The 128,582-nt window shown below is 37.1% G+C and overlaps 2 protein-coding genes across 2 annotated transcripts; both read right to left on the bottom strand.

The window, feature by feature from the left end:
* Positions 1-19,510: 19,510 nt before the first annotated feature.
* On the bottom strand, positions 19,511-33,113 carry LOC306842797 (alpha-2,8-sialyltransferase 8B-like). The gene is made up of 6 exons (XM_079373869.1): positions 32,678-33,113; positions 29,946-30,002; positions 29,464-29,619; positions 29,089-29,346; positions 24,109-24,402; positions 19,511-21,270 (listed from the first exon to the last, which is right to left on the bottom strand). The coding sequence occupies exons 1-6, from the start codon at positions 32,773-32,775 to the stop codon at positions 20,985-20,987; spliced, it is 1,149 nt and encodes a 382-aa protein (XP_079229995.1). The 5' UTR covers positions 32,776-33,113; the 3' UTR covers positions 19,511-20,984.
* A 12,473-nt stretch (positions 33,114-45,586) lies between these two features.
* Positions 45,587-119,459, bottom strand: LOC306843231 (solute carrier organic anion transporter family member 3A1-like). The gene is made up of 10 exons (XM_079374572.1): positions 118,945-119,459; positions 104,829-105,267; positions 58,671-58,769; positions 57,855-58,130; positions 56,161-56,325; positions 51,887-52,085; positions 50,277-50,445; positions 48,794-48,966; positions 48,161-48,225; positions 45,587-47,361 (listed from the first exon to the last, which is right to left on the bottom strand). Exons 1-10 carry the CDS (start codon positions 119,086-119,088, stop codon positions 46,985-46,987), a joined length of 2,106 nt encoding a protein of 701 aa, XP_079230698.1. The 5' UTR covers positions 119,089-119,459; the 3' UTR covers positions 45,587-46,984.
* Positions 119,460-128,582: the final 9,123 nt, after the last annotated feature.

Here is a 128,582-nt window from a genome sequence, read left to right as displayed (position 1 = left end):
TATAAAGCTTTGACATTTATATAACAACGCAAAACAAAAGAGCTCCTCAGTCTGTAGTTCTAAAACCAAGAAGAGAATTTGCATTTTTGGTTCCATGTGTTCTTTTGTTTTTTAATTTACACAAATCCAAATTTGATGCATCTGTGGTTAGCATTAGGCTAGCTACTTGAAGGGAACATAAGATAAATTACACAGTAGTACAAGACATTTTAAAAGATTTATTTTATTATTTTTATTTTTTATTTTTTGCTAACACCAGAATTACTTAATTTACGTTAAAAAAGTAGTTTCAAAGTTCATGTTTGAGATATGACAGTATGTTGTAGAAATTTTAAAGTCTTATAATAATAGTTCAAGTTTATTTGTATAGCGCTTTTTACGATACAAATCGTTGCAAAGCAGCTCTACAGGAAATTAAGTTTCCACAATATATTTATATATTTCAGAACCTTAATATATTTAACTTGTGGCAAAATTTGGTAATTCTGTATGTTGTCTGAGCATTGGCATTCTCTGAGGTCCTCTGAGGAGTTGGCATTATCTTTTCTCAGGTGTTCGGTCATCTCAGATCTTTTAAGGGTTGGATCCAGACTGAAGCTTCTGTCATTCCTAGTTACCATCTCTTTAGCCAAGTTAGCTTGGCTAAAGAGATGTGTCTTTAATCTAGATTTAAACAGAGAGAGTGTGTCTGAACCCCGAAAGTTATCAGGAAGGCTATTCCAGCGTTTGGGAGCCAAATGTGAAAAAGCTCTACCTCCTTTAGTGGACTTTGCTATCCTAGGTACTACCAAAAGTCCAGAGTTGTGCGACCTTAGGGAGCGGGTTGGATTGTAGCGTGGTAGAAGACGAGTTCGGTACGCAGGGGCTAAACCATTTAGGGCCTTATAGGCAAGTAATAATATTTTGTAAATGATACGGAACTTAATAGGTAGCCAGTGTAGAGACTGTAAAATTGGGGTAATATGATCATATTTTCTTGACCTGGTAAGAACTCTAGCCGCTGCATTTTGGACTATCTGTAGCTTGTTTATTGAAGATGCAGGACAACCACCTAGCAGTGCATTACAATAGTCCAGTCTAGAGGTCATGAATGCATGAACTAGCTTTTCTGCATCAGAAACAGGTAGCATGTTTCGAAGCTTGGCAATGTTTCTAAGATGAAGAATGCTGTTTTTGTAACATGGGAAATATGATTTTCAAAGGACAAGTTGCTGTCTAATATAACACCCAGATTTTTGACTTTAGAGGATGTAACAGTACATCCAAGAATAGTCCGTGTGCTGTTTTTTGGTCCAATAAGTAATATCTCTGTCTTATCTGAATTTAATAGGAGGAAATTATTGGTCATTCAAATCTTTTACATTTTTTATACAATCCATTAGCTTAGATAGTTGAGAAGTTTCATCTGGTCTTGTTGAGATATATAGTTGAGTATCATCAGCATAACAATGAAAACGAATCCCATATTTTCTAATAATATTACCAAGGGGCAACATGTATATTTAAAATAGCAGAGGACCTAGGACAGATCCTTGTGGTACTCCATACTTTACTGGTGATAATTGAGATGACTCCCCATTTAAATGAACAAAGTGGTAGCGATCGGACAGGTAGGATCTAAACCATCTTAAAGCCTGCCCTTGAATACCAGTATAGTTTTGTAATCGATCTATGAGTATATCATGGTCTATAGTGTCAAACGCAGCACTAAGATCAAGTAATACTAGCAATGAGATGCAGACTTGGTCTGAAGCAAGCAGCAAGTCATTTGTAATTTTAACAAGTGCAGTTTCTGTACTATGGTGAGGCCTGAAACCTGACTGAAATTCTTCATAGAGATCATTTTTTGCAAGTAGGAACACAATTGAGCAGACACCACCGGACTCCGCCCCTTCCCTGGACCCTTCCTTCCCGAACACTGCCCTCCTTCACGTACCCTGCAGCACGACGAGGACACCAGATGCCCTGTTTATTTTGGACACTTTTTCCCCTTGGACACTATTTCGATTATTATTGTTTAATAAAAACCTCTCCGAGGCCTGACGCCACCCCCACTGTGTCTGTCGTTTGCTCCTCCCGCCACAGTAGATAGAACAAAAGTCATCATAGCAGTTATTTGAGAATTGGCTTACTAGTCAGAAGGAGCGTAGCGTCCTGGAGATGTTGTCCGAATGGAATTCCGCTCCGACTCTGCTGGGGTGCAGGCCATCATCACAGAAAAGCCTAGGATGCTCCCAGAAAATATTCCAATTATTAACAAAGAGCAGTTTCTTTTCTTTACACCATGACAATAACCATTCTTTTAAAGCAAACAGTCTACGGAACCTTTTGTGTCCTCGTCGATACATGGGAAGCGGTCCTGACACGATGATCATCGTCGCGGGCGATGTGCTGCGTACCATCTCGATCAGGCTCCTGAAGTCCATCTTCAGTATCTCCGTCTGCCGCAGCTTGGTGTCGTTAACCCCCGCGTGCAGCACGACAGCACCGATGCTCTCGTCGCCCTTCAGGATCGCGGGTATCTGCGCAGAAACATCGAGAACACAAGCACCGGGGAAACAGTGAGTGTGCACTTTACCTTCAGCTAACGTAGCACGGACGTGCCGGACGATGGAGTCTCCGACGATCACAGCGTCACGTTCCGTTTCGCGGAGGGGAGCGAAGCGGTTCCGGGTGGAGATCTCAAAGACCGGAGGGGGAGAAGTCGTTGCCCGGGGCTTGGCTCGCGTCTTCCGCTGCTGGTGCACCTAGGATCCTCATCACAATGTGATTTGTATAAAACAATGCGCAATCTGTGCTCTTCTTAATTTTGTAGTTTCATCTGAATGTCAACATTTGTATGATTAAGACAGCCAAAACAAGTTTTGAGGTTAATTGATCTAATTTTGTGTCTTCAGAATTGTTATGAGTTCTTTGAGTTATGAGTTATGAGGACTCTGCAGTTCTTCCTTTCTCCACCAGAGGTCACCATCTTCAGGGCAGCGGAGCTCGCTTCAGGCTTTCCCGATGCAGCGGACCTTGCTTCAGGCCTCCCCGGAGTGGCGGAGCCTGCTGATGTTGTCTCCGAGGCAGCGGAGCTCGCTTAACGCCTTTTCAAAGCGGCGGAGTCCGCTAATGTTGTCTCCGAGGCAGCGGAGCTCGCTTCAGGGCTTCCCGAAGTGGCGGACGCCGCTGATGTTGCCTCCGAGGCCGCGGAGCTCGCTACAGGCCTTCCCGAAGCGGCGGTGCCCGCTGATGTTCCCTCCGAGGTGGCGGTGTCCGCTGATGTGCCCCCCGAAGCGGTGGAGCCCGCCATTACCCGCTCCAAGGTGGCAGCTCCACACACACCACTGTGGTGGCCAGTGGTTCTGCCCTGGGTCCCCATCCCGCCGACGCTGCCTCAGGCCCCAGGTCCCCCTCCAGCACACGGACCTGGTCCCCCCCCCCCCCCGCCCCGCCCCCCTGGATATGCGCTTTGGAACGTCTGGAAGCCGTTCATTAGAGGAGGGGTCCTGTCACGAGTCCGGGCTCTGTAGTTCTTCCTTTCTCCACCAGAGGTCACCATCTCCCGTCCTCCCGGACTCCATTCCCCTAACTCCACACACCTGCCGCATATCACACACACCTGTCACAAATTACACTCCCAGCTGTTCCCCATTGTCATGGACTATTTATACACTACACTCCCGCTGCTATGTCTGGGTTAATTTATTGTAATTGTTGTAGTGTTCGTTCATCTCTGGGGATACATGCACTGTGTTGCCGACTTGTATCCCATTCCTTATACTGCTTTGTTTTTTTGCCTTGTTGGCTTTTTGGTTTATTAAATATATCCTTACCTGCACTTGGACCCAGACTTTGTCTTTTCCATGGCGCTCTCTCAGTGTTCCTTGACAAGAATAGTCTGTGACCTTGTATTATTATGTTGAACTTCAAAATCTTGTCTGTTTGCTTATAATCTGTTTGTTAATAATTTATGCAGACAGAAATTGGCCCAGAAGGCCCAGAGTGCCATGTCACTATTGTTATTATTTTCTTTTATTTAATATGCAGTTTTTATTTAGTAATTCCATGAGTTGTGCATTTCAGACATCTTCACTATTCATTAAAACCTATAGGCTAATTGAGCAAAAATTATTCAACTTGAATTTGTGTTGCTATTATGACGTCTTTAATAATAATAATAATAAAATTAATTATTTAACTAAATAGTCAAAACAGTAGATTTGATTATTTTGGAATTTTACATTATTTTATTTAATATTCATTTTATATATTATAGTTACATATGATATAAATAACATTATCAATACTTAAAACCTTTAATTTATGAACAAGTAGCTGATGTGTACAGTAGCAGAAGCTCAGCTCTGTCAAGGGGGCTCATTTCTATCTTCTCCAACAGTCTGCATACTGCAGTTGGTTACTAAGCAACAGTAATTCGATCATTCCTGGACTCCCTCCCCCATCTTCTCTAAAGTCCTGCCACGTAGGCACTGGAAATTGCACCAGGTGGACTGTTCATAGAAGACAGAGGCCTCGAGCTGAATTTTATTGATTATTTGTGTACAACCAGGACTAGAATTATATATAAATTAGCCAAATATAACTAGAATGTGGCGTCAAAGCCAAGATGCCATTATGCCTGTACTTTTCTGAAATAAATAATAAATAAATGATAATGCATGATATTATGGCCCCTAATATCAGCATACAAATTTGGATGCGTATGTTAGAGTAGTATTGAATAAAACAAAGATGTTAAAATGGGGCTTGTGTGAAAAATACACAGATATCTAGGAGCCCTCTTGTGGCCTTATATGATTATTTTTTAGTCTGTGGATCTAAAGAAAGTTGCAGTCCTTCCAACATTATGTATGCTGGAGAGTTGACTTAAATTTGAGTTGAACATTAAATCTGAACTTATGTTAGTACATACACACACACACACACACACACACACACATATTTGTACTTTTGGTATGCTAAACTGGTATACTTCTACTGGTATACTTAAAGTTTGCTAAATTGGAAGAACTAATTTTGTGTGGAAGTAGTGCTGAAGTCCAACTAAAGACATAGTGAAGTATATGTGATTGTGTTAGAGTGGAACTATTGCAACTATTGGTACAATTTAAATATCTTGCATTTAAAAACTTATATTATTCAAAGATCAAACAATCCTCATTACATTAAAATACATTTTAGGCTTAATGCACATGTGGTGAGAATTGTTGGTACCCTTGATAAATATGAAAGAAGGCTGTGAAAATAAACCTTCGTTATTAATCCTTTTGATGTTTTGTTATTATTATTATTATTATTTTTTAAATCACAAAAATCTAACCTTTCATTGAACTAAAACAATTGAAAATGGGGGAAAACCTCATTATGAAATAAATGTTTTTCTCAAATACATGTTGGACACAATTATTGGTACCCCTAGAAATTCTTATGAGTAAAATATCTGTAAAGTATATTCCCATTCATATTTACAATTGTGAGCACGCCAGGGTCATTATGAACATGCAAATATCCAGCCATGGCTTCCTGTTTCACAGAAATATTAATAGAAGGGGAAACAAAGCCCAAATTCCCTTAATCATCCATCACAATGAGAAAAACCAAAGAATATATTTCTGACGTGCAGCAAAAGATAACTGAGCTTCACAAAATAGAAAGTGGCTTTAAGAAAAGAGCTAGATCAGTGAAAATTCCCATTTCCACCATCAGGGCAATAATTAAGAATTTCGAATCAACAGAAAATGTTACAAATCGTCTATATCGTCCTAATGCACAGTGAGAAGGAGAGTTTGAGTGGCTAAAGACTCTCCAAAGATCAGAGCTGGAGAATTGCAGAAAATAGTTGAGTCTCGGGGTCAGAAAACCTACACCACATGTTGTTTGGGAGGGTTTCAACAAAAAAAAAATCAAGAAAAGAAAATGCTCTCATTCAAATCCTTAGCATATACCCACTTTCGGGGAAGTCGTGGCCTAATGGTTAGAGAATTGGACTCGTAATCGAAAGGTTGTGGGTTCGAGTCCCCGGCCGGCAGGGATTGTAGGTGGGGGGAGTGAATGTCCAGCGCTCTCTCCACCCTCAATACCACGACTGAGGTGCCCTTGAGCAAGGCACCGAACCCCCAACTGCTCCCCGGGCGCCGCAGCATAAATGGCTGCCCACTGCTCCGGGTGTGTGTTCACGGTGTGTGTGTGTGTGTGTGCATTTGTTCACTACTCACTGCTGTGTGTGTGCACTTGGATGGGTTAAACGCAGAGCACCAATTTCGAGTATGGGTCACCATACTTGACAATACGTCACGACTTGACTTGACTTGTTAAGATATTCAGTTGTCAATTCATGAAAATTCACGAAAAAGTGCACTATGCAAACTTAAATTATTATAATTCATGAACGCTTTTGAATACAGACCTAAGGTTGGTCTCTTTTTAAAGAAGACAATTAGCAGATTATTACAGAAGTGAAATCATTTAAAAAAAAAAAAGAAAGTATTAGAAAGTTATAGAAGTTTAAATTTACTGAAAAACAAATTTATTATATTATTTTTATTTTATTTAAAAAAATAGTTAAAAATCTAAAATTGCTATAAAATTAAAGCCATATGTGTACATACGTTATGTTCCAAATTTGAAGTTGATATAAAAAAAATTGAGGTTCATATGCAATTTTGTTTAGGCGTTATACCAAAAACAGCCACCTGGTGCCATTCAGACTCCATTTCATTTTTTGTTGATGCATTTCTGTCACAAATCTATCAATTTCTCTCTCAATATTACATTATAACAAAATAAACACCAAATATGGAATCTTGAGTCTCAGACCTTTCCAATGATATGTATTTTGTCAAGATTATAAAAAGTTTGGATTCTAAAAGACCGTAATACCTTTTGAAATATGACACCCCAGCTAAGGGGGAGGAGACCGCTAAAACATTTTGAAGTACCATTTCTATGGTAACGCAATGTCCAATTTCAAAATGGTTTCCACAGGATGAATTTTGAAATGTTAAGCTTTCAAATGGTATATAACATATGATGATTGCTAAAACATGTGATAGGGAAAAAGGCAAGGAAATAAAGTCAGAACTCTTGTTATGATATAGATTTATCATAGACTCTTGGTGCACTCTTATCATAAATTAATCTATGACTGTTCCTACATAATGTGTAACAACAAAAAATGGTAAAATATCCATTTAGGAGACTTAGACTTTTCCAATGATATATAGTGTGTCATGATTAGATTAGAATTTAATGGTAATATATTGAAGTAAAGTTAGGTGTCCCGTATACGGGACGGTGACAGTTAAGGTGTTGTGGGCCTATATTTCTTCTGGAGGTCCTTGACATCTTGTTTAGACACATGGCATCTTTGATTCAAGTCAAGTCACTATTATTTGTATAGCGCTTTTAACAATGCAAATTGTGTCAAAACTATGGAAGCAGAATAATGACAATATTTTTTGAAACATAAAGCATGCTGAATTCCACAAATCGAAAAAAAAAAAAAGATGCATTGCAATTAACAGTGCTTGCATTTTAATGCCTTATATTTCCAGGGTTTGCATTTTTAGGTCCTGAAATTTAACATAGTTGTTTATTTAAGCTGTGAATATTTCAATTCAAAATATTTCACAAACATATTTTTATAATTAGAAATTCAGTAATTCATATTCCCCTTCCAGAATTCACTTCCAAAATATTCAATCTGTTTAAAAACACATTGTAAAATATTCGACAGGCAAATTTCGGGCATTTTATTTCACAAATTCACTGTCACACTGTCACAAATTCAGTGGTTAAAAATAAAATTCAGCGTTGTACATCCGGGACTAGCAGGAATAGCAGTAGAGCACCGATGCATGATCTCCAGCTGATGTCAGCTGCTCACCAGCAGGTGGCGCAAGCGGCTGTTGATGAAGGCCATACGTGGATCAAGTCATTCATTCACAAAAACTGATTTGCAGAAATGGAGCAAGCGCTAGGTAGAAGTTTTGATTATCGGGGCCAGTATAAACATGTGGAAACGCTGATTGCGTGTAGCCTATGTTTAATTCAACATCTTCACTGTTTCCCGTAGCCTACATGTAAGCAGCTTTCTCTACCACAAAGTAGATTATAATGCTCTTTTACCCAACGCTGAAGTACAGAACTAACATTACATCTGAGGAAGACATATATTGCTTTCGGTTGCTTAGTTTCTGTAACTTTGTATCATGGCTTGTGTGACGCTGTGCTGTAATACTGGGGTTCCCCTCATATGTCACACTCGCCTCAGTGAAATAATACAGTGATATATAAGACCTCAGATCTCACAATACACTTTACTGATGATTATGCTAAATATATAGACAGTTAAGCAGATGTAGAATATGAACGAACGTTCAAGGTTTCACGCTGTTTCCCTCAGAAATCGGTTAAAGAAAACACATTGCGCGGCTCAGTAGTGCTATGACAGCAAGTAGGCTTGTTTGAGATGCGCCTCGCCTCGTCTGAAGTGTAGGCGAGAGTAGGCGGCTACAGTGAGGGGAGGAGTGAAATAAGCACAGTCAAGATGGACAGTTCTGACCTCTCAAAGTAGATAACTACAGATAGTTACGAGATTAAAGGCGGATATCGCGATATTCTCACTCGTGCTGTGCTGCTGATAAGCGTGATACCCTACCACATGTCGGATTGTGCAGTCCAGCGCAGTTGCTCTCCACCGGTGACGTCGCGAGAAAAACAAATAAATAATAACATATTTTAAAATAAATAAATAAAAAGTGTCCGAGTTACTTCCGCCTTGTTCTGATGTCATGCTGACCTGTTCCAAAAAACTCTCACGATGGCTAAAATGTTTTATTTAAAAAAAAATCTGATTTCATGTGATGTGTACTTTAAATTATGCTTGAATATTCCCAAACTATGACTGTGTGAGATATGTGATTGTTGGCATATATTATATTTTTATAAAAATCTAAAATACATGTTCTGATGTACTGTCGATATAGCTCACATAATCATCAGTAAAGTGTATTGTGAGATCTGAGGTCTTATATCACTGTATTATTTCACTGAGGCGAGTGTGACATATGAGGGGAACCCCAGTATTACAGCACAGCGTCACACAAGCCATGATACAAAGTTACAGAAACTAAGCAACTGAAAGCAATACATGTTTTCCTCAGATGTAATGTTAGTTCTGTACTTCAGCGTTGGGTAAAAGAGCATTATAATCTACTTTGTGGTAGAGAAAGCTGCTTACATGTAGGCTACGGGAAACAACAAAGATGTTGAATTAAACATAGGCTACACGCAATCAGTTTTTCCACGTGTTTATACTGGCCCCGATAATCAAAACTTCTACCTAGCGCTTGCTCCATTTCTGCAAATCAGTTTTTGTGAATGAATGACTTGATCCACATATGGCCTTCATCAACAGCCGCTTGCGCCACCTGCTGGTGAGCAGCTGACATCAGCTGGAGATCATGCATCGGTGCTCTACTGCTATTCCTGCTGGTCCCGGATGTGCAGTGCTGAATTTTCTGCTGAATTTTAACCACTAAATTTGTGACAGCGAATTTGGAAAGTGAAATAAAATTACTGACATTTTGAATACTAGACATAGTATTTTTAAACAGATTGAATATTTTGTTAGTGAATTCTGGAAGGGGAATATGAATTACTGAATTTTTAATTATGAAAATGTGTGTGAAATATTTTGAATTGAAATATTCACAGCTTAAATAAACAACTATGTTAAATTTCAGGACCTAAAAATGCAAGCCCTGTAAATACAAGGCATTAAAATGCAAGCACTTTTAATTGCAATGTATCTTCTTCTTTTTTTCCGATTTGTGGAATTCAGCATGCTTCATGTTTCAAAAACTATTGTCATTATTCTGCTTCCATACAAAATAGCTTAACATCAGCTTTACAGTATTTAGATGGAGAAATAGTGTGTCAAAATAGTGTCATTCTCCACTGACCAGACAAAATCAGCAGTTTAAATAGGTTAGGAGCAGAGTCGGATTGTGCAAAGGACTCATCTGGTTCCTGTATTCTATCAAATACCAACAGATAAAAAATCAAAATGAGACTGACTCTGTTAGACATCTTATAATGGGCCAAGTTTGGTTCTTTCAACCGGACAATAATCCAAAAACAAACCTTAAAAACAACTCAAAAATGGGTCACTGGGCACAAAACCAAGCTTCTTCTATGGCCATTCCAGTCCTCTGACCTGAACCCTGTAGAAAATTAGTGGGGTGAACTGAAGAGAAGAAGCACCAACATGGAGCTCTAAAGGATCTGGAGTGATTCTGGATGAAGGAATGGTCGCTGATCTCTTGTCAGGTGTTCTCTAACCTCATCAGGCATTATAGGAGAAGACTCAGAGCTGTTATTTTGGCAAATGGAGGTTTCAAAAAGTATTTAATAAAAGGGTACTGTTAATTGTGTCCAATGTGTATTAGAGAAAAACATTTAAAACTGTAAACTGAAATTTCCTAACGACACACTACAGCAAAAGATAGAAATAACTGTCTTAGAACAATTGTATTTGTTGGTGAAAATACCAATGGCCTACTGTAGTTTCTATATATATATATATATATATATATATATATATATATGTGTGTGTGTAAACATATTCTCAACCATTGTCCAGTACATTTTTGGTTTGGGGACCATTTGTGCACTGAAAAAAAAGTCTGTATTTGTGTACAGTGCGCCATCATGTGGCTAATATAAACTATGCACTTCCCTTTTTCTTTGCTTTGGAAGTATTCAATTTTGAGAATAATTCAACAGCTCCCCCAAAAAAACCACAACCTCGTTTACATAACTAAATTTGACAGTTTAGGATTGCGATACTCCAAGGTGTGTCTTATGGTTAAACTTCTTTTTTAGGTTATCCAAATATTATTATTATTATATTTATTAATAATTCTATTGTGGTTGTTTTTTTTTTGTTTGTTTTATTGTGTTATTGTATTGTGGTTGGTCTTGTGGAGTATGCAGTAACAACAACTTATATGAGTTTGATTTAAATGCATATTATGTATTTAATATAGTATCATATTATGTGCATTTTGATTCAGTAGACTATATGAACTGAGACTCCTCTGTTAAATATTGTTAAATAACAGGATGGAACACAGGAAAGCCAAAACCTAATCCAAGCATAACCCATTTCCTTTACTTATAACCTTAAGGGGTCAAATCCTGCATTTATTCTTTTAAGGTCCACTTAGAAGTTTTTTTTTTTTTGCAATATAAACAGCCTCATTATTTTTTTTTTTTCATGACCATTTTCCACTCTCTCTTAAATTTAGCAGGCTGTTTTTGTGCAGCAGGGTACATTTAATGCTCTCTTATTTTAGAAGCAGAGATTTCCTCTGATAAGGGTTGCAGGTTTTCTGTTGAGGTTAAACACTTCATGAATAATTCTTCAACAAAAGCCTCAAAAGTCTACATCCATTGATTTATAAAATAATCTGTTCCTTGTACAAACTGTTCAAATTTCACTTGAATAATTAAAAAAAAATATTTTACCCACCTGTATCTAACATTGGCTCCTTTTTAAAGATGAGTTATTCCTTTGGACAGACAGACAGACAGACAGACAGACAGACAGATAGACAGACAGATAGACATACAGATAGATAGATAGACATATAGATAGATAGATAGATGGATAGATAGATATTTGCAATATGTATATAATTTATAATAAAATGACGACATGAAGGCCTATACAGATTCAAATTCATTATTAAAATGTATGCTGTAAAACTGTCTGATAGGCTACTCTCGTGGAACAAAGCAAAAATCAAACATCACAACTATCAACACGCGCGATAACACCACGTTTGTGCCAAACGCTAATGCGCATTGGTTCCTCGTCTGTCTGGACCCTCCCGGAGCTCTTCCGGGTGTGGATAACTCACATTTCCTCCTGCCGAGTCCGACACGCATTCCCAAGAAAACATCCTGGATAACGGGCCGAGCAGCGTGTGAGTGCAAACCATCGAATGAAACCGAGCACTCGAGGTGGAAGACAGATAGCTCGCGAGATACAGGACATGTTTGACGACCGACTGTGGGAAGCGTGGAATATTTGACATGTCAGAGCAGCGTTTCCCAACACCATTCATCAACCAGCTGTTGTTCACGTTTCGAGTTATAGAACGCAGACCTTCTCTGTACTGACTCTTTCTTTTTTTTAATATACAAGACATTAAGCAAGCAGTTTAAACAGGGAAACAATATGTGGCTACATACTTTGGCTATTGCTCTTGTTGTCATTGCGCGTGAGGTGAACGGAAAGCCACATACGCGTCCATCCTCTGCGACGCCGCTCAATTCAACATTACTCCCTCAAGAAGAACATTCATCTCACAATGAAACCGATTCAGCGGTTGGATCTCGTATTTCTACTATTTTAAGGGATCTTCCTACCATCAAAAGCATTTCGATTTTCATCTGCGTATTAACAGTCTTGCTAATCACGTGCCTTGTCATAAAAATATTCAGGTAATTTGTCCTATATTTAAATGGTTTGTTATTTTGAAGGTCTGAGTGCTTGTGCAAAATATCCTGTTATTGTTGTTCACAATGCCACCTTGCTCATAATTAAAAATGGCGTAATTTTCGACTCAGTGGTAATTAAATGTCTCTGTAGTTTAGTGTCACTATTCTTCTAATATATATCATATGCATAATTCGTTTATTTCGGAACCTTTCTGTCTAGATTCTCTGTTGATTCCTGATTTAATCCTCTAACGGCTTTGGAAGCAGATGGTTCGTGTTTAGGAACCCGAGAACCGACTCAGAGCCTTTAGTCCAAGTATTTTGGGACGTTCGGTTCCGTTATCATTATCAGATGCGAACGAAACTATAAAGTATTCTGACAGTGTTTCCAGCACTGTGCAAAAATATACAGAGCGCGAACAGCGTCCGGTTTCTGAACAAACCAATAGTGACTCTTATGAGCCGGTTCTTTTTAGTGATTCAAAACGAAGAAGTGTGTGTTTTGTGGTACTTAAAACGAGCCTCAGACAATTCAGTTACTTATGTGTCAATAGGACATGTAATTAAATACAATAAGAGTTTTGTTGAGGTGGTGTTTTATATAAATGAATGAATGGCATGATAATATATAAGCAGGATCATTTATTGGATTGCATTTGTCTTATCTACTTTCAATATTAACACAACCTTTTAAAGAATAGTTTTATTTATGATTTGTTAGATTAGTTCTAAAATGATCTAATTTGGCAACAGACTGTGAAGTGAGTGACCATTTCTTTTTTCAAAATGACTAAAATGATCATTAATAGCTAAGGAATTGAAATCTCTCATTGCCTGGAAAGCTCTCATACACTATTGAACATGCAGGGCATACCTTACTCACCTGTTCTCTCTATTCCTGATTTGATTAGATCGGCAAAAAAGATCAGAAAAACACGAAAGTATGACATCATCACAACTCCTGCCGAGCGTGTAGAGATGGCACCTTTAAATGAAGAAAATGAGGAAGACGACGATTCTACACTGTTCGATGTCAAGTACAGGTGAGTACTTTACCACAACACTTGCTTACAACATTGCATAAGATCTTGCGTATTATCTTTTGTCTTTTTTTAGTCATTTTTGTATATAGGTGTGTTTCAATGCTTTTTAAAAACAAGTTGAAGGGAGGGGGACTAATGCCTGAACTAGTGGCATGTGGGCCTGGATCATATTTGATTTGTTTCCAAGTCTGCCTGTTAAATACCTTCAATCTTCACAGGAAAACAAGATTCAGTTTCTTCCCAGATGGTTGGCAATAAATGTAGTCTGTGCAGTGCAGCTACATATTTTTCTCTAGTTAACACAACATTTTAAATGTGTTTCAGTAAACAGTGTAGCAACATAGTGGGACAAGGAAGTGGTGCTAAAAAATTCACTTTCGTCTCATTAGAATAAAGTATTAAAGGAAAATGCCTCCCCAAGCACTTAATGCAGGGACGAGTGTTTATGTGCAACTTTTCTGCTGGAAATGTTCGATCTTTATACCAACTTAAGTTGTTAATGTTTTAAAATGTTAATGCTTCCCATTTTTGTGTTGCTGGACAATATCTGACAAGGTATATTATGATAATCTAAAAAAGACCTGTGTTTTAATGCCCAGTATGTGTTTATTGACTATATGAATGTTCTTGGTGTGTGACCTCACAGGTCACAATGGAAATAGTTGTGTTATTTGGAGGGCTAGTGAGCGTTAAGACTTGACTTCTCCCTTCCGTCCAATTGTTCTTTGACTGAGAAACTGCTTCCTTTTTGCTGGGCATGGCTCCCTGTTTATCAGCTTTTATTGGCAACGTAGCTGTTTGATAGTGAGGCAAACCAGTTTAGACCAGTTTGACGACTGGAAACTTGATATTTTTGTTAGTTTACTTAACCCTCATTTAAATTCTGTGCTTTTTCATAGGTGAATTACATTCTGCGCTCAGAGCCGTTGTTGAAGATCTCTTCTAACCCTCCCCCTGGATACCTCTCTGTGAACACATCTATACAGGAATTGTGCTCGGCTTGAATTTTCAGTGGAAGCAGTGTTTTGTTTGTTTTACATGTTTTTTGATGTATCTGTGTTCTGACATTCCAAACCAGCACGAAATCTGATGTTTCATGAAAGCTTTTCTGTTGAAAGCACAAAGTTAATCAAAGATGAATTATAAAAAAAAATAAAAATAAAAATTTTCTTTGCTCCAAAGAAAGGAGACGCTAAAGTTATTCCTCCATGAATTAATTATTGCACAACTTTTCATTTTTTTCCCTTTTGCCCAAAAACATTCCAGTTGTTTGGTAGAAAGTTGGTAATTCTATATAATATATTCAACATTGCCCTTGAATGTATCAGGCAGCTTGAACATTTCTGTTACAGTATATTACACTGAAGCTATTTTAAGTAATATTCTTGAAATTGAATCATAATATAATAAAAAAAAAAAAAAATTTTAGACTTATGAAAATTGATTTAAAAACTCTACACATGGAACTTACTTTAAGTGATTTAGCTGTGCTTGAATCAACTCAAAGTTTCAAATGAAAAGAATATAGATATATTTGTGATGGACAGACTTTTTTTCTTTCTTTTTTCCTGAATATGACTATTATGTTAAATGGATGTATATATTCCAATACTGAAACTGTCGTTATTATATACAATTGTCTGTATATACTGTATGCAAATTATTCCTCTGTTTAAATAGTTTATTTTTTAGACAGAAAAAAACACGTTTTGATTTAATAAGAGTAATATGTTTCAAACCTCCCTATATTTTGAGAATTATTAGCCTAATCTACTAACCACTAATTGTGCATATGTACTGTATAAGGGTTGAATGTACTTGTGAGAGAAGATGTGTGTGGAGTTGGGAGAATATTTTTTGCCGTATTGCTGCTCTCGGAGGTTGGAGGTTGTTTTTTAAATTTTTATTGCATATGCACACCTCCTTTTTTAATTAACTGGGTTTTACAGTGGGAAAACTGCAGTGCCACATCATGAAGGGTTTAAACATATATAGCTATCGTATCAGATTGATTAAATTATATTTCCCAGGTTTAGAGCAGCATTGAAAGAACATCTTAAAGCTACAGCGCTATATTGTATTATGTGACTTTTCCTTGATTCTCCTATAGATATTAATGTGAAGGACTTATGTCCAGCATCTAAGGGCCAATAAGAATGTTTATTGAATAAAAAATTGTTTATGATGTAGCTGTTCTTGTCTGACTAGAAACTGAAGTATGTGATTCTCTCTCCTTCTATTCTGCTCTAAATGTTTCTAACTTTCTAATGTATTTCATACACATCTGAATGGAGAGGAATGGGAAGTAAAAAGTATCAAATGCGAGCGATTGCTGATGGCTGTAAACCTGCACTGATAAGATGAAGTGTTACTTCTGCATTGTCTTGTCTGTGGTGTTTTTCTTCCTTCAGCATTCTGCAATAATTGAACATGTCTTAAAATACATGCTTTAACTTTTTCCTGGTTTTGTCTGACATGCTTGCTAGTGTAAACACTGGACGAAAAAAAATTTGGAACAACCATCTTTCTTTCCAAAGAAAACTTGTCTTTGTCTGTGCTAATTGTAGAATATTGTTTCTGAAGAGTACCAAATCACAAATGTACTTTATTGGGTTCTTGATTAATAAAAATACTTTCTAAGTACTTGTTTAAAACTTGGTTTGAGTTTGAATGTGAGTTGGCATATCTTAAAATCTGCCTCAAACGTGTTAATCAATAACTTGCAACAGCTCAGGAATGGAATAACATGCAAGTCAAATTTATCATCTTGCTTCGCTTTAGCTGCACAGAATATTTTGGCTAACTCAACAAAAAATGACAAATAGATGCAAGGTTCAAAATTGGTCCTTTACTGGTGTACACTCAGAAAAATGTACAAAACTGTCACTGAGGTGGTACTCTGTCAAAAGGTAAAAATATGTCATTTTTTAAAGTACTAATATGTACAATTTGGAGGTAAAGTAGTTTCTTAGTTTTTTAATTAATTATTACTCTGAGTTATAACTTCGAATCATGTTTAGTGTTGAGAGTAAGTTTCACTTAATCACATGGATGCATGTCACTTCATTATTCGCAGAAGGCAGACACATTTTGTTCTACACGACAACTCTGGCTTTAAAAATGCATTTGTAGCTTTATGTGGAATTTTGGTGTTAAATGAGCCTTCCATCCTTTGTGGCTGTTCCCCTCTAAAATAAATACCACATAGAATATTGTAAATTCTCTTTTTGCCTGACAAGTTTTTTTTTTTTTTTTTTTTTTTTTTTTAAGTATTTTCCTGTGATAAAGTCTTTTAAAACTAACTTTGGCTGAGCTGAGTCATTCTATGGCTACAGCTGCTCCTCGCGCATTGGTCACATTTACACATTTACATTTATTCATTTAGCTGACGCTTTTATCCAAAGCGACTTACAATTGCTATATATGTCAGAGGTCGCACGCCTCTGGAGCAACTAGGGGTTAAGTGTCTTGCTCAGGGACACATTGGTGTCTCACAGTGGATTCGAACCCGGGTCTCTCACACCAAAGGCATGTGTCTTATCCACTGCGCCATCACCACCCCACAAGCCTTTAAAACATGCCACATTTCCAGAAATTTGCCTGACAAGACATCCCACCACATATATACTTCTCAGAAAATATAGGCTAAAATGCTGTTATGTGGCTCACAGATCATAAACTATTTTGCTTTTCCCAGACTGGATCCATTTTGTGGCATCTCCTGTTTTCTCAGTTCCTATTTCTCTTTTTATTTAAACTCACTTTATTAAAAGAATAGTTCACCAACAAACGAAAATTTGCTGCAAATAAGGCCATATAAGATGTAGATAAGTTTGTTTCTTAATCAGAACAGATTTCAAGAAATTTACATCAGTTTTTCACAAGTGGATCCTCTGCAGTGAATGGGTGCCGTCAGAATAAGAGTTCAAACAGCTGATAAAAACATTAGAATAATCCACACAACTTCAGTTCATCAATTAACATCTTGTGAAATGAAAAGCTGTGTTTGTAAAAAAACAAATCCATCATTAAGGTGTTATAACTTTAAGCCGTCGCTTGTGGCTAAAATATGGATTGCTTGTGGATTATGGTGATGCTGTTATCAGCTGTTTAGACTCTCATTCTGACGGCACCCATTCACTGCAGAGGAAACATTGGTGAGCAAGTGATGTGATGCTAAATTTCTCCAAATCTGTTCTGATGAAGAAACAAACTCATTTACATCTTGGATGGCCTGAGGGTAAGTACATTTGCTACAAATTGTTTTTTTTGGGGGGGGTGATCTATTCTTTTATTAACTGCATGACTTATCTAAGTTGCCTTAGCGCAGAGATCCTTAAAATACGCATTCAGACCTAAAGGGCAAGGATTTTGCACATCCTGTTACAGTTTTACCATACAATGAAGCTCTCATCTCCACAAAGATCTGGGCTATTTTGAGAGTAAAGTTAATAAGGTCCCTAACCACACAAGTCATTCGGTAAAAACAGAAACAAAGAGATCCCCATTTCTCCTCAAAAACCAGACACTGTGGTAATCATTAACACATCCTGAAAGCAGGAAACGTGGACATCCCTTCCGAGTGTCCTCCAAGCTGTGACCTGCAGTCAGTTATGGCGTAATTAAGTTTAGTCATATTGGTTACAGACCGTTTCTATTTTTTTCAAAACACAGGGGTGCTTTTACGGATAAATACGTTCATTATGTCAGATTGCTTGCTGACGTCTGTGGTGAGACAATTATCTGTTTTTAACTTAACTGGAGACATAAGAGCAACATGTAGTGCAGTAAATGCTCCATGTCAAAAACACGACAGATCACATGGTTCAAAACACAGGAGAAGCTCTTCGCTGGGCTGGTGTTTATACAGAAAAATATTCCAAACATTTCAGTAATTTTGATTAACTGCCTCATGAAAAACCTCTAGCAAACAACTTCTAGGAAAATGTCCTTTTATTAGACCTCAAAGCAAATGTAATGAAATTTGCCACTCAGCATTTTTTTTTGGTCCAAAATAAAATAACCTTTTAAAAATGTTTTTTAAAAGATCTATTTTCAAGAAGTTAAATGCTAAATTTATTAATGTCTAGAGTCATGACATAAGTAAAAAAATTAATATTTTTCTTGATTACATGTTCCCATCGAAATTAAAGTACCTTTTCTTACAAATATCATGGGATTTGAGACGACATTTGACCTTTTTGAGGAGTAGTAACACATTTTACAACCTGAAATAACCTTGCATTGTTCATAAATATCAAATGATCTGATATTTTAATCTTGATACAGCCATAAGGGTCTGCAGGGATTCTTTCTGTGATATAATTTCCTGTTTTTTGTTTCTCTCTTCTGTTTGTTTCTGGATGTGTCACACCACATTACTTTTTATCAATTTGAAGTTTAAAAAATATGTAATAAGTAATTAAAATAAGTAATTGTTCGAAGAAATGTTGTTGCTTTTTTATTATTATATTATTTCTGCATCGCCTTTACTTTATGGCCACCCAAAATATCAATTTCAAAGTCAATGAACCCTATATTTCCATTTTTTGTGAAAAAAAAAAAAATTCACGAATTTGACCAAAAGTGAGAGTAAAAACTTTGACGTTGCAATATTGTTCTTTTCAGCTTTATATATATATATATATATATATATATATATATATATATATATATATAGATCCTGAAAAAGTTGCATAATTTTAGCATATATTAAACTAGAACAGTTAATTGAAATTGTAATATTTTACAGTATTACTTTTACTGTATCTATTTAAATGCAGCACTGGTAAGCATAAGAGACTTTCAGAAACATTTATGAAAATCTTACAGACTCCAAACTTTTAAACAGTATTTTTAGTCTGTATGAAAAATGTTATAAATGGAGATTGTTATTAAATAAAGGCTATTATGTGTTGTAATGTGTGCTTTTAGAGATGAGATTAATAAACACAAGTTAATCGTTTTTAATAATTTTGTTAAACTATAAAAATATATGAAATGTAACAACTAGCTCCCAAGCCATTTCTTATGATGCCCAAATAATAAATCTTAGTTAAGGTAAAATATAAAACACATTGAGTAAATGGTTACATTTTAATTGACATAACTTGCTGTAGTTTTCTAAATGTTTGACCCATTAAAACATTTTAGCTGAATGGACTATAAAACTGGTTCAGAAAAGGCTGAGGCAACTAAAAACTAACAATTCAGATAACACTTTGAAGTCAGAAATTGACAATGTAAAATTTCCGTGCAACTAGTACTAAATTAGGTGAAACAGCTTGAAATTTGTTACAGTATATGCATGAATAAACTGCAAGAAAAAACATTGACCCTTTTATCACACAGGGCAGAGAAGTACAGCAGTATGTTCTTTACTTATAAGTTATCACAAATACATTCACTTAAACGTAATATTTGTCACATACAAAAGAAATCCAACCCCCCACCACCACCTCAAAACGCTTAGATACAGAAACACAGCTACTATGTGGCTTTAACAAATTCCAAAGTTTACACACTGAACATCCCTTCACGGTCAGCCATCCTTGAGTACACAAGAGTATGTGAACAGCTGGGTGTGTACTGCATTTGGCTACAGTATCTCAGCGTGGGGCTACACACGCTCTGATAGCTGCCTCACTGTGCAAACATGTTCAACTACACCAGAGTGTTCAGACGGTTGCAGTTCACATGTTCCACAAGTATTACTGCACATTAATTCAAAAGTTTTAACGCCTTCTAATAATCACAAAACTACTCACTATGTCTTTCTAAGGCAACTTTATCAAGTGTCACATGATGCAGCATAACATCATCTCCTACTTGAGGCACTAAATTGTCCAAAATATAGTCTAGAAGAACGCATGTAGCAATGTAGTGGTAAAACCCCTTTAAACCATTTAAAATGTTAATTCGAAGTCTAAATTGTGTCATGTTAAATGTAAAAACTGACAACAGTCCTACATTCAGTCATGCTGTCTGTGGGCTCGACAGACATATAGACCGTAAAGGCAACAAATAAATGACATTCATAATTTAGACTTTTGTTATACACAAATTGTCCCAAAGAGCTAAGACCAAAGACAAAAAGAGCCTCTCATTGTGTCCTCTCAGATATGCTTCCACCTTGTGGCCAAATATGGCATAAAATGTGAACAAATAAGACACTTAATGAAGCATGTTAAAAAAAACCTGGGATATGAACAAATAAGCAATGGCAAGGGACTTTTTTAAATATAAAATAGCCTTAATTAGAAATTAAAACCCTCTAAAGGTTGAACCAAAAAAAAAACTCCCCGTTCATATATTGCATTCTCACATTTGGTCAGAAATTTACCTGAAGTATTCAGGTAATCTATATTTTCCACAGCATCTCTTAGGTCCAGTGTATGAAAGCATTTGGAAAGAGGCTGCAAACACTCATGTTGGAAGTTTACACGGTCCTGTGTGCAGCCGCAGCGCCCCCTGTCTGTGAAGAGCACTTAAAGTTCTAAATTCCAAAGGCATTGTGTGTGGACTGGCACTGGATGTGTAGTGGTAAGTTAGTGTGTCGTAGTAGTGGTACTTGACTGGTTTGCCATCAGGATCGTGAGCGAAAGGCCAGAAGCCATACAAGTGGATCTCATCACAAAAGCGTGTGGCCATGGTGTACATCAGGAGTCCAGTGGTGGGTCTTTTGATCTGGACATGATTGGTCAACCAGTATCTGAAAGAAAATCAATGATTACAAACATAAGACCGAGTGCAGGCTTTCTTGCAATTATTATGATCTATACTGTTTTATATTTGTAGATCAATTACATTGACGGGATAGTTATGAAATCTGAGAGCTATCTAACCCTGCATAGACAGCAACACAACTGAAATGTTCAAGGCCCAGAAAGGTAGTAAGGTCATCGTTAAAATAGTCCATGTGAAATCACTTGTTCAACTTAATTTTATGAAGCTACGAGAATTTAATTAATTTAATTTTATGAAGCTTTTTTTGCCCCCCCCCCCCCTAAAAAAAGAAAAAATGTATTCAACAATTCTTCTCTTCCGTACCAGTCTTTAACGTGCATTCAGAAGAGTACCGTGATTTTAGTTTTCTTTGCGCACTTAGCTTCATAAAATTACAGTTGAACCACTGATGTCACATGCACTATTTTAATGATGTCCTTAACATCTTTCTGGGCCTTGAACAGGGCAGTTGCTTTGCTGTCTATGCAGGGTCAGAAAGCTCTTGGATTTCATCAAAATATCTTAATTTGTGGTCCAAAGACGAACGAAGAATTGTAATTTTTGGGTGAACTATCCCTTTAGTAAAATCTTCAGAAAGATGGCAAACTTGAATTTTTAGCAGCCATTACTCAAGTCTTCAGTGTCACATGGTACCTCAGAAATCATACTAATATGCTAATTTGCGGCTCTAAAAATCTTTATTCCTACTATTTATATTGAAAATTTTTGCGACTTAAGAGTTTTGTGGAAACTGATACTTATTTATTTTTTTAATTGTTCTATAAATTATTTTGATGAAAGTTCAAAAGAACAACATTAACTTTAAATTAAAAACTTTTGTAATATTATAAATGCATTTCCTGTCACTTTATCAACTGAATGTGTCTTTACTGAATAAAAATAGCGATTCCTCTCAAAAAGAAAAAAAAAGAAAGCTCACCCAAAACTTGAACAGTAGGTGTATAAGGTTTTAAAAAAGTGCCAATCCAAATGTAACCGGGGATTATAAAATCCTAAGTGTGTTAGCAGCTAAGGTTACTAAAAAGGGAGCCTGAGCTTAGCTGCTGAATTTAGGCTAAATCCCCTTTTTTAAATATTCTCATGCTAAACTCGCCCACATCCAAACCTGACGGCTGTGCCGCTCTTCCACGTTTAAAAGGAGAAGATGAGACAATTGAACAATGTCCATTAAGATGCACTGAACCCTCTCCGTCCACTCACCCCTGAATAACCCTCACAATGGGGCCCTCTCTGTGTATCCGTGAGGTGTCATTCATTCCGAACGGTTGAGGAAAAAGGGGGGCCAGGAGGAAAGGAGTTTCAGATAACAAAGAGGATCCCATTTCTTAAAGCTACCTCTGGTCTTTGCACTGCTTTCTGATTCATTTGGGATTTAAAAAGACATTCTAAAAATTCTATTTTATAAAATTTTAACCTGTAATTTATTCCTGTTATGACAAAGCTGAATTACCAGCATTGCAACCTTTACTCCAGCTGGCAGTGTCACATGATTAGAAATCTTTCTAATACGCTGATTTGCTCAAGACAGATTTCTCATTATCATCAGTTGAAAACAGGTGTGCAGCTCAATATTTTTGTGGAAACTGTTAACTCTCTCTCTCTCTCTTTGTGTCATATATATATATATATATATATATATATATATAAATAACAGTATTGTATCAGTTACATATTGTCTGCTAATGCTGTAAATTATAGCAGGCACTGATTCAGACCTATTCAAACTGGTAACTTTATAAATTTATGCTATCTTTGTGAATTATTAAAAGAACCAGCTCATAAGAATCGTTGTTTTGGCAACTTAGTTGTTAAAGGACAACTAAATATAAAGTATTGTACCACATTCAATACAGACAGCAAACCTACACTGAAAACACATAAAATGTCATTTCTTTTGCTGTAACACTGATGATTCATCCACAAGAACAAATACATTTTCATATAGTTACTGAAAATAAGCATAATTAATTTTTATTTGCTTTAGATTTTTAAAATAGAATGCACCATCTAAAGCTATTTAATGACTTAAACTTGCTCAACATTCAAAGTTGTAAAGGAAAAAATCCTGAAGTACGCTTGACAAGAAAATATATTTGTTTTTCTACTTCTAAATGTTTAATTCGGTTTCTTTGTAACTGTTTGTGAAATTTACAAGCAATTTCTGAGGTTCTGAAACATTCATTGTAGATTCATTTTAAATCTTCCCATTTTTTTATTTCCAAATGAGTGTATGCAGACGATATCATTTTTAAATGAGCTATTACTTTACAAATGTACTACTTTTTATCATTTAATCAACTACAACATATTGTAATGGCATATTTTCCTCAATACACCATTAACTGAACAGCTGTCTCTAGACTGACCTTTATTCTGGCCCCGGCAACCAATGTTACACAGATAGATCTAAGAAATACCATCCTCGGCTAGGTGCATTGTAAGGATGGTGGGCTCCAGCCACTCTGCTCTGAGGGAGGGCTGAATAGCAGACTTAAAATATGCAGAGGTCAATGAAAGAGGCAAAGGTTTGCGCGCCATTTAAAGACAGCCGACTACAATTGAGCCCAGAGGGGCTTGAATTCATTGAGCAAATTTACAAAAGACCTTCTGTAAAAAATACAGATATATAAATGCCGGTATGCACTTAGCGTGTGCCTCTATCCACTTAGAGGAACAGCCCCATGCTGTGGTCACAGAGTAGGATGTGAATGTATTGATGCCTGAACTATAAATAGCGAGAGGCTTGATACACCTGCTTCAGCAAGCATGAGTGTTGAGTAGGCTTAAATGCACGGACACGTACCCTCTGACAGCATGGAGCAGACGCAGGGAGGGGAAGGCGGTGCGGACGTTCACGGTATGCAGAAGAATTAGGCGGATGGCCCACTCCACTCGCTCCTCTCCTCCTTTAGCCATGAAGGCAGGGATCCACAGCACACTCCCGCTGAGGCTCTGCAGCCTGTGGACGAAGCGCTGTACCCACTCCTCACTATTCAGGTCCTGAAAAGCACGCTGCACCACAGAAGGGTTCATAGTCACCAGGCTGGTGCGCAGGCCCACATCAGTCGCATACTCCTCCACTGGAGCCAGGTTACATCTTGGAAACACATATATATTCAAACGGTTAAGTCTTAATTTTATCTCAAGTTAGTTCCTTTATATATTTTATTTATATATACCTGTGTGCATTCACATGGTAACATATGATCAAGCCTTAGTTTTCTAGTATCAAGACATCAACAATAAATATATTTGAAGTTTATTTCACTCTGCATGTCTGCTTCAAAGAGACTACGTTACATCCAAAACATACTCTACACCAATGTGTCAATGCAGATCTTTCAAATAAGTGTTGCGTTTTCACTGTTGCCAAAAGGGGTGCGATAATCAGTCTTTCACAGTTATTTTTCTATTGAGAGAAACAGCTGGGTTCAGGAAGTAAAAATACCTTTCATTTTACTACTCCATAGGGGGCTTTTTTAAATATGTACAAAAAAAAAAAGAACACCTTTCAAGACAAACCTACTGTCTGCAAGTTTGATAATCTGTTGCAGGCGCTTTTTATTCTATTTAAAGGTCCCATGGCATGAAAATGTTTTAACATTAATATGAGTTTCCCTAGCCTGCATATGGTCCCCCAGTGGCTAGAAATTGCGATAGGTGTAAACCGAGCCCTGGGTATCCTGCTTCGCCTTTGAGAAAATGAAAGCTCAGATGGCCCAATCTGGAATCTTCCCTTTATGTCATCATCCGGGGAAAGGTTACCTCCCCTTTCTCTGCTTTGCCCGCCCATGAGAAAATGAGCTACGACCGTGCGAGGAGAGCACAATATTTTTTTTTCCTCGAGAGACATCATGGCTTGCAAACAAGCGAAGCATTGTTTTTTGGCACTTCAGATCTGTTCTACTCTATGAACTGTCACATACTGTAATACAACTGAATGCCCAATAAAGCTGTTCATATTTACATATTTTCTGTTGTCATACATAAAACAAGTATAAATAGTAAACACGATCCATTAAACATGTTAATCCTGAATCACTCTCACTATACTCCTTAAATCCTGATTTATAATCGCAACATCTTCTGATAAAATCAATATACATCTAACTTACATTAAAAAGCGACTATATGCAGTGGTTTTGGCTATATTACTGTTTTGCGTCTGAGTAATAAACTGTGCATATTAACAGACAAATTATGTTCATATTTAAAAGTCCAAACAGTCAGTAAGCGACAAGCGCCGGGATAGTCAGACCTTGCGCTCGCGGGGCAGTACTGGAGACATCTTCCAACTGAATGATAGGTAAAAAAAAATGTAATTAAAAAAAAAAATTAAAAAGTCGCTAGGTTTGTTAGTATGTACCCGTTATGGGAAAAAAGCCGCCAAAAGGGTCTGAAAGTTACTAAATATTGTGCTAAAGTCGCACTCGTGTGTGTGAGACACGGGAGCTGATGGCAGCGGGCGGTGGATATTGTTGCGGTCCGCCCAGGTAAAGTCTATGTGTGGGAAACACTGACCGTATCCAGACACAATATTTTAAACTAACCATTCGGAGACGTCATGCTGTAGCCGCTGAGTTGCAACTTCTTCATCTGGTGCTTCTCCATCCGGATCAGATTCTGGGTCAAACTGAAAAGCTTGAACGACTGTGTGTCTACGAGCCCTTGCGATACATCCACTGTCAACATTAGCGCATGGTACCGTGGCCGCAAACTGCAGGACACACACCCACCCTCCACCTTGCGCCGCCTCTCTCCTCCTCATTAGCATTTAAAGCTACAGACACAGAAATAGCGCGTCCTAAGGAAAGCTCATTTTGGGACTGGCTCGTAGAGGCTGAAATTCTGCACAAAGGCTGAATTTCGGGAACGAGACTTCCGATACAGTACTAGGGACCACTTATATAAAAGCATCTAAAAACAGCATGTCATGGGACCTTTAACTAATCATATTCCTTGCATTTTGCATCTTTAATCCAATTATTTTATATTATACTTTACATTTCTAATTTGACTCATTCATAATGATTCATGGGATTGTAGTTATTTCCCTCATTAAAACTGTTAAGCACACAGTCTTGAATACCTTGTGTTTTTGAGCAATTTTAAGTGCTTTTTTGGCTTCAAATACAATTTTGTGATATTTTGATTCACCTCAGACCTGGTCGATTTGGTTCATAATGCTTTTGGCTTATAAGGCTTTAATGAAGACTTTTTAAAAAATCTCTATGAAAAAACAAAACAAAAAAACAACTATTTAAAGTCAACTACAGCCACAGTGAAGCAACAATTTGAAGCGTTTTAGCAAGTAATTTAAAGGTACTGTTCACAGCACATTGCTTGAGTAATAGCATCCGATTTAATGAACAGACCTTTAAAAGTAACTCTGTCACTCCCTTCATGAGTACATTTTTGTACAGGAGCTACTGGAACAGTGATAATGAAAAACACATCATGCCCGATTATGTAAACATGAAGTTAACAGAGGCCAGAGACGTTGAAGATGGACAAAAAAGGAGAAAAAAAATGCTTCACAATGCTTGAAATATAGGAAGAAAATATGAATACTGAATTGGAGGTAAGGGGTTATATTAATATATCACTGAAGGGAACGGTCTTCAGAAAAATTTCAATGGCAATTGCATTTTCTTCTCCTCTTACCTCCTTATAAAGCAGTGTTTATAAGCGCAGCACTGCTTTGTTTGCAGCAGTAACCAAAGAAAAGCTACACTGTTGCTGTTCCATAAGCGCCACCTGCTGTTAGAGAGTGAATCTGCGTTGTCATTTAGCCCCTCTGTTGTTTTTGTTTCATGCAGATGTTTTATGTAGCATCATTTTACAAAGATAAGGTCAGGCCGTTCTATTTTAGCTTTAAACATTAAAATTATACAATCTAATTAAAATAAAAAACAACTCATGCAACATGTGTAGCATATTTTTTTGGATCGTGATTAAAATGCAGTGGTTACATTACAGATATTTCTCTTTAAGGCCAATAAAAAAATAAAAAATAAAAATAATCTGCAACCAGTATTGGAATTGGCCAATTTTCTTGTTTAAATAAAAATAAATTAAAACTAAAAGGCCTCAAATTGGAGGTACATTCTGCCCAGGTGAAAAAAAAAACTAAATTACACTTCCATAATGTACTTAAAGTGCTTTATTTTCATGCACTAATTTTGTATTTAATATACTAAAAAATATTTTTTTTAGTACTTCAGATAAACTTCAAATGTGCTACTTTGGGACACCATGAATATGAACTAAAACACGCTTTTAACATACTATCTCTGTATTTAAAAAATTTATTTAGTCACCAGTTGAAAGATGGGTTCAAGTGAAAAACTGAAAAGCCCTGCTGGAGCATCAGTGACATATAAACAGCTGAAAAGTAAGAATGAGTAAATGACCTTCACTCCAGACTTGCTTCATCTTAAAGCAAGTAATTCATCTTTGTATAAACTACAACATTAATACTACAGTAGGCATGATCTTCTCACATTCAGAATACTCCTACAGACTGAGCAAGTGCCTTTTAAAGCTCATCCCATCATTTAACTTAAAAAAATCCATAAAGACAAACAGCGGTGACTTTAAAGCAAAAACTGAGTGCAGTGTTGGCATTATCATCTTGCCACAATACCTGGAAAACCTTTCAACACTGGCACCATGCCGACCGCCGAGGCTTAGCTGTCACGGTCACACTCCCACACAGTCTTGTCCTTGCCCAGCAGAAAAGCCATGCCAAACACACAGGAGGGATTTAAGTTCCTCCATTACTTAATCTTCGAGGCTCTGTATTTCCCTGGACTGAAGCTGAATGACATTAATGTCCTAAGAGCACAGCTGGGCTGATGAAGACTCATTTAGGATTGGGAATCTCACAGTAATACACTAGTATATCACATGAAGCACACTGCTGTAAATGTTTTTTCAAGCAAAGAGCTTTCGGCTGTAGGCAGAGCACTTTACAGGCAAGTGAACTTTAGTCACTTTAAGACGACAGCCTAATTACATTTCCAGGGCTGTGGCTTAGTATGACTTATACAAATGTCATATTGGCTCAGCTGGTCACTAATTGCAGTATGTATCACCCTTCAGTTCTGAAAGCCTTCCGACAGTATGAGTCAAGCCAGAACATAGTACTGACAGCTATTCTCAAAAGTGCATTGTGTCACATACAGATCGTAATGTGTCTGAAATCCAACCATTTCTTTAAAGCAAGTTTTCAAGTTGAATGTAGAGAATGTGAATCAACGGCTGCAAAGATACAAACAGCACAGACAATTAATTTAAAAATGTTTCAATTAACTTCATAATAAATTCACATTGGCCTTTCTACTCTAAGGTATTAATATGATAAAACCTCTGTCTGAGATTTGTTCTGCCTGTTATTCATAAAAACAAATTTTCGCCTTCCCCTCCGATTAAAAAAGAAAAAAAGAAAAAAGGTCATTGTGACAATGAGATAGTCACTGTGCGATAAATTCACAGTTACAAGACATAAAGACCAATTTATGAAAAATAATTTTTTTTTTTACACTGAAGCACAAACGCAGTTATCACAGGACCAAAAAAAGGAAGGTTCAAATGATTTCTTTTAGAGATTATTTCATAAATATAAAAAAGTTCTAGTTTTAGGACATTTTATAATTATTCTTTAATTCTATAATTATTCAGCTAGTTTCGGTGGATTTATCGTTTGATTCAGGATGAAAGGTTACATCAACAGCACAAAATGTTGAATGCTACTACACAAAATAGAAGAAAAGTTGTTTACCTAATGACAAAGTCATGTGAATCAATCTCTCTGCCGCAGCTGCTATTCAGTAGTATCCCAGAGTTCCCTACGATGGCACATTGTTTGTAATGCTGGTTCTTCATGGGAGACACCGTTGGCAAAAGGTGGTACAGGTTCTCAGAGATGTTTGTGGTACTCTGGCGGTCAAATATATAATGAATTACATCCCCGGGTTTAAAGGTGCTCTTAAGAATTGAGATGTCCCTCTCAGCATCCAGGAACCTCAAAATGTTTTTCCTGGTAGGAAAATTAAAAATAACACACTTTATGAATGCTAAGAAAAACAGAGTATTAACAGGCAACCACATTCTTTAGAAATGCCATACTGTGCATCTGAATAAATTCAAGCCGTACCTGATGAGGTTAGACAAAGTTCTGTTGAAAGTCCATTCTGGTGAGGATGAATTGCTGGTTTTGCTCTTTATGCCTGGCAGTGGAATTGGAGAAGAAGAGACTTTGCTCTTTCTATAGGTGACTAGTGAAGTAGGAACAGCATTCAGGACTAAATTTCTGATGGAGGAAAAAAAGACCATGTTTATGTGCATGCTGTTAGACAGCTACAAATAACAACATCTGTCACCTCAAAAAATACTGGCAGCTATGTTTAATGAATTCTTGAAACCCTGATAAATCAGTAATATGAAAAAAAGAAGATTTTAAGTATGTTTAAATAATTAACATGCAAATAAACTGAAAATAGAATATATTTACATTTAAAATGTCTTGCTTTAGGTCTATAACACTGAGAAACTGAAATATGTGGTTGTAAGCATCAATGACATTTTCTCATGAAAACACCATAAATCATAAATGATATAACAAATCAGATTACAAACCTGTTGGACTGAAGGACAAAGCTTTTTAAGTGAAACTTCTGTGAATCCTTGATGTTCCTAAGAGCAGAAGGCATAAAATATTCATCATCATTATCCAGTAATGACCATTAATAATGCTCTCCGAGTAGATAATTGAGGTAAAGGCCATTAGACCATGGACTGGAAAAATATATGAAATTGAATTATGATTATGTTTATTTAGGACTTAATATAAGCCGTTCCAAACTCTTTAGAATATTTTGATGGTACAAACACTATAACAAGGTTATAGTTATTCATACAAATAAAGTGTTAGAATATATACTAAATCCCAGATGAATCACCATCAGGCCATTCAAGATGTAGATGAGTTTGTTTCTTCATCAGAGCAGATTTAGATAAATTTAGCATTGCATCGCTTGCTCACCATGTTGAATTTGTTCATTATAAACATGCAGCTTTTCAAATCACAATATAACTGATGGAGTGGTGTCTTGTGATGTTTTTATCAGCTGTTTTGACTCTTATTCTGACGGCACCCATTCACTGCAGAGGATCCACTGTTGAGAAAGTGATGTATTGCCAGATTTCCCCAAATCTGTTTTGATTAAGAAACAAACACATCTACACCTTGGATGGCCTGAGGGTGAGCAAATTTTCATTTTTGGGTGAACTAATTCATTTTAAAAATAACGGCAAGGATAATATGTAACCAACATCATGCTTTTAAAACCACCTCTAAATGCAGGGTGCCCCCATTCAAAGCAGTTAGGACCGGATAGCATTTTCTCCTTGAGCAAATCAGTCCTATTTGTCTACCACTCACTGTAATGTTCTCCATGTCTCCCCCAAAGTCATGGCTACGTGCATTATTAAGCAGACAGAGCACAGATCTCTTAAAATTCTGGGGAGCAGCTTCAAATGCAGATTTAATGGTGGTGTTGCTTCAAAGCGCTTATAACTGCTCTGAGATATACCCTTTAGATCCTTTGTTTGATATGGAATTATATTCTAAATTGCAATAAATTATAAATCTCGACCATAACTTAAGCAAAAATTAGATCATAAGCATCATCTAATGCCTTCTGACAGCTAGTAAATGAGGTGTGAAATTTCCAAATTGGGATTTTACAATTATATTTTGTCTCTGGGATATTTTGGGTTAGCAAATATGAGGGAGGAAATATTCCCCTTCCACGCTTAATGGATAAATAGTAATCAGTGCAGCAGAAATGTGAAATACAATCTCATGGTATACAGCAAACAAGCCAAATACTTTGCATAAAATGTCAAATGTGGCAACTCTATGCATGATCCATTTAAAAATTAAGCACTATATGCAAATCTTGGCAGCACACACATGTGTTTAAGTGTTGTTTTCTCATGCAATTATTCTTGCAATTAATCCATCTACACACAAACATTCTTCTCACTGAAGAGCTTTAAAGTGTATGTCCCGAGACAGCAAGATTTTTGCAATTATGTAAGCCTGAGGATTTCTGCTACAGGGTTCAATTATAGCGGAGGAAAGGCAAACTGTTCATTTTTGTCTCCAGGCTGTAGCTTTAAAGTCACAAATCAAACAGTAATCCCCTAGCTGCCACAAACCACAGATCAGACGGTCTTTTCACTTGCCGTGAATGGGCGCAAACAGAACACACTCAAGAGTAAAACAAAACCACAAACCAACAGCCATCCGTTATGGAGCACCAGGGTCAGCTGCATTTATCTGATGACTCTCATACAAGGTTTCACACTCAGCAAAGTCTGAAGGACTCGTTTTTGAGACCTGCCAAGCACTAATAGTTCGAGACTATATACAGATTAACAATATTCAGCAAAATCAGTTCCAAAATGTTATCACTCTGCAGGTAAGTAACTCTGAATGGACAAAAGAGTAAATTTAAAAGCTTTAAAATCTCACATATCCCTTCCAGATTCCACAGAAATATCAACGACATCAAACTAACGTAATACCAAACATGTGAGCTGTTCCCTCAAACTGAAGTACCCACAAACACAGGCTGTGGCTTTGCAAACAATAGTCTTCGGGACAACACATTGTCTCCCTCTTTAGACTTAGACACAGTATTACCCTGTTTGATGAAAGACCAAACCAACCCTGCAGGAAGACACAGTTTAAGATGTAGTCTGTGTTTTAGACCATTGTATCTGGTCTAAGATGGTTATTTGCTGTTCCAAAATGGTTATTATCTGGTCCAAGCCAATCATTTGCTGGTCCAAGGTGGTCGTTAAATTGGTAAGGTGGTAAATCATCTTGGAACAGCAACAAATCAGCTCAGTAGGGTGGTCAGGCCGGCTTTTTGGAATATTGTAGCTTGTCAGACAGCTACTGAACAGCTTAGACCACCTAATGACCAACTAGACCAGTTATTTTCCAAAACACCGCTCCAATTTAAGATTGATTTTTCCCCATAGAAAAAAAAAAAAAAAAAATACACAAAATCATCAAGTAAATATAATGTACAGCACTTTGTCGTTTTCTTGGATATATATAGTAATAGTATAAATACAAGCCAATGCAATATGCAGCTCAGGCTAGTCCTAAATGGGCTGTCCATTGTTTGGGCTCCTACAAAGTCTCTCTTGAGACAATAAAAGCACGGAGGACAATGTCCTAAACATAAACATCACAAACATAAATAGAGTGCAACTGTGCGTTGAAACAAAGACCAAACAAGAATGGGATATATTCATCTACTGTTTATTGTACGTAAATCGAATTTACTTACGCGATTTCTTCCTCCACTTCCGATATATCAGCTATAATCACAAATATAACCAGGGCTGTCCCGATTCCAAACATCAGTATTCGGAATTCAAAAGACATGACTTGACCGATATGTGCGATTCTACAGATGCGTTGAACTATAAGCGCAATATAAATCTCTTCTTCTTTACGCAGGGCAACACATGCAATGTTCCTCCGTCTCCTCGACAAAGCCGGATCATTCTAACTGGCCGTGCAGGTTAGCGAACAGTTGTCTGCAATAAACATCACGTCCATCAGCTTCTTCCACCTTACTAAAGTAGAGTTGAGATGAGGCAAACGTCCTTTCTTCTCTTCTACTCCTACCGCTACTCCTCGGAGATCTGGTGGGTGGCAGTTCCCTTGAAACTTTGCCTGCAAGGTGCATAAACTCGCATATAATGTTATAGCCTACGTTCAGTTGAGCCGCGTAATTGGTATATAGAGACAGAAGGCGTGGATTTGAAATTGAATATGAAATATGATTGCCCCTCTCGGTCTTGCTCTCTTTGACAAAGACACAGACTTTGCTTCTCTACGGTGAGGACTTTCCGTTGACTTCTATTGTTTTTATATTGAGGTCTAATGGTCTTTTAATTGCCAGTGAAATTTTGCTGCAATTTTGAAAATTTGACTGCACATTACAAGACAGTTTTTGTACAGCTAAAATGACAGGAAGTGGCTGACAAACCTTACACATTAAAGTTAAAACTGTCTGCCTCAGCTCTTACAAATATTGTGGATGTTGCCATATATTTATATGGAAGAAGCAGTAGGCCAAGTGCAGTATGTTAGCTATACCCTTGCTCATCACCTTTCACAGTCACAGCTGGTTAGAAAACAAATTTAATTGCTGGAGGTCACAATGTCAATGTGCTAATGGGGTTTTGCCTACATTGTAGGGACATTTGGTCATTTAAACCCCACTACAAACACACACACACACACACACACACACAGAGACAGAGACAAAAGTACTTGCTGCTTCAGCCAACAGTCCATTCGTCTTTGATTCTGATCGTCTCTGATTTATTTGAAAGGCAGTAAAACTTTAATTTGCTGGTTGTTTCAGTGATCTACAACCCTATACAATTAGGCAGCGTAATTGTTTTTAAGCTAAGATTGACTGGTTATCATGATCACTCACCAAGTGTTTCACAACACCATATGTTATGAGAGGTATTACAATTTACTGTCTTTTTAAGAGTGCACCCAGCAGACATAACTGGAAAAAAGCTGACAAAATGTTACTTACGAAGAATGTGCATGACAGTTTTTACCGTCTTCCAGGCTCAGAAATATACTGAAACAGTCCAGGCATATCATTTCTAAACCTACAAATGAAGAAGATTCTCACACTGTGAAAGATGTAGGCCTACTGTTTATATCACAGTCTCCTGTCAGGTCTAACACCCTCACTGCTTATCAAAATATGCTTGTGTCGGTAAATGTAAGTTTGTATTAGAAAATACTGATATAAAGTGTGACACTTGTTTTTTTTTAGTCCATTTATTATATTTTTATGATTCAAATATTGTATATTGCTGTCATCCCATCATCGCATGCATATTTAGGATGATACTGGTTTTTAGAAATGAATGAATATACACATAATGATAGTAAACTGAAAGTGTCTGTACATCCAGCCTATTAACAGATTGTTCATGATCATTTATAAATTTCTGCATCAAGTTGATCTTGCCATTAAACTAAAGGTCCTTGCGCAAATTCTTGTCCGAAATGTTTGCATGTAAAAAAATAAATACTACCTCACGTTGTGTCAATCACATTTACACACTGCCTCCTTTCATCCGTCTTAAAAAAAAATTGGACCAGGTTTGATTTTCTGCACTTTCGCATCCGTAGCAAGCATTTTGATAGGAAAGGATGATAAATTCGGAAAAAAAGAAAAACATACAAAAATTTCGGACTCAGTGTGCAAGGACCTTAACTTCCTAATTTCTTAGCATAAGATCTTTTCTTTCTTTGTCAAAGTTTTTAATATATTGGCAAATGAGCCCACAAAACATTCTTTTGTGCCCACAAACCAATAGTGAATTTCTAAAAGAAGCAGAAGGATTCTTATTTGAATCATTCTGATACATTTGTGTGCTTCGTGCTGCCAGAGATGGCCTAGAAATTGTGGTGTCCGTGGAGAAAAGAGTAAGGAAAGGAAAAAGGGGGTCATCTTTCTGCCATATTTTTAATTTGTCCTCACAATTGCATTATAGGGAGTCTGTATGCATGATGGCTTGTGAAAACCTTCTATCTGTCATTGAAAATGACATCTTAAAGGTTCTTTATTATTGGCATCCCTGCTGAAAAAAACAATAGGAGGCCATCACAGAATTTGTAATGGTTTAACAGGTTATAATAGGAATTGTTCTGGTTTTAATGGAAACTGTAAGGTGCCTGTTAGTCTCTACTTGTAATTGGTTGCCTTCTGGTGGCTTGTTAAAACACTAAATGGACAAATCAAACGGAACATGTCCCAAAACTCAGGAATCCATTTTTAGTGGTTTTAATAGTTAAAAGTTGATGGTTTGTAATGTTTATAATGATTTTTTATATGGAAACCATTAGAATTCCTGTGATGGTTTCTATTGTTTTTTTTGTTTTGTTTTTACAGGCATTTGGTTCTATGAATAACCTTTAACATCTATATAACTGTTCTATTCCACAAAAGGTTCTTTATAGTGAAACAAGATTTTTAAAAGATCGCAACAGCTTAAAGGGATAGTTCACCCAAAAATGAAAATTCTGTCATTAATTACTCACCCTCATGTCGACCAAAACCTGTAAGACCTTCGTTCATCTTTGGAACACAAATTAAGATATTTTTGATAAAATCGGAGAGCTCGCTGACTCTCTGTAGACAGCAATGCAACTGCAATGTTCCCAGGTCCAGAAATATAGTAAGGACATCGGTAAAATAGTCCATGTGACCAGGGGCAGATCTCAATGTCTATTATGGTATAGAACATGAATTAAATTACAGATAATAATAATAATTCAGCAATGAACTTTTGGGAACAGATCATTTTCATTTTATTACTGTAAAGTAATCTTACAGTAGATGAAAAACACTAGAAAAGTTCAAACACCAAAGAATTGTATATGAACTTGGTATTCACCACAATACAATACAGTAAAAAAATAAAATAAAGTAAATTCAGCATCCTCTGCACATTTGGTCAGATTTCATTACAGTATACAGTGCTAGCAGTTTCCTGGTCTCCTGACACAAGACTAGCTATCTATCTAGGCAGTCATTTCTCAGTTCTGCAAACATGCAGTACACATAAAAATGGTTACAAATAAAATTTGGCAGTCACATGTTTGAAGTGTACAACATGGGTTACAGTTTACTGTACATGGCCTATAGAATAGTGAAATTTCCATCATCTAATGTACTGGTACTGTTCTGAATGTGTAAGTATAAACCCCATGTAGGCTATATTATTCGTTCAGCTCTCTCCTCTCTCCGTTGTTAGGATGCAGATTCTGATTGGTGTCATAAGTTTTGCTACCTAATGTTTAACTTACTCATTGTTAAACTTTTTGAGAAATGTGTCTTTGTTTTGAGAACTGAATTAATGGTTTGGGAAAATGGGCCAACTAAAATCAGTTAGGCTATATTATGTTAACAATCGAGAAATCTGCAATACAAGATTCTTACCTAACTCTTTATTGATATTTATTGATTTCATGTTATTGTTTCGTCCGATATCGCAGAGTGGCCTATATATCCATGATGAAAGTGGAGCGAGCGGTCGGAGAATCGGACATATCCGGAGAGGATTAGATTTGTCAGAGGACTTCTGAATAAACCGAGAAGCAGAATCTGATTCACAAACAAATGTAAAAACAATTCGTTAGTGAATGGGCTGCGCTTTGTGATTTTGACTCAAAAAGAACCGGTTCATAAGAGTCGTTTGTTAATGAAGCCGACTACACTGGGCGCGCACAGTTTAGTTAAAGACTTTTGTTGTTGTTGTTGTTTTTTGCCATCGTTCTCTGTTACGCTGTCATCGCCATGGCTGAAAAGTCACTGCTTACATTTATATTTTATTCTGTGATAATTCTGGGGTGGCAGGTGGGGTGGCACAGCTTTTTTGCCACCCTGGTAGATCGCCTCTGTATGGGACATCAGTGGTTCAACAATTTTATGAAGCTATGAGAATACTTTTTGTGTGAAAAAAGACATTAATAACATAATTTATTCAACAATTCTTCTCCCCGAGTTACCATCTTCTGCCATTTTGGAGAGTACCCTAGAACATAATCAATGTAATCAGCGTTGTTTACGTTAAGCATGTATATGCTGTCTACTGAACGTAAACAACAATGATTACATTTATTACGTTCTGGGGTACTCTCCAAAATGGCGGAAGACGGTAACTCGGGGACAAGAACTGAATAAATTACCTAAGTTATTAATGTTTTCTTTACACACCGATGTCCTTACTATATTTCTGGACCTGGGAACATTGCAGTTGCATTGTTGTCTACGGAGGGTCAGAGAGCTCTCAGATTTGATCAAAAATATCTTAATTTGTGTTCCAAAGATGAACGAAGGTCTTACAGGTTTGGAACGACATGAGGGTGAGTAATTAATGACAGAATTTTCAAATTTGGGTTCACTAATCCTTTAAAACTGTCTATGATGGATGCGACAGAATGACTGTTGCAAATTCACTTGTCCTTCGTGTCAGAAGTAACGCAGCCATTTGAAGTAGGGTCAGAAATAGAACAGGACATCGGTTTACTGTCGGGAATTTGTCCTGTCACTTTGTGCTGCATCCAGTATAAACTGACTGTTCACTTGAGGAATCAAAAATGGTTCTATGGCATCTCTGAGAAAACCCTCTTTGGAACATCAATACTAGTGTACTAAAGTAAAATAAGCGAAAAAGTAAATCAAATTCAGAATAACCATCTTGAAAGGTATTTCAAATAGTTTGTAGGTCTTTTTTCATCTTACCAAACTTGGACCAGTATACTGAAGCTGTTGGAGAGTCAGCGGAGCTGCCTGCAAATAAATGAGCAACATTTCATGTCAGTGAGTCACAGCAGTTCTTGAATGCCTTGAGCCAATATAATTCATCTGCTGCAACATTAAGGTAGAAAATAGTGCCCATATTTCCATCAGCTCAGTGTGCCATTGCACCAGACCCAGTTTAGCCCTGCATGTGCAATGTGTATATCAAGTTATCCAGTGGAAAATGACCATGCTCCATATCCAATCTGATTCTAAGGATTTCAAGTAATGGTTTTTTGTAATGCTTTTAAATAATCTCCTGCCTCCACACACACACACACACTGCTCAACCCTCAGCCACAGGGAAGGGAAATACTTTTGCAATTTAATTTTTATGTAAGATGGTATTTTGAAACAGTCCAAGCAATAAGTGAAAAATGCTTTGGAGGTAATCAGACACTTTTTTTCTATTTTCTTCATCTGAAAATCTCTTTCTGTAATCTTTTTCTATTTCGTGAAAAATTGTAAAGAAACACTGCAATTGCACAATATGCAATTATACATTGTAATGTTTACAAAATAATTGCTAGTACATTAATGGAAAACAAAGAAAGTTAAAATGAGAGAATATTCAAGAGCATTCAACATTTATTTAATATCCAGATTGTAGTGTACTTTTGCTTGCAAAAAAAATAAAAATCCTTTGGTTTTGATCATAGAGTGTCAAGCTCCTTGTTTTTTCCCTAAACTCAGTCTGTATTTGAGCTGCTCTCAACATCTACTTTGAACTGAACATCAAAAATGTTCAACACAAAGAGCCAACTGACAATCCACCCTTCCCACTTCTCTCTCAAATATTATGAGTGCCATTTGAAGAGTGTTATGCATATTTTGGAATAATATTTGTGACACAGAAGGGTTTATCTTCAGCTGAAGACGATTAAGTTGTTTGATTATTATGGACATCTTGAGCAGTGGCTCCGAAGGATCATTTTCAAAACCATAAATTCAGCATCTTTTTCAGTTAAAGCACTGCAGCAGAACATCGACTCTCCTTTGAATGACTTATTTACATAAAATATTCTGTGCATTTTCACACAAACACATCAGTCTCCTGAGAAATTAGACCTTGTAATGAATCCTCAAATTAATTATGCACAGTTTGATGGGATAGCCATAGCAATGATGGATTATTATGTGAAACAAAGCGAAACAGATGCAATGTGCATATAACGTACATACGACAAATGCCAAACCAAACCCTACTAATGCACTCCATGGTTAGGGAGTAAGTCTTTAAGGAAACATTGTAGATATTGTAAAAGCTTTGAATTCCCAAACAAAAACACTTTTAATTTTTAAGAGTTTTCCCCCCAGTTTCACAGTTAATATACTAACAAAGGCTTCTGTACTAGCAATTAAAGGAATAGTTCATCCAAAAATGAAAATTTGCTGAGAATGTACTTACCTTTAGGCCATCCATCAGAACAGATTTGGAGAAATTTTGCATTGCTTCACTTGGTCACCAATGGATCCTCTGCAGTGAATGGGTGCCATCAAATGAGTGTTCAAACTCATAACGAGAGATGTGAAGTGACATACTGCCAAGTATGGTGACCCATACTCGGAATTCGTGCTCTGCATTTAACCCATCCAACGTGCACACACACAGCAGTGAACACACACACACGCGCCCTTTTTCGCCTTTTTATTCCGTGATCTCGCTCGACTTTCAACGCAATAACATTATGCCATACGGAACCGTTTGCCACTGAACCTGCTTTAACGACGACAGTGGGGCTTTGACAGCCTTAGTCAAACGGGTTGGCGCGTATGGTCGGGTTGTTAGATAGTATGCCATACGGAACCATTTGCCACTGAACCTGCTTTAACGATGACAGTGGGGCTTTGACAGCCTTAGTCAAACGGGTTGGCGCGTATGGTCGGGTTGTTAGATAGTATGCCATACGGAACCGTTTGCCACTGAACCTGCTTTAACGACGACAGTGGGGCTTCGACTGCCTTATTCAAACGGTTTTTCTATAATGTGTGAATATATCCACTATAGCGTTCTAGAACAAAACCAATCAGAGCGCCTTGTTGTCACTAGTTTTATTCTGATTTCTCGAGTCTGCTATTAGCTTATAGCCCGTTAGCATCGGCAGCGTGGCTGCCGCTAATCTCGCTTACATTGCAAATCCTCTATTCACACACATTACTATCGTTTCACTGTTACTTGCTTAAATGGCGGATTTGTGTCTACCTTTGAGTGCAGGTTTCGAGCTGCATTCGGTGCAGCTGGAGCTGGAAGCCGTGGAGAAGCAGATCCGCGACCTGGTGGAGAAGCAGGCCCAGCTGAGAGAGCGGAGAGCCGTGCTGGAAACATCCCGGGCTGACGCTCACAAGTCCGGGGTAGGTATACACCATGCTGCTAACACTCCCACCACCTCTACTCTGTGTGTTTCTCTGCACAGACCCTGTGCACCCAGGACACGATCTTCCCAGATGTCCTTCACTCCGGCGCCGGGACACCACGGACCCTGGGTGCTGCAGCAGCGGAGGACGCGAGCCAGGCCTCGGGTGACGACTTCTCCCCCCCCTCCCGTCTTCGAGATCTCCACAAGGAACGGATTCGCCCCCCTCCGCGAAACAGAACGCGACGCTGTGATCGTCGAAGGCTCCATCGTCCGGCACGTCCGTGCTACGTCAGCTGAAGGTAAAGTGCACACTCACTGTTTCCCCGGTGCTCGTGTTCTCAATGTTTCTGCGCAGATACCCGCGATCCTGAAGGGCAACGAGAACATCGGTGCTGTCGTGCTGCACGCGGGGGCCAACGACATCAAGCTGCGGCAGACGGAGACACTGAAGAGGGAATACAGGAGCCTGATCGAGACGGTACGCAGCACATCGCCCGCGGCAACGAATCATCGTGTCAGGACCGCTTCCCACGTATCGACAAGGATACGAAAGGTTCAGTAGACTGTTTGCTTTAAACGAATGGTTATTGTCATGGTGTAAAGAACAGAAACTGCTCGTTGTTAATAATTGGAATCTTTTCTGGGAGCGTCCTAGGCTCTTCCGTGCTGATGGCCTGCACCCCAGCAGAGTCGGAGCAGAACTCCTGTCGGACAACATCTCCAGGACGCTACGCTCCATCTGACTAGTAAGCCAATTCTCAAATAACTGCTATGATGACTTTTGTTCTACCCACTTAAAAGATAGAAGTACTTGCGTTGTCCAATCTATACAGACTTAGTCTGTTCCCCGAATAGCGAGGTCAAAATATAAATTTAATGCAGGATCTAGAAAAAATCTGACCGTGATTAAACCAGAAAAACGCAAAATAAATGAACAAAAACAATTTTTAAAACTTGGGCTCCTAAATATTAGATCACTCGCACCCAAAGCAGTTATTGTAAATGAAATGATCACAGATAATCATTTTGATGTACTCTGCCTGACTGAAACCTGTCTTAAACCAAATGAATATTTTGGTCTAAATGAGTCTACTCCACCAAGCTACTGTTATAAACATGAGCCCCGTCAGACTGGTCGTGGCGTCGGTGTGGCAACAATATATAGTAATACTCTCAATGTTACTCAGAAAACAGGATACAGGAGGTTTAACTCATTCGAAATACTTCTGCTTAATGTTACACTGTTAGATATGCAAAATAAATCTCTCTTATCTCTTGCTCTGGATACTGTGTATAGACCGCCAGGGCCATATACAGATTTCCGAAAAGAATTAGCAGATTTCCTCTCAGATCTACTAGTTAATGTTGATAATTGCTAATTGTCGGAGATTTTAACATTCACGTTGATAATACAAATGATGCGTTAGGACTTGCGTTTACTGACCTAATAAACTCTTATGGAGTCAAGCAAAACGTCACCGGGCCCACTCATCGTTTTAATCATACGCTAGTTATTTTGCCATTTAAAAAAAAAATTGATAGGAAAAGCACACTGCTTAAACAGTTATACCCATTCTCTTAAGAAAGAAACTCGTATTCTTGAGCGCAAATGGAGAAAAACTAACTTAGAAGTTTTTAGAATTGCGTGGAAAAACAGTATGTCCAGCTATAGACAGGCTCTAAAAGCTGCCAGGGCAGAGCATATCCGCAAACTCATAGATAATAGCCAAAACAATCCAAGGTTCTTATTTAGCACAGTGGCTAGATTAACAAATAAACACACGCCACCCGATCTAAATATTCCCTCACAGTTTAATAGTAATGATTTTATGAATTTCTTTACGGATAAAATAGATAACATCAGAAATACAATATCAAATGTATATTCTACTGCGTCTAGTATTTCAGCTTCATTCATCGCACCCAAAGAAAAACTGCAGTGCTTTACAACTATAAGACAGGAAGAGCTAAATAAACTTATCAGTGCATCTAAACCAACAACGTGTTTATTAGATCCTGTACCTACTAAATTACTGAAAGAGTTGTTACCCGTAGCAGAAAAACCGCTTCTCAATATTATTAACTCATCGTTATCTTTAGGTCACGTCCCAAAACCATTCAAGGTGGCGGTTATTAAGCCTCTTATTAAGAAACCACAACTAGATTCAAATGAACTGGCAAATTACAGACCCATTTCAAATCTTCCGTTTATGTCTAAAATTTTAGAAAAAGTTGTGTCTACTCAATTATGCTCCTTTTGGCAAAAAAATTATCTCTGTGAAGAATTTCAGTCAGGTTTCAGGCCTCACCATAGTACAGAAACTGCACTTGTTAAAATTACGAATGACTTACTACTTGCTTCAGACCAAGGCTGCATCTCATTGCTAGTATTACTTGATCTTAGTGCTGCGTTTGACACTATCGACCATAATATACTCATAGATCGATTACAAAACTATATTGGTATTCAAGGACAGGCTTTAAGATGGTTTAGATCCTACCTGTCCGATCGCTACCACTTTGTTCATTTAAATGGGGAGTCATCTCAATTATCACCACTAAAGTATGAAGTACCACAAGGATCTGTCCTAGGTCCTCTGCTATTTTCAATATACATGTTGCCCCTTGGAAATATTATTAGAAAACACGGGATAAGTTTTCACTGCTATGCTGATGATACTCAATTATATATCTCAACAAGACTAGATGAAACTTCTCAACTATCTAAGCTAATAGATTGTGTAAAAGATTGGATGACCAATAATTTCCTCCTACTAAATTCAGATAAGACAGAGATATTACTTATTGGACCAAAAAACAGTACACAGAATCTCTTGGATTACAATTTACAACTAGACGGATGCACTGTTACGTCCTCTAAAGTAAAAAATCTGGGTGTTATATTAGACAGCAACTTGTCCTTTGAAAATCATATCTCCCATGTTACAAAAACAGCATTCTTCCATCTCAGGAACATTGCGAAGACACAAACTCATCTACATGGATGACCTAAGGGTGAGTACATTTTCAGCACATTATCGTGTTTTGGGTGAACTATTCCTTTAAGTATGTGAAATGGTTGGTAATTGAATTAGCTCTCTCTTAACTGTGTTATTGCTACACATCAGTTTAAATAGCTCTCTATTTGCTGACAATAATAACCCTGCACTGCAGAACATAAACGCTTCATATCCCCATCCCTTCTGAGTTTGGATCCTCTGAGATGTATGAAAGTGGGAACTGAACAGTATTGCACCAAAGACATATTTGAGATGTCAGTCTTGACAACAGTGTGTTCCATGAAGCATATTTTTTAACAAGAATAAACCTTTTGTAGTGTTGGCAGATGTTTTGTGTCTTCTGCAGGTGCTGATGAATAGGACATCATGCTATAAATACCCTCCTGAATATTTCAGGGATATTTAGTACATTATTCAGTGAATATTGCTCTGTTGTTGTTGGTTTCGCATCTGAAATGTGTCTTATTGCTACTTATTCATTATTTTTAATAAGTGAATTTGTTTTATATATAGAGAGAGAGTAAAAGTATGTATATATGTGACGTATCAGACATAAAAAAAAACTTAACCAAAAGCAAAACAAAAAATCAAGTTCAAAATCTGAATAAAAACTATAGTAGTATTTAAATTATACTAAAACAACACTGCTGCAAACTACGAAATCAAAAAATAGCATTGCATTTCCTTCCCTATTAGTTAATGGGTATCATTCCTTTAAGTCTCTCATCGTACTCTCCTTCCAGTTCTATCGGTTCTTCGTTTGTCTGTCAAGGCTGCAAAAGGGAATCTAAGCTACATCAAATAAAGACTTTAATCTTCTTACACACCAGGGCAGATTAACACACAGTATATGTCACCTCACTTAAAGAGACACTGTTGAAAATTGATGGAAGATAAATACTCATAAATCCAACAGATAGATTTCAGTTCAGATACTCCTGCAAAAATCTTCACGGTGATTCCATACAGCCTGGCATTTGGTGTCCATTCAGTTAAATAATAAAAAAAAAAACTTTAAGTTTGTCAGGTTTATATATGACCTTTTGTTGTGAAGAGCATGCATGTCTGTGAAGGATATCAAAAGAAAGCCTTTTCACCCAATAGCGGTATAGCCTCTGATGTTGGAGATGGTCCAGAGATTAATTTCAAAGACCCATGTTGAAGTATTGTGATTTTCACCTTCATATCCACAATAGATCAAGCAATTTCTTTATTTCAGGACCAGCTTAAGGTTCTATGAAAAAAGCTTCGTGTCCATACTTTTAATAACTCCTTGGTTGAACTGCAGGTTGTAGCTCAAGAGGAGAAAGTAAAGCAAGGAATATATTATCAGAAGCAGACAAACACAAATGCAATAAGGCCTTTCTGAATTAAATCTCTTTTTCCATAAAGTGGAAATCTCACTCCAGCAGTCAAATGGCTTATAGTCACATTCTCTCCATTTTGCCCTAGATTTTATAAATAACCAAATTGGGTCCATTTACATCTACACTATAATGCATCCTCTTATTCTTATTTTGATGTGAACCCAAAACTGTATGAAAGAAAATTAAATAAGAATATCCTAGTGAATAAAAAAAAAAAAAAAAAAAAAAACCAATTCAGGGTAGACTCTGCATAATACTCTACTGATAAAATATCTGAAATTCTATTCAATTAAAGAATAATTCACCCCAAAATTAAGTTTTGCTTTAAATGTTCTCACCATCAGGCAATCCAAGATGTAGATGAGCTTGTTTCCTTATACGAAAACATTTGGAGAAATGTAGCATTATATCATTTGCTCACCAATGGATCCTCTGCAGTGAATGGGTGCCATCAGAATGAGAGTCCAAATAGCTGCTAAAAATTTAGTAATCCACACGTCTCCAGTCCATCAGCTAACATCTTGTAAAGTGAAAAGCTGTTTGCAATTGTTTGTTACAAAACAAACAAACCCATCGTTTTGCTGTTGCTTTTGGCCAAAATATGAGTCCATAATCCATAATGATGCTTCCTCCAGTAAAAAGTCCACCCCTTTCACATCAAAGTTCACTAACATGTTTGTTTAGAACTGTTTTCAGTTGTAAATGGTGTTTTATCTGTGCATAACTCTCTCCTGAATCACTTTTTCATGAAAACAAAATCAACATTATGGATACAGGACTTATATTTTAGCCTGAAGTAACAGTTTGAATTTAAAACGTAATGAGGAATTTGTTTATTACAAAACACATCACAAGACATTAATTAATAAACTGTAATTATTTTTATCAGCTGTTTAGTCTTTCATTCTGACGGCACCCATTCACTATAGAGGATCAACTGGTGTGCTAGTGATGTCATGCTAATTATTATAAAAAAATAAATAAATAATTGTTCTGATGAACAAACAAACTCATATATATCTTGGTTGGCCTGAGGGTGAGTAAATTTTTATACCTTTTTTGAACTATTTAAAATTTTAGTGAAAAAAAGAACCATAGAGTCAAATCTGAGATTTTATGAAAAATAATTTATTTGCAGAATAAAATAAAAGTTATTTTGCCATTTAAAAAAAAATTGATAGGAAAAGCACACTGCTTCAATTTTTTACCTGCAGTGACGCCTGTAAAACAAGAATGATGTGCTATGAAGCTTTAGAGGAAATTCAAATAATGCAAAATCAGAAATTCATCATGAACAAGTTTTTATCCCAAAGTGTCTTTTGTATACAGCTCTATTTCTAATCTGCTAAGAACCCACAGTGCCATGTCTTATTGCAGTGAAGTGAAATAAAACTCAATAATTAATCTCAATCCAAAACTGAAACACATTTTACATGTTACATTATAATTGTGTGTTAGTGATCAAACTCCATCGCACACCTGCAAGTAATAGGTGCGTAGGACAAAGGACCAACCAGGTGGATCGCCTCAACAGACAAGCAATTAAACATTATAATTGTGTAAAATTTCATTCTTCATCCAACTCATAAATACCAAGGCCCAGCCTGACCATCAGAACGTTATTTGCTCTACAGCGATATGAGACCCCCACTCATGAATGACAATAGTTTTCTGCCATTTAATAAAATCGCCTATTCCCCATACTTCTCCTCTGATGTCAGTCATACTGTAGGTCACAATATTCCCAAAGTCTAGTCCCAAACATGTCATTATTGTCCTCTGAATAAAGAGCCATTTCTAAATTCATTAATAAAACTACAAATAAACTGTCTCATTCTCTATCTGTCTTCATCATCCAAAACAAAATCTGGCTTGTCAAATACTCTCCCTAAGCTAATAATGTACAGTATCAATATCCTTTACAACTTAAGACATTATAGGCCTTAATAAACAATATAAATTAACAACAGCAGAAAGCAATTGCTGCAAAAGCACTTAGAAAAAAACATCTCTCAAACACCCCTTTGAATGTTTTGAGAAATAACTGATATTGTTTTCATATATATATATATATATATTGTATTGCAGTATGTAGTATACAATAGAATTATATTTTCGTATTAATAAACTGGTTGTGATGTACTAAATGATCCCATAATAATAACGGACTGGGACGGGTATCGAGACCATAACCAGCATCAACCAGTATAATTTTTTACTTGAAAAATTGTGGAAACAGTCATTTTGTGTAGGACTTCAGCTAATGCACACCTGTGTGAAGTTAATAAACCAGCTACACAGTCAGGCATTGAAGTAAACCCCTTCAGCTAACTACTACAACATTTTACTGGCACTGAAGAAACACCTTTGAAAGTACTTGTAAAAACAAGATGGACCCAGTAGAAGAGTTTGAAGGAGTTTACAATAAAGCGCAACAACAGTCTCGCACATCCTGGAATAAAAGATGATCCTTCAGTAGAACAATGCTTGAATTAGCATGAACCACTATAAAACGGACTCCATGTTTTCACACCACTCGTGATCCTCCAGGCTATATATAAATTTAGTCCTGTTGACTTGGCTCTGACTGCTGTCCTTTCCGAGACTCTCCAGATTCATGCTGGACGAGAACATTTCTGTTGGCGTAACATATCCCTCATTGTTTTTAATGTATTTCTTGTAGTTTCTGCGCAAGCATTGCCAGGTGGTTGTGTAGAGAAGGAACGCCACGACCTTGAGGACGATGGCCATGCTGACGTACAGGTGCCGGTAGCTCACGTTGTCGTACAGCATACAGGCGCCTTTGTCCCCGCATTCGGTGCTCCAGAAAAGGCATGTGGAATCGATCCCCGTGCCAAATATCAGAGGAGGAGGAATGAACCCTGAAAGATGGTTTATGCATCATTTGAGATTTGCATTTGACATTTTGATCTGTTTAAACATACATTAAGTGAGAACTTCTTATGACAAACAGCTTTAAAGGGTTGATTCACCCAAAAATTTAAATTCTGTCATTAATTACTTACCCTCATGTCGTTCCAAACCCGTAAGACCTTCGTTCATCTTCGAAACACAAAGTAAGAAATTTTTGATGAAATCCGAGAGCTTTCTGACCTTGCATAGACAGCAATGCAACCAACACGTTCAAGGCCCAGAAAGGTAGTAAGGACATTGTTAAAATAGTCCATGTGACATCAGTGGTTCAACCGTAATGTTATGAAGCTACAATAATAATTTGTGTGCAAAGAAAAAACTTTATTCAACAATTTTTTATTTCTTATTCAACAATGTACTTGTTACCTTTCTGGGCCTTGAACATGTCAGTTGCATTGCTGTCTATGCAGGGTCAGAAAGTTTGTGGATTTCATCAAAAATATCTTATTTTGTGTTCAGAAGATGAATGAAGGTCTTACAGGTTTGGAATGAGGTGAGGGTGAGTAATTAATGACAGAATTAGAATTTTTGGGAAAGTAATTTGTAATTTGACTGCTAGAAAACTGTATATTTTTTAACAGAAGTGGCAAATGAACTTGTCCTTGTTTTATGGCACTTTGGATTGCGAGGAAATTGACTCTGTAGTATGCTTATTTCAGTTGAGGCAACCAAATTACTCTCCACAATAAACTGTGCAAGGATGTAGTTTGAGTTGTAATGTGGTTGTTCTGTGCTGCGATATCTCACCTAACAGTCGCAGTAGTAGAAAAAGAACTCCAAGAGCGTATGACTTCAGCTCTGGGCTCACAGTTCTAAAAGAGCAAGAGAGCAAGTCAACATAATGAGCACAAAAACATATCCATATTCATACACACATTCATGACACACACACAAAGATAGAGATGTTCAAAGTCTCCCCTCAGATTTAAAAGATAGATAGATAGATAGATAGATAGATAGATAGATAGATAGATAGATAGATAGATAGATAGATAGATAGATAGATAGATAGATAGATAGATAGATAGATAGATAGATAGATAGATAGATAGATAGATAGATAGATAAAAATTATTAGGTAAGACTAAAGGCTCTATAAAAATATTAATATCATTCTAATCCTATGCGAACAAGGACCTTTACACCACAACTACATAAAGGAACGCTATTGATGGAATCACTTTCAGAACCATTTTTTCCAGCTGATGGACAAAAGTATTGACAGTCAAATAGAATTATTTTTGCATTAAATAGCTTAAGCATTGATAGCTGCAGATGACAGAACTGCAGTGCAGGCGTATAATGTTTGCACAGGACATAACACCAGAGCTCTGTTTTATTTCTCTTATTTCAGTGTGTAATGAGTGAAGGTAGAGTCACCTGATGAGGATGATGACGGAGGGCGTCTGGGCCATGGCTCCAATCATACTGCAGGCACAGATCACACACAGGAAGGTGAGGAAAGCCTCCTGGCAGCCAGGACGCGGGCATTTGCCTGGCACAGCCGTGGCAAAGTCATTGTATGCGGAGATACACGCACATCCCGTCATATTCTGAAAGTAAAAAACATGATCACAATCAAATAAGGTTATACTTTATTTTAAGGTGTCCTTAAAACAATACAGTGTAATTTTACCTTTAAGTGCTGAGTAATATTAATTAACTACATGTACTTACTATAGGATTAGGATTAGGGTTTGGTTTAGGATTAGTATTATGCATAATTTATTGTTATTATAATAGTAAGTATATGTAACGTGTAACAAGGACACCTTAAAATAAAGTGTTACCTCAAATAACATTCATATTCTCCTCATAAAATAAATCTACTTATAACTTTTCCTTCTGATATGTGACCCTGGACCAGAAAACCAGTCATAAGGGTTCATTTTTCGAAATAAATAAGCTTTCCATTGATGTATGGTTTGTTAGGATAGGACAATATTTGGCCGAGATACAACTATTTGAAAATCTGGAATCTGAGGGTGCAAAAAAAAAATGAGAGAAAATGGCCTTTAAAGTTGTACAAATTAAGTTCTTAGCAATGCATATTACTAATCAAAAATTAAGTTTTGATATATTTACAGTAGGAAATTGACAAAATATCTTCATGGAACATGATCTTTACTTAATATCCTAATGATTTTTGGCATAAAAGAAAAATCAATAATTTTGACCCATACAGTGTATTTTTGGCTGTTGCTACAAGTATACCACAGCGACTTAAGACTGGTTTTGTGGTGCAGGGTCAAACATGTGCAAATATGACAGTAAGCATAATTAAGTGATTTTAAATCACTCAATATATGCTACCATTGACCAGTAAATTAAAACGAAGGATTATTTAAAAATAAAATAAAAATATGAATATTAAATGAGGGTTTAGTGGACTAGTGTAAAGTAAACGAGTCATTATTAGCAGTCTGAATGTGCTATAGTCAATTTTACCTACAGAGAATCAATGCACTCTCGAACCCTGGAAGAAACAGTCTCATTAAACCCACCAGTTGGTATATTCATGTCGTGAGCCAGTGCTCAATTACGATAATGGTTGTGACTGTTGTCTTGGATTCATCTATTCCAGTTTGGACCATTCACTTTGTATGGTAATGAGTGCAGAGGCCCATATTGCAGTGGCCATTAAGATGCCTGGCAGGCAGAGCGCTGTGTCCTTTCCGACATACTGTATATCTGATGAGCATTGTGGGCTTAGCTTCTAATGACCCACGCTGGGCATGAGCTGTCCAGAAAATGCGGAAAAAGCGGAGAGCCAGAGAAACAGACATACAGAGAGTATGTGACAGCGAAGAGAAAAGAAAGAGCGAGAGACAAACGTTGTTGTGTAAATGAGATGGGTAATGACCTGAGAGAGAGGAGGTGGTAGTCCGGTGCTGATGGCTCTGGTGCAGCCAGCGAAACAGGAGGACAAGTAGGTCACACCGTTGGAGCCACAAACGGGGCTAACGGATGAAGTGTAGCAGTTACAATGACTCATGCAAGGGGCTTCCGGCCTCTGGCCTACTTGCAGTGTCCTATATACACACAAACACACATTCACCTGTTTGAAGCCAGTTCTTTTGTCTCGCATTTGATATATTGAGTGTCAATGAGTTCATTTTATTTATCACACACAGCCTTGTTTGTTTAGCAGCTTAGATATGAGCAGGCCCAGATGGAATTGTTTGACTTTTGGGGATGGAATTGGTCCCATTTTGGGAAAAAACCAATAGCTTGGGATGGTGTCTACAGAAATATTTAATAAATACGGAATGAGTCTGTGTGTTGACTCTGAACAAATTGGAGCAGCAGTGACATCTTGTTCTTGAGCGAACTGAATGATTTGGGACGGCTTGTTCGTGAACAAACTGAATGAATGAGACATCTGCTAACTGACTGAACAAGAGGGGCATGTGAGTTCGTTTAGTGTGTCAATCTCATTCAGAGAAGAATTATGAATGTGCAAAAATCACGAAAACTCACTGAAATGGTTTTTACAAAAAGTGTTCTGCTAATAATTTGCAGTGAAACATTCTTAAAAAGAAGAAAATATAAAAAATTACTGAAAAAAATTATAAATATAAAAAAAATAAAAATAATATAAAATAATAAAACATTAATACTCAACAATAATACTAAAATATGTGAAAATATACATTTTTCCTATCGATAATTAGAAGAACATTATATTTAAAAATATTTGTATTAAAATTAAATTATAAAAATAAAATAAAATCGGATAATAGGACATTTTCTGCTAATATTTGGCAATGAAAAACTGTTTTACAAAAAATAAAGTAAAATTCATTTTAAATAATTTGTGTAAAAATCATGACAATCTGAGATTCAGAGTTTCACTAAAACGAATATAATATAATAAAAATAAATAAAGGAAATAGACATTTTCTGCTAATAATATGCAATGAAAAAACAGAGACCTGCTTTAATGTCATTTGAGTAGAACATTCTTATGAAAATCTCTAATTTAGTAAATTTTTAAATTTTGTAAAAATTTTAATGTAACGTATTTAAGTATACGTCTTGTTTTGATTATGAACAATGTTTTAAAGAATCTGAGTGATTCAATGACTTGCTCATATTACAAAAATACACTCATTTTTGCCACCTTGTGGTGTAATGACGAAAACAAGCAGAAAGCATCAACAAATGAACAGATCTAAAACATTCAAGTCAATTAAAATCCACAGCAGTATGTGTGCAGCTCTATAAGCAAAGATTCCATGTGGGCCTGGAAAATAAATTGGGATGTATTACTAATCCGTTCTCTCCTATTCCCTTGAAATACTCAATAAGAAAACCGGTGAAAATCTATAAAATACTGAAGCTGGCTTATACACTAAATGAGAGGTTTCGGCATGTAGACTTGTCATCCTCTAGCTTCTCTGCAAAGACATTATAAATGGCACAAAAAATAACAAGGCTGTGAGGAGAAAAAAGCAGCTGAGCCGTCCGTACTCGTTGCCATAGGCGACTGTCACCCCAGCGACAGGTCCTGTGTCACAGCCCAGGAAGAGGAAGGACACGTAACAGGCACTGGAGATCAGGTTGACCAGCATGGCCATTTGAATCGCTCCCAGAGCAGACAGGTTCAACTTCTTCACCAGCAAACCTCCCAGGAATATTCCCAGACAGGCACATGGGATGGCCGTCATCCCTGTTTATGAAGAGAATATCCACAGAATTATATGTTACATTAAGTCAAGCTTTGCTGTGTACCTGTATACCCTTTTATCTTTGTTCTTTTCTTTGTATTGCAGCACTTCAGATGTCGATAAATTGCTTTTGTTGTATTCCTCATTTGTAAATCGCTTTGGATGAAAGCTTTTGCTAAATAAATAAATGCTTATAATTATAATTTCTAGATTCTTGAAAATCTGGGAATCCAAATTTATTTCACTAAAATTGTTTTACATTTAGGCATTTAGCAGACGCTTTTATCCAAAGCGACTTACATTGCATTCAAGTTACAGTTTTACATTTTATCAGCTCTTGCTTTCCCTGGGAATCAAACCCATGACCTTGGTGTTGCTAGCGCCATGCTCTACTATTTTGAGCTACAGGAAAGCTTTAATTTACAAAGGATAATAGAATAAAAGAATAGAAATAGAATAAACTCTATTAAATTAAAAAATGGACAAAAAATATACATTCACATTAGACACATTTTCTGTGGATGATATGGAAAAAAATATTTGAACTAAATTAGTAAAAATAATAACATTAAAAAATACAGTACAAATTGTATATGTATTTTTGGAAAAAAAATCAATTTGTAAAACATTAGTAATTAACACAAAAAATAGGGGGAAATCTGCAATAATTTGTAAAGAAACTGTATTAGGAAAAAACAATAAAATGAATTTTAATTGCATTAAATGTTTCATTTGAAAAAAAAAGAGTAATTTTCCTGTAATAATTTGCAATGAAATAGATGCTACTGAATTTTAAAAATACACATTTCAAAAATAGATTTTCTGTTAATAATTTAGAAAAATGATATTAAATTAGTATTATATTATACAAAAAATATGGGAATTTCTTCTGTTAATAATTTGCAATAAAAATTGTTATCAGAAAAAGTTGTAAAATTAATTACAATTAACATTAAATTAGAAACAAATTATAAAATTAAGAAATACATTTTTGCTAATAATTTGCAATGAAAAATTAAATGATTTGTATTAAATCAGTAAAAATAATAATAAAAAATACAGCAGAATAGACAAACTGCTAATATTTTTGCAAAAAAGTATAATTTGTAAAACTTTAGTAAATAACACTAAAAATAGGGGATGCGTTAGGACTTGCGTTTACTGACCTAATAAACTCTTTTGGAGTCAAGCAAAACTTCACCGGGCCCACTCATCGTTTTAATCATACGCTAGATTTAATTATATCGCATGGAATTGATCTTACCGATATAGATATCGTACCTCAAAGTGATGATGTTACTGATCATTTCCTTGTATCGTGCATGCTGCCTATTACTGATATTAGTTATATGGCTCCGCGTTATCGTCCGGGCAGAACTATTGTTCCAGCCACCAAAGACAGATTCACAAATAACCTTCCTGATTTATCTCAACTGCTCTGTGTACCCATAAATATGCATGAACTAGACGAAATGACTAGCAACATGGGCACTATCTTCTCTAATACATTAGAAGCTGTTGCCCCCCTCAAATTGAAAAAGGTTAGAGAAAAACGTACTGCGCCATGGTACAACAGTTATACCCATTCTCTCAAGAAAGAAACTCGTAATCTTGAGCGCAAATGGAGAAAAACTAACTTAGAAGTTTTTTTAATTGCGTGGAAAAACAGTATGTCCAGCTATAGACAGGCTCTAAAAGCTGCCAGCGCAGAGCATATCCGCAAACTCATAGATAATAACCAAAACAATCCAAGGTTCTTATTTAGCACAGTGGCTAGATTAACAAATAAACACACGCCACCCGATCTAAATATTCCCTCACAGTTTAATAGTAATGACTTTATGAATTTCTTTACTGATAAAATAGATAACATCAGAAATACAATATCAAATGTAGATTCTACTGCGTCTAGTATTTCAGCTTCATTCATCGCACCCAAAGAAAAACTGCAGTGCTTTACAACTATAGGACAGGAAGAGCTAAATAAACTTATCAGTGCATCTAAACCAACAACGTGTTTATTAGATCCTGTACCCACTAAACTACTGAAAGAGTTGTTACCTGTAGCAGAAGAACCGCTTCTCAATATTATTAACTCATCGTTATCTTTAGGTCACGTCCCAAAAACATTCAAGCTAGCGGTTATTAAGCCTCTTATTAAGAAACCACAACTAGGTTCTAATGAACTGCCAAATTACAGACCCATTTCAAATCTTCCGTTTATGTCTAAAATTTTAGAAAAAGTTGTGTCTGCTCAATTGTGTTCCTACTTGCAAAAAAAATGATCTCTATGAAGAATTTCAGTCAGGTTTCAGGTCTCACCATAGCACAGAAACTGCACTTGATAAAATTACAAATGACTTGCTTCTTGCTTCAGACCAAGGCTGCATCTCATTGCTAGTATTACTTGATCTTAGTGCTGCGTTCGACACTATAGACTATGATATACTCATAGATCGATTACAAAACTATACTGGTATTCAAGGGCAGGCTTTAAGATGGTTTAGATCCTACCTGTCCGATCGCTACCACTTTGTTCATTTAAATGGGGAGTCATCTCAATTATCACCAGTAAAGTATGGAGTACCACAAGGATCTGTCCTAGGTCCTCTGCTATTTTAAATATACATGTTGCCCCTTGGAAATATTATTAGAAAATATGGGATTTGTTTTCATTGTTATGCTGATGATACTCAACTATATATCTCAACAAGACCAGATGAAACCTCTGAACTAAGCTAATAGATTGTGTAAAAAATGTAAAAGATTGCATGACCAATAATTTCCTCCTATTAAATTCAGATAAGACAGAGATATTACGTATTGGACCAAAAAATAGTACACAGAATCTCTTGGATTACAATTTGCAACTAGACGGATGTACTGTTACGTCCTCTAAACTCAAAAATCTGGGTGTTATATTAGACAGGAACTTGTCCTTTGAAAATCATATTTCCGATGTTACAAAAACAACATTCTTCCATCTTAGAAACATTGCCAAGCTTCGAAACATGCTACCTGTTTCTGATGCAGAAAAGCTAGTTCATGCATTCATGACCTCTAGACTGAACTATTGTAATGCACTGCTAGGTCGTTGTCCTGCATCTTCAATAAACAAGCTACAGATAGTCCAAAATGCAGCGGCTAGAGTTCTTACCAGATCAAGAAAATATGATCATATTACCCCAATTTTACAGTCTCTACACTGGCTACCTATTAAGTTCCGTATCATTTACAAAATATTATTACTTGCCTATAAGGCTCTAAATGGTTTAGCTCCTGCGTACCTAACTCGTCTTCTACCACGCTACAATCCAACCCGCTCCCTAAGGTCGCAAAACTCTGGACTTTTCGTAGTACCTAGGATAGCAGAGTCCACTAAAGGAGGTAGAGCTTTTTCACATTTGGCTCCCAAACTCTGGATTAAATCTAGATTAAAGACACATCTATTTAGCCAAGCATTCACATAATGCATCTTATAATTTTGTACTGCAGTTATATCTGATCAAATGTACATTATTATTATTGTTTAGCTTAGATGGAACAGCAGCTATGCTAATTATGTCTCTATTTGTTTCTCTGTTTCTGTCACGGGATTAACATCCCATGGTAACTAGGAATTACAGAAGTTTCAGTCTGGATCCAACCCTTAAATGATCTGAGATGACTGAACACCTGAGAAAAGATAATGCCAACTCCTCAGAGGACCTCAGAGAATGCCAATGCTCAGAAAACATACAAAATTACCAAATTTTGCCATAAATTAAATATATTAAGCTTCTGCAATATATTAATATATTGTGGAAACTTCATTTCCTGTAGAGCTGCTTTGCAACAATTTGTATTGTAAAAAGTGCTATACAAATAAACTTGAACTTGAACTTGAATTGAAATGAAATCAGTGTAAAAAATAATAATTACTGTATTAAAAATTAAATGACAAAAATAAGACAAATACATTTTCTGCAAAAAATCGGCAATGAAAAAAGAACAAGACAAAAGGATACATTCTGACAGACATTTGGAGCTCGTTCTGTGCGTGTAAGTGTGAGTCTACAGCATGTGTTTTATACACACCCAGCAGCTGGTTAGCAGAGGAGGTGGTGAGGTTGAACTGCTGCTCCAGATATTTGCCCAGGAAGGCAGCAAAGCCAGCAACAACAGCAATCTCCATACAGGCAGCTAAGACAATACACGTGAACACTGGGTTTGACAGCAGGTGCTTGGTCACCTTGGGAATAACTGGAGTGAAAAAGGAAGCGACAGAGTGGAGAGACGGGGAGAGTGGAAGAGAGACAGAGAGTTCAGTGACTGAGCCCAAAATACAGAGTAATGACAGACTAGCATTCAGTTAAAGTTAAGATTGACGCTTGTTAGACTTGAATGAAGAAACAGATGATTTATGATGCAATCAACAGACATTCACCCCCTAATTTCCTGTTTCTTTTCTAAAGTGCTGCAGAGCTGCGGATACATTCTGAGGAGCCATAATTTTGATTGATATATTTGACAGATGTGTCTGAAACATCACGACGGAGACTGTTTTTATACCAGATGGCAAAACCTTAAAAAATGCATCAACCAAGTTGGACAAAAAAAAGCTGCCTGCATTATTGCTGCACAGAGTCTTGTGTGTTTGCCTTTAGCTTGTGCTGCCATGGCTTCTTTGCTGGTAATGCATCACGTTAGCTAGCATGTAATCAGATCTTACATGATTGATGGATGCTGTTGTACAAAATGAGAGCCTTACAAGTATAGTACAATGCCTGCATAACAATTACACTATTTACAGACAAACAGATGAGAAACAAGAACAGCAGTATGAACCCAGAGAGTGGCAGTTAGCATGCAAAAAGTCTTTCAGGCTGAAAGCTTTAGAGCTTCTTCATATTTGATTGGAAATGTATTTAAAACTTGACTATAATAAGCCAATCCAGACTGTTTTTTTTTTTTTTGCACATTACTCCAAATTAAATATGTTTTTCTTTATAATCTTTTAAATCAAATCAATAAAATTTTGACCCCCCTCTCCTCACTGCTACAAAAGGGCTTTTTTTAACAAAAACATAAAAAAATGAAAACAGATAATTTACTTAACCAGAAACAATGTATAAAATCGTGAAACATGGAAAAATGAGAGCACTGCATACATATATATATATATATATATATATATATATATTTATTATTATTATTTTTTTTTTTCAGTTTAAGTTCAAATACTAAAATAACTAAGTACTAAAATAACAAAAAAAACAGAACTAAAAAAGACGGAAACAAAAATCATAAACTGAATATTTTATATGTCTAAGTAATTTTTTTAAATGCTGAAACATAAGTGGATGTGTAGACGTTCAGTGGAAATCTGCTGAGCTTTCTACAAACTCCTGTGGGTGCAGATTGCATGTGGGCCTTCTAATAAGTACGACTTCACTCTAATTGTTTAATTGCCTCCTAAGTGTATCATTAAGTATAATTAGACTTGCGATTAGAAGATGTCCGGTACAGTTTAAACAGATTTAAACAGATCAACCCTTCAATTTAACATACACGCAATCAAGAAGAATACCCACATCAGGTGTTTGTGTCTAGCATTTCTCCATATTCTTTAAAAACAAGTGTAACCGTATTCAGCTAAAGCAGACTAATCTCAATAAGAATACACTGAACATCACACGGTGGATTTGGAAGTCAGAGATTCAGTGAAAGGGAAGCGTTTAGCGGTTGAGTAACTGTGTATAGTGATTGGAGCCAGTTACTGGCACAGAGACCTCGGAGCTGCTGGCAGCAGGACAGACTGTTGCTGTTGGGCTGGTAGTTCTGCACGACTCCATTGCTGGTCTTGGATTTCTCATAATCCTGGGGTAGAGACGAGGGCAGCATGGCCTGTTCGCTCTCAAGACCTCCCTCCACCTCCTTGCCGGGCAGAGACTGGGGGAAACCGAACATGAAGAGGGCAGAGAAGAAGAGTAAGACACCGCAGAGGAGAAAGCCGCCCCACCATGCACCGATCCAGCGGGGGTCATCAGGAGTGATGTTCAGCTTAGCTGAGAAAAGCAAATAGAAGATGGCAAATACATGAATAATGTGTAGCAGAATGATAAATCTCTCACATGTGAGACATTTAAAAAAACACAAATTACATGATGTAACTCACAGACATCTGACATCAAAACCATTGCGCCGTTCAAAGTCACTGGAGTCATTGAGCTATTCGGTAAGCCTTATTCTACTAAAAATGTTTTTATTGCTTTATTTGGTGGAATAGATGTAGCTGAAATGACCAAACCGCTTAAAGAGAAAGGGATGTACATTTACTTTTGACAACACAATGCATCAGCAAGTAGGAATGAGCATCTTAAGTGTGAAAGTGTGAAAAATTCTTTGTCCTTTTCTTTTTCAGTTGATTCTCTCGCTGATTATTGATCGTGACAGTGAAACAGAACATGAGGCCTTGTGATTTCAATTATTCAATAGATGCAAGAGCCGTGTTGGTGGGAAACAAAATGCCTTGCAGCAGTTTTCTGTTGTTCTAAACTGAGTGTTTGTGTTGTATTTGGAGATACAGAGGAAGAACTGAAACTCACTTGTGTCAATGAACAAAGCATCCACATAAACGTTGGTACAGACAGATCCCAGGATGAAACCACAAGCCGGTCCAAACACCAGTGTGGAAAAGAGTATACCTGAAATGCAACAATAAAAAGATCAGATATCATATTTTGGAAACATTAAAATTATAAAGTGGTCATTATATGAGCCAACACTTTCCAACATTTGTTGTTATATGTGTTTTTTTAAATATATATTTTAATATTCTCTAAAATAAATATAAAAGGTTACACTTTATTTAAAGTTGTCCTTGTTACAGTGTACATTTAAGTACTGGATAATATTAATTAACTACGTGTACTTACTATATGGTTAAGGTTAGGATTATGGTTTGGCTTAGGGTTACTTGCATGTAATTATACATCATTTATTGTTATTATAATAGTAAGTTAAGTACATGTAACGTGTAACAATAAAATAAAAAGTTACCAAATAAAATTGTATTTGTTTGGTATTACTATTAAAACAACATTTTATATTACAAGGATATTATATAAAATAAATGTAAATATTTTCTAATCAAGTTTATGATATAAAGCAACAGTAATCAGTTTTTCATAATTAATATCAAATAAATATAAATACAATTCTATTTTTATGGTATTATTATTAAAATCCACATTTTATATTATAAGGATATATAAAATAAATGATTTTATTTTATTTTAATTAATATTATTAATTTTTCTCAATTAATATTATCCAAAATAAATATAAATAAAATTGTTGCTATATGGTATTATTATTAAAACAAAATTTTATAATATAACAATATTATATAAAACAAGTGTAATGATTTTCTAATCAAGTTTATAACGTAAAAAAACAGTCATCGATTTTTCACAATATTACAAAAGCAGGGAAAGATTAAATTTTTCCAGCCACAAGGTGGCACAGTCAACTCAAGGAAAAGTCTCTTCTATAGAAGACAGATTTACCATCAGAAATGCATGAATGAACATTTTTATATGAGAAATATTGCAGTGTGCATGCAGTGTTATGTTTTCATCCTTTTCCCATATTTTCCAAAATAACACACATATTAATTCAAACAAGCAATGGGTATCAGATGTCTACAGAAACAGTATTATTCCTTGATGCCATTGCTATATGAAACAGTTACACACTGGATATGCAGTTCTTTGACACTACATGTTCCAAGATCAATAGTAATGCATTAAAAATAAAGTAATGAATACTATGTATAGTAATACTAAAAATACAGTATAATAAGGAGAAGCATTCAAACGCACAACCTTCCCAAACTATGAGCACAAGCTGCCTGAACAAATATTCCAAGTGAAGAATGGAAACTAAATTCCACATAGAGTAATCCACCAGTTCTTGACAGGTTTGCACACAAAGCAAGAAAAAAGGGATTCGCTTTTGAGCGGAATGGAGTGGCAGAGCTCCGAACAGATGATGCTGTGCTGGCACCTCTCAGAAGCGGCAGACATCTGGGGCACAAATCCCTATTAATATGCTGTCAAAAAGTGTGACAGCGGCCCAGCAATAGCCCTGTGGGTCACATGCAGCTTCTGAGATTATGAAGCCTTTATCCAGGCACTCTCATCAGCTTTCCTCATCCTCTGCCATTCTCTTATTAAAACACACACAATATTGTTTCATTAAGCAATGTGTGCTTGTGCTATCACAAAAAGTGGTCTTCCCTTCTGAAAATGTTCTCACAATGATTATTCAGTAAAGATATAAGGCTCCAGTGATTGTGACAAATGTGTCTCGCTGAGTGTTACGGACGAAACAGAACTGCGACTGTAGCAAGTCTGACACTCAGATTTAGTTGTAATTTATGACAGCTCTGAGTCAGTGGGGTACAGCAGGCTGAAAGGACAATGACAGAGGGCTAAAAAACACAAATGACCAGTCTGTTACTGACAGGTGTTGAGTTGGACGTTGCTTATGTCAGCATTTTACTGTATTTCCTCAATACAAACCTAAAAGGGAATTTGGGAGTAAAAGATGTATAAAAAGGAGTAAAAGGGAATTTGGGAGTAAAAGATGTATAAAAAAATGTGTTCACCCAAATAATTATTATTAATATATACTTTTTTTTATTATTTAATAACTTAATACAGTTAATATAATTATTTAATATTTTATAAAAAAAAAAAAAAAAACAGATTGTGCATGGAGGTAATGACAATAATTGACAGTGCAAAAATAATAGAAAACCAACATTATGAAATATGCAATCAAACTGTAAATTACTCTAAATTATTGACCAATAGTGAATGTGAATTTCATTAATGTATTTAAGCTAATTACGCAGTTTAAACTGATAACAGATTATAGACTGATTATTATTATTATTTTTTGTTTTTTTTAATTTTCAACTTGATGACTTTCAAATATAAACACTGAATGGCTGTAGTTAATGATTTTATTAAGAAATTCAAAAAATAATATATTAAATAGAGTTATATATCTTTATTTATATAATGATAGATAATATTTGCCATTAAAAATAATGACATTAAAAATATTATTTAAAATACTCCTTTATGTTTATTCTACATTCATTTGGGGATTAAAAATATGTATCTGTATTAGAGACTGTATGAATGCGTTGGTTACTGTTACGGTACTAAATCCCCTTAGAGTGTCAATTACTACAAGTCATTTCCAGTGACCAAGAGAGTAATGAAACAGGCAGTTGTATCTCAGCTTTATGAATTTACTCTTTTAGAAGTTGAGTATCAAGAGATTGACTCAATATACGCACACTCTCATGGTTTAAAGAGTAAAAAAAGTGCAAAAAGTGCAAATACAATGTACATATAAGGAGCGTAGGCCTATGCAAATAACAACTGAAAACAAATAGTTACAACAGGTTTAGACCTCAAGGATACACAATCTTGCAATTATGATAATCTAGAAACAATGATCACAATAGTCCTGGTTGGTTTTCACAGTCTCAGGAACGTTCAGATGTCTGGTTAACTGTGAACATGGGCATTGAGCTATAGTCTAAGGTCCACTGATGCACAACATCCGAGGAGAATAAATGCAGAGGTCCATAAATGAATGTTTGTTACTGCAAACGGATCTTGTTCGTGTGGAGTTATTAACAGGAACGCACCATCGGCCGTCGATCAAGATCACAAACATTCTCCCTACAGTTCACAACGTGAAATTGCCGCAGGATGACCTCATATTTCGGACCAATTCACAACTTCCACATGCCAGACAGCGGGACTGATTCTCTCTGTCATTACTGATCCGATGCTCTCGCGTGATCTCTGAATAAACCGCACCTACTCAACTAGAGTAAATGACCAATCTGAATACGGTACAGAACTGAACATGGGCTTTTTTACAGTATCTGAGAACAAATTTTAATATTAGACATTTTTATTGATTCATAGATAAACTAGACAATAATTTAAGATAAAATACCAATTATCCAAGTCATATATTAAAATAAATGATAAAACATAAATACAAATAAATTATTATAATTAAAATAAATGATAAAAATGCATACAAATAAATTATTATAATTATAACAATTTTAAATATTACAACTAGGAACCATACAAACTGTATCATGAATTTATATGGCTAAAACCCTAATTCATTTTTATTGATTCACAGCCTTAATTAAAACACAAGCTAATAATTTTACTTAAAAATCTAACTTTTTTAAAACAAAACACTAAAATTAATTATAAAATTAATTCCAAATAAATTTTAATACTTTAACAATTATAAATATTATAACTGGTAACCATGTAAACTGTAACAAGAATATATATTGAACTAAAAACCCAACCCAACCCACTGAAGACCACACTCATCAACTTCGGAGAAACATCACTTTGATGTCGATGCTGAAACAAAAGCTGCTAAGATACTTGCTAGACTGTGACCTTTGATCAGTGAGCTGGAATTCCTCAAGTACTGCTTTATGTGTCTGATCCCAAGACGATCTTCACAGATCTCACATTAAGGTCCAAAAGGGCGTGAATGCTTTAATAGACACACACCCAACCCACAATCAAACCCACATAGAGCGACACGTCATATCTGAGTACTGCCACTGCATTTCAGCATCAGACTGATGGAGCTGAAGCCACACTAAGGTCAGTCGCCCCAGAGGAAGTGACCTCACACCACACCAAGTCAGACCGATGCTTCAACCACTTATAAGGCAGAAGCACAACAGATGTGGCTCACAATCCTCCAGCAACCAGTTAATGAGTCTGTCTGGAAAAAATGAGTCACTTTCACCAGTCCCTACATTACAATGCCTCAGATCAAAGCAGCAATTTAAATGTGTGCATGAAGGCTTGTTTGTGAGCTCTGTTTCCTGAGCTCCTGGCCATCTAAGGGAGTGTACTCACACGTACACAGTGCAAACAGCGTGTCCTGTTAGAAACCGCAACCACAAGGTCTGTTCTCGATTTACAGAACATCTTCATGTTTCCCATGAATCAAATAGGAACAGGTTGTCGTGAAACGTTTTTCTTCAGTTTTGATAGAAATGACCACTTATTGACAGAAGGGTTGGGCTGCATACGCTATTTATGGAGAAACGTATTTAGTTTTTTTTTAGATCATGTTTTTTGAAATGCCAAAAATTCAAAACTTTTTTATAAAATGTATAATATGGAAGGCAAGTTTGGAATCAGTCATATTTAAAGAAATTATTTGACATTCTTCGTTGTATATAATTGTAATTATTATAATTTAATTATAATTTGTTAATATTAGAAATACATCTGCTGTTTATTTTATTTTCTCTCATTTACTACTCATTTATCGTCTCCTTTATTACTTTGCATATAATTATATTCTGTATTTTACACATACTTAAAATGCTTTGGCAATACACACAAATAAAGCAACTTGAACTTGAAATTAATACTTTTTGGCAAGGACACAAAAATGATCTAAAGTGACAGTAAAGATATTTTTTGAAGAGATGCTGAGTCAATAAAAAAAAAGAATACTTCTTTTCAGCACGGATGCATTAAATTGATCAAAAGTGACAGTAAAGATACGTTACAAAAGATTCATATTTTTAAATAAACGCTGTTCTTTTGAACTTTCTATTCACCAGAGTGTCCTAAAAAAAGTAATCTATCAAAGTTTCTGCAAAAATCTTTATTTTGATAATAAAAAATGTTGATAGAAATCAGAAATGTAAAAAAAAATAATAATAATAATAATAATAATTATATATATATATATATATATATATATATTTTTTATAATATACTATACATGTTATATAATATAGAAATGTTTTATACATCTTATCTAAAAAGTATATATTTTTAAATTTTTAAATTTTATACATTATTCAGTCTGCAGGTTTCACAGCGATGTGCTGTTTAAAAAAAACACCAGTAAAACCACGGTGTTGGATTCACAAGAAACAGCTGCAGAGTTTCCATCCCAACTGTTGTGCTGCCCAGTGGAAGGCACTGCAGTGTTTTTACTGTGTGTTTCCTTAGAGACCGCAAGTGTTATGTTTGCATCTATGTATGCCGATTGCTCATAGCAACACTTCAGAACTGAATACCCAAACAGGAAACCTCAAAAAGGCAGCAGAAATCTTGCAATCACCTTTAAAGTATTGTGACAGCTGGTTTGGGCTGAGGACCCTACCACGGTGAGAACAGAAAAAACATTTCCACCAACTTCTTCAGAATTCAGCTTCTTTCTAAAGCAAAATAGCAAGTTTCTTGTGATTGATAAGCATCACTTTTTGTTAAGCAAACGTCATGTTTAACCATACTGAAGTGAGATGGTTTTCATAAGAAAATCAAAACTGAAGTCCTAAAGTGATTTTGCCTCATAATCTAATATAATTGGAGATAATCTGATGATTCAAATGTCAAAACGTGTTCACTCTTTCTTTCCTTATCTGTCTTTCTGCTGCTTCTTCAAAACTGTGTCAGTGCTGAGTGTCCTTTCATTTTTATTTCTCATGGGGACGTGTAACATATATAGGGTTAATAAAAACCTCCTGACTTTCATGAACACAAAACTGGGCCTTTAGTCACTGGAGGAATGGGCTACTTCCTCATCAACGTGCAGGTAATTATGTCCAATTTACTGCACAGTACAAATTCGGTGGTAAGCATTTTTTACTTTACGACTTAAATTATCATTAAAGAAAAGAGCAGGTATTAAAATGGCAAGCTGGGTAAGGTCCGTGATTCCCTTAAATATCTTTGAAATGACTCTTTCTTTCAGGAAGTCTTGTTTGGGTCCTAAGGAAAAACATTTGTGTGTGGCCTATTCCACTGCCACATTTTAACATCCACTTTCAGCCCAGCCTAGACATAATGGTATAATGCTACAGCCTTTTATTGCCTAAAATGTCTCTTTAGAGGACAGAAAAGAATGATATTTACTGAGAATTGCACATGAATCAGCTAAGTGTCTATGATCATGAACAACCGTTCAAAAACAATCTTCATAAAAGGATTAAATCTTAAGTAAATTGTGTCTACTTTCCATATTTTATAATAAATTCAATGTGTTCTAATTTGATTCAGGAAAAAAAAGTTCTGTGAAAAATTAATTTAGCAAGTGTATAAGAACTAAAATAGCATTTCAATATTTCTAACCATAATTTTGACAACAAAAATATTTAAAATGTGACGCATTAAAAGCATGTGGTAGTGGCCTTAAACTTTTAAGTTTGCCCAACTCTTTTTTTTTTTTTTTTACAGTGTACGTACCTCGTACCCGTATTTAACGTCACGATTCGGTATGATTTCGGTATAGCAGAGGGAAAACTAAACTTTTTTTTTTTACTTTTTTTTTTTTTTAACTAAACAGTGGTTTACTGGACAAGTTGCTCTTTAAATACATTCAGTTATAGTTTAAATTTTCTTAGTGATAAAAATCTACCTGAGCTTATGCTTAAAACTACAGGGAGCCCTTTTACATTATATTAACTTTTTTACATTATAAGGTTACATTATTAGGCCTAACAACTTAACCCAAACTTAAATTGAACTGCTTTTTATTTTTAAATAGATGATCAACACTCAACTTAAAAAAAATAAATGTATGCAAACATGTAAATTGCACATAATGCAGTTTTTAAATTAAATAATACAATTTCTAGGCTATTTGTTAAATTATATTCAATTACACAATGGCTGTCATAGCATGTTTCATAACAGATTAATTTAAACATACATTAAATAATTAAGACTAACAGTAGACTCATTAGTAAAATAATGTGTAATATTTGTATAAATAATGGTGTAATATTTCATGAAATGCTTCTCTCTAGACTTAATTTCTCTAGTGAACTAATGAGCTGATGACATTTTATTTTCATGCTGTTTTGTTGATGTCTTTCCACGGTTGAAACACTGGTTGAGCAATTACATGAGGCATGAGATGTTCAGTCATGTTTATTCACGTTACAACTAGTAGTAGCCTACAGAGGAAGGAATGATAGCGTTCACTCGCGCTCCGCTCTGCCATTTACACTGCACAAGTCTGCGGTGCGTCACGGCTCAGACACGGGAACCGGAGCTGATCGCGGCTGCTGAAGTCAATGCTTGTGTTGGGTTTATACCAGCACGTTTCTGTACCATCCCTGAAGCGGCTCTCCAAGGCCTTTATACAGTGAGCTGTCATGCCACATCAAAAACTGTCAAAACGCCATTTATTATTTGAATTTCCTGAAAAAAAAAAAAAAAATACTGTATTCGTTTGGTACACATGCGTACCAATCCGAAAGACCTGTATTACACCCCTAATATATATATATATTTATACTACGGGGCCGTTGAATGCTTGAATCTGATTGGCTGACGAACGTTCTGAGGTGTGCAATTATTTTCAGGGAAACGCACGGCGAACGTAGTTCCAGGCAGCTTTCTTGACCGCATTACAGTTCCATATCACTTCGCATCGTTGTCAGCGCTGCCCTGACGATTTTATCAGTTAGCCTAGTGTAGCAACTTAAAGGCTACACATGACATTTCTCACTAGCGAGGTAATAACAGCGCTGCATCTTAAAGCAGACTTACAGTTTAGAGACGGTGCTTCAGAACACTGTTGAGGGACACACAGAGGTAGCCTAATTCATACAAGCTCTCTCTCTCTCTCTCTCTCTCTCTCTCTCACTCTCTGTTTCTCTTTCTTATTTGCATTATTTTTCTAATAATTCAACGGCCCGTCGTCAATTATTCCTTACATATATATATATATACATCATTTGTATTTTATTCTCACAAAGACTGCATTTATTTGATAGAAAAAAATAAAATAAACAGATAATATTGTAAAATGCAATATTACAGTTTACAACTTGTTTTCACGCTGAATGTATTGTTAAAAAAAAATAATAGTTCCTGTGATGCAAAAGCTGAATTTTCAATAGCAATTACTCCAGGCTACAGTGTCACATTATCCTGCAGAAATCAGGTAACACTTCATTTTAAGGTGTACTTGTTACATATATTAAATGTACTCATTATTATAATAATAAATTATGCAGAGTTACATGCAAGTAACCCTAAACCAAACCCTAATCCTATAGTAAGTACATGTAACCTTGAAATAAAGTGTAACCTCATTCAAATATGCTGATTTGGTGCTCAATTAATAGTGCATGTGGTATATTTTTGAATTAAAATAAATTTGATTTGATTTCAGCACAAAAACTAAGGATGCACAGTATATATCAACCTGATCTCATGAAAGTGCGTATAAATACGCCAAATAAAAATGAAAACTCATGGTATTGATACGTAAAAATGGACTTTGGCGTGTATATGCTTTGCGATGGGTAGGATTAGGGTTGTGGGGTAGATGCGTATCATATGTACATGTAAACTGCGTATCATATGCATGCCAACAAATATAACCTTTTAGCCAATATTATAGCCTATTTTTGTTTATTATATTGGTTGATATTAGATATATAAGGCCTAATACTGGATAATAATTTCCTCTATTTCTATATTTATATTATCGTTGTCATCATCTAATGATCACTTAAGGTTAATTGTTAAAAACACAAAAAACTTTATAACACTTTTAAATGTAACCTTTAGTAAATCTCAAAATGCAAGTCAAAATAATTTGTGCTGTGATGCCTAAAAAATATGTTGTGAGGCCTAAATTTACTTTTTAACTATTTAAAATGATTGATTTTAGCTCTTACCTTTATTCAGACAATAAAATTACTGGCCATAACATGAAAATAATTATACGTTGCCCACAATTTTAATGTCATTGCAACCTTAGCATAAACATATTGTTCATTGATATACTGTAATTTGGATTTAACCAAAAACTGATTTGTTTTTCAAGCAGGCATGAGTAATATATGTTTTCTTACAGGTACAAAGAAACTGTAGTCAACTGTAGTGGTGTTCATTATAACTTGCTGCAAGAGACTTTTTACCTGTCATAATCCAGAGTGAGCTTACAAAGCAACTCCACCTGTGTACATAATTCCACCAGACCTTATGCGACATAAACACACACGCACACACTCTCACAAAATTGCATGGGTAAGCATGCACATTTACTGTACTGTAGAGTTACATCTAATGTACGTCAGTGCTAAAAAAACATTCAGTTAACAGATAAATCTGCACTGTATTCCATCACAAATCAGGGCTCGCAAAATCGCTAGCCCGACGTCCCGGGGCTATTGTGTTTTCCAGTCGGGCTGCCAAAATGTATCACTGCCCTGCCCGACGGGCTACCTTAAATACAGGGCTCCCACACAGTGCTCCCTCTAAGCTGAGCGCACGCGACCGCGCTCTTCTTCCACCGCGGCCGCGCAGAAGAAATAATGTGCCTTGTGCACACAAAAATGAGTTGGGAAGCCATTTGATTGAATGCCGCCAGTAAAAGGGAAAGAATAGCAATGCTCGGGCAAACCGCTATAGAGCTGATGACAGAGTTAGAACCGGTGAATGCGGTTTACAGGTTTCATAGAAAGAGAACGATATGCACAAAATGAGTCGCTGTAGAAACTGAATACTTCAATGGTTGCTGTGCGGTGTTATTTTCTAACAATAGAAGTCTTTGCTATCAATTTTATCCATTTAACACATCCTTGCTGAATAAAGTTTAAGTATCTTTAAAAAAGAACGAAAAACTTTTGAATAGTTTATATTGTAACAAAATCTCTATTTTGACTAAACACTGTTCTTTTTAACTTTTTATTTTTTTAAAAATATCACAGGTCCCATAAAATACAGTATAAAAAATAACATAAAATAAAAAAGCAGTACAACTGTTTCCAACATTGATTAAAAATCAGTATATTAAAATGACTTCTAAAGGATCATGTGACTCTGAAAATACTGCTTTGCTTCACAGGAATTAATTACATTTTAAAGTATATTAAAATAGAAAACATTTATTTTAAATTGCAATAATATTTCACAATATTATTTTGTGAAATAATATTCAGTATTTTTTTATCAAATAGATACAGCCTTGATGAGCACAAGAAACTTCTTTAAAAAAAATTATTTGAACTGCAGTGTATTTTACAGTAAAAATGTTTTCTCAGGTAACCTAAAATGTACATCATTTAGTTACATCAAGGGTCAAATCAAATATAAATAGCACATTAAAGTTAAAAGTTACACACTTTATTTGTGTGCATGCTGTACAGGTCTGGTATAAAGAATGCTTTTGCTCAGGTGCCAGAAATGTCCGCCCAATAGAAAAAAGTTTTGCTCAGCAAGAAAAACAATTCGAGGGAACATTGCTCCCACGGGACTTAAATTTGATACAACTAAATTGAAGAGTTCTTAAGGCCTTATACCATTTAACGTATTTAAAACTGTCTAAGAAATAATTTTTCAAATTGCCTTAAATAGATTTTTAAGAATTCTGCAGATACCTTGTAAATAGTAAAATAAAACTCTTTACTTGATATTCGTTGATATTTGTGTATTGAAAAGGTTTTTGATTTACATTTATGGTCTTTATTTTATTTGGGCTAGTTAAATTAATTTTCGGGCTACCAAAATCTGAAGAGTACCTGCCCGAAGGGCTACCAGGGATTTAGAAATTTTGCGAGCCCTGCAACTCAAAGACACAAAAAATAGTCTGAACTGTGTGGCATGACACAGTTTCTAAATCTCAGGTGTCACAGTGTCTGACCTAACAAATCAGGCTGTTTTAGACATAGTCAAAAATGAAAAGAAAGCAAACGAGAGCAAGAGAATTATGGAGCTTATAATATGACAAAACTATTTGAATTTGAATTGTGTAAATTTGAATTATTGACAGGTGTCATTTAACAAAACCAAATATTATGTGGCATTTAACATAGTTCTGAATTTAAATTTTTTTAAAACTTGAATAATGAACATTTGAAATTAAACAACTGAATTTTTTATGGCAGTTTTTTTAATAGACATGTATTTTCAAACAGCAGATTTTTTTGTTCTGAATTATTTGAATGCAAATATCCAGTTTTAAAAAATACAGCTTCAAGTTTTCAAGATGAAGAAGAAATTCAGAACATTAAATTCAATATTTAAAATTCAAAGCGCAGAAATTCAGATCGTACAGAAAGTAGGTCAGAGGTCATCCACAGGGAAGAGTAGATGATCTCCGAAAAGTCGAACGAAGCCTTTAATGGGCCCGGGAGGGGATATGTTCGGTTCACTTAGGCCAGTTTTGTCCTGGCCACAACATATTAACTTGTGGGAGTGTGATAATATGTTGGGGCCACAAGATTATTTTGTCGATGTAATCCTGGAATCGTCGTGCGGCTGCCGTTTTCTCTCGTAGTGGAAGTGTTTTGTGCGGTCTCAGGGCAGACATGGCCATAGTTACATAACGTAACATAATGGAAATTTATTATAGGAGTTATTTGCTATTTCTTATTTCATGGGACTAGCTTATAGCGTAGTTTTCATGTCAGACATAGTTAACGATGACATTTTACATGTAATTGTATTTTTACCTGGCAATCCAACTCATACATGCATGCTCTGGATTTTTTTACAATTATTATTTATTTATTTATTTATATCTCTGTAGAACATTTTTGATGGATCATCCAATGTGAATTCTATTACATTTGAAATTATCTTCATGTTTTCAACACTACCTACATGAGCTCAGTGAAATGTTCTATTAGTCATTAATAATCTGCCTGGTTAAAGCCGACAAAAATAATTTTATTTTAAATAATTTGTTTAAATCTCTGGTGGCGCACGAGCACCGCTTGCGCACAGCCAGCGAAACCGCCTACTTTCTTGCTATTCACAATTTGAATAAAAGTTTTAAGAAATGAGTTTTGTCTACCTCATGTAAGAGATTTAATGTGGGTGTGGTTCGGTCGGATAACGGGTTGGGTGTTCTGTCAATTACTGAGGGTGCGGGTCTCAAACAGGTCCCGTGCAGGACTCTGCCTCCAGATGCTATGTTGAGGGAACCACATATTTTTCTCATGGCCACGAGTTTAATGCATAAACAAGCCTGCGTGACCATAGCAACCTGGGATTATCAGAGATGGATTTATTAACATTTAATTTTGAATGAAAAGATTATATTAATTATTACAAATTGTAACATTATTAAATTATTTTAACCATAGGCCTAGGCTGCTGGACTGCATTGCGTGCGATGTAGATGCAGCATTCGAAAGTTTATCATGAATAAATTACATAAAGTACATCAAATAAAATAGGCCTACAAGAAAACATTTTTATCCATCCAAAGTCCATTAACTGATCATCTTTTTCCATAACATTTGTTTATTATTATTATTATTGGTTATATAGCCTACTGTAAATGCCGACATGCCAATAAAGCTTTGATTATGCTATATGATTTACGGGGATTTTTTGCTGGAAGTGCAGTTTAAAGGTTGAATTTAACATGTATTTAATTTAATTTCGGCTAATTAATAGACTACTATAAACATAGTGTTTCGTTGAGGAATTGATCATTTACGTTGTTTCATTTGTAAATGAAAACACAACACGCTCATTGCCACATATGGGTGTAAATATAATCATAAAGTCAAAACCTCATTGGCATAATTGTCAGGCGCTTACAGTATTTGCAAAATATGGCAGCATATTAATAATACTAGCATAATTATACAGAATGTTAATTAGGTAAAGCTCTACATGAATTGAAAGGGAAATAAGCATATATAACAATAAATATAAAACTATAACCCTAACCAGTTAATAAAATAATATAATATTATTATTAGTCTACAGTTTTATATTAATAATATACAAATATCAAATAAAAAGACAAGATCAATTTACAAGACTGTGGGATGGAGAAATATATTTTATCCATCTCTGATAATCTCAGGTTGCTATGGTCACGCAGGTTTGTTTACACATTAAACTCTTTTTATTTATTTATTTATTTTATTTATTTTCTATTTTTTGCAAATCAAACCATTACAGTATTTGAGAATTAACATGGGGCATGCGGACAACGACGAGGAATTCAATTAACTTCTGTTTGCTGATGACCAAGTAATTATATACAATAACAAAATAAAGCTACAAGAGCACATAGACCAGCTCAATGCAAGCTGTGAGAAATATGATATGAAAATCAGCGTCAGCAAAACCGAGGTCATGATTGTCAGCAGAAATCCTGACAAACTGGACATCAACATCTGCAGAACCCCGTTGAAACAGGTCAGGGAATTCAAATATCTCTGCAGCATCTTCACTGAAGATGGCGAGCTAGACCGGGAAATTGAAACCCAATGCCAGAAAGCTAACGCAATCACCTATCAGCTTGCCCCGCTCCTTAAACACCCCAACATCTGCCTTAGTACAAGGGCAAAACTCATCAACACCATCTTCATACCCACTCTCACCTACCAGTGCCAGATATGGCCCCTAACAAAAGTCCACGAGAGAAAACTGACCACCTGTGAGATGAAATGCTTGAGGAGAGCAGTCAACAAGACCAGAAGAGACAGGATCAGAAATGAAGAGATCAGAGACATGGTAGGAACAACATCAGTCCTAAGCTACATCGAGAATCAGAGAATAAAATGGTTTGGCCACCTCATGTGGATGTCACCCAATCAACCAGCACTCCGAGCTTACAACATCAGATACTCAGGAAGGCGAGCTAGAGGAAGACCAAGACTACGCTGGATAGACGCAGTGAAAGACACACTAACAGCTCACCAGTTGAGCCTTGCTCAAGCCACACGCCTAGCAGTTGACAGATGTCTATATCTCCCTGCGACACTCCCAGTAAAAGTGGAAGGAAAAAGAAGAAAATACGGACAACATCACATGTAGATATAAGGGCTACACAAATCAGCATAATATAACGTCACAAGAATGTTTAATGTTTTAGAAGCCTTTCAATTCAAAGGTTTGGACACATTCTTAAATGAAGTAAAAATAGATTTTACATCAGATGAAAACATTCTAAAGTTAGGTTTACAATAAATAGTTCTGGCTTTATGAAGGTGCAATTTACCCAGAAGACAAAGGAATAATACAGTATGTTCAAGATTGCTGTCTTTAGAATGAAAATCTGTCAGGAAAATGATAGATTCTGTTATTTCGATCATTTTGTTACAGCAGAAAGAAATTAACACGGTAACTTCTGACCACATTTATACACATTAAACTCGTGGCCACGAGAAATGGATGTTGTTCCCATAGACATAGATAGATGCCCTATAAGACCGCTCCAGGCACGTAGATGCTGCTGCCATCTTGGAACGGTATTTTTGACGTCATTCACTACTGTAGGTTCGCACAGAACCGTTGAACCGTTCTGTGTATGATTGTGGCATCTTTCAAATATTCAGTGATTACTATGGTGAATGACGTTAAGTATACCACTACAATATGGCGGACGGCTTACGTATAGCGGCCCATAGAAACAGTTGCTAATGAGGCATCTAGTATATCTATGGTTTTTCCCTCCATAGACATACATACACATGCATATATATATATACACTCACCTAAAGGATTATTAGGAACACCATACTAATACTGTGTTTGACCCCCTTTCGCCTTCAGAACTGCCTTAATTCTACGTGGCATTGATTCAACAAGGTGCTGAAAGCATTCTTTAGAAATGTTGGCCCATATTGATAGGATAGCATCTTGCAGTTGATGGAGATTTGTGGGATGCACATCCAGGGCACGAAGCTCCCGTTCCACCACATCCCAAAGATGCTCTATTGGGTTGAGATCTGGTGACTGTGGGGGCCATTTTAGTACAGTGAACTCATTGTCATGTTCAAGAAACCAATTTGAAATGATTCGAGCTTTGTGACATGGTCCATTATCCTGCTGGAAGTAGCCATCAGAGGATGGGTACATGGTGGTCATAAAGGGATGGACATGGTCAGAAGCAATGCTCAGGTAGGCCGTGGCATTTAAACGATGCCCAATTGGCACTAAGGGGCCTAAAGTGTGCCAAGAAAACATCCCCCACACCATTACACCACCACAGTGGTAACAAGGCATGATGGATCCATGTTCTCATTCTGTTTACGCCAAATTCTGACTCTACCATCTGAATGTCTCAACAGAAATCGAGACTCATCAGACCAGGCAACATTTTTCCAGTCTTCAACCGTCCAATTTTGGTGAGCTCGTGCAAATTGTAGCCTCTTTTTCCTATTTGTAGTGGAGATGAGTGGTACCCGGTGGGGTCTTCTGCTGTTGTAGCCCATCCGCCTCAAGGTTGTGCGTGTTGTGGCTTCATAAATGCTTTGCTGCATACCTTGGTTGTAACGAGTGGTTATTTCAGTCAAAGTTGCTCTTCTATCAGCTTGAATCAGTCGGCCCATTCTCCTCTGACCTCTAGCATCAACAAGGCATTTTCGCCCACAGGACTGCCGCATACTGGATGTTTTTCCCTTTTCACACCACTCTTTGTAAACCCTAGAAATGGTTGTGCGTGAAAATCCCAGTAACTGAGCAGATTGTGAAATACTCAGACCGGCCCGCCTGGCACCAACAACCATGCCACGCTCAAAATTGCTTAAATCACCTTTCTTTCCCATTCTGACATTCAGTTCAGGAGATTGTCTTGACCAGGACCACACCCCTAAATGCATTGAAGCAACTGCCATGTGATTGGTTGATTAGATAATTGCATTAATGAGAAATTGAACAGGTGTTCCTAATAATCCTTTAGGTGAGTGTATACTGTATATATATATATATATATATATATATATATATATATATATATATGGTGGTCCCAACATATTATCACACTCCCACGAGTGTGGCCTAAGTGAACCGTGAACTGTGAACTGAAGTGAACTGGCCTAAGTGAACCGAACATATCCCCTCCCGGTCGCAATAAAGGCTTCGTTTGACTTTTCGGAGATCATCTACTCTTCCCTGTGGATGACCTCTGACCTACTTTCTGTACGATCTGAATTTCTGCGCTTTGAATTTGAAATATTGAATTTAATGTTCTTCTTCATCTTGAAATCTTGAAGCTGTATTTTTTAAAACTGGATATTTGCATTCAAAGAATTCAGAACAAAAAATCAGCTGTTTGAAAATACGTCTATTAAAAAAACTGCCATAAAATATTCAGTTGTTTAATTTCAAATGTTCATTATTCAAGTTTAAAATAAAATAAAATTCAGAACTATGTTAAATGCCACATTATATTCAGTTTTGTTAAATGACACCTGTCAATAATTCAAATTGACACAATTCAAATTCAAATAGTTTTGTCATATTATAAGCTCCATAGAGAATGAGTGTTTTCCTGTATGTAACGTGTGCCCTTTAGACCCTGCTGACAGACTGACAAACATCCACAGTGACACTGAAGCAATTGGACTAGACATTTACGCAGCGAAGGAACGCAAGAGTTACGCAAACAAAGTCAGGTCAGGGACTTGTTCATGCTGTCAGACTGACATTTTCACTTTCTGTTCTCCATTTCTGTTTCAGAATGGGAATGTGCATTACTCTCATTTTCCGTAGGGGAGATCAAGAGTTTTGTAACATGGCCCACTGGGTGAACTGCAACACCATCAGTTCAATTAGACACATGTTATACAAGGATGAAGTTATTAGCAAACATGAGCACCATTATAATAGAGAACTTGACTGATGAAATGACAGTGTTAAATGCTGAAGGAGAGTCAGTCAGTCTCATAACAGCAGGGCGGAAGAAAAGTGACAGTACGAAATTGTGTCTTGCAGTTTCAATGGCAAACAGCAGGACAACGGCAGATGGCCAGTGTGTCTGATCAGCTTAATATGATATTTTTTACCAAAGACAGACACTATTTTCTTTAAGTGAGACTGACGAGGGCATGTGCATCATAAATCTACATAGAAATCTAAATTTGGTGTATCCATGTCTAATATATAGACAACAACTGGATGACTCTATATTCTTAAAGGAACAGTTCACTCAAAAATGAGAAAATATATTGTTCCAAACCTGTGTGACAATCTTTCTTTTGCAGAGCATAAAGGCATAAACATAAATGGGGGTGGATGCTGCATGCCAAATGAATGAATAAATGAATAAAAAAGAAGAAAATATTGTCACATGCTATATACGTATATCAGAAGAGTACAGAAAAATATCCACTTGTTTCGATAAGAAGAAGGTGAATGGGTACAGATGCTGTTGAGCGTTAACAAAATTAATTAACGAATTAAGAAGAAAATGAAAAAGTATCATACATTTTGCCATATGTGACCCTGGACCACAAAACCAGTCTTAAATCCCTGGGGTATATTTGTAGCAATAGCCAAAAATAAATAAATAAAAAAAATAAAACATTGTATGGGTCAAAATGATCAATTTTTCTTTTATGCCAAAAATCATTAGGAAATTAAGTAAAGATCATGTTCCATGAAGATATTTTTTGTAAATTTCCAACCGTAAATATATTAACTTAATTTTTGATTAGTAATATGCATTGCTAAGAACTTCATTTGGACAACTTTAAATTTAAATATTTAGATTTTTTTGCACCCCCAGATTCCAGATTTTTAAATAGTTGTATCTCGCCCAAATATTGTCCTATCCTAACAAATGCATCAATGGAAAGCTTATTTATCCAGCTTTCAGGTGATGTATTTTGAAAAATCTACCCTTATGACTGGTTTTGTGGTCCAGGGTCACATATGACTTGCACACAAATTTAAAATTATTTGTAAAAAAACTCTAATTATTCAAATTCCCATTCACTTTCAGCTTTTTACATTTTATTTTATATATATATATATATATATATATATATATATATATATATATATATATATATATATATATTGTATTTTTATTTTTTTATTTATTTAAATTTTGATATGATATCATGTTATAAAATCCTGATCAAATAAATATATGTGTCCCTTCTCTTCAATTCTCCCCTGCTGTTCAAATACATCAAACTGTCTGTCACTCAGACTAATGCTACACGCCACTGACCAGAGACCTGTCAGTCTGAATCTAAGCTCGGATGTTGATGCCGTGTTTTTGACAAAACAAAGATTGTACTAGAAATACGTTTTAAATTATTGTAGCCTTAATCTCAAACATTATTTTAAATGCCAAAAACCTAATCCCATATGTCTAAATAAAGAAAAACTTTTACGTAATGGAGCCACAGTCGTGTCATAGCAAAACTGGTCAAATCAACCCAGTGCAAACAAATCATTTTAAGGTGAACCCAATGCAAATATGTGCTTTCCATATGGTGCATTATGTACACACAAATGCACACATCTTTTCTGATGCAGGGACTTTTTGAGGCCAGGAGGCTTTTGATTTCTGTCCAAGTAGTTTAGGAATGTTTGGTTTTCCCAGGGCGTGGGAGGAATTTTCTCAGATTCCCCGTCTAGGAATTTTACTCTGTCTGGCATCTGGAACATGAGGTGAAAAAAGGGCATAAGCAATCTCTCAGATTATATAATTCACAACCTGCTCGACACACACATTTTGGATTTATAAGAACACGGATTTCTATTTTAGACTATCCAGGCTGTTTGATGCTTAAAGATTTATGAGTCAGCCCCCTATAAATAAAAAACACAAATGAACACAGATTATAATAATGATTATGATTATATGATTATGCAATTATAACTTGTGACATGAGGTAACTGCCTCATAACATGATCTGGAACACAATAGGTCTTTTATTTTGCTCTATTCAGATGAAGGGAACCTGTCCACTGCTTTTCAGCATTTGATCGACATGCCTCATATTATCAAAGTGACAGTGAGGAATGAATGTTGGCATTCAAAATAGAAAGGAAATGTATTCTCTGGTATTTGGACCATCACAGAGCTTGTGAAGGGTCACTGAATGTCCTCCTTCAGGTCACTTTCCACATTTCATTTTAACAAGCAGTCACTGTGACAGCATTTGTGGACTCCTGTGGATTTGTTCCAAGAGATACACATCTCTAGCAACACATCGCAGGAAACCATACACAAGAACCGGCGCTTAATGACATGATTACAGATTGCTCACAAACAATATCTCACTAGGGCATTGTAATATAATCTTTATTTAGGACAACAAAATATTATGGCTTCAGTGTTTTAATGGACATAAACGTGTCAGAAAAGGCAAACACACTGTAATTGCTATTAATGGCGTTAGATGGGTGTTTCTTCAACTTCGGTGACCTTTATGACCCAAAGGTTGTTTTTTATATTAACATTTAACAATCTTTATAAATTGTCAACAAATTTAAGTTTTTGCTTTTTTTATGAAGCTCAACCAACAACTGTAAAACTTCATCATATGATATGTGTGAATGTGTGATGTGTGAAAAAACACAGGAAAAACAAGGTTTTAAAACAGAATACTTGATTGTTCCATCATTTCATTTCCAGTTAACCTGTAATTTTGTCAAATTATCTGAAAAAATCAAATGCAATTTTCCTGAATTTTCATCTCAATCACAGAATGACATTAACCACAATACGTTATTCGAAAATGACACTGTGGTGAAAATGTTCAAGATGAATAAAATAAAATAAATTCTTCAAAAGTTTTTTTAATTGAAAGAAATTCTGAGCAATAATAAGCAATAATGCATTAAAAGTGACTGTACATACATTTATACTTATTACAAAAGATTTCTATTTCAAATAAATCAACTTTTAAACTTTCTGTTTATCAAAGAAAAAAAACATTACTTAATATTAACATTAATAATAATAAGTAATGTCTCTTGATCAGCATATTAGAATGATTTCTGACTGGAATGAAGCCAGGACTGAATGAAGACTTAGGAAATACCGCTGAAAATTCAGATATACACAGCTTGACATGGTTAGTGGACAAATTAAATAAACTAGTCCACAGGGCCAAAATTGCCCATAGCTGAAGAAACACCCATATATGGTTATATACAGAACCCATGAAGAGTTGAGGACAAAAAAAGCTTTGATAAAACAGATAATCCTTTAATCTATTTGAGCCACAGAATTTAGGGTCCCATCAGCCAAAATGGCAGTGGATGCTTATAGATTATGCTGCTTTTCATTATTGCTATTGATTATGGGTGCATCATAATGAAATATAGAAAATGATGACACAGGTAATTACTCTTTTAAAAATATGTCTTTAAATGTGAAAGAAATATCTGATTCTGTTGTACTTGCAACATGACCAGATTAGTTTGCAAAAGACAACACCAAATCACAGGGATATTCTACTATGACACAAAACCAATCTCAAGTGAGTTATCAGGGATCATATGTTAATTAACTTCTTCTAATTAAACCGATAGTGTTTCAGTTCTCCACCATATTGACCTAAATAATTATGACAAAGCCAAAGAGAGTGAAAGCAAAATGCACACATTACAACATATAACACTTACATGCACTTAGGTATCCTGTTCTTTATCTAAAATTCATGCAGTATAACACTTCTTGACTAACGCTTTGGTGGAGTTTAAACCTCTTGTAAGGTTGAGACCTCCCATTAGACTTCAGTATGAAAGCTGATAGCTCTTTAATGCATTGCCGCTTCAGTGCTGAGAACCGTAGCCTGAAACCGCAACAAATAGCACACACGGTCTATATCGCCGCAGGCAAGAATATAATAGTAACAGCAATTATACTTGAAAAATGAGGTCTATCAAGGACAGAAGACATGGTTTAGACCAGAAGTGCTCTGTGTATCCAAAGAAAATGCTTAAAATGAACAAAACATATGCTTTTATTAAATTACAGCCTTAGTGTTTCATTGGTGGAGTCCTGAATGCAAATATAAGCAGGAAACATTTGAACAACAGATAAACATATAATGTGATTATACAGTGGAGATGGATCACTTAAAAAAGAAAGCATTATTAAAAACACTATGTAGCTTTTTTTGGCTTTTATTCTATAAAATTCTAAATGGTCCAAAGAAGAAAAACAATAAATTGCAAACACCCTGCTTCCAAATGATTTGCCTTCTACTACTGCTCTTATTAGCTATATTTACTCAGTCGATCTAACAAAAAATGTGTGTTGATCCTGGCTTTTCAGTATTCTAAATCTCCAATGTCTTCATCAAAACAGCTTAGCACATACTTGGAAAATAATTCAGCGTGCCAGCAGCATCACAGGCCAGTGTTAACCTTAAGTCGGGTTCGCAGGAATAAGATAAGCCAACCTGCCTTTTGAAGAAAGATAGAAATCGGCACCTGTACACTTTCTTTGACTCACTTCAAAGGAACCCAAAAGACCCCAGGGTTGCAAAACCCACAAAAATACAGGCTTATATGTTCACACACAAACAGATGCTAAAGTGTGAATAAATCAAGCATGCTCTTGTGGAGAAAAAATATTTTAGTCAATAATGATGTGGTCAGAAGTCATATAATGTTGTTTAGTCTTATTCAGGAAGGTCTAAAATAGCTGGAGAAAGCTGTCAGTTGAAAAGACCCCTCAAACAAAACGAAGCAAAGCAAAGCAAAACGAACAAAACAAAACAAAAAATAAAATAAAATAAACAAACAATAAACTAAACTAAACTAAATAATATAGCTTGGGATAACTGAACCATGCAAACCAGTCAAGCCCTGACCCCTTAGTCTTATCAGATGATGGTCAAGCATTGCATTGGCTAAATCTTCCTTTCGTCTAAATGCAGAATAAGGGAACTGATAACAAATTTTTCTGTATCTTCTGCATCACTGCACTTTCTTTGTAGCAGTTGGTTGTATAATAATAGCTTGTGGCAGTTTCACATTACCACAAATTAGGGCTGGGCGATATGGCCTAAAAAAACAAATTTTTTTTACAAAAAATCCGATTAAATCGACCCCCCCCCCACTTAAAATCAATCTGCAGATGACAAAGAAATTGTTCAAAACTAGTTCTAACTTTATGGAGTGTCTATTTACACTAAGTGCAAATAGCCTGCCTTGTTGGCAAAGGCTATTTACACTAACTCCGCCCACCAACGTGCGACTGAGTTAGTCAACAAAAAGACGCCCATATAGCATCAATTTCAGTGGTGTAGATGGTAAGGCGCATGCTTTTTGATGCGATCGACCCGAGTTCGACCCCACCTTATACCAAACTTTTTTTCTCCCTTTTCAAATCTCATATCGCACCGGAAAGGCATTTATTTTCAATAAACAAAAAATAATCAAAAAGTTGAAAATAAAAGTAGGGTAAGGTAGGGTAGGGTTATGGTAGGTGTAGGGAGGGGTATATTGTCCCAACAAGGTGGCATCCATTTAATAATTAGAATTAAGTAAGTAAAATTTATTTATATAGCATCTTTCACAGACAAGGAGTCACAAAGTGCTTTACAACACTATCAGTAAAACAAATCAAACATACATTCAATCAAAAATCAAATAAAAAACATAAAAACAAAACAAATCAGAGACCGAATATCTCAGAAATTTAATAACAGCCGAACTGTACTGTTAATTAAAAGCTTGTCCAAAGAGGTGTGTCTTTAGGTGTCTTTTAAAAGAGTCCACAGAGCCCATTGTTCTAAGTGTTAGAGGGAGAGAGTTCCAGAGCCTTGGAGACACAGCACAAAAAGCACGATCACCTTTTGTCTTAAGACATGTTCAAGGAATAGTTAGAAGGTCCAGGTCAGAAGACCTTAAAGACCGACCAGTAGAATGTGCATATAATAGTATAATGTCTTATAATAATTAAAACTATAATTTACACTCAATACGTTATTATTGAGTACGGTTTTATAATGTACTACAATACTGAGGTGCAGATAATTGCCACTATTTGCAATAAAAATTTGCAGAAAATCTTGCTATTTTAACAGTGTAAATACAATCCATCGCTATTTGCACTTAGTGTAAATAGTATCTATTGCTAAGAAAATATGCTATTTGCACATAGTATAAATAGTATAAAATAGCTATAAAAATAGCTATAAATAGCTATTTGCACTTATTAGTGTAAATAGAATCGAATTGCTATTTACACTCAGTGCTCACTGATAGCCGCTGCCCTAACTTTATTTTGTTTTGATTTTCCCTTCTGGGATTTGATCTGGATTTCCAGTGCAATCAGAAACAACAAGCCAAAAAGACAGTGAAAATGTAACATAAAATAACGTAACATAACATAAAATGTAACGTAGGCCTAACATAAGACATAAAATTATGTGACGCCCTTTGGCCTGAATCGTGAATCAGTATTCAGAAAGGCACAAAAAACAAATAACGATTGCTAACGGTTGCCTGTTACATTACCAGTGTTTCCCACAGACTTGGACTTTATTTGTGGCTGCATATATGCAAATTAATTCTCTGCCAGCAGGAGGCGCTTTTAGAGCACGGAGAAATAGCGGTAACGCTGTACACAAATTAGCGCTCTGCTCACAAACGCTGCTTTATCAGACATTATGCAAGATGAAATGAAAATGACATCCAAAATTTTCTGAAGACCCCACATTTTCTGAAGGCACCATGATTCAATTCTGAAACGTGCAGCGCTTGCTTATTCAATGAAGTCAAAGCTTTTTGAAAAAAAAATCTATTTGTGGCGATCAGTTTTGATATTGTGGCAGGCCGTCACAAATAAATCAGTGTATGGGAAACACTGCATTATAGAACATAACATTTCACTTAGCCTGCCACTTAGCCTGGAGAGATGACTGAGAACGATGACGAATGATTTGCAGATCCTGAGCACCATGACTAACATCTAATCTTGTAAAATGTGTGGTAAGTATAGGCTACTGCCGCTCCATAGTAAAAATAGAGTACGTGCGATCGCCTATCTCGAAAGTAAAACTAAAAAGCCATCATGCATTCAAAAGCAGTTTCAATGCCATGCATAAGAGCGACTCCCTGATGCCCGCAATTATCATTACCTAATCATATAACTAATAGAGAAAGTATTGATATGTATCTCCTATCTCGTAGTTATTGGAGCTCTGTAGTACACGTCTTTTTCTTTTTTTTAGAAAAAACGATTTTCATTCAAACAAGTCAACATAAACTACAAATTCGAGTTAATCGATAAAATCGATTTATCGCCCAGCCCTACCACAAATACGATAAAATTATAAAACCAGGGCTGGCATGTTTGCAAACAGACTGTCCTGACTGTTTATATTGCACCACAAGGCCAAAGAGTGAGACAAAGACTGAGATACAGATATACAGTAGAGACAGAAGTGCAGCGGCTATTTCCTGGCCACTGGCACAACTAGCATACTTTGGCTGCTGTGTCAGATGTTTCCCTTAGGCTAAGAGCCAGAAACACAAAAAGCCCTCAGAGAAGATAAGCAGGCAGCGGCCTTGAAGAAGCAGTAGGCCTGAAGTCTCCAAGGGCCTATTGGTGAAGAGCTCCAGCTGCAGTGGAGGAGGGGGCCGCAGTATTGACTACAGCTGGTCCACCCTTCTCCAGCAGATGCCTTGGCCTAATTATCAGTATAACGGTGCCAACAGCGGGTCTCCAGATATTTCCAAGCTGTATCCAGAGAGGAACCAGGCCAATGAATAAAGAAGCCCCTAAGAGCAAAGCATGCATGCTATTCGTAATTAGGCGCTAATTGTACTGCATCCGGAAGGAAAGAGGTAAATAGACTAGATCTGCCATGTATGAACTTTAATATTGGTAGAAATTTGCAACACTGATCTTTCAAACAAACATGACTGTGATGAACTGAGCTAAAGATAAACTGTAGATATATTATGCCATATCCTGACTAATGCGGTCTGATATGGGTTTTGTATATGTCAATGCTGAAAACTAAAGATGAGTGTTCACGTCGCTGATAAAATTATATAAACAGAATACTTTAATGAAAACACATAAGATATGAAATTTTCCGCAATCACAGACTAGTATGCTGAAAACTATTTAAAATTATTCTAAAACCAAACAGACAATAACCAATATGACCCATATTAAAATTCTATACTATTTTGTCTGAATAAACTAAAACTACAAAGACTAAAAGTAGTTGTTTTAAATCCTACACCTGAATTAGGCATCACGACATTATAATGGATGAAAAACAGATCATTCAGCTATAGATCACATTTGACAGTGGTTTTATATATATATATATATATATATATATATAGCTGTCGGGCGGAAACCTCCTATGTCCAAATTTTGTCAATTTCATATTTTTTCACAAATCGATGCTATTGGTCAGTCCCCACGTGGGTCTGTTATTTTTTTTTATTTTACAAATTATTAACCAATCTAAAGTGTTGAAAATAGCTTGAGAGCAAATCTCTTAACTCCAACATTTCAACTGTCTGAGAAGTCAAGTAACTCCACCTCTTCTTCACTCCGTGGGAGCCTCGCGGCATTATGTCTCCTCAAGATAGAAAGTTGCAATGAATCCTCGTCGAGCAACACGTCCTCTGAGGTAAATGTCCTCAAAACACTGGTTATTTATGATTAAGTTATATGAATTATATAATAACAGTTTATATATTATATACAACAGTTTTATCTTGATCTGTTTTTATTTATGGGAGAAAAAAGGGCTTTCTACTGGCGCCAAGTAAGCCTATCTTTGGATAACTATCTTTGGAGTGAAAATAGTTAGGTTAGACACATTTGAGTAGACCTATTTTGTTAAAAATCGATAGCTGTAATGCTTCGGTGCAGAAGGAATTTAGATTAGGCTAATTTCCACCTATTAGACAGCCTAGTCAGCTCATCGTTTTTGTATTGCATCACTTATAGCTCTTAAACCTTTAAAATAGAGTTTAGGAAGATGTATGCAACCACAATCGTTAGCTTTGATTAGCTCTTAAAGCCTTGTCTCTTGTCAAAAGGTTCAACGCGACCACTGACTTTGTTTGGGTGCAGATTAATTTCCGCCTATTAGACAGCCTAGTCATTTTATCGTTTTATTTTGGTATTGCATCACTCATAGCTCTAACGTTTAAAATAGAGTTTGGGAAGATGTATGTAACCACAATCATTAGCTTTGATTAGCTCTTAAAGCCTTGTCTCTTGTCAATGACTTTGATGAACACTGCTGGCAGCAGGGATGTCTGTGTCTGTACCATTCTTATCAATGACAGCGCAATCTCGTATCTCCCTGCTCCCAAGTCATAAATCTTGTATCTCAGATTAAACATGATTTTGGGGAAATGTTGTGTTAATGTTGGTACACAACACAACAGTATATGATAGCAATATAAGGTATAATACCAACTTTAACGATACAAAGTTTAATAACTCCAAAAATATGCCGTTTTTTTATTTCCTGAAAAATAATGGTTTTGGAGATGCGAGGATTCCGCCCGACAGCGACGATATATACGTATATATAAATATACATCTCACTGTTCAAATGGACCTATCATTAAAATTATAGACTGATAATTTCTTTGTCAGTGGGCAAACATACAAAATCTGCAGGGGATCAAATAATTTTTTCCCCCACTATATATAATTTTATTGATATGTCCATTTGAACAGTGAGAGACAGAATAACAACAAAAAAATCCAGAAAAACTCATTTAAAAAAGTTATAAATTGATTTGCATTTTAATGAGTTAAATAAGTATTTGATCCCCTATCAATCAGCAAGATTTCTGGCTCCCAGGTGTCTTTTATACAGGTAAGGAGCTGAGATTAGGAGCACTCCCTTTAAGAGAGTGCTCCTAATCTTAGTTTGTTACATGTATAAAAGGCAACCTGTCCACAGAAGCAATCGATCAATCAGATTCCAAACTCTCCACCATGGCCAAGACCATAGAGCTGTCCAAGGATGTCAGAGACAAGGTTGTAGACCTACACAAGGCTCGAATGGGCTACAAGACCATCGCCAAGCAGCTTGGTGAGAAGGTGACAACAATTGGTGCGATTAGTCGCAAATGGAAGAAACACAAAATAACTGTCAATCTCCCTCGGACTGGGGCTCCATGCAAGATCTCACCTCGTGGAGTTTCAATGATCATGAGAACGGTGAGGAATCAGCCCAGAACTACACGGGAGGATCTTGTCAATGATCTCAAGGCAGCTGGGACCATAGTCACCAAGAAATAATTGGAAACACACTACGCCGTAAAGCGCCCGCAAGGTCCCCCTGCTCAAGAAAGCACATGTACAGGCCCGTCTGAAGTTGAATGTTATATGAAGTTGAATGTTATATTATTTGCTGTTTTTTTGCTAAGGGGACAGGACAACTGCACTGTCGTCAAAGGGACGATGGACGGGGCCATGTACCGTCAGGGCCAGGGCATTGAAAATGGGTCGTGGATGGGTATTCCAGCATGACAATGACTCAAAGCACACGGCCAAGGCAACAAAGGAGTGGCTCAAGAAGAAGCACATTAAGGTCCTGGAGTGGCCTAGCCAGGCTCCAGACCTTAATCCCATAGAAAATCTATGGAAGGAGCTGAAGGTTCAAGTTGCCAAACGTCAGCCTCGAAACCTTAATGACTTGGAGAGGATCTGTAAAGAGAAGTGGGACAAAATCCCTCCTGAGATGTGTGCAAACCTGGTGGCCAACTACAAGAAACATCTGACCTCTGTGATTGCCAACAAGGGTTTTGCCACAAAATACTAAGTCATGTTTTGCGAAGGGGTCAAATATTTATTTGACTCATTAAAATGCAAATCAATTTATAACTGTTTTGAAATGTGATTTTCTGGATTTTTTTTGTTGTAATTCTGTCTCTCACTGTTCAAATAAACCTACCATTAAAATTATAGACTGATCATTTCTTTGTCAGTGGGCAAACGTACAAAATCAGCAGGGGATCAAATTATATATATATATATATACACATACATAAAATACATACAATTGTATATACATATACATGCATATACATACACACACACAAACACACGCATATACACACAGACACACACACAGACACGTTTATTTTTGTGAAAAGTGGGGACATCCCATAGGCGTAATGGTTTTTATACTGTACAAACTGGATGTGCTATTGCCCTACACCTAAACTTAGCCCTCACAGGAAGCGTTTTGAAAAGTGGGGACATGTGTCACGAATCTGGTCCATGCTCTTCCGGACAATCACCACCAGATGTCACTCACTCACCACATTGACTCTCACACCACACTTCTCTGGACTGCAATACCCATCATTCATTGCACAGATCACAGCTGTCACCATTCACTCATTACACTGAGCACACATATCTGATTCTCATTATTACACACACTATATAAGCCTGGGACTTGCTCTTGCTCACTGCCGAGTATTGTTAGCCTGCTACTTTACCAAGCGTTCTTAGTTTTCATAGTCTTGCCTTGTTTATCTTGCCGTGTCTGACCCTACCCATGTTTCCTGGATTTACCCTTCGCCCTGCCGTTTGGATTATTGCTCTCGTTTCTGGATTTTCTCTCTGCCTTGCCCCTTTGGATATTGTTCGCCGATCGTCGACCCACGCTTGCTCCACGGATTGCTCTGTCTTACCCTTGCCATACCTGTTTGCCACTGTCTGACCCTGCCTGTTTTCTGACCATGACTTATAATAAAGCTTTGCATATGGATCCGCACGTCTCACGTCTCGTCAGCCCCGTGACAGAATACTCGGCCCCAAGAGGATCTAGCGGCTTTTCAAAGGATCAGGAGAATGGTATGGACATAGCATTTCTTTTGTTGCGGTTCAAGCAGGGTACCCGATCGCTGGAGGAGTGTATCGAGGAATTCTTGAGGTTAGCAAATGACTCTGATTTGCCGGACTGTTTTCTGATTGATCTGTTTGGTGATGGCCTTAACCAACCACTCCGATCAAAGCTCTTTCGAGAGGGTCCGCGTTCGTCACTCGCTCAGTTCATGGATTATGCTTTGCTGCGTGTTGGATCTTCATTCACTGTGGCGGTAACAACCACACCCCTTCAGGTCATCGCTGTCAAGCCAGAGTCTGCTCACGTCACGCCTGTCAAGCCAGAGTCTGCTCGCGTCACGCCAGAGTCTGCTCGCGTCAAGCCAGAGTCTGCTCGCGTCAAGCCAGAGTCTGCTCGCGTCACGCCAGAGTCTGCTCCAGAGTCTGCTCGCGTCACGCCAGAGTCTGCTCCAGAGTCTGCTCGCGTCACGCCAGAGTCTGCTCCAGAGTCTGCTCGCATCACGCCAGAGTCTGCTCCAGAGTCTGCTCGCGTCACGCCAGAGTCTGCTCCAGAGTCTGCTCGCGTCACGCCAGAGTCTGCTCGCGTCATGCCAGAGTCTGCTCCAGAGTCTGCTCGCGTCAAGCCAGAGTCTGCTCGCGTCACGCCAGAGTCTGCTCCAGAGTCTGCTCGCGTCAAGCCAGAGTCTGCTCGCGTCACGCCAGAGTCTGCTCGCGTCACGCCAGAGTCTGCTCGTGTCAAGCCAGAGTCTGCTCGCGTCAAGCCAGAGTCTGCTCGCGTCACGCCAGAGTCTGCTCGCGTCACGCCAGAGTCTGCTCCAGAGCCTGCTCGCGTCACGCCAGAGTCTGCTCCAGAGTCTGCTCGCGTCACGCCAGAGTCTGCTCGCGTCAAGCCAGAGTCTGCTCGCGTCATGCCAGAGTCTGCTCGCGTCACGCCAGAGTCTGCTCGCGTCACGCCAGAGTCTGCTCGCGTCACGCCAGAGTCTGCTCGCGTCACGCCAGAGTCTGCTCGCGTCACGCCAGATTCTGCTCGCGTCACGCCAGAGTCTGCTCCAGAGCCTGCTCGTGTCACGCCAGAGTCTGCTCCAGAGTCTGCTCGCGTCACGCCAGAGTCTGCTCCAGAGTCTGCTCGCGTCACGCCAGAGTCTGCTCCAGAGTCTGCTCGCGTCACGCCAGTCTGCTCCAGAGTCTGCTCGCGTCACGCCAGAGTCTGCTGCAGAGTCTGCTCGCGTCACGCCAGAGTCTGCTCCAGAGTCTGTTCGCGTCACGCCAGAGTCTGCTCACGTCACGCCTCAGCTCCTCAGCCAGAGTCTGCTCACGTCACGCCTCAGCTCCTCAGCCAGAGTCTGCTCACGTCACGCCTCAGCTCCTTAGCCAGAGTCCCTTCACGCCTCAGCTCCTCAGCCAGAGTCCCTTCACGCCTCAGCTCCTCAGCCAGAGTCCCTTCACGCCTCAGCCCCTCAGCCAGAGTCCCTTCACGCCTCCGCTGAGCTGCCAGAGGCTGTCACCAGAGATCTAAGGTCAGTCCTTCGAGTTCCCTGTCTGATATCCAGTGTGATGGACCCACCACTGAGGTCAGTGCGAGTAGCTGGCATTCCCAGGGCCTCAACCCTAGCTGTTACTGAGACTGTTCCCCTGACCTCAGTGCTTCCCGTTATGGCGGTCGCCATTTTGAGTGTGTGGGCTGCACACTGTGCTCCTGAGGCCTCTTCAGTCCACGAGTCTGCCCCAGAACCTCCAGAGGTGGCAGCTTCCGCTGCAGAACCTCCCGAGGTGGTGGCGCCTACTCCTGAACTCACGGTCTGCCCTGTCACGGCCACGGAGGCCGTTCCTGAACTCACTGTCTGCCCCGTCACGGCCATGGAGACCGTTCCTGAACTCACTGTCTGCCCTGTCACGGTCATGGAGGCCGTTCCCGAACTCACTGTCTGTCCTGTCACGGCCAAAGAGGCCGTCTGTGAGCTCTCGCCCTGTCCTGTCACGGCTCAAGAGGCCGTCTGTGAGCTCACGCCCTGTCCTGTCACGGCCAAAGAGGCCGTCTGTGAGCTCTCGCCCTGTCCTGTCACGGCTAAAAACGCTGTCTATGAATCCTCGTCCTGCCCTGCCACGCCCCCTGAGATCATGAAGGCTCTCCCTGTATTGTCTGTCTCTGCTCTCCCTGTGTTGTCTGTCTCTGTTTCCCCCAGATCTCAGACTCTGCCGTGGTTTCCTGCCCAGTCTGCTTCCTGGCTGTGGTCTTCTGCTCGGGTCTGGTGGTCGTCTGCTCCACCCTGGTGGGTTCCTGCTCCGTCTGCTCCGCCCTGGTGGGCTCTTGCTCTGTCCTGGTCTCCGGTTCCGGCTGGATGTCCTGCTCTGCCCCAATCCCCGGTCTTCCCACTTCCTCAAGGACCTGGCCCTCCGTCCCTCCCCCTGTTCCGCCTCCGCTCCACCGCCCTCCTGGATTATTTAGGAGCGGCTTCCAGACGCTCCTAAATAATCCAGGAGGGCGGTGGAGCGGAGGCGGAACAGGGGGAGGGACGGAGGGCCAGGTCCTTGAGGAAGTGGGATGGGGGGGGGGGGGGGCTATGTCACGGATCTGGTCCATGCTCTTCCGGACAATCACCACCAGATGTCACTCACTCACCACATTGACTCTCACACCACACTTCTCTGGACTGCAATACCCATCATCCATTGCACAGATCACAGCTGTCACCATTCACTCATCACACTGAGCACACACATCTGATTCTCATTATTACACACACTATATAAGCCTGGGACTTGCTCTTGCTCGCTGCCGAGTATTGTTAGCCTGCTACTTTACCAAGCGTTCTTAGTTTTCATAGTCTTGTCTTGCCTTGTTTATCTTGCCGTGTCTGACCCTGCCCATGTTTCCTGGATTTACCCTTCGCCCTGCCATTTGGATTATTGCTCTCGTTTCTGTATTTTCTCTCTGCCTTGCCCCTTTGGATACTGTTCACCAATCGTCGACCCACGCTTGCTCCACGGATTGCTCTATCTTACCCTTGCCATACCTGTTTGCCACTGTCTGACCCTGCCTGTTTTCTGACCATGATTTATAATAAAGCTTTGCATATGGATCCGCACGTCTCACGTCTCGTCAGCCCCGTGACAACATGGGTCAATGTCCTGAAAAGTCACCTTCACCTTGTAATACCTGTCATTATACAAATTTATGTCCTCATTTGTCACAAAAGCGCGCACACACACACACGTTCTGCCCTACAAAGGCAAAAGACCTTAACTCGCTAGAGTGTGAAACTGAGAAAAATTACTTTAAAGTTTTTTGCTTGTCCAGCCAAATTAATTATAGGTAGGACAGAGGAAATTTGGCAATTAGATGTTTTAGTAATGAAAATGATCTACATTAAAAAATTGTTCAAACAAGCTCAAACTTGATTTTTACCACTATTTTGAAGTTAATGTACTCTGTATTTGCATTGTCTGAAAAAAGTGAGAAGTCACTTCAAGGCAAAAGGCAGTAACTTCCACAGTGATAACCTGATGAATAATTACAAACAGAAAAAAAAAAAAACTTTTTAAAGGTTTTTTACAATTACGTATTGCTGCCAAAGTGTCTAGTCTTTACAGTGCTTTGCTATATGGAGCTGTTTAGTAGATCGCAATCTAATTCGTTTGTCTACACCGTAATTAAAATGCGGCAGACTTTAATGGACAGTAAAAAAAAAAAAGGCAGAACACTGTATAACTCCAAGCTGGCACCATAACTTCATATTGACGCACGGGTAAACAAAGGCAGAACGCCGTAACTCATTTTGAGCGTTCCAAATAAAGCGAAAGAGCCCTTACTGGTGTTATACGGTTTTCTGCCTTGGTTTCTCTGGAGCTTTTTGAAGTTACGGTTGAGATGACCAATTATTTTCTCGGAAAAACAACGAAATTGACTCAAGATACTTATGTACATGATAAAGGATGTCTTGAATGTCCCAAAAATATCAATAACTCATTTTCAACAAAAATCGAAGTTACGGTCTTTTGCCTTTGCACGGCAGTATATATATATATATATATATATATATATATATATATATTGTGGCGGGAGGAGCCAACGACAGACACAGTGGGCGTGGCGTCAAGCCTCGGAGAGGTTTTTATTAAACAATATTTAAAGTAAAGTGTCCAAAGGGGGAAAAGTGTCCAAAATAAACAGGGATCTGGTGTCCTCGTTGTGCTGCGGGGCTCGTGAAGGAGGGCAGTGTTCAGGAGGGAAGGGTCCAGGTAAGGGGCGGAGTCCGGCGGCCGCACGCGCTCCCGTCTGGAGGTCCCGGGGCGCGGGTGACGGCGGCTTCTATGGCGGCTTCGTCCAACTCCTTCATCCCCGGGTGCTCGACGGGATTCCACGGCCCGGCGTCCTTGCCCGACGGCCGTATCGCGGGTGCAGTGTCGGCCGGACTGCAGGTCCGGCCGCTCGCGTCTCTGACGGCGGCAGGTAGTTCCCTCTACGCTCCCTTCCTGGACCCACGAGGACACCAGCGTGCATGCACGGGAAGAGACCGGTCTCTCGAGGAGAGGCGCGCTCGGCGTTTAAACGGCGGCGGTGATGAGGCTCCATTCACGTCAGGTGCGCCTCATCACACGCCGCCAGCCCTGCGTGTTCAGCGCCCCTCCTCTCTCACACACCCACTCCCGTCGGGAGCCTGGTGAAGGGCGGCGAATACGGGACGGGGTGGTGATGATGGACCGGGGGGAGGCAGCCGACTCGTCACATCCCCCCCCCCAAGCGACATCCCCGTCCGAGGGTCGCCGCCCACGCAGGAGTGCTACCTTCCTCAACCAGGCTCCAGCGGTCGGAGTGGGCGGGGCAGGGATTCCTCTCCGGGCAACGCTCCCTCTCGCACCGCGCCGGAGCCGGGACAGAGAAAGCGGGTTTTAGTTGACAGCCTCAACCAACCACGGGGTAATGATGACAAATAGACAGAATGTCACTTACCCCATTGGTGGCTGGGAGGCTGTCCCCGTCCTTCCTCCGTCCCCGTACGGGCTCTACGGCTTCTGGCGTGCGAGAGGTAGCGGGATCGATGCCCGCATTCTCCACCACTGTGGCGGGAGGAGCCAACGACAGACACAGTGGGCGTGGCGTCAAGCCTCGGAGAGGTTTTTATTAAACAATATTTAAAGTAAAGTGTCCAAAGGGGGAAAAGTGTCCAAAATAAACAGGGATCTGGTGTCCTCGTTGTGCTGCGGGGCTCGTGAAGGAGGGCAGTGTTCAGGAGGGAAGGGTCCAGGTAAGGGGCGGAGTCCGGCGGCCGCACGCGCTCCCGTCTGGAGGTCCCGGGGCGCGGGTGACGGCGGCTTCTATGGCGGCTTCGTCCAACTCCTTCATCCCCGGGTGCTCGACGGGATTCCACGGCCCGGCGTCCTTGCCCGACGGCCGTATCGCGGGTGCAGTGTCGGCCGGACTGCGGGTCCGGCCGCTCGCGTCTCTGACGGCGGCAGGTAGTTCCCTCTACGCTCCCTTCCTGGACCCACGAGGACACCAGCGTGCATGCACGGGAAGAGACCGGTCTCTCGAGGAGAGGCGCGCTCGGCGTTTAAACGGCGGCGGTGATGAGGCTCCATTCACGTCAGGTGCGCCTCATCACACGCCGCCAGCCCTGCGTGTTCAGCGCCCCTCCTCTCTCACACACCCACTCCCGTCGGGAGCCTGGTGAAGGGCGGCGAATACGGGACGGGGTGGTGATGATGGACCGGGGGGAGGCAGCCGACTCGTCACATCATATATATAAAACACATTAAAGTCCGAAATTGAGCGCTCAAATAAGCACTGTTTGTTTTTATTCATTAAATAATGCTTCTACTATAATTGAAAACAGCAATTTTTTTCTTGCTATAATATTTCACGGTATTTTTGTCTATTAATTTAGCCTGAGAGACTTGCTTAAATCTTACCAACCCAAAACTTATGAGCAAAATTTATCCACAAGTCTAAGATTTAATAATATCAAAATGGCCAAAGAATTCTCAATTTATTAACCTGACCAACATATCAATCTATCACTGGTCCTGACAAAGGGAATAATTTATCCACATCCAGTATTGATTTTATTCAATCACTGTAAATACTTTTCCATCAACTTACGCTGTGGATAAACAGCAGATTGTGGTTGGAAACCTGAGCTGTGCATTATCTTAGAGGTGTATTTAATGTGCAATCCCATTCTGCATATTTACTACATATACTTCTTGTGTTCCTCAGCTAGGCATGTTCAGAGAAAAATGGAGGATGTCTCCTAACAATCAATAATATGAGTGAACACTGAATATAATCATTTTAGCCAACACTTATTGATTCACCCCCATTTAATTAGACAACCTTATCCTGCACCTCAAATTGTCATTGATGCAAAGTGCTGAACACACAGGAAGGAGTTTAGAGAGCTACTAATTACAAACCACTCAATCAATGAGTCCAGGTATTTACACTATTGCCACGGGCAGCATGAATCTGTAAGAACAGGCTATTCTAATCAAATCATGCCTGATTTGAAGTGCCAACATTCCCGGATCAATAAAAGACAGTGAGAAATTATGTGCCTAAAGAGGGACTGAGCATCTCAATCTGACAGTTTCATGTTCAGATTGATCAGACAAGCCACTGATGTGATGTGTTGTATTCTATAATGCCACCATCCCCCCATGTTTTCAACCAGCACCAAAAAATCCGCTTTGTAATCAGCAGAGACAGAGACTTGTGACCCAGATTTCAGTAGTGACGGTTATCAAGGTCATGGGGATTGGTGAACATGTGGAAGATAATGCAGCTTGAGGACCACCATCAGTCCCATCAGAGGCTCTCTGGGCCTCATGGGATATTCAGAGCTGTCCTGCTTGAAACATGACCAATTTTAGAGCTTTCCAAAATGCCATCTCCTGTCACACAGCTGGACACTCTATACTGTAGGTTCATTGGACAAAAAAATAAAAATAAAATAAAATATCTGTGATGTGTCCAAAAGTCTGAGCAGCCACAAAATGTATTTGAACACTTCAGTTGCATTAAAAATCAACAACTATGAACCTCATAACACTAGGCACTTTATTACATTTTTTAAATAAAATACAGGCTTATATTCACACACAAACTTGAAGCTGAAGTGTGATCAATGCTTTTGTAGATAATCAGAAATATTTTCATGAATGATAATGTGGTAATGAGCCAAAACAAAAACAATTAAAAGAAAATTTTAAAGCAAAACTAAATAAAATAAACTACTAAACCACACCAAAGCAAAACAAAATAAACAACATAACAAAACAAACAGCAAATAAAACCAAACCAAAACTGATCAAAAAGCAAATAAAAACAAAACTAAACAAAAATACAAACCAAAACAAAAAAACCAAAACAAAGTACACAAAAAGCGAAACAAAATAAACAAAACAAAGTACACCGTTTTAAAGAAAAGAAAATAAATAACAAAAAGGCATACATTTTTTAAGTATACGATTTCTTTTTAGGTTTTTAATGATAAAACAACTACTAAAACTGCTCAGAATTAGGACAAATTGCGGGTGGATTTTTGTGGATTTCAAACATTTGTGCAACACGTTTATAGTTAATGTGATGAACTAACTTCATATATCCATAAAAAAGTAACTTGACATTATTTGATTAAAAGTCAAAGCAAAATTTCCTTATGCAAAGACATTCATACAACTCGTGTGGTGAAAAGTTCCCAAGCAGTTTTTTGGACTAGGTCATCACATATCAAGCCATCTCTAATAAACCATGTTTGACAGGGCTACAAGCATTAGCATGTAAACAGAAAATAACAATTACGAGCAGCCAGTAGGATGCATAGATCTGGCTTGTGTCTGCATGTAATAACACTTGACATTGCATCCTTTAAGGCTAGTGGAGTAGGATGGAAGCATGGAAATCACTGTGCAAAGTCTTTTCTTGTCTTTTTATAATAATGAGTATTATAATGAAGAGCAAATTAAATGGTCTAAGTGGTTATAGTAGCAATGAAATAAAAATGGTCTTGCAATTCAAATGCTGTATCCTGTTCCTCCACACGACAGTCTGTGGTTAGCACAGATTGTTTGGAAGGGAAAGTAGCTCTTTTCTATTACCTAGGATTTGTTTAGTCTGATTGGCGAGCAGGATTGACCAGTGATAGGATTAAGTAAGGGCGGGTGATGCCAGATGACTCCAATGATGTTACTCAACCTCATTTTAATGCAGTCTTAATGCTAATCTTGGTGTCTGCCTTTGTTCCATTTAAATTAATCAGTTTTATCCAAGTTCAAAGGCAGTGCCTTCTATTAGGCTTCCCCAAGGTTGGACAAGGTCTCCTCAACATAATCATCTTAGTGCTGCTTTCTGCTCACGTGATTAGTTTATTTCTAACTATCCTATCCCACCTTTACCTGCTAGTCTCTTTCTGCAGAAGCTCCACAGCCATTCAAACTACCCAAACCTTTCAGATTTCTGAGTTTATAACGCAACTCTCCCACTAAAATATTGGCGTGTTGCACAAATATTGTTTTGTAGGTCAAAATTTGCTTCTCTGATTGTACAATAACCAAAAAAAATTATTTGGTCATGTCTTACGTAAGTGAACTATGGCTTACCTCCAGAAAATTGGTGCATGACACCCCTGACTATGTGCTACTGCCAATTATTCTGAAAAAGTATGTGCTAAAGCACTTGAGAATAACTTAAAGAGGGTTGGTTACATTTATCTTGCAAAATAATGCAGGAGTTGACAGGAGACTGAAAAGAATGGGTTTGTCTGAGAGAGAGTACTGCTGGAGTCTGTTCTCTCACCCCCGCAGAGCAAGAAATGACAACGTTCATTGTTCTCAAATTAAACAAACAGGAGTTAGTAAGGCGCGGTCTTGGCACGAAGCCTATCGGCGAGATGGAAAAGCCCATTTAGAATCTAATCCTTCAAGATGACATTACATGTGCAGTGCTACAGTAGCTTATGAGCATGCGTGGCTGATGGCAGGGGGTGAAGTCGAAACACTGCAGCCATGCTGACATGTCTTTTAGGGATGCATCTGAGATTTCTAACCATCATCACTCAGATAATCATCAACATCAACATAGCAGAATAAGGTTCAATGTTCAAAAGATTGTATCTTATTGCATTTGCCAGTATCGTTAATCATCATCATAAGTATCCTTGACAGCTTCACAGAGAAGCATTTGAACTTTTAAATACCTGCAGACAACAGTATTATCATGACAGAGATTTGAAGGAATAATTCACCTAAAAATGAAAACATGCTGAAAATGTACACACACTCAGGCCATTCAAGATGTAGATGAGTTTGTTTGTTCATTTTTTTTTGTTTTAGAAATTTATCTTTACATCACATGCTCACCAGTGGATCCTCTGCAGTGAATGGGTGCCGTCAGAATGAGAGTACAAACAGCCAATAAAACCATCACAAAAAATCCACAAGTAATCCACACGCCTCTCTCCATCAGTTAATGTCTTGAGAAGTGAAAAGCTGTATGTTTGTAATGAACAAATCCATCAAGACGTTTTTTTTACTTCAAAACGCTGCTTCCGGCTAAAATACAAGTACTCTATCCATAATATCGGATTCAGGAGAGAAATAATCACAGATCAAGCACCGTTTACAAGCGTAAACAGTCTAAAACAGTTCCAAACACAAATGTTGAGGGATTTTGATGTGAGATAACAACAGGGAAAATGTTATTATGGATTATGGACTATTTTGGTTAAAAATTACAGTTTAAAGTTAAAATGATTTAAACACATCTTGATGCCTAAATTATGGATTTGTTTCTTATAAACACAGATTTTCACTTCACAAGATGTTAAATGATGGACTGTTTGGTGGAATGCTTATGGATTATGGTGATGTTTTTGATGTTGTTTGGTCTTTCATTCCGACGGCACCCATTCACTCCAGAGGATCTATTGGTGAGCAAGTGATGATAAATTTCTCCAAATTTGTTCTGGTGAAGAAACAAACTCATCTACATCATTGGATGGCCTAAGGGTGAGTAAACATACAGTAAATTCTCATTTTTGGGTGAACTATTCATTTAATGTCAAAGTGCACTTACCATATTATTATTTAGTTTGTTGTGCTGACTGCAATGACATTAAAAAAACATTTTCAGTTTCTAATGCTGTTGTATACATGCCCTATTTGTAACTATATAATAAATATAAATATTTAATATTTTTTAAAAGAGGAAAAATTACTGAGTGTATAAACGCAAAATGATTACTATTTAAATATGATGCATGCATTAAATGTTTAATAGCAGGCACAAAACTTTAACATAAATTAGACATGCCTCAACAAAGTGCATTATGCTAGTGTGTTATGCCTGTGTTTTATATTTTAAAGACATTTGCCAGTGTCCTGCATCTAAACCTACAGCAGAATAAAGCAGGAACTTCGTCTCTGCCTCCACCAACCACTTATCTGTCATATCTTCTTTGGCCTTGGTGGTGTGACGAAGCCCAGAGCAGGTCTGGGTTAAGTCTTCCCAGAACCACCTAACCAGAGACAAAAACAAACAGCCTTCATGTCTTTCACTGTGTTAGCTACAGTCTGTGTTTGACTGCATATTTCAGTTTTTTATTGTTGACGTTTTACTTTCTGCAAAATGTTTTGTGTTCACACACACTAGTGTAAGGAATTTTTCCTCAGTGTTTTGGTGATTCTTATCAACAAATCAGAGTTTCAGAATCCATAGTTCTTTGTTGCAGATTTGTCTGGAGATTTCTGTATACTGTAAGTATTGATTTTTATCAGTTACTAGAAACCAGATATTCAAACACAAGCAGGCTAATGTGTTTGAATAAGCTCTGTCTACAACTGCTGTCCCCTTACTGTCTTTGGGCTACATGAATCCAGTCATCTACGTCAACATACAGGAATCGTGTTACTGACACTGTAAAAGCTTGTAAATCATTGAAAGCCAGTTTGATGGGGCTGAAGCATTCCTGACTGTCATGGCAATACCCTGATCCCTGCATGTACATACTGTGAATTTCTACAGTCAAGCTCCTGTGGGAAGACCCAAAATTAGCAGTGGACTGCAAAAGGTTACGAGAGCTCTGGGAACAGCGTCCATTTTTCTGCATTTGTTTGCTTTAGACAAATGCCCAAATGTTGAGACACTAAAAATAAGATCATCATACAAAAGCTTTGTTTACCTGAAGTTCTGCTTTAAAAGTGAAGTGTCATGCATATTATGTCACAACTGCAGGATGTGAAGTCACATTGTGTAGTATAAAGTCACGTTATCTGATATAAAGTCACAATTCCGAGAAATAGTTGCACCTAACAGTCACTTTTTGTATGATATTAAATGCACTGTGAGATATAAAGTCAAAACTATGAATAATTGTGAGATATAAAGTCACATTTTGAGATATAAAGTCACAATTACAAAAAATAAAGGTGCATTTGTGAAGTGTAAAGTCTGGTTGAACCAGTGTTGCAGAAATGTTGTTACAGGTGACCTCTGGCCTATTGTTTCTACTAAAGCTGGCTACTAACACACTGCTTCATATATTCTACAGCTTAAATGAGAAGCGGGACTAATAGTGATCTAATTGTTTAAATCTGTGCGTTTGCTGATAAAAAGCACTTGGCACGGCAGTTAGATTTGTGGGAGGCTTACTGTAAGGAAACAGGAAAAGCCAAGCTCCCCCTGTGGGAGTTGTTTTTCATAGGGCTGTGCGGTATGCATGTGCTGCCTGCTGGGCCAGTTCAGACCCACCTCATGGTTGGCTGGTTGGCATTCCAGCCTCATTCTGTAATTACGTCTCCACTCCTACAGAGATCATCCAGAAGCATGCTCTAAAAGCACTCATGTCCGTCATGTACTGGTCTCACTTGAAAAACACTGTGCTTGTGCATTCTATACTGACTTATGCTTTTCAGGATGATCGATTGGAAGGCTGGGCGATATGGCCAAAAACATTATCACAATACTTTTTTTTTCCATATCAAATATCGATATTGATTGCAATATTCATTTACCATTAATGGGGAAGGAAATGCTTTTCAAATGTTTGTTAGACCTTGAGAATGAATGTAAATATAATTATAATACAACTATATTTTGTATTTTTTCTATGAATGTAATTCATGTTTTATGTATTAAACCAAAGTGTATTTCTGTATAGTTTATAGTATTTTTTTTTTAATTTAACAAATTAAATGTATATTAATGTATATTTTATTTGTTAACTTTTTAATAGACAATTTATTTTCAAATATTCAGTCAATCAGTCAGTTAATTTCATCAATTGCTTACTAAAAAACCCTCACAGATCAAAGGAGGGTACTGGTCTCTAAGTAGGTGAGTTATTTTTTATACTTTTAATTAGTTTATCCATTAATTCCTTAATTTATTAATTCAGATCTTTTGAGGATACAGAACTGCATGAAAAGGAGAGGCAGGTTTTATCGCATGAACAGCGCAATAGGCCAACCATAGCACAATGGAGATACTGCCTTCTTTCACGTGACTTTAAAAAAAGCAAGCAAACAGTTTTTTGATCATATTTCATATTTCAGAATATTTGTATTGCTTTATTTTTATACAGTGAATATTTTTCTCATCTAATTTTTTGAGGAGGTGCTGCTTCCATTGCGTCTTCAGAGGAAAAACCCCTGATATAGCTTTTCTTACAATTACATGTACATGTTATGGACACAATTTGCCCCAGTTCATTATTAGAAAACATCTAAATACCATGCATGCATCTTGATGCATTTTCATAATAAGTTGTTTATTGAAGCAATTTGCATCACCATTTAGTAAGTCAGTCGTCTGTTGCCATGGCCAACAGGTGGTAATTGTCTCATACAACATTAGCATATTTCTCAAACCGCTTTCCTGAGGATAAAAGCTCCATTTAGTGTTCTTTTCAAATTTCAGCAGAAAAAAGTGGGCTAGCACTTATTTAAACAAAGCACTTAATGAATAATAATAGAGACACTGAAAGCTAAGGTGTGCAACATCTTCCATGAAGAGTCTTTTCTTCCCCGCTTTCTTGCTTTAAAGCACTGAATCTAATGAACGTTTTTAATAAGATCCCACAGTGTGCTCCACTAATGAAGGCTTTTTACTGTGAGTGCCGAGAGTGCACAGGCGTGCAGAAACACATGAGTGCAATGTGACATTCAGGCCGCAGAAGTGCAGATAAGAACGACAATGTGGGTTCAGGCTGACCTGGAAGCTACATTCAGTAATGCTGACAGCCAATAAAAGACACAATGATGCAGTCTGTTCGAGCTCATTAAAGGTAAAGGGTAACGGAGGATATTAAAATGCCTATATATGGTTTTCTATATAAGGTTTGCCTGTTAGTCACTTATCAGTTCAGAAAGGAGCTTTATAATAGAGCTAAATAAACACTCACCTTTTACTGAAATAATTAATAAAAATATAAATATAAATATTTTTTAACCTAATTGACTATAAATAATTACTATGACTTTAAAAGTATATATATATATATATATATATATACACTCACCTAAAGGATTATTAGGAACACCTGTTCAATTTCTCATTAATGCAATTATCTAATCAACCAATCACATGGCAGTTGCTTCAATGCATTTAGGGGTGTGGTCCTGGTCAAGACAATCTCCTGAACTCCAAACTGAATGTCAGAATGGGAAAGAAAGGTGATTTAAGCAATTTTGAGCGTGGCATGGTTGTTGGTGCCAGACGGGCCGGTCTGAGTATTTCACAATCTGCTCAGTTACTGGGATTTTCACGCACAACCATTTCTAGGGTTTACAAAGAATGGTGTGAAAAGGGAAAAACATCCAGTATGCGGCAGTCCTGTGGGCGAAAATGCCTTGTTGATGCTAGAGGTCAGAGGAGAATGGGCCGACTGATTCAAGCTGATAGAAGAGCAACTTTGACTGAAATAACCACTCGTTACAACCGAGGTATGCAGCAAAGCATTTGTGAAGCCACAACACACACAACCTTGAGGCGGATGGGCTACAACAGCAGAAGACCCCACCGGGTACCACTCATCTCCACTACAAATAGGAAAAAGAGGCTACAATTTGCACGAGCTCACCAAAATTGGACGGTTGAAGACTGGAAAAATGTTGCCTGGTCTGATGAGTCTCGATTTCTGTTGAGACATTCAGATGGTAGAGTCAGAATTTGGCGTAAACAGAATGAGAACATGGATCCATCATGCCTTGTTACCAATGTGCAGGCTGGTGGTGGTGGTGTAATGGTGTGGGGGATGTTTTCTTGGCACACTTTAGGCCCCTTAGTGCCAATTGGGCATCGTTTAAATGCCACGGCCTACCTGAGCATTGTTTCTGACCATGTCCATCCCTTTATGACCACCATGTACCCATCCTCTGATGGCTACTTCCAGCAGGATAATGCACCATGTCACAAAGCTCGAATCACTTCAAATTGGTTTCTTGAACATGACAATGAGTTCACTGTACTAAAATGGCCCCCACAGTCACCAGATCTCAACCCAATAGAGCATCTTTGGGATGTGGTGGAACGGGAGCTTCGTGCCCTGGATGTGCATCCCACAAATCTCCATCAACTGCAAGATGCTATCCTATCAATATGGGCCAACATTTCTAAAGAATGCTTTCAGCACCTTGTTGAATCAATGCCACGTAGAATTACGGCAGTTCTGAAGGCGAAAGGGGGTCAAACACACTATTAGTATGGTGTTCCTAATAATCCTTTAGGTGAGTGTATATATATAAACTACCATTCAGTTTTTTTTTAAAGAAAATTTAGAAAATACTTTTATTCAGCAAGGATGCATTAAATTGATCAAGTGACAGTGATTTTAACCCAATCTCACAGCAATCCGTACATTTTTGACAAGGTAGCTCATTCGTACGGATTTGCATGACCTCACTCGTACGAAATAATTCGATTTGTAAAAAATCGTACATATTTTACGAGGTGGCCAATTCGTAGGAATTCGTAAGAAGGACCACACCTAACTCCGCCCCTAAACCTAACGGTCACAGAAATCGTACAAAATCGCAAGAGTTAGGTCATACGAATTTATATGAATTAGCCAGCTCTAAAATACGTATAAAATTGGCTGTGATAGCGTTGGACATTTATAATGTTATAAAATTTCTAACAATTTCAATTTCAACAGTTTCTACGAGAGGAAAAACAATTACACAAGCTATGTTGCTGTGTTACAAATTGAGAATATATTAGCAGTACGTAAAAAAAGAAATCTTGGTGATGTCTGAACAATCTGGCCCATTCATGCAGCACATGCCATGCCTGCAGCACGAGGATTTAGACGATCAGCTGAGTGCAGCTTCCACTACAATACAACATTGTTCTCAAACGAAACGCTGGTTGTTTGCCTTCAAACTTTGTTGTGCGGCTTATCAGAAAAGCACAGCTCCAAATCTCCCTCTGAGCTTGCAAACTGAAATCAGTGTGTGTCCATTTCCAACTGCTCGCTGTCAAACAAGCACAACGCTTGCCCAAAAGCCTTCTGAAATTCAGTTTTTTTGCTGCTGCATGTATAAAAGAACTTTGAACAGGAGCTGAGGTAAGAAACAGGAAAAGGAAGGGATCTTGCACAACTTGAGAATAAACCTGACAGAAAAATACAATCAATACTTTGTACATTGAATTTTTTTTTTATACACATTAAGAGAAAATATCTAAGCTAGTGGAATCTACTTTTAAAGCAAGACAGCTCAGGCACACAGACGTTTAAATTATTACAAATACACTGTTCATAATGAAACACTTTATAATTATTATTATTATTATTATTAGCAGTACATATTAAATGTTCATCAGTAGAAATGACACTTAATCTAATATTTTGTGTCTAATGCAATCACATATATTGTGATTTATGACTTTCACACCTGTTTGATGTGGAGCCTGTAAAGTATCACAGCATCAAACAGGGACTGAAGGCACTTCCTTTTCAACACTTATCTTCTCTTCCTCATCACTGAGAAGCATGCATGTGGAACAAACCATGGCCCACTTTCTTTGAGACTTGGAATCTATGTGCTAAGAATTGCTGCCTGTATGCTGCCTGTATGAGATGTGTTTCTTGTTTTCTGTGAACATGAAATTTGAAATTTGTCTTGTTATTGTTACCGTGACAACTGCAAAATCAACCAAGTAAATTATAGTCACATGTTTTTACTGAAGATAATATTAAAATCATGTTCTGTCTTCATATCTTCATATCTAAGACTGTCTTTCAGAATATTTCTGTGGAAATGCAAGTCCTGACCTGGAATGGGTGTAAATATAATGTGTATCATTTGAAGGGTTTTTTTGCCCACCAAGCATTTATTTAATCAAAAACACATTAAAATATGAATATAGTTAATTATATTTTTAAAATTCAAAATAACTTTTTTTATTTTAATATATTTTAAAATGTAATGTATTCGTTTGATGGCACATGATCCTTCAGAAATCATTAAAATTTGCAGATACTGTCTCTTATTATCTGCATTGACAAGAGTTGTGCTGCTTAGTATTTTTGTGGAAACCATGGAACATGTTTTCAGGATTCTTTGATGACTATAAATGCATTTATTTTAAATAGACTCTTTTTGTAACACTGACACAATATATACCGAAGGCTGCACACTTTCAAACCTGCTATCTATTGTTCGCACAGAAGAGTTATTTTGTTTCACGCTCTTTTTCCATGCCCTTCTTCCCTACACATACATAATAAAAGTAATTATGTTTAAAACCCTCCCAGCACTGCTCACCTGCTGATTATATTGTGAAAGCTGTGGTCACAAACAATATAAAATATAACACGTTTCCACACACGCATATGCTTTTTTTCTTATTGATCCAGTGGTTTTGTGCACACGCTGCTTTCTGGCACATAACAGCTCAACCTTCTTATTTGCTGTTCCACTTTAATACATCAGTGGTTTTTGGCTTGCCATTGGAAGGCCTGAAACCACAATAAATCACCATGATAATCATCTACTTTTTACTTGCTAAGCCGTAGGGGAGATACATGTTTTTCCTTAAATAATTGTGGTGCAATTCACTTATGCGAAATAATTGCTGCCTGTGGCTATGTAAACTAAGCATGTAGCAAACATAAATTATGCTTACTTACCTATATAGAGAGAGGAGTCTTTCTTCCGCACATGATCGTCTATGTAGGACACACCCAGGGGCTGAACAGGCGTGGCACCAATACCCAGCAGCACCTGGGCTCCAATCAGAAGCAGGTACATCATGTTGGTGTTGGCTCGATTCCCACACGGTTCATCAGCTTTAGAGGTGTTGGAGCACACATCTCGCCCCACATCCTTGCTCCACGTGTCTGTGATCTTGTATTGACTGGCGAGGAATTCTGGTAATGCAGAGAGCAACGCTCCCAGAGCCATGACAATGCCACCGCAGCCAATTAACCGAGGGCGGTGGGCTTTAGCACCAAAATAACTAACGAAGAGAATAAGGGCCAGGTTGCCAATCTCAAAGCTGCTGGCGATGACGCCCACATCAGCACTCTGAAGATTGAAGCGCCGCTCCAGTGTGGTCAGCACACTCACCTAAGAGATAAACAAAGCAGAATAAATGCCAAATTCTGTCACAAAACTCAAATTGATGGTATTCACAGTGTTAAACTACTTGGCATAAGCTGATTGGTTCATATTGCATACCCAGCCAATGAGTTTGCTCCTTTACATTTAAATGGCTGTTTAGCGTTCACTAGAGCAGAGGTCTTCAACCCTGTTCCTGGGGACCCGCTATCCTGAAGAGTTTAGCTACAACTCTAATCAAACACACCTGAAGCGGCCAATCAAGCTCCTCAAGACTGCTTGAAAATTGCAGGCAGGTGTGCTGAAGCTGGTTGGAAATATAATTTCCAGGAGAGTGGGTCGCCAGGAGCAGGGTTGAAGACCTCTGCACTAGAGCAGTTCACAGCACACTTTCAGAGTTTCTCTGAAACCCTCCAACTCCCCAGCTCCACCTGTATAGATCCTCTACGGGTTATTATATATGCTATTTGTGGAGCAGCAGTATGTCTTAAATACTCACAGCATTGTATCGGCGTATGTATTGGCAGTAGCAAGTTCCTGTACTTGATTTGTCATATCATTGTCATATCTATTACTAGGGATGGGTACCGAAACTCGGTATTAAATCGGTCTCGGGGCTAAGCTCTGACGTTATCGGTACTTCTGTCGGTATTGGAGAAATTAAGAAAACACATATACATTTATTTATTGTTGCTCTCTCTCTCTCTCTCTATATATATATATAATGTTGCCAGCTGTTTTTATGTGCAATAATATTCAAACATTTGTCTATGATGCATTTTTGCTATGCGCAATTCAGAAGCCAGATCGCGCTCACGCGGAGGAGCTTCAGCACACGCAACATGAAAGTCCTGTTTAATTATGATAGAAGAGAGAACCAACTATTCAAACATCTGCTCACACTTTAGGCCTGTGGCTGTTATATTAAGCTAAGTATTTTTTTTTTTTTTTCGATTTTGGCTTACAAGGATTATAGCCACATTTCTTCTAGCACAACTCCCTTCCCTTCATAGCGGCGCGGATTCGTTCCTCCGAACCAAAACTTAACATCTGAATCAGCTCAATCAGTGATTGTTATAAAATGCCGTCTTTACTGTTGCTACATTGCAGGACATATTTGATAGTAAAACGTTGAGAGTACAATCTGCACAAGTGATGCTGTTCCCCAGGCTGAAATGTGTGTGCGCGCGTGTGCCTGCGCGGCGGCGTGCTCCAAAACGGAAAATCAAAGTACACTTTGAGCTTCGGGCGCGTTGAAATAACACACAAAAATATGCCAAAAAATGCGTTGCGTGTCAGTATATTGTCTTAAAGTGTCAGACTGGAGCTTGAGCCATCAATGTTAATCAAAGAACAAAATGCAAAGAGAAAATCACCCACAGCTCTTAATCTGAACAACGTTATAGCTTTAATAAACATAAATCTATCAGTACATACAGTGAAAACTATGCAGTGCTCATTTACATCTGATTACTTTTGTAACTATTACTTACCTGAACATTAATATTAGTAGACCTTCATGGAAAAATGAAAGCACTGTTTATTTCATTTCGTTTGTGTGTTTGTTTTATTGTATTTGTCAGTTTGTTTTACTTTGTTTCTTTGTTCATGTTGTTACTGTATCTTATCTTATGTATATAAAACACTAAAAATACCTGCACACTGGTGCATTTACAAATTGATGAAGTGCAGACATTTTTAGTGTTTTATATACATAAGATAAGATACTGTAAGAATATGAACAAAGAAACAAAGTAAAACAAAAAGTACCGATAAGAATACCGTTAAAGTACCGGATCGATAAGCAGTATCGATAAGAGTAGTAATACCGTTAAAACCTTAACGATACCCATCCCTATCTATTACCATGCTAAAATATTCTATAATGGAATTACTAATGCTAATTTAAAATAGCTGTATAATATCACCATTTCACATATTACAGTATCTGAACTGGACGACAATTCTATTCAGCACAGGTTGGTGTTCAGGCAGTGTGACATAAAGTGTGATGTGGCATTATAACTGTTTAATTTTTTAATTTAGTTTAACAGGATGTTTAACAAAAGCAAATAATTTTTTTAGACGTCTCTTATGGTCACTCTTAGGCTGCATTTTTTAATAAAAAATTCAGTAAAATGGTAATTTCGTGAAATTTCATTACAATTTAAAATAATATTAAAGTTTTTTAATGTTTTAAGCTTTAATAACTAAATTTATTACCTCAATGTCACATCATCTTTCAGAAATCATTCTAATACGCTGATATGAAGCTCAAGAAACATTTATTATTATCAGTGTTGAAAACAGCTGTGGTGCTTAATATTTTGTGTAACATTGTAGAATTAAATGATTGTAGACCTTTACATAATGTATCCTTGCTGAATAATAGTATAAAAAAACATATTGACCTCCAGTTTCTTTTTGTTTTTCTCTGTTTATTTGTTTTATTTGATATTGATACTTGTCATGATGCAAGAGCAGAAGGAAACAGGCTGAGGCACGGATCTACGTGCAGGTAGTTTAATGAAAGAACAAAGCAAACAAAAAACTGGAAACACTAGGAACAAGAACAGAAGCACAAGCAGAGTGGCAGCTAACATTCAACGACGGACAAAGCACAAGAGAAACACAAGGCCTATTTATGCAGAGAGCTGAGGCAATAAACTATGGGTGTGGTTCAATGAGTGTCCATGGCAACAAAGAAGGGAGCAGAGCAGCAGGGAAACAGGAGGAGAACAATTGTGCAGAAGTAGTGCTGAATTCCAACTAAAGATATACTTAAATTTATACTACGGGGCCGTTGAATGCTTGAATCTGATTGGCTGACGAACGTTCTGAGGTGTGCAATTATTTTCAGGGAAACGCACGGCGAACGTAGTTCCAGGCAGCTTTCTTGACCGCATTACAGTTCCATATCACTTCGCATCGTTGTCAGCGCTGCCCTGACGATTTTATCAGTTAGCCTAGTGTAGCAACTTAAAGGCTACACATGACATTTCTCACTAGCGAGGTAATAACAGCGCTGCATCTTAAAGCAGACTTACAGTTTAGAGACGGTGCTTCAGAACACTGTTGAGGGACACACAGAGGTAGCCTAATTCATACAAGCTCTCTCTCTCTCTCTCTCTCTCTCTCTCTGTTTCTCTTTCTCTGTGTCTCTGTCTCTCTCGCTCTCTTTCTAATAACTTCATTATTAACTGCATTAGTCTGCTATCAACGGCTCAAGCCTCCATTGCCAGCTTTAAAATGACGTTTTGGAACTAGCAAAAGAGTCGTTGGATGAGATGCGGAAGAAATAATCCTACTCACAATAGCGATTTAAGTAGAAAAACCGGACGAATCCCTTGAAATATATAATCTGATCGATGTCTTGAGGTGTGGCAACCGTAGTATAAGCGGAATAATTGACTCCGGACCGTTGAATTATTAGAAAAATAATGCACACCCGAGGTGTAACGGCCACTCCGCTTCGCGTCGTGGCCGCATCACCACCTCGGGTGTGCATTATTTTTCTAATAATTCAACGGCCCGTCGTCAATTATTCCTTACACATCTGATTGTGCTAAAGTGGAACTATAGTAAGTATACATTTTACGCGTAATATTAAGAAATGTGCATTGTGCACAAGTGCTCCAACTAAAATTTAATTACAATTTTAAATCAGTAAGTCTCGAGTGATATGTAGATTTTACCTATACTAAGTAAGAAATAAATGTATTTTAAATATATTACTTTTTTACTAGGGTGAGAAGTAACGTGATGGTAAAGATCAGCAGCAAATTTTAAATAGAAGACCTGTCTTCATTTCACTATTTACCAAAGATAAGAAAATGAGATACAGTAATGGAACATGGAAATGGGCATGTCAGATTAAAGTAATCAAGTCCCCAATCAAACCAAACACATCTACTCCAACAAGGGTGGAATAAAAGGACAATAAACCCATGTCAAATAGAGAACTAATGACCCAGTAAAATAATCATTTTGACAAATCCTTTCAATCTGTGAAAACATCAACATGCTGCTTGTCACACATTCATTATCAAGGCTTATGACAAAAATAGCTGGTGAAAGTGAAAAAATGCCACCAGGCAGCCTTGATGAGCAATCATGGGACTTTAATGAAGCAGCTTTGAGCTGGAGCAGCATAAATATGGCATGGCTGTGAAAAGAGCATGTTATTGAGGCCACGCTCTTTACTATAATCCTATTTCTCTAGGGTAGGCCTCTCTCAGATTCTGTGTAGTGGTCTTTGCAAATCTCTCCATGCTGCACAACAGATTCCTATAGACTGGGTCATTTTGATTTGATAAACAAGATGATATGCATGGATTCTCTCGATTAGCTACATACACAGTTCTGGAATACTTGATTCTGACTGGTCAATTGTGGCATTAAGCAACAATATGATTACATGGACAAATATTTATTTTACTTAATAATTATTCATGTAAAAAGGAGTCATTATTACGAAGAAAAATCCATAAATCTCTGCCTTATTTAGTTATTATAGATTAATAACTAAGCAGTTTATTTGTGTGTATACACAGTCAAGTTTGAAAACATTATGATTTTTAAACGTTTTTAATGAAGTCTCTTATACTCAGCAAGGCTGCATTTCAAAATCAAAAATACAGTATAATATAGTTTCAATTTGAAATAAATATTTTCTATTTGAATATATTTTAAAATGTAATTTATTCCTGTGATGCAAAGCTGAATGCCACATGATCCTTCAGAAATTATTCTTACATACTGATATGCTGCTCAATTATTATTGGTGCTCGGTTATTAATAATGGTTCTTATTAACAATGTAAAAATGTTCAGATTAAATAGTTCAAAAGAATAGCATTTATTTGAAATAGAATCTTTTATAACATTCTAAATATTAATGCTGAATAAAAGCATTAATATCTAATAAAACACACACACACACACACACACACACATATTCCAGACTTTGGAAATGGTAGTGTATCATGATATCTGCATAAATATTAAGTAGCACAACTGTTTCTGAAATTGACAATAATAATAAATGTTAAATAATAATAAAGTTGTATTGATAAATAGTTTGTAGTACATTTTTAGTTTAGTGGATCCAGTCAAATCTTTACTAATAAGGGCACCAAAACAGTGAGAAACAGACTTAAGAAAATCTAGCATCTTTCAGCAACTAAATCTGATGCTTAAAAGAAGCCAGGGTGATATAAATGATTGGTGAAGAAGAAGAAGAAAAAACTACTTTTTAATTCTAGTCAAGCTAATTTTTCCTCTTGAATGACTATGAGTCTGTGTGTGCTTGAGTATTATTCACACTGGCTCCGCTCAATTGCCAAGTCCAAAAAGATATGTGCCAGCCTACTGGTTCTGGAAGCATGACGAAAGGACGGGACAGGCCACATCCCCCATCTGCCTCCACTTTCTGCCTGCTTCAGAGTCTCTGCCAACCTGCTGAAACCTGTTGCCTGAATAGTTGGGTCTCTCTGCGTACATCAGTGCCAGTGGCACAGCGATAGGACACATAGACTGCCATCTTAATGCCAAGACACATTCAACATGCCAGCAGTGTCAACTAATACCAAATTTCTGTCGAAAGTCACATCTATTGCCTTCTAATCCCTAAGCATGAAACCATATTATTAGGCAGACTATGAATTATTGAACAATGAGGCAAAAAATGTATATCATGTTATTGTTGAGTCAAGTTGAGCTTACATAATAGATGATGACAAATTCCTGAGTGCAGAACAACCAGTCTGTATCATTCAAATTGAAATGGTTTCTAGAACATGTGCGCTAGCAGTCATCCTCCAGCAATCTGTGTTTGACTTCCAACATGAGACTCAGCATTGCTGAGAAACAGCAGTCCTTACATCATGACTAAACAAGAGGATTCTCCCCAAGCCGTTAAACTGACGTCATCAGAGCGAGAACGCCATTCCAGAGCGGAAGCAAATTTTCAGTTTTTGATTAAAGATTATGACGGCAGACTATTTTTTTCCCGGTGTATTGACTTGCACGGTTGAATTATTCACCACAAGACTAGTCATGTGCACTAAAAAAGTAAATAGGGTCATTTTTGATTTCATGATGACTTCATGACTTCAATCATTTTCAATACCATTGGCAAAACTACCACATACTGTATACTACCATATTTTAATATTTCAAATTGTTTTGTCCATCCATTTTTTTCAAGGCAAACATTATTTCAAGCTTTGAGTGGTTTAATCCAAATCTTCTAAAAAAGACACATTCATTTTATATGATGAACAGATTTTAATATAGGCTTTTATTTGCATAGCCTACATATAAACACTGATTAATTACCATTACAAAAATCTCAATCTTAAACATTTGCTCATTCTGTGTATTGTGTCTTAAAAATAGGGTAACTTTGTTGCAAAAGCTTACAGCAAAGAAGCTTGATTTCAAATTTGATTTCAAACTGAATTGAATTTACAAAAAAAGACAAGTACACAGTAATAAATTCTAAAACAAATTACCTCAATTCAGTTGAGGTTTTCGAAATATGACAACACTGAATTTTTATAAGCAGTGATTTAAGTGCCATATATGTTATTTATTGAAATAAATGGAACATCATGGCTTTGACCTGTAATGTCTGTACAATGTAGTGATGCAGTTAGACAGACCAGGATATTTATATGTACAAATCATACAAATATCCCATTCCGATTTCTAGCATAAACTTACATTGTAAATAAATTACACAATGAAAGAAAAGTTCCATCTTTCATATTGAAAGACTTTATGGTGCATTTCACTTACAGCCAATAAAATTCCAGTAGCATTTTCATCGGTCAGGCGTGGATCTATTCTGAATGATAACTTTTGACAAAGTTTAATCTAGGAGCAAAGAGAAATAATTTCTAATATAAAAGCACAGAGAGATCGCGATTGCACACATTATGAGTGCGCGCGCACAAACAATATCGGAGTGAGAGGACAGGCAGTTCATTTGTATAAGTTAGGCCTATTTGAGAGCTCGCATCCAGTTTTCTGCGATTACATGACTGTTCTCATGTTACAATAAAGCGCTCGCCACATTTGCCTGGGAATGATTAAAATGATATATTATATATAAAATTATATTTAGATATTCAGATTCAGACTCTGTAACTGACAGGAGGCGGATGCGTGTCAAACTCGCTATCGGAGAGGAGATCGAGACGCATCTTGTATCAGTGTAGGGCAGGCTATAAACGGTAGATAGTGCGGAAAATGAGTAATGGAACCATGTCAGATATTAAAGCATCGGTATCAAAATATAGATATTTATGATAACACTACTATGTAGTTTGTTTCTCCAAACTTTGACTCCATAGTTACGCTGAGCTCCCTCACTGTCCGATCAGCTCTTCACCTGCAGCAGCCCAGTTCATATATAAGGGCTTTTATTGGTCTGTATACGATCGGATATCTTTATTGGCTACTGAAATGCTGTCAAAGGTTTGAATATCAATTCAAATTGGGCGTACTCAGTAACGAACTATGATTTAAATGTAACGAAGTAGATTATTTTGCTTAATTTGTACTTAAGTACAAGTAAAATTACAGCATTAAAAATGTACTCAAAAAAGTACAAGTATCTGAAAAAACTACTTAATTACAGTAATGTGAGTAGTTGTAATTCGTTGCCTCCACCACTGTGCATCAGTTATTGATGGATTTTGAGATGTGGCTGTTGCACTCAAAAGTGGATACAGATGAATAGAGAGCTGCAGGGATTAAGTATTTTTGTAGGCCAACACCTGGAAACAAACTAGCATTTCATTATAGCACTTTGAGTTCTATCATCCTGAAGTCAATAGGTTTTTTGAATGTGTTTTTGGTTAAATGCTTGAAATATGGTCAGTGGTTGACAGAAGCTCAATATATTTTTATGTTTTATTCCACATATTTAAAAGCTCAGGGCTGGGGCTAAACATAGGAACTGACACAATGCAAAGATGTGTCAAACAAGCCACTGATTCAGTCTGTGAAATAAGGTCTGTGGTTAACACATGCTCAGTATATTTACATGTTTTATTCTGACATATAATGCATCAGTTATACTGCCTTGTGATATTTTTAAAGCTGTTACTTGTCTTGAAAAAAGCAGTTACTAAGAAGTAGCTAAGTAAGAAATAAGGTACGAGAGACCATGCTGTACGTGAATATGTTGTTTACATCATGCCTAACAATGCCCTTCAGCTGTGACTTATTTACACTACAGCAAACCTCGAGTACTTTATTGCTTTTACGAAATGGTTACCACATAATACAAATATTGTAATGTAAAATGTATTGATATGCTACTTATTTAAAAGTAAATTCATTAAATACTATTTCTCCGCTGTGAATTGGAACAAAGAACAAAGAATTAGAACTGTCCTCATCCGCTGTGTCATTTACTTTTTTTAAATCATATATGATATTTTCTCACACACATACATCTGCTTAAATCTCAGCATTAGAAAATGCCTGTTTCCCATCTTTAAGTTTAAAACAGACCGATTCTCGGTACAGCACAAGTTTGCAAGCGTCATTACGTGTAAACTGATGGACATACTGTACAGTACCATACCCGAAACCAGAAAAATAATAAATACAGTAATATCCCCTTCGCACTTCCACACAAACTCGTGCACATATTAATGTATCTCTCGCACGAGAAGAGTTTTTTTGACAGGAGAAGGGCGTGGCCTCAAAATTAATGGTGAACAACACAACATGTTGCCAGTAGGGCTCTCTCATAATTCATTACATAAATAATAAACAGTTCATTTTGCTGAAATACGTAATGCATGGGTACCCAGCAGGCACAGGACGTCAATATAACGTCAGGTTGACGTTGGACATGACGTCAGACAGACGTCGCATTTTGGTTGTGAATGAAAATCGTGTTGATGTCAGTATTTGATGACAATTTGAAGTTGACTTAACATTGGATTTTGGCTACACAACCTAAAAACTGCAAATATCTACATCAGTTGACATCGGTATTGGACATCAAGTTAACGGAACACGCCACTATTTTTCCAACTCCCGAAGAGTTAAACAGTTGAGTTTTACCGTTTTCAGATCCATTCAGCCGATCTCCAGGTATGGGGGTAGCACTTTTAGCCCAGCTTAGCATAGATCATTGAATCTGATTAGACCGTTAGCATATATTATAATAATCAAGGAACTTTGCTGCCGTACCATGGGTGCAGCAGGCGCAATGATATTACGCAGCGCCTGAAAATAGACCCCAGCTATATCATAACTAGTTACCTAGCTGGGGACTACTTTCAGTGCATCATTTTACATTACACTTAAACTGACCTTTTGAGACTGCTGCATCTGAAGCTTGGCTTAATATCTCTTATAGCTTGTATCTTATTGAAACAGCTAATCTCACAGGAGCAATATGGTGGTCATAAATATACTGTATACAGCCATCTACATGTTTATGCTTACTGCATTAAGTATAAGCGAACTGAGCAGGCACAAAGTAAAGAGTTGAGATTAGATGAACCAGATATATTTGTTTGGATATGTCACGTGACATGTCTGCCAAAGGACATTTGCGAACACTGCCCCAGCATGTTTGCATCACAGTCAGTCAAAGTACTTAAATATATGCATATTGAAAGCTATACAAAGATGTGCGCAAGTTGTGAGTGCTTTCAAGAGATTATAAAAAGACACTGGCTCTATTAGCACATGGGGGAAGTCCAGACTGCCCAGAGTCAAGCTCAGGGCTGAGGCTAAACATAGGAAACTGACACAATGCCCAGGAATGAGTATGACATCTGAAACAAGCCACTGAGTCAGTCTGTGAAAGAGGGTGGAGAAAAAGTCTCAAAAAAGGACAATTACAGTTGCTTCTGAGATAATCTAATTGAATCATTCGGAAATTACATGGAAAATTAAATTAAATGTTACTACATGACCTTGAACAAATAAAGGTGGATTTGAACAAAACATTATCATGTGATAATATTAATATTGTGTTCTATGCATAAATAACCCAATGACCAAGACTTTGAACAAGCACTCTGAGTATACAACCTTCTACCGTTTCACACAAATGTTTGCTTCAATAAGACATATTTGGAAATAATTTGGAGCAATTTGACGGCTGGTTTGTCTATGGAAAAACCCCAGGGAGGATAAGTTTAGTTTAACGCTGTATCTATCAGTCAAAATAAATCTGGGCAATCTCTGCATCTTCCAGTCCCACAAACTTTTTTTTTAATGGCAAAGTTGTGTTGATTTGGTTTCCAAACATCAAAATTCCCATAAGATGGGAATAAATCCAGTCCACAACAAGTGTACCCCTTTGAGACTGTTCCCATGATGTATTGTGGCTTTCTGGCACAGAGCAAATGATTGTTTCCTTTCCAAATATGGTCTGAGCGAGCACAGACATCAGAGATGTCCCAAGGGTATGGAGGACATGGCTGGACAAATCTCTTCCTTATCAAAGATGCTATATAGAGCGGTGTCCAACTCACAGACAGCAAGCAATGTGAGAATTTTCTTTTAGATATTGGACACTACAAACAAAGCAGAGGCAACTGCAAAGCAGCACTGTTGTGTCAAAATAGAAAAAAACAAACAAATATTGCATGTTTGCCAAAATACAGAAAAGATGAAGACTTTGATATAGCTTCCTGTAATACTAAAGAGGTATATCCCTTAGATATCTAAAACAGATTGGTGTTATCATGGATTCTGTTATATGCATCCATAATTATTTTTTGCGTAATAGCAACACTTGTTTTGTCAGGGACTAAAGTATGCTATTTAATAAAATAGTTTTTAATAAAAACCCTCCTTATTTTTTTCATGTAGTTACATTTTTACATGAGCAATAATCTGCTGTGCTGTATTGTGAATAGTCTAAATTCAAAATAAGAGGAACCTTTTTTGACAATCTTGCATGCAAGATAAAGACTTTGACATGCTCTCTTTATATAAATATTAAAGAGGTTATCTTAAAAATATCTCTCAGATATCTAAAATATATTGTTCTCGTCTTGAATTCTGTTAGCAGCATCCATCATTATTTTTGATGCAACAATTGTTTTGAATATATCGTTGAATGCTGTTATTTAATATTTTTTAATACATTTCCTTACTTTTTCATGTTGTAAATTTATAATCTAATAAATAATAATCCGCTGTACTGTATTGTGAATTATCTACATCCACAATATGAGGAGAGTTTTTGACAATCTTACATGTTTGACAAAATAAAGAGAAGATAAAGCCTTTGAATGTTAAGAGATACCTAAAGTATATTCCTCTTGTCCTGGATTCTGCATCCTTATTTTACTTTCAGTCTATCGCTGGCGCGGGTCTCTCTTATTAGCAGGGATTGAAATTAACTTTTTCATTCACCAGCCAATTTTACTACAAATTTTTTAAGTTACCGGCCATTCATAACTTCTACTGGCCAAAAAACAAGAAAAGGAGAAAAAGGGAAATAAACCAAGAGCTTGAGGCTCTCTACACTGGACGTGACAAAGCGACTGCTGCAAATAATTTTGTCAGTACTAGGGGTGTGCGATATTGACACAAAAAAACGAGAAAAAAAAATATCTCAGTATTTTCTGGGATTGTATCGATAAAGATAATTACAATATTTTGCTGAGTGTGTTATTGTGCTGATATCTTAACCCTGCTGAAAAAAACAATAGAACCCTGCCCAAAACACAACAGAAAATGTAATGGATGTAATGGTTATAATGGGAATTGTATTGGTTTTAATGGAAACTATAATGGTGTCTACTGGTATGTGATGGATTCTATTGGTGGGATGTTAAATCCTATTGGAAAAATGCCCAAAACACACTACAAAAAGGAATTTTGTAATGTTTTACTGGAAAAAGCTAATGGTTTATAATGGTATTTAAATGGAAACCATTGGAATTTCTGTATTGGTTCTATTGGCCTTCTATTGTTTTGTTGTTGTTGTTTTTTTTAGCAGGGAAGGACTACTGTGGACAGCTGACTCCTAAAGTTTTTGATATTCTTGAGTCAAATTCGTACATTTAATCAGTCAATTATAATAATAATACATGTAGACTGTTACTAAACAAATGAAATCAGTATCAAGAAAATTCATCTTTACAGAAGATGCATCTGCAGTGGCATTTCGATGTATTTACACATTTTAATGCAGCTTAGAGGGACATGGAATGCTTTAACCTGCAGTTACAAATGCATAAATAATGTTTTGATATTTTAAACATGAAATGTTGAATACTGATATATGAAATTATTTTAAAAATAAATGTGAAATTAAAACCGCCAGCAGGTGGCAGCAAGTCACTGAGTCGTTGCGATTGAACCAAATCATTTAAACGGTTGATTCATTCAGGAACACACCATCATGTTCCTCAGAGACTCAAAACAGCGTTTAGAATGTTTTATTATTATTTTTATTTTTTGGCGAAATGGAGCAAAAACAGCCAATATGGTGTCTAAAACGTAAGTCTCTTGATATTAACTTATGTTTATTGAACTGTTGTATAAAATCAGTATCACATTTGTAACCTGATTTTTTAAGAAAAAACGGCACTCTTCATGTGATCTTGATTAACTATATGAATTGATATAAATATATACAATTTCTGCCCCCTTATCTGGAATTGTGTGGTTATTGTGAATGCATATTAATAGACTGAATCATGCAGTGAAAGAACGCACTCTAAATGCGCACGCGCTCTAAGTTAGTCTAACCAGACTTAATCACGTCGTGTATGCGTGCACTCTGTAGGTGTTTTTTGTTTGGTTTTTGCAATATACTCGATAATGTCATGCTGTCTCATGAGTTCAGTATTTGCGCTAAACCTGCGGGGACTTGGCTTGAATGAACTTCTTATTAGTGAACTAGTGCGAGAAATGTAAAACCAGGAGTGGATTTCGTGCGGAGTGATTGCAGAGGAAATCTCTGTCGCTCAGTTCCACTCATACAATGTTCCCGACCGGCTTACCACCGTCCACCGTGAAGTGCATTGCTTGCCTGGTCAGTCACTCACTCACAAAGCTTGATGCTGTTGCTTCTTTTCGAACTATTTTCGTTGGTGTTGAAGAAATATCTAAACTAACATTTGTCTGAAATAGAAGTTTTCTTTATGAATTAGCCTACTTTTTCATAGAGGCGTTGAATAAAAGCAATATCACCCCCACAATCTGAACATCTGCAGAATTACAGCAGTACTGATATAAAGTCCACTTCCAACAGCACTTCTGCTCGTGTGATGTTGCTTAATGGTGTTTTATATTGATGTTTAATCTCACGGACATGTACCTGCCGGGCCACAGCTTGCCATGCAACTTATTTATCAGAGCCTGACAGCTATAATCTCTTTTTATGTCTACTGAGGCAGCTGCTTTATTGCTCATGATCTTTTCGCCTATTGTCTTTTTCTTCGAACTTATGGCATGGGATAGACTGAATGACTGAAGATCATTAGGATATGATTATGTCCCTCACATCCGTGTCACGTTTCTTGCCATGCACTATGTTGCACTCAAGTACAGGAAGGTTAATGTTGAAGAAAAAGATTAGGGTAAACCAAACGAGCCAAATAAATTCAGCAAGTTTAATAAGAACGGACAGTCATCCTCAGAGCCTGAAGTGTAAAACTAATCCAAAGGAAAGCATCGCTTTACTTACCAAGTATGCGCCCACTGTGCCCTGTGCCAACACCAGAGCACATTCCGCCACTAAAAATATCTTAATATTTGAGAAACATGAGGGCTTTTTCTTCATATCATCCCGCTGAGGGTCCTCCGAGCTCCTCTGCTTTTTCACCTGCATCCTGAGCAATCCAACAGCCTAGACACGCAGCGAGAAACTATTGTAAACGGAGAATAAACGCTAAATCAAGCGTGTCTGTATTTATCTGTAGCACTGACTGTTGTTTACAGTCAGACTCTGTGCCGTGTGACAGGTTGTAGACTTTTCATTGAAACTCCGCCGATGAATAAAGCCGAACTAAACTCTCCTCCTGTGCACTCTATCGCGGAAACGGAGAATAAAACGTCGCTGGTTTGTACTCCAAACATCTTTCTTTCCGTCTGAGACTGTCCGAGCTCCCGTCGTGTTAGTGTTTGCCCGTTCTCCGTCACCATCGCAGGCTTGATTCTCCGCCTCGGTCATTATGACTAATATGTGAGCGTTTCTTGTACAGTAGGCTATAGGCTACGACACATACCTTAGAGGCGCTGTGCAGCATGCATCATAATCATGCTTTACTGACTACTGTATTCATAATACAAGCACGTGAATACAAGCATAATACAAGCACTATTTAACAGGTAAATAGCATGTTTTAAATAATGTCTGTCAGTAGTTTTCTGGGTGTTTTCGGTTTGTTTCAAGCAACACAACATTGGCCTTTGACGCCCATATAGCACACACTTATAAAACACTAGCGATTTTTGTAATGTGTTATGCGTAAATACATCATAAATAGCGCGACCTTCGAAACTTTTGGAATATTATTTACATTGTTATTATTTAATATTTTTTTAAATAAATAACTTGCTCTTATAGTTTGCATATATTTGATCAAAATAGACTACAGTAAAAAAAAAATGTAGACTAACATAGTTACATATATTACAGTTTAAAATAACTGTTTTAAAATATATTTTAAAATGTAGCCTAATCTATTCTTATGAAGGCAAAGCTGAATTTTCAGCAGCCTTTATTTGAATCTTTAGTGATCTACATAATCCTTCAAAATGAATATGCTGATTTGGTGCTCAGGAAACATTTTTTATTATTATCAATGGAGAAAATATTTTGCTACATAATATTTCTGTGGGAAATTTAAAAAATGGCAGTATGTAAACTGGTAGTATGTACAGAAAAAAAAAAAAAAAAAAAAAAAAAAAACTTTGGGCCTACATTAGAGACTTGTTTTCTTAAAGGAATGGTTTTTATTAAAAAAAATGTTTGGTGATGCACACAAAAAACAATAAAACAAAAATAACTTAAATAAACAAGGACATTTTTTTACATGCTCAGTGGAACCAGGTGATACAGTACAAAATCTCATAACATACAATATATTAAATTTGCACACTTGTATTTTTTTAATGCAGAATTATTATCAGACAGAATTTAAAGACTCATCATAAAGATATGACTAGGACTATTTCATTGCAAGCTGACATAACATGCTTAACAGCTTGCTTAACTCAACAGCTGAAGTTTTTACGGACTAGCTTTTTGTTTTTGATGAATCGCTGGCAAGAGTGATTTCATATTATATAACTGCAGCAGATATGCCTCACACATTGAAAAAAAAAAAAATTGTCTCTTTGAGATCCATCTGGTGAACAACTTCTAGTTTCATGACTTTGAACAGCAGAATGGCGGCTGTGGTTACAGTAATAACACAATGTTCTGGTCAGAGTTTTGAGGAAGAATAGTGTGAAATTCTCTCTCATGCCACACTCACACTGAGAGCTGCTGCACACAGGCCTGATGACACACTGCTGTGTTTTGTTACCATAGCAAGCATGTTACAGCAGCTGTTAAGTCATGAAGACCTTCTCTAACTTTTCTGATGATTTAGCATGCATGGGTGTGTTGTTTAGACAACTGAGAGAATCAATGGTAAGTAGATGAATAGTTAATACTGGCTTGTCAGAATCCAGCTGTATATTAAGCAGGGTCATTATCACTAACTAAAACTCCACCTATTAAAAATTGAAATAAAATAAAATATTAGATGAAATAAAAACAAATCTGAAATAATAACTTATTAAACCTGTCATACGGTAATATTTAAAACTATAAAAATGACAAAAACACATAGCAAAATTACTAAAATTAAAATTAAAAATGAAAATATAAAATAAAAGCTAAATCAAAATATTATTAAACAAATAATACTATTATTAAGAATATTCTTATTAAAGTTTAAATTTTACAAAGGACACATTTAGGAGTTTGATGATGCAAGATATTTTGCAGTTTGTTCTTTCAACAGGATATGAGTCAGGTACAAAAATTAATGTGGGTGAATTTTAATATAAAGGACTAAATATAAATATAAAGATTGCTGTTGCTCAAAAAAAAACATTTAGCATCTTTGTAACATCTTTATATGGATAAAAAAGTAAAATTGAATGGATTTTTTTTAATTAAGTGAAAAGAAAAATAGTACATGCATACTGTTTGCCCATTTAGTAAAACATATACAGTATCTCAATGAAGTCATTACACCCAGTATGTCACAGTACATGATGGCATTCATGGTTCCCTCAATGAACTGTAGCTCCCCAGTGCCGGCAGCACTCATGCATTCCCAGACCATGAGACTCCCACCACCATGCTTGACTGTAGGCAAGACACACTTGTCTTTGTACTCCTGGTTGCCGCCACACACACTTGACACCATCTGAACCAAATAAGTTTATCTTGGTCTCATCAGACCACAGGACGTGGTTCCAGTAATCCATGACCTTAGTCTGCTTGTCTTCAGCAAACTGTTTGCGGGCTTTCTTGTGCATTATCTTTAGAAGAGGCTTCCTTCTTGGACGACAGCCATGCAACAATTTGATGCAGTGTGTGGCGTATGGTTTGAGCACTGACAGGCTGACCCCCCACTCCTTCTACCTCTGCAGCAATGCTGGCAGCACTCATACATTTATTTCCCAAACACAACCTCTGGATATGACGCTGAGCACGGGCACTCAACTTCTTTGGTCGACCATGGCGAGGCCTGTTCTGAGTGGAACCGCTGTATGGTCTTGGCCACCGTGCTGCAGCTCAGTTTCAGGGTCTTGGCAATCTTATAACAATCTTTATGTAGAGCAACAATTCTTTTTTTCAGATTGAAGGAGTGGATCGCAGATCTTCACTGGCCTTCATAATAATATTAATTATAACATTTCTTGAATAATTATTCATCAAAGATGCATTTATGAATGTTAGAGAATAAGTTGAATATGGCTTTAGTCTGCCTTTCTACTAAGAAGCTGCTCTCATTGTGTGTGTAACCATGCCCCGATAAGATTTACGGCTGAGGCAACCTTGAAGTAAGATAAGTGTTTTAACTGTTATCTCCCAACAAGATCCCCAGAGAGTTATTTGCCATGAGGTGTCATGTTGAACAGTGACCAGTATCAGAGAGTGAGAGCGATAACACCAAATTTAACACACCTTCTCCCCATTCACACCTGAGACCTTGTAACACCAACGAGTCACATGACACCGGGGAGAGAAAATGGCTAATTGGGCCCAATTTGGACATTTTCACTTAGGGGTGTACTCACTTTTGTGGCCAGCGGTTTAGACATTAATGGCTGTGTGTTGAGTTATTTTGAGGGGACAGCAAATTTACACTGTTATACAAGCTGTACACTCACTACTTTACATTGTAGCAAAGTGTAATTTCTTCAGTGTTGTCACATGAAAAGATATAATAAAATATTTACAAAAATATGAGGGGTGTACTCACTTCTGTGAGATACTGTTTAATCATTAGACAATTTAACAACAACATGCCTCTGTACAGCTCGCTAAATTATATGCACAATATCCAAGTCAGCCCAGCACATCTGAAACTCATTTGAATCTGTCTACTAAGGATTCAACTAAAGTACCTAAAGGTATGCTTTAAAAATACATTGTATAATAGATTAACTTCTGTAGTGCACCAAAGGAGCTATTATTTCAATTAAAAACATTTTTGTGCGAAACGTCTTTGGGTTGGAACAAAAAGTTGATTGGAAATGGCAAACATGAATGTATTATGTATAAAATGATGAACACCAAGTGACCAAAATAACAGATACACACACTCCCTGCTCTCCTGAAATTATTTCCACTCCTCATTCCATGCATGGAAACTCCCTTTATACAAACAACAGAGCTACAAATACTTGACATGTTTCAGTTACGGGTTCTGGTCTCATGGAACTACATTATACAAGTGCACATATCATTATAATATATTGTATTTTTTTACAGATTTTTTATCGTTTGTTTTCTTTTCAGACAAAATTAATAATTCTATGATAACTATTAACAAAATCATTTCAATAGATTTTGTTATATTCATGAAAACCTCATTTATATTGACACAGACTTTAGCAGATCTAATATTCTACAGCTAGAAAGTTGCAGGACATCAAACAATTTCAGAAGAAGTGTTTCCATATGCATTAGTTCTCTAAGTTCTCCAAATGCATTAGTACATATCTAGGCACTCCATTGCCAGCACACATTATGGTGAAGGCAGTCAGCAGGCTTTAATGACTTCTCCATGCGTAACGAAGGCTTGCTCATTACACTAATGTGCTTTATGGTGCACAAACTGCATGATATTATGACAACACCAGTGGCCCTATATTTTACTAGTAAACACAAATGAAACACAGGCTCCCACAGCTAAAATCAATTTACATTTAATTAAATGGCCTGTCTTGTGCTTCATAATGAAAAGTGGCACTGTAGTTTTCAAACAGATGCAGCAATAACGCTGTTCTGGCACATGACATTACAAATGGGAACAAATTATAAAAGGGACAAATTGATGGTTTAATGCCATTGTACCTCATTTGAGCCTTACTGATGAACTTGTGGGGCTATAAGACAAAAAAAAAAAAAAAAATGTTGGGAAACACTGGCCTAGATTTCTCCACATTGTGGAACCATTCTTGCAGCCATCAGTCAGGTGCAGAGGAAATCTGGCCTGTGGAGCAACATAATCACTCACGCCAGCGGGCTAGAGTTTCACCTGGAGACTGAACATATGTGATGTCTCCAGACGCCAGCATTTAGCAGATAGAGTAGGTACATGATCATGTAGTTGTGCTGAGATTTAGAACCAGCTGAAACGTATGTAAAAATCACCTTGAAACAAGTATTAAGACAACATTGGTAACAATTTATATTAGGGAATACATATTCACTATTAACTAAGAGTTTTCCCTCAATAAACTCCTAATTTGCTGCTTATTAATAGTTAGTAAGGTAGTGATTAAGTTTAGATATTGGGTTAGGTTAAGGGATCTAGAATATCCCATGAATATGGTCATGCAGAATAAGGCACATTAATATGCACTAATAAGTAATAATAAACAGTCAGCTAATGCTTGCTAATAAGCAACTAGTTAATAATGAGAATTGGTGCTTAAAATAAAGTTTAACCAAAACATTTTGGCTGTTCATTTACACCACAACAGCGTTTTGGGGGCCTGAAAACACAAACTTTTGAAAACGGGTTTCAATATGAAAGTTTTTGAAAACGATACCACTATAGCCTCCATGCAACTACAAAAGGTGAATTTGTGAAAAAGGTGACGTCATGCATATGTTTATTATGTGTTCACTCTATTGTTTACAAAGTGACATCGCCACCTACTGGCCTGGCATGAATAATACAGAGTTTTTAGTCAATTTTGCGAACGTGAACGAGGATTGTTTTGACAGCATTGTCGTCTGTACACAAATCTATTCAAAAATGTAAAGGAAAATTTTTTTGTGTGTGTGTGTTTTAATACATGATTGTCATGAAAACGCACCCTTAATGTCCCCGACAACCTCTGTAGTCCCATTTTCCACTCTTAAAAAAAAGTTAAAAGATTAAAAGACATACATACAACTGTAACACTTTAGTATAGGGACCAATTCTCACTATTAACTAGTTGCTTATTAGCATGCAAATTACAGCCATATTGGAGGTTCTATAGTAACCTACTTATAAAGCACATATTCTGCGTGACCATAGTCTAGCTACATTCGTAATTCTTAATCCTACCCAATAACTAAACTTAAGAAACTTACTAACTATTAATAAGCAGTAATTAGGAGTTTATTGAGGTAAAAGTCATAGTTAATAGTTTATTATTAGTGAGAACTGGGCCTTAAAATAAAGTCTGTCTAAAAAACAAACAAACAAAAAAACACAGGACGGTGAAACCAGAAGTGCTTAAAATGCTAAAATGCTAACTTTTTTCCAGGTTGAAGCCTACAAAAGTACAGTATCCCTGCAGCACTCTATAAACACCTGGTTTGTGTGTGTTTTATATAAATTACTAGTATATATATATATACTAGCTGACACTCCTTCATTTAAAATAATCCAAATTCAATAACAGAATGAATGTATGTGTGTATCTGTTGTGAATTCGGTGGGAATTTGGCAAGAGAACTTTTTTCTCTGCACATAAATATGTGGTTTACTAACAATTATTAGTGAATGAGATTGAGTATGTCTTTAATGATCAGTTTCTGCATATTGATTCCACTCTAGAAACTCCTCAGGTGTCTTGAAGTATAAATATGCAGCACTGCTTTTCAGTCTTCCCAAGAAAGGAAAATTTCAAACATAACATACAAAGAAAACAGGCTAATAACCTCAAACATTCACGATAATACCTCTGCCAAAAGCAACAACTCCCTTGGGAAATATTCTGATTATAAAGATACCACACTGGCATTTGAACGCTTAGCAGATGTTGACTGAGAAAATGTCAGGCGACCTTCTTTTTTCAGTTTTGCTGTCCTAGCTATTAATAGAGCATCAGTATCTGTTCTGTGTAGAAACTACCACACATACACACCCAGAGAGACCTCTTCCATCTATTTTTACCCTGGTATCAATAGAGAGGCCAACATGTGCTTTTAAACTTCAGTGCCACTGCAGTGAGAAGGTTTCAAATATAGAGCCTTCCGCCTGTGGAGTGATGGGTTGTGATATCCTGCACGGGTAAATCACAACACTGTTATGCTGTCTCATGCTCTTAGAGGAAAGAATGACATTAAACATTCGCAATCTCAACAGCGTCGGTAGTTCTGTAGGTGTTATGTAGTAAGTATTCAGGGGTTCAATAAACTGGAACAAATTGCTCTCTAACTGCTTTCCTGGAAGGTCCTGCCATGCATACCGAATTGTTGACTCTGAACCAAATCTGCACCTTTACTTCTGGGAAAAACAATAAAGCCACACACTGGTGCAAGGAAGCAAAACAAGCTTAAATACGGTGGGAATGTCTCCGCCTAATGATTCCCTCAGCAAGCAAGCAAAAGAAAACTGAAAGGTGTTGAAGAAGTGACAAGCAATCTTTTACAGATGCAGTTCTATGCCACAAGATGGGCCAGAGAAGTTTAGCCATTGTGTAAGTCGAAATGAAGCTATTTAGTCAAATGTGAACTCGCCATCTGCAAGTGAGAGAGGGAAACTCACAGTACAAACATTAGTAACTCAAGCTGATGTGTGGCAAAGGCAGGGGTCTAAAGAGAGACATATTACCATAAATTCCCATAATCCTACCAATCTCCTATTTCTATGAAATCTGCAACTGAAGTTATTGGACATGAAGCATTAGTTTTTGATATTTAAAATCTCTCTTCTGGTCTGTTCAAGTTATTAATTCCTCTTCCATAGTTGAGAGGAAGGAGCATTATTTTTGGCAGACATTCCCACTGGAAACAAGCAAACAACAAACCACCAGCAACAATACACTAACACATATTTCATTTAGGCCTGTTAAGCAATCATTTATTTATTTATTTATGTATGTATGTTCGTATGTATGTATTTATTTATTTTTCTGTTTTCTGTAATTTATTTCAATTAATCACATCTAAAGTTTTTTTAGTTACACAAAATTGAATCTTCAAATTAATTCATAAGCAACATGAAGAATGCATTGAATTATATTTGTTTAATGTGAATCTCTTTAGTATCAATGTATTATAGAAATTATATATATATATATATATATATATATATATATATATATATATATATATATATATATATATATATATATACAGTATATACATTTCTATAATAATTTATATTATACAGGTATCCGAATATTGAATACATCAGTATTCAATAATCATTTTATAACAAATAACAAATAATAAAATAGAAATGCTAATATTACATTTATATATATATAGGTATACAACATGAGGGTGAGTAATGTCATTTTTGGGTGAACTATCCCTTTAACTATCTAATTGTCAGTCCTCTGTCGTGTGTGTCATGTGTTCCCGCCTCTCATATTTGATTTGTTTCCTGTCCTTGTTTAGTGTGATCATTAGTTAATTCTTGTCCAGCTATGTTTGTGTAATTGGCCTGTTTATTTAGTTCCTGTCTGTTCAGTTTCGTGTTGTCTGGTCTACTCGTTACTCCCCAGTGTTTCTGTGAGTCTGCCTTTCCTTGCCTTGCCTTGTTTGGATTCATTAAAGACTGTTATTTTGAGTTAACCTCCTCGTCTGCGTGTTCCTGTATCAATCACCATAAAATCACCAGTTAAAACACTTAGTAGCTTCATTTAACACATTTTACCATATTCAGACCCAATCCACAGAAAATCCCCTTAAATCAGGGCAGAAAAAGTAAAAAGTCTGCAGATTCTGAACATTATAAAATCAGCACACAAATTACCATCCATATCCGTAAGCAATTGGTTTGAAGTAGCTTTGATGGTCATGCAAGAGCTAAATTGTCCTTAAAATGACAGCTTTTAAGGCCCAATAGCACTGTTCTAATGCTCTGTCCCTCTCAGCACAAACTGACTTTTCTAATCCAGATATTTATATATTTAACGTCTGTATTATGACCACAGAAGCGACACAGGATTAGCAATCATTAGCTGGGCACTTTCTCATGAACATGATTTGTGTTTTGATTTCCGAGCACTGACAGTCTAAAATTGCACTTTATGATTAAAAGATTTTGGAAATTAAACTTCATTTAGATGAAAAGCTGGTAGAAAAAGACTAGCTCTGAGCCATCACCGTTGGCGCTTCTGCACTCTAATAGCATTGCCATACTGCGAGTGTTGGATCAACCCCCAGTTTTAAATTTCACTGGGTAAATAATCCCTTTAATTAAACCTTCCCACCCAGGCGTTTTAAAAGCTGGCAACTAGAAATAAACAGACATGCTATCAAATATCTCCACACAAGGGCGTTCACACAGAAGTCTTAATCTTTATACATGGACTCATTTTGCCACTGGGAATGACTGAAAATCTCCTTCTGTTTATTTCTACCTGTAATTAAGACTTTAAAAGGGAGAAGTGAAACCGCACAAGCAATAGGCTGCTTAATAAATAATAAATGACTGATGTCTATTAAATGTCTATTATGTTTATTGCATAAAATAACTAAACTAAATCTCTGCAAAATTATGGGTCATTTCTATTATGTAGTACCTTTTGAAATCTTAAACCTTTAAAAATAAAAATGTTTTTTGTTCTGATTTCTATAAAAGGGTACATCTGACTTTTAGAAATGTGCTTAAATGTAATAAATTAAAATGGCATTATTTA

This window comes from Barbus barbus (assembly GCF_936440315.1).
Source record: "Barbus barbus genome assembly, chromosome: 23".
In the NCBI taxonomy this organism is placed as follows: domain Eukaryota; kingdom Metazoa; phylum Chordata; class Actinopteri; order Cypriniformes; family Cyprinidae; genus Barbus; species Barbus barbus.
This window is presented reverse-complemented; position numbering and strand designations above follow the sequence as displayed.

Coding starts and splice junctions, on each gene's coding strand:
- LOC306842797 (XM_079373869.1), bottom strand. CDS start 32,775: ATGTCTTTTGAATTCCGAATACTGATGTTTGGAATCGGGACAGCCCTG. Junction 29,347..29,463: donor ACTTTGTCTAACCTCATCAG/GTACGGCTTGAA, acceptor TTTTCCTACCAG/GAAAAACATTTTGAGGTTCC. Junction 24,403..29,088: donor TCACATGACTTTGTCATTAG/GTAAACAACTTT, acceptor TGTGTTTCCAAG/ATGTAACCTGGCTCCAGTGG.
- LOC306843231 (XM_079374572.1), bottom strand. CDS start 119,088: ATGCAGGTGAAAAAGCAGAGGAGCTCGGAGGACCCTCAGCGGGATGAT. Junction 58,770..104,828: donor AGACTCCTCTCTCTATATAG/GTAAGTAAGCAT, acceptor GTTGCATTTCAG/GTATACTCTTTTCCACACTG. Junction 50,446..51,886: donor ACAGTCGCCTATGGCAACGA/GTACGGACGGCT, acceptor GTGTGTATATAG/GACACTGCAAGTAGGCCAGA.